Source organism: Zonotrichia leucophrys, chromosome 10 (genome assembly GCF_028769735.1).
Source record: "Zonotrichia leucophrys gambelii isolate GWCS_2022_RI chromosome 10, RI_Zleu_2.0, whole genome shotgun sequence".
Classification (NCBI taxonomy): domain Eukaryota; kingdom Metazoa; phylum Chordata; class Aves; order Passeriformes; family Passerellidae; genus Zonotrichia; species Zonotrichia leucophrys.
Window position 1 is genome coordinate 9,114,641 of NC_088180.1, and position 144,179 is coordinate 9,258,819.

At 39.3% G+C, this 144,179-nt stretch overlaps 1 long non-coding RNA gene across 1 annotated transcript; it reads left to right on the forward strand.

The window, feature by feature from the left end:
• Positions 1-3,485: 3,485 nt before the first annotated feature.
• LOC135452037 (uncharacterized) lies at positions 3,486-110,285 on the forward strand. The gene is made up of 6 exons (XR_010441526.1): positions 3,486-3,549; positions 63,398-63,454; positions 90,937-91,084; positions 91,217-91,374; positions 105,973-106,018; positions 109,053-110,285. It is a non-coding gene; the product is annotated as an uncharacterized LOC135452037 (long non-coding RNA).
• The last annotated feature ends 33,894 nt before the right edge of the window (positions 110,286-144,179 follow it).

The following is a 144,179-nucleotide window of genomic DNA, read 5'->3' on the forward strand; positions in this document are numbered from 1 at the left end:
GATTCCTTTCCTACAGATGTTATCTTTGTCCCTACTCACCCAAATCTGTGTCCCATATTTGAAAGGCCTTGGAGTTCTTCCTTTGAAAAAGGTTTCTTGGTAAGATACATGTTAAAGGGCTTGAAGTTTTTAATGTGGGAAATTAAGTGTGAGATTGGCAAATGTCAATTGAAAATTCAAACTTGCAGTAGAAATAGCATCAGCTGAATACAATGCATAAGAAGTAACAAAACATAATTCGACTTTTCTTTATAATAGTTTGAAACAAATTAAGATTTTGCTTAAAAGAGATTTTGTTTCAAATCTGGGTTTTAAAAGATAAAAATATATGAGAATAAAGAGTTAATTTCATACTTTTTTTACTTTATTGTGTGCACACACAAATTTAAAGTATTACATAACTTTTAATAATTATTTAGACTTGATTTTGAGCTTTTCAAACAGATTCTCTAAAAATAGTAGATCGCCCTTAGGTATTCCTGCCATTGATTAAGCTGGTATTAAAGGAATAAGGAGTACAAGTATTGCAACTAGATTTGTGCAAAGCAGTGATCAGAAGTGTGGCAGAATCCTTGACCATGGTGTTAAGTCAGAAGATTTTCTAAATACCAATATGTTACCAAACTGATAAATGTGAGCAGCAAATGATATGAAGGCAGTCTGACCTCTAATGAGTGTGTTTAATGGGGTAAATAAATAACTGCACAAGGTTTTGCTAGTCAGGCAGGGATGCTGGGACCTGTAGAGACTGCACACTTTCAAAGAAAGCTTTCATTTCTTCTGGGGGTCCACCAGTTGTTCACTCCAGTTGCTGTGTGTATTTTTTCTTTATTTGAAGCTGGCTCTTCCATTTATTTCTGCATTTGCTTTGCATCCTCCAGCTGTTACAATCCCTGCTTTAGTCCTCTTTAAGGAGCCTTAAGTTAGGCAGTGTCAGCTGCTCACTCCTCATTGGGGTTGTTTTGGGATCAGGGAGAGGCTCCTTATGCTGTCTGTAGAGCTCTGGCTTTCCTGGTAGACACTTTTGCCTCTGTCTTTCAGTCCCTTTGACCCTTATGGCTGTAATAGCTACGAGCAAAGGGAAAATTATTTCCAGAACCAAGCTGGGCTTTGTAGCAAGAAAGTGAGTGCCTGTGTGCCCAGACATGCCAGTACAAGATGGTTCTGACTTTGTGTCCAAAAATTTTGTTTGTTTGTGAGACTGAGCGTTAAAAGCAGTATTGGGCTATGTTGGCTTTATAATTTTAATAGCCAAGCAAAGCATATGGAGTATAAAACTCATAATCAAACTTCTGTTCTTGCCAACATAGTGTTTGTCTGAGTGCACAATAGTAGGAAGTAGTTATGGAATTCCTTTATTCATTAGCAGAAATAATTGGGGTCATCCTTGTATCAGCAGTATTCTTTAATCTAGTGAATGATGATGTACCAGTGAATTTGAAATGACCTAATTCTTTAATTCACACATAGATGGTTATGTGTGCTGGCTCTGGGACTCCGGTAGCTGCTGATGGGAACTGCAGCAATCTGCAGTAGAGATGGGCATTTGGGCTTGAAATGTTACCCAAAATTGAGGTGTGATCTGTGAGCAGTGGCTGAAAGCTGGAAGGGTGTCCCATGTGGGATTGTAGTTGACAAATTGTGATGGAACAGCTTTTGTCGCTACCCTTAATCTGCTCTTGTCCGTAACTGGAGGACCTTACTGCTGGGAGCTGTCAGTCCTGAACACTTATTTACAGATAAACATATTTTTTCTCCTAAAGAAAGAGGAGTAGTGAATGTAATGGAAATTTGGTCATTGTATAGCAAGTATTTAGAGTTTTAATTTCAACAATGCTGATTTAATGAAAATTGGCTCCTGCTGCTGGGAACTTGTTAAGAGGCCCTCCTTCTTGACTGCAGGTGGGTTTTAACTTGCTGGTTTCAAAGCAGGCACTAATACAGACTGTCAATTTCTACTTAAAAGAAGATTGTTATCAGTCCCCTTGATACTTTCTGCCTGACAGCTAAACTTCTTCCTCAAAGAGGTTAGATATACATAACTAAGCAGTAAATACCCCAATGACACATCACAGTGCTTTACAAAAAATGGCAAAGAAAGGAAAGGCTTAATCTACAATACACGGAAAATTATTTCCTTGAGCTGCATATTTTTGTTCCAGACAGAATGTCCAGGGAAGTGAACCAAGGAAATGACACATAAGTTGCAATCTGCAGAAGGCAATGCCTTGGTTTGACATAACTGAAAAAAATGCAGCTCTCAGCCTTGAAAATGTTGCTTTTGCCTGACTAACACATCAGTAAAGCTGAGAGATGGGCTCCTATTGTGATTTAACCTCAACTAAGCCTCATACTCCTTTCCTCTCTCCTGTGGGATGGGGTAGAGAATTGGAAGGGTAAGAATGAAAACCAGTTGAGCTAAAACCAGTTTTAATAGGTAAAGGAATAGCCACTCCCAGATGCAAAGGAAAACAAGAAATTTGCTCACCACTTCCCATGGGCAGTCAAGTGTGCAGCCATCCCCAGTAGAGCAGGGCCCCACACACCTAATGGTGACACAGAAAGACAAACAGCATCTCATCCACCCTTCCTCCTCTCCCCCCAGCTGTACACACCGAGCCTGGCACCACCTGGTCTGGGACATCCCCCGGGGCTTTTGGGATCAGCTGTCCTGCCTGGTCCCCTCTCAGCTTCTTGTGCACCCCCAGCCTCCTCAGGAGTGGGATGAGGAGCAGGAAAGGCCGTGGCTCTGTGCAAGCTCTGCTCAGCAGGAGCTAAAACATCCCTGTGTCCTCAGCTCTGTTACCAGCACAAATGCAAAGCACAGCCCTTTAGTGGCCGCTGGGGAGAAAAAACCACTGCCCCAGCCAAAAGCAGCCTCCATGAACAAAACTGTTTTCTTTATTCTTATTAAAAAATGTGAACACGTTTATGTGAAAATATGAGACTATTAAAAGATCAATTAAACAGGAAAAAAATAGATTCTTTTATTGAGAACTCCAGCTTTGAAAATGTAGGTAGATGACTTGAGGCAGTGTGCTAATCCAGTCAGTGCAGATGGCAGAGATATCCTGTGCTGCTTTAGACCTTGAAGTTATCTGATTCAGACTCTCTCTGTTGTCAGTGGAAAGACATAAACTTCTGACATAGTTCTCTTCTATTGGTGGGAATTTTTCACCCATTCTTTGCTAATGATAAACTTTATGTTAAATGTTGCTTCCTTACCCTATGGAACATCAATATTTGCTATTGTTTTTAGATGATACCATACTACCAGAAATGAAAATCGTCTTTGGCTGTAGGGAGATAGAATATAAGGAAATAAAGATAGTGTAGAAAGGAATCTCACCCCTAAGGAGTTACAGCTGGGCCAATTAGCAAAGATTGGGAGCAGGCCTGACTTTACCAGGCCACAGCTGTAACCAATGAGAAGAAGATGCTATAAAGAGTGGGGTGGCTGGGTGGGGAGGGAGCTGGAGTCAGTTGGCTGCTTTGGGAAGAAGAAAGAATCAATGCCCTGAGGAGCTGCCCATGAGAAACACCAAGAAGGTATGGAACTTTTGTGATAAGGAGACAGTAGCATGGAAGCCCTGCAGTAAGATGACAATATTTGCCTGGAAGAGTTTTTACAGTATTTTAATAGTTCTGTAGTGTCAGTGATGGCAGACAAGGGATGTCTCTCCAGGTTCACTTGTTAGCACATTTTCAGCTGGGGATGTTGGTCATGCCCGGTCTGTACTTACCTGTGCTGTACCTACCATGATCTGCAGAAGCACAGCAGGAACATGAGCTGGATACTAACAGGAGCTGAATCTTGCTGTTCACATGATAAGCCTTCTGCCCTCCTCCCCCTCAGCTTCAATTTATAGTAAATTCATGTAATGTAAGACCATATAGAGCCTTTGAAGAATGACTTTTAACCTGCCTATTAAGTTAGAATCTAATTTAGTCTAAAATGGCATTTCACAATCTCATAGTATTCCTGAGAGACTCACATCTCAATCTAATGTTTTACATTAATACTGATGTTTTTCATAATTGTAGAACACCATTCTGTGCACTTCTGGTGAAAGATCATAATTATATGGCCATCCTCAATGAACATATTTTTTTCAAAGCCATGTAAGCCATCCTCATTGTCATCTACATGGGGTGGTTCCCTATGAGGTGCACATGCCCTCCTCAGTTTTGAAACAATACAGCAAAGATTCATTTGTTGCTCACACACTGTCTAATCCTTTCCAAGCTGGCAAGAAAAAGAATGATTCTTTATTGCTTTTGAACCTTTTCTAATTCTGTAAGCTTCAACTTAATTTCAAAATGTGTAGATGGCTTTAAAATATTGCAAACTCATGTTCATCTAATCCCAGAACAAACAGTTTTTAAAAATTCATCTGCCTGCACTAATAGAATATAATCCCTACAATATAAGTGTTGCTCTGCTTAGAAAATAGACTGGGCATGTAACATCTCAAACTAAGTTAGCTATTGAGTAAAAAGCAACCTTTTCAGTCTTGTAAGCTGTATGAAAATGAGAAATGCTGAACCAAGAGGCAATCTATGTTCACGCATCATGTTGCTCTTAATCATATTTTTCTCAAATATGCATTGATGGCTTTTGTATTTAAAGCTGCTACTGTTGTTTATTTTTCAATTTCTTCATGAATGCCAGATTCATATGACATTAGGCAATAATTTGCTGAAGTACTGGCATATATTTTATTGTAAAATTGCAATCATGCTTGTCAATTATAAAACTGATTGCATTATATGTCCAAGTTACTTTTGCTTCATATAATTTGAAAGAAAAAGAGGGTCCCTAAATCTTCCTTTAGTAGAATAGCTGAAAAAATATTTCAATTATTCATTAGTCACACTAAGATTAATAGCACCCAGTCATTGACAAAACTCTGTCCTGTAACAACGTGCAATTGTTCATTACTGAAAAGGATGTAATTCTGAGAAGCCCAAAATTTGATTAATAAAGCCTTATTTGTGTGTCTTGAATCCAAGTTAGCAAGTTTCTGTTCCCTAAAGCCCTCACACTATAATAAAAATATTTTACTGTGTATGCTGGGAATGATGCAATCACTCCAAAGAGAGGATCAGTGTCCAGGTCATTCCAAATAACTAATGTATATGGTTGATCATTGTGAATTATGCAGTGTTAGATAGAAAATCCAATTTATTTATTTTATGATATTTTCAATTAATTTATTTGAGAAGATTTACCTGTTGTTTTATTCTTTCAGTCTTACTGTACAAGGCTCACAGCAGTGAACATTGAAACTTTGAGCTCTGGAATGTGAATTCTCCAGAGCAGTACGAAAATTCCCAGTAATAAAAAACTGTGAGTCTTTACTCTGTGAGACTGAATTCCCCAGAAGGCACTGTCAAGGTGCAAGCTACAAGGTTTCAGAGTGCTGGGCTCAGGTTTGATTGCTGTGTCAGGTCTCAGGCTATGGCTTTTTGGTAGCTGGTGAGTGGAATGAGGTAGATCCTGCTAATGGAGGCAGCAGATGGAAGGGGAGAAGAAAATGCTCCTGGGGGAAGCCAGCAGCAAAAATAGTCCCTATTGAAATTTGCTGTACTTATGCAGTGGATTAGTGGGCAAAGTTCAGGGTACAGCACAGACGAAAGGTTTGCAATGCAGAGCATCCAGGTAACATATGTCAGAAGTGTCCCTAAAGTTGTATGGATCTAGGATAGTCCTGTGAAAAAGTGAAGCTTCAATTACAAGGGAGACTGTTGTGAGAGGTCTTGTTCCATTCTGATATGTACCAGACCCAGAAAAGCAGCTGGAAGTGAATCAGGTATCACCTTCTTGGTGTCATCTATAGGTAACTTAGAACTTACAAACTGTATTTGAAATTGCAGTTCTGTCTCTCTGAGAAGAGGCAGAGAATAATGGGAAGGATAACTCAAACTTTCTTGAGGACTTACTGAGGAAAATATTTGAAGAGATGGACGTGCATGTGTTAAACCCAAAACCTGTGTCATTAATTCCTCTGTTCTGTTTAACATTACCCAACGTAGAAAGGGAAGACAAGCATTCTGGTAGGGATTTTGAACTGGAATTGGGATAGATCCTACTGGTTTGAGAAAGTATAATTGTTTATGGCTGTTCTTTCTGTATTGTAACTAAATGTTCCTACCCAGCTTCACCTGGGGTTTTTTAGAAATGATAGTTTTGTATTTACCAGTAGGAGAACACTTGAGATGGGCTTGTACTGAATGTGTTCCTTTTCTCAGGAGATCGATCCACAAGATAAAGAATAAAAAGGGAAACAAAAAACTTGCAGCTGTACATTTTTTGATGTGAAAGTTTTACAGAGAAACATGACAGGACTTTTGCTCTGAGTCTCAGGTCAGAGTATTTGGCTCTGTCTTCCTAAAGACTGAAAAAGGAAGAGACAGTTCTGAGTGAGTGGTTATTATACACATGTTTACATGAAGTGTGGAAATTATCCTTGCAGTCTCATCTTTGCTACTGCTAACTTGCTGTTGGCAAAGCAGATGTTTCTCACAGGGTTGTTTGCAAACAGCTTCTCCCAGAGACATTCCCAAGAGCATGAAGGTTGCTTGTACATCAGTGTGTTTCTCCAAAAGTCCTTGGCTCCTTTAGTGACCCCAGCTCTTGCAAAATCTATTGGAAAGTTTGATTTCTCCTGAGTGCCTGTCTGGTTTAATTATGGTAATTAGCTCTGCGACATGAGTTTCTCTATTTAAAACTATTTCTTGAGATATCTATAGCAGTAATGTCCAATAACTAGTAACGTGAGTTTTGCACTACAACATCAAGACAAAATATTCACTGTATATTAGAGGGAAGATACTTTTGTGAACCTAAAGTGATAGAAAACTGAGGGCATGTCATATCATTATACCAAGACAGTACTATTAAAAGAGGGAAGTTAAAATTTAAATACAATTTCATGAACTATATTAAAATTCTTAGACTTTGGGGAAGTAGAGTAGGACAGGATTTATCATTATTATCTAAATGAATAAAAAGTTGAAGTTTCTCTGTGTACTGGGAATTGAAGATTTTAGCTAGCCTTTTAACAGGAGATCTGGATTCTTTTCAAGTTTCATTACTTTTACAGCATCCTGTTTAATGTTCTGCTTTCCCTCTGTCCAAGATCAGGACAATATCTCACTGTCTTGCTGGCACAGTGAGACGTTTACTAGGATGGTGAGATATTTTACTAGAATAGTGAGCAATTACGTGTGACAAATTAAGCTCTGTGAGTACTTTGAACTTCTCATGTGAAAGCTCCTATTGAAATATAGACATTGTTTTTTTCTGAACAGGTGAGATAGAAGACTGCTTGAATTTTGAAGCTCTTTAGCAAGGAAAAGTAGTTCTTAACAGCACCTTTTCTATCAGCTACTTGTTAGAAAGCTTGGAACAATGGCCATATTATGGATTTTCTGTAGGACCCCTGATTTTAAGGGTGTATCATGCGATTTCAGCCTTCTGTTCTTGCTGTGTTCAGTCTCAGAAATAATGGCCTCTGTTCTGTTTCCCTAAAGTCTGTATTAGAACAAAGTGTAATAACATCAGTGCTCAATTCAGAAGGTGGTAAGGCATGAGTGCCTGCAGCATTATTCACAGTATGAGCACTATATCTGGTGCTGACTGGCTCCTACTACATCACAAAGTGACAGCAAACTTGCTCAACTGTGGTTGATCTAAAAAAGCTCTCTTGAGCAGAGTCCTACAGGAAAGCACAGAAAATTGTGGTTTGTGATTTATATTCACCCAGTTTTGCTTGATGATCTATGTAACTAAATACTCTATCAGTTACTTTTAGGAGATGAAATATTTGTTGTTAAAATTATCTCACCTATTTTGAAGAAGTATCAGGAGATGTGGTTACAGAATCTTTTCAAGACATCTTAGATCCCCAAATAGCTTATGGGGTAGGACTCCACTTACAAACTTCTCTTTTTGCATGTAAACTGGCAAAGGACAGACATGAAATCAAGGCTGCACTGAGATCCTTAGCCAGATACGAAGATGAGACCTTACTACAGTTGACATAAATACATATTATGACAAGCCCATTCTTGATCTTTCACAGTTTGTCCTTTTAAAGTATCACAAGGCTTCCCCAATTATCTCCTGTGAAATCAGTAGAGTCTGACATTGATTTTCACAGGATCAGAGCAGGCAACATTATAAAGGCTGTTTCATTCTGGTCCTGAAAGGAGTTGTTCTAAAGCAAAGAGTGCATTTGTCTTCCCCTGTGTGTATATCCCTGCAGTCCCAAAGCCTCTCCATTTTTTAGACTTGTGTGGAAGAGGAATTGGAGAGTGGGTTTAGCTGACCTCAGGAAAGTTGCTGGTGATTACTGTAAATTTCTGGCTTTTTTCAGGATGATACATTCTCTCTTTACTGTGAGAACTGTCTCTGTCCTTTAGAGCAATGCAGTCTGCTTAAAATTGTCTGGTTCCTTGACATTGTTCCAGCATCCATTAAAACTTCTTTTGATTCTACATATTTACATGGGGTTTGGCCCATGAACAAGTCTACTATTTTCTAAAACATATTAAGGGTTTATGTTCCAAGGTGGCAAGGAGATAAGCCCTGATTGCTGATCTAGCTCCTTAGCTGAATGGTGCCTTCAGCTAAACTGATGAACAACTATCAGGCCATGTAGAAACTTTTCTGCCTTGTTTGCTTGTTGGGACTGTGGTAGAATCAAATCTGAATGATCCAGGGCAAAACAATTCATGACTGAAGCCCATCAAAATTACGTGAAACCTTGGACCTGCAGTCCAAGGCCTGGGATGCAGTTTGGCACGGCTGAGGAATGAGAAAGAGAACTACAAGAAGCAGCTGGAGGAGCTATAGGAATGTTTTCCCTCTTACAGAAGTTAATTGAACAAGTTTATAGAAACCTTTTACTTCCGTAGGAAAAAAAAAACATCTCTCAAATACTCTAAAAAAATGACATTTCTAATTTTCTTCAGTAAGAAACAATTGCTTCTGTGTGTTCATGTCCCAATAGTCCCAAATTCTCTATAGACAGCCAGAAGATTTATATTTGAGTGAAAGCCAATGCATCACACACAGGAGCTTGCAAAAGTACAGTAAACATCCTTCAAACAAATTCTCATGTGCCCTGACTACAAAGTAAATGAAAAGCAATACACAGGGTTGGAAAGAAACCACATTTCTAGGTTGGTTTCAATAGACTCTTAGTTTTCCCAGTGTATTAGTACTCACTCCGAGTCTGCTGCATCCTGCTTTCTCCCCCACAACACAGCTGAGCTGCACTTTGTCTACCACTGTGACATTTTATGGAAAACCAGTATATCAAGGTTTATCTTTAAAACTTAAAAATAATGACTGTTGGTATGTGTGAGGTCTGGTTAATTTAATATCTTAAAATGTAGTCAATAGAGACATAAAAAGAACAGTTTTCTTGCCATGCTGGAGAAGCAGGAGAGAAAGTAGACTAAAGCAGAGTCCAGGGTGAGTTTAAATATGCTGAGCTATATCATGGCATTGATTTTTGAACAGAAATCCCATTGAGTTCAGTGGGAATTTCTGCTTAAAAATCAATGGTGCAAAACAACCCCCTCAGATTAAGAGAAAAAGATGGAGGATGATACTTAACTGGTGCCTCCTTGTTGGGATGGGTTTCCCCTATAGATGGAGTTGCTGCTCTTTGCATTAAACAATAGTAAAATCTGTGGGAAGTTCTGTGCAAGATGATTGTTATTCTACCCTTATTCTGCAAGTCTTTACATATATTAGGTTTAATTAAAACAAACACAGAGACATATTAAAGTTTTTTTTTGTTTGTTTGTTTTTTGTTTGTTTTTTTTTTAGATTTGAGGTGATGTCATGAATCTCTTTTGGGAACTAGTGTCCTACCTGGGCAGAGAGGAGCATAAGACCACAGCCCTTACACTCTAAACACCTGACAGACTGAGGGAAAAGCTCAGAATTTTTCTGTGGTGCTTTCTGCAATTAGAGTCACTTCATACCCTTTAGTGAATACATGTTGGGATCCGTAGGAAGGCAACACAGGTGGGGAAATAAAGCACAGCATCACTGGGTGACTTGTCTGTGTCCTTTCAGGAAAGGAATGGCAATGGCTGAAAACTCTGTCCCCTTCTCCTGAGACAAGGTCTGCTGCCTTCTCCTTGCAGGAAGGCAGGGCTGCTTCTTAAGAGGGCACATCTCGTGTAGAGAAGAAAGATGGCCACAGCATACATTTTAAGAAAGTTGATTGCAACTATTGCTGTTAAAAAGGGGATTAGATGATGAAAGGTCTTTCTAAAAAGTCTACAGTCACAGAGGGAAAAATAGGTCGTGTTAGAAGAAAAAAGTTCCTGTAAATGACTGACGAGAAATGAGATAAAAGCCAACAGTAGAGTTTCAGACAAAATTCTTATGACTTTTTGCCTATTCTTATCTGCTTGTGATTAAGGAAGCAATGGTGTTTTGAATTGAGATGTAATTCATCTTATTGGTCCGCCGGCCAAACAAAAAGTTTGGTGACTTATTGCCATTACAAGAAGCAGTTCTGGGCATTGCTCAGAAACAAATATATTGTGGTAATGTAAATAAAAGAGAACCTAGATTCTGAGAAAAAAATTGACTGGAGGCTGGTCCTGCTGAAAGAGATTGTGTAATCTAACGACTCTTGACTTCAAAAAAACCCAGCAAATTGCTCTTTTCCTGAAAAGAAATTATAACAAATTTGTAGGGAGTCATGCAGTTCTTATAATCCAAGATGGACACTTTAAGACAAATTCACTATTCTTGCATAGCCTAGTCAGATCTACTCAAGGTATATTTCCATAAGAAATGTCTTTTTTTTTTTTTTTCCTTACAAGAAAACATCTCACATAAAAAGGTGCCTTTCTTTCTCTGGTTTCTCTTACTTGAATGGAAAAACTTAAAATTTTTGTTTCCTGAAAAGACTAGGGGAAAGAAATCAGTGTTTATGTAAAACTTAAAAAGAAATAGGTATAGGTAAAAGTAAAGGATTTTTATTTTCATTTTCAATCTTACCCATATTCTCATGCTTGAAAGCTCCTGTAGGGTGCATATATTGTTTAATGCATTAATACCAAGTAATGCATATGTAAGATACTTTTTTGCTCTGAGGGCATCTTGTCTTTCCCATTAGCAGCTTTGCCTGAGGTGTAACTGTTCTACAGGGAGAAGTTATAGTCTTTGGCTCTGTGGTTTAGTTTACATTGTGTGCCATGTTTTGTATGATTTGTTTTTAACTGGTAATTGAAAAAAAACTCATTTGATGGAAAAAAAGGAGACTTCTTAACTGTGCTTTTGACATTGGCTCTGATGCCTCCCTGCTCAGCCTAAGTGAGGTGACTATTATTTGGCAGGTCTGCATATAGCTCAGCAGTGGCTGATGCAGCTGTGCCCATTTGGCACACAGGTTTTTAATTTTGTAATTGGTAGCTGGCCAATAACCACCCATTCTGTAGTTTTTTCTTGCAAATTGGTGGGGAAGGAGTGACCCACAGCTTCTGTGTGTGCAAAGAACATGCGAGGATACTGGGGCTGTGCTCATCCCACTGATGGCATTCAGGGCTGCAGTGGGGCAGCAGATGTGCAGTCAGGGAATAGGCAGGTGGAAGGGTTGGAATACTGGCCTGAGTTCTCTGTTTCCTCCTGTAAAGGATTGCAGTGTTTGGTTTCTGCAGCTGGCTGCAGTTTCTTCCAGTTCAAGAAACTGCGAGATATGTTAGCACATATGTGGGGTTTTAGGTTTTTTCAAGATCCTTTGACAAACCAGATATTTTCCAGACAGTTTCCTTATGAAATTGCACAAAATGTCAAGAACAGAGGATTTGTGTACTTTAGGAAGTAGTAGAAGAAAGTGGAGAGTGCCAAGGCTATATCATATCATCCAAACAATGTGTTCTAGATCAGGTGTTTAGGACTTTGTTAGTCAGTGCTGGAGGTTGATTCTGTCCTGACCTGGTCCCTAGAATGTGGTATAGACATTATTGAGTTTTTTGTGCGCTTTTGTAGACAAAAAAATTCTCACATCCTCATAGAGACATCTTTTTATCTTGCTGAATACCTCAGCAGGGAATCATTACTGACAGGAGCATGCACTGGACTATCAGGAGGCATTTTTTTCATGGAAAGGGCTGTTAAACATGGGAATGTGGTGGAGTCACAGGCTCTGCAGGTGCTCAGGAAGAGACTGGATGTGGCACTCAGTGCTGTGGTCCAGTTGACAAACTGGTGGCGATCAGTCAGAGGTTGGATTTGATGATCTCAGAGATCTTTTCCAACCTAAATGATTCTGTGAGTATGAAAAAGAGAAAAAGGTTACCCATGCAAGGCAGTTTGTTCCTCTCAGATGAGATGTGATGACTTGAAGTGTGTCTGAGACTGACTCACTCCAAAGTGAGGGTAGGCAGTCCCTGTGTGCCAGAAGAAGGGGTATGACTATGTTCTGGCATCAAATATTCATCAAAAGATTTGATGAATTGTCAGTAAGAGGCAAAGAGTCAAAATCTAGAAATCTGGATACCCCATCTGTCTGCTGCAGTTTGTGTGTTACAGAAAGATGTATATCCTTTATGTTTTTAAGGTTGAGCACTGATTATCTTGTGATTGTTATTTATTGCTATTGTCAGGTTGGATTAATGTCTGAGGGTGCAGCATGTTTTCTAAACCTTTGTTTTATTGGAAAAAAAAGTTCCTCTAGTGACTTTGCTCTGTTCATGTTCTTTTCTTAGATTGCTGGTGCTCATAAAAAGACCTGAAGCTGTGAAAATGCTCTTTTTAAAATTAATTCCATTCTGAGCCATCATGTCTTTTCAAGGCTCCTCAGCACTTAAGCCCCAGGTCACAGTGCAGTGATAAAAAATATGTATGTTCACAATTAGCTTATAAATAATGCAGTTTTCTCATTCAGACTTCATCCTTTCAACATGCCCATGGATTATTGTTCTCTCTGCAGTTTAAATGTCTGAACGCTCTGTGGCCTAATTTTTTTCTACCCTTTGGTGGGTTAATTCTCTGTTACAGCATGATCAAAGCCCAGAGCAGTGGTGGAGTCTGGGCAGGATCGTGTCTGGTCTTCATTTGTTTTTGTGTCAGGAATGTAACAGATAAATGATATGGTTCTTGTCTTCAGGTATGAGTTTGTGTAGCTGAAGTCTGAAGAGCTGATGCAGTTTGACTCGTGCTTCACGTCTCTAATCTCAAAGGTTTTATATTATAGATACAACTAGATTGATCGTGTTTGAGGCTGGGGTGCTTTAATAGGTAATTTAATAGTATAAAGAATAGAAAGGAGTCCAGCGTTCACATGAAATATCTGGACATAAAAATGAAAGCACCCTTTGGTTTCTTGGTAAAAAACCGCCAGTGCCTCTTAAAAAAGGTTAGCCCATTTGAGAGAAAAATAAAAAACCCAACCCAAACTTAACAACATATATTAAACAAGTACCTTTCCTTTGACAGAAGTTTGCTGGCCAGTTTTAACAAAGCAGAATTCTCAATGGCTGCTGGTAACTTGCACAGAAAAGAGAAAATACATGGCAAAATTCACCCTAATTTACACGCTGCATATATCCTTTGTTGAATGGGTGCTGTTGCTCACTGGACATGGACCATAGTGTCATTTTCAGTGGAGATTTCTGTGGCAAAAGGATGGAGGAACAGAAAAAACCTCCTTGATGAAATGCCTGCAGTTTTTTATTATGCATCCTTCCAAAGGCAAAGCAATCGGAGGGAGGCAGGAAAAAGGAAGAAATTGCTCTCAAAAGCATCAACTTGTAGTGTCTCTCTGCCACCACTCCTCAGTTCCTCCCACATAACTCTGCAGTGCCCTGTTCCCCCTGGAGCTCAGTATTATGGGGATAAACCATTCTATAAATACAGCAGCCCTCCTCGTGCTCTGGTGTGTTTACAGAACTGGTGAATATCATTGCTAGTTTTCAGTCTCCTTTCAACACTTAAATGCCTTTCTTTTCCTTTTGTGGAGCTAGAAAGTGTGAGATCTAGGCTTGAGCAGGAATGTTACTGCAGACTCAGGCCATTACTTGACTTTGAATGGTTACAGAGCATGGTTTTGGAACTAGTAGACTGGAAAAGATGAAATGTAAAACCTCTCATGAAAATAAAAGGGGCAGACAGGGAAAGGAGCCCATAAGCAATGTTCTATTCCTGTTAAAGAAGTATCTGAAGTAAAAAAAAATGTTGTAAGACTGTCTGGATAAGATAACCACACTGTAGTTGACAAAGAAAAGTTCGTGGTCAAAATTAAGAAGATATTGGTCAAAATCCCATCTCGTGCTGCCTTGATTTGGTTTCATGCAGTAAACATAGTGATGTAATGGAAGACCCAAGTGATGGAGCAAGGGTTAAAATTGAGATTTTCTGGAAAGAAACATCAGTGTGGGAGGAATAGGCAACAGCTTGCAGGACAAAATCAAAATTCAAAATTATCTCAGTTGAATAAAGACTGGTCTGAAAAGGTGGAATGAAATTTAACAGGAATAAATAGTGCTGTGTTATCTAATTTTTACAGAATTAATCAACACAAGTATAAGAGGAGAAGCTGCTGATTTGGGTGAATTTGTTGGTTGGAGTTGGGGTTTTATCGTTTCTTTTAGAAAAAAGCAATGTGATTATGGTGGCTTATAAATTTTCAAGAATCAGAGGTCTTGTACTTTTGCAAAAAGATAGGGCACAATTCTGGAATGAAAAGAACATTTCTAAACTGCACACTTCACAAGGCATGAAGAAGAGACTATAGCTATACTACGCACTATAAGCCCTCTGCTGCTGGGCAGTTTGGAGGCAAATTTTTTTTTTTTAAAGTTGAAAAATCATCTGAGGAAGACCTGAAAATACTTATGTACATAAGCATTAGTGTAAAAATGAAAAAATTATTTAGAATTTTGTGGTGACCATAATAAGGAATAGACTTAAATCAGAGCAAGATTCTTTAGGGAATGCTTCCTAAAGCAAAGATAATGCACTCTTTGGGGAGTTTTGAAGTTTCAGTTGTTGGAGTTCTCTAGGGAAAGGGATGGGAAAATGTTTTAGAAATTACAGAGGTGTAATGGATCCTGCCTTGGGCAGCACAGCGATCAGTGCAGTGACCTCTCCTCCCTGGAGCTCTCTGCTGTTATGGTTTTATGTGCAGGTGTGGTGAAAAGTGTTTTGGTCAGAGCAGCACATCCATTTCTCCAGGACAATCTGCATTGTTCAAAAAGCATCCAAATGTTCTTTATTCCAGGACTGGAATTACTACATTGCATTGTTCAGCATAATCATCACTGGTTTTGATAAAACATTTCATCTCAGAGCTCCTTTGAATTTATTATTATATGATGAAAGACCAGTTTGTGGCTTAATTCACAGATTAGACAGCACTCTGTAATGGAGTTCCTTCAATGTGTGAGTGACACTAATGTGTTTGCTGTGCTGGTGTAAATATTCATGGGGAGATTTTTTGCATTATCTAGTCTGTGCACAGAGTATATTGTGGTCTTGCAGAGATTTCAAAGGGATAAACAGAGACTGAATGCTCCAGCAGTAGAAAGTGATGATGAATAAGAAATTAAAGCATTCCACTTTCTTTGGTTTGATAAAAAATACTTTAAAAATTTTCTCCATTGTTTTGGATTATTTGAGAGTCTTTGTTAAATTTTATTTAATCTTCAATTAAGTGACCAACTGCAAACATAAGACAAAAGCTTTCCATTTTTTTTTACAAGGAGAATTCATTCCATTCATAAAATGGACAAAATGGATTAAAGTTAATGCAAACATTAAGTTATTGAATTGTACGGGGAGGCAGAGTGAAATGGAGCTCCTCAAGTATGGTCACTATATACTGTAAGAAATTGTTTCAGCTTGCAATGTGGACAGTTCAGACCTTTCAGTGATTTGCTGTTCCTGTGCAGGAGAAACACAGAATAACATTTGAATTGAGGTTAAGGATTTGTGTGCTCCCAGGAAGTCCTGATTTTGGTTAAATAAAATCTGAAGCAGTGAAAATCAAGATCTCTCATCTCTGTAATCTCTGATTTAAACCTTTCATGTTTAGATGCTTTCAGATGATCAGGGCATTTTGGGGGACATTGTACATTTAGCTTTTGGGGTTTTTTTGTTTTTCTTGCTGCTTATTTGGGAAAAAAACACTATTGTGCTCCTTATGTGCTCCATAGAACAACAAATGTCACACGCTGTAGTCCCCTGGCTGCAGGACTCCTTCCCCTGGCTGAGACTGACAGGTCATTTCACAGGATGCTTCCTTTGGGTAGAGCTAAGAACAGTGATAGCACGGGGGGAAAACCCAGTAACAAAGCCATGCTGGCTAGCCTTTGTGAGCAGCAAATGTGCAGTAATTCTGTCTACAAGATGATATCTTACTGTTGAGTTCTTTGATCTGACTTGGTTTTTTAATTGCAGTTTTTTATTTCTGAAGTGGCTTTCAGAGGCAGAAACCTCCATAGGAAGTTTATTTTTTTTTGGCCATCCTCAAAGCTTCTTTTGTCAATTTATTATCACAATAGCAAGATATGCACATGGAGTAAATCAATGTAGGTTAACTTTTTAATGGGAAAGGCATTCTACATTTTTTGGCATCAGTCTGTATCTTTTTTTCAATTATAAAGTCTCTCACTGGGCTAAGCATTTGTCTGGTAGGTGCGTGTATCAGTGACAACTTAATATTCAAAGGTCAGACTGCAAAGAGGTGGTCAGTGTGATGGCATCTTTGCTCTTTAATAATCAGATAGGATGTCTGTGATCTCTTGAAGTGCTTCTTCTAGGTGGCAGTGTACCACTGCAGCAGTTAATTGCCTGTTAGCTTCTTGGATCAATGTAAAAGAGAGAGATGTGAAGATTTTTCCAAAGTCTCTTTTCTTTTTTTTCCTCCCAACACAGCTCTATTTGAACACTTTCCTCTGATTTATCCAAGAATAACCTGACTATGTGAAAGGAAACTTCAATACTCAATTTAGACAGCTACCTAGGAGTTTTTTATCCTAGAGGCTGGTAAAGGAAAAGGGGAAATTCTGCCTGCTCTGCACTGGAGGTTGATGGTTATTCATTACATAGGGTCACTGAGAAGAGGTTTGGTTTCTCAGCTTCCCCCATGTGCCTTGGTGTTGTGCCTCCAGTGGGGTCAGTGATTCTACATAATTTTTAAGCTTTTTCCCATGGGGAGCTGAATTAACTACTAATGTATTCTGCAAGTATTTTTGAGTTAATTGAACCCTATAGGTGTGTTTCCCTGTCCATTCTTTACTGTTTTTTTCTTGATTCCTCCCTTTCCCCTCACACATGGAATGATTCCAGGTGCAGCTGCATTTGTTACCAGCTGAGATGAGCAAGATTATTTACTGGACTTCTAGAACAGGCTTTATTAAACCATCTTAATGGCTTTTTAGGAAGTTATGTTTTAATGCTTAGACTTACCCTGTCTGAGAAATAATTTGTATGGATGCAAATTTCTGCCACTGTGGGTACAGCATGAGCTGCCCACAATTTGTATCTGGGGCATTGCACCCATTTTAGAAATGGCAGAGGTGTAATGGATCCATTTTAGGTAGATATTGTAGAATCATAGAATAGCTTGGGTTGGAAGGGACCTTTCAACGTCAACTTGTTTAGTGCCTCTGCTAGATGCAGGGTTGTCTTCAACTGGACTAGGTTGCTCAGATCCCCATCCAACCTGACTTTGAATGTTTTCAGGGAAGGGGTCAAATCAAATCCACATCACACCCAGAGAGAAACCACCTCAATCTCCTCCCTTGTCCGCTGATGCAGCCACTCCATCACAGAAGACCACTGGGTTGGTCAGGCAGGACTTGCCCTTGGTGAAGTTGTGCTGGCAGTCACCAATCACCTCCTTGTCCTCCTTGTGCCTTAGCACAGCTCCAAGAGGATCTGTTCCATGATGTTCCTGGGCACAGAGGTCAGGCTGACAGGTCAGAGGTTTCTACCTTTTTTTAAAACAGGTGCAATGTTTTCCTTTTTCCAGTCATCAGGGACTTCACCTGGCAGCTGTGACTTTTCAGATACGGAGAGTGGCTTGGCAACTACCTGAGCAATTCCCTCAGAGCCCTGGGATGCATTTCAGCTCCCACAGATTTATGTATGTTCAGATTCCCCAGGTGTTAGAAATCTAGACTAGTGGATATAGCTTATCTAGCTGAGTTATAGCTCCCTGAAAAATCTAAAACTTGTGAGATCCCAACATTTCAGCAACTCTCATCTCTTTAAGTTCTTTCCTTGATATGAACTTGAATCCTAAAATAAAAAAAGAAATTTAAAAATTAATAAGAGCAGTAAAAATGTGTTCTGCCCTCCGCCTCTTTAAAGATTTTCTTCTGTCATTGTCACAATTCCCAGGAGGCAGAAAATGAAAATACTTCAGACATCAGCTTTTACACTCTTGGGTTTTTTGGCCACAATCAAGTCATAACATCCAGTGTAAATGTTGATGTTGGTCTGGGAGAGTCCCAGTCGCCCACAGCTGTTCTACCCCCTGCAGAAGGAGGAATTCTGAAATACAAGAAATGAAGCACTGCAATTTGCTAATTTGGAGATCTATTTTACCACTTCAACATTATAAGAAAAAAGTAATCTTGTGCTTGCAACTTTTCATTTTCCCCTCTTCACCAACTGCCATAAAGCTATGAGGCACATAATAGTGGTCAGTATTGTAACAGAAGTTTTACCAGGAGGCCTTTGAATTCTTTTCCATCCTGGGTGATCATATATTTCCAAATAAATATGACTCAGGGGAGAAGGAAGAATTTAAAATGAACCCACTGTATGTGTAAGGGTATGCTATGCTTATAAAAATAAAGTAACTTTTGGTTATCTTATCACTGTGAAGCTGATCAAGTACTTTCAGCAAAAGACTCCAGACACATCAATGTACCTATGTGAAAGCTTTTGAAAAATTAAGGCTGATGTGTTGACAGCTGTAATACCACTAGCTTTTAATCCTTGGTTTCTTTTTTCATTATTAGGGATTCCAGAACATGGGTAGGGGAAGATTAGGTTTATCCACTAACAATATAAAATCCTGTAATCCCTTGAAAGTTTAAAATCTTCCTTGGGCTGGAGAAGGAACACTTTATCAATATGTACAGCTATGGCCTCTTTAAAGGATAAAAACCACATCTCCTAGCTTAAGGAAGGAAGAATAATTTTGTATTGGCCTAAGGAATTTCAGTTTTGAACCTGTGCTTCAATTCATGAGAAAGGCTTGAGTGAAGCTGTTATTATTATAGTGTTATTTTGATCCAGGGAAATACCTGGGTTTTGACTCGTATATTGCTTCTCACCTGTTGCTTCCTAAGAGCTTTACAAGGATCAGTAAATACCATGGAGCCAGGTGTTGACTAGCTGTCCTGGGAACCTCTAGAGTCCTTACTAAATAACAGCCCACAAAGGCCCAAGCATCATCCAGAAACCTGGGAACATGAATTTAATTGTCTCAGTGTTGTTTAAGTGATTGTTTCTCCCTTGTAAGAGTTACTCCAATGGACTTAAGCAAAAGGAACTTCTTTTGGAGTGCTGGAGCCATGAGAACATGCCATGAAGGGTTGTCACGAGACCCCAACACCAATGCCCAGCACAGCACCTCAGCCCCTGTGCCCAAAGCTGGCTGAGCCCTCTTAGCTGCCCTCTGCCCTTGAACCAACCTTTATTCTTTATGGAAACCTGTTTGTCAGGTCAATGTTCTGAAAACACTCTGATAACCTAGTTTGTATATATTTTACTCTCGGTTATCGTTATTAAAGTTATCCCTCATGCTTTATAGAGCTGACCCTATTTATGCAATGTAGAAAGCTAACTGAAGACCAATGGGGAATCCATGTTTAAAGCAGTTTTCCAGTGAGGAAGAAAAGGTGAACAACAGCCTGATTAGCGAAGAAATAAACTTCACAATTATTTAAATGTGGTTTCATTATTAAAATGCAGCTTCATATACCAATTTCCAAAATGAGGTTTTATGTTTAAATGTTTAAGCCCAAAACATAGTTGTATGTTTTCTTAGTTTTGCCAATTTCTTATTAGGAAAACAGTCTTTGGGGCAGGAGAGCCAAGGACATGTAATTCCCTCCATGGAACAATTTCCCTCTTGATTACTTATGAAGTTTAAACTGAGATTTTTCAGGAAAGCAAGTCAGTCTTAATGCCTAGAATAGGCTTCTAGAACAGGGGGATTAAAGTATTTACCTCAAACCTAGACTCACTGCAGCAATAAATTTATGTGCACATCAAAACCTAATTCTCTTATTCTTGTGGATAAACATATGGTTATTTTGCTAAAACAATGCCATGCCATGAAATTGTTACTGCTTTGTATGAGCTTAAATGTTTTTTTCCCCTCTAACTTTCTGAGAAATTCAGGCTTCTACAATTCTTTATAACTGGGCTCCTACAAATAGAGGTGACATTTTTATACCTCTCTGCCTAAGGAGACTCTACAAGCCTCATAGAATTCCATTGTACTTTTTGTGTTTGCATTTATCATCAAAGGAGCAATAGCTACAGACTGAGATGTCAGAGAAAATATAATGTCAGCTTACAAAGAAGTGTTGGAATTTGTTTTGGAATCTGGACATTTTAATTTGTGTCAATATTCATTATATTCATAAACAAAACAATAGGGGGCTTTTCAAGTTAGAGAAAACAATTATTTTATGGATTATAATTTAAATAGAAAAGTTTTCTTGTGCCCAAACACAAGAAGTCAATGTCTTTAGAAGTCAATAATTTATTCTTATTTTCAAACCCATATCATTCTTGAGACACTTGGACATATGATCCCAATAAATATCTCTTGGACTCTGTGGGAGCATTTCCAATCACTGCAGTGGGCAGTGAAACAATTTCATTTTAATCTGTCTGCTTTTCAGCTCATTGTTTCTTTTTTCAATACAGTGAATGAACTGTTCTCAGTTTCTCAGTAATAATGAGCCAAGGCTGCAAATGTTTATTTGCAAATGCACCTTCAGCCATAGGAAGAGCTCTGCTGAGCTCTGCACTGACATCAGTGTCTGCACTGTCATTCCTGAGGGATTGGGACCATAAGTGTGTAAGTGCCTCAGGAGAAAGCTATTTAGCAATTGCATTACTTAGAGCTCTTCTCTGAAATGCAGTCCTAATAGCCAGGTCAGAAGAAAATTTCTGAGATAGTAACTAGAGAGAAAGGGAAATCACACTGCACAGCTAAATAAATTTGAGCAGTAGAACTGTTCCAAGAATCCTCTTAATGTGTTTGGATCAAACTTGAAGTTTCAGTATGAATGTCCTGAATTGTCTTCTCTGTAAGGCTCTGCCATTTACATTTTTAAAGCTTTGTAAGTTTTATCTTGTTCTACCCTGTTTGAAAAAAATGAACCATTTAGGTGCATTACAATTATTTCACAGTAGCACTTCTGTGAATTAAAAAAAATAGAAGGGTATCTATAGCTATTCCTTCAGCTTTTTAGAATCATCAGACATTAGGAGTCTGGGTGAGAATGCAACCTGTACTTTGTCTTTGCTTTCCTGGGTATGGATACAAGAAAAATTTTTCTTAGGTAGTGTCCTTCACAGAGAAAATCATCACCAGAAGAATGGCTTTAGGCTTAGCAGGACTGTGCTACTGCAGATATTTCTAAATTTATTGTCCTCTGAAAGTCAGTATTTTCTCCAGTTCTACCTTTCCCAGTCTGGAAATAATTGGGTTATACCACTGATTCTGGCTGTAGAATAAAAACCTGAATAAAAAAATATTGCAATTTCTATAGAATAATGATGTCTTTTTCTCTCTTTGTCGTTGTGATACTATAAACTATACTGCCAAAAATGCTAGGCCTTGTGTACTGTTTAAAGTTGTGGTAAACAGATATTTCCTTGTTTTCAGCTGCAGAGGAAACCCTCACTTATTTTCATTTCTTAATTTCTAGTTCTTCAGCTTGGCAGGCATGATATTATTTTGCTATAGATAGGATGTGATATATGTAGGTATGTATATAAATACACACATTCAGATGCATATGTGTGCATAAGCCTTCTATATCCAGTTTTCTCTGAAAGTATCACTCCTCCTTTTGGATTTCCTGTGGTTTAAAACTCAGTTTTCCTGTGGTACTTTTGTGCAGGGAAACACACCTGTTATTTCTTTGTATACACTGGTTTGCTGGGTGGGTATGGCCAACAATAGTCCCTTAGGGCTGAAACACACACACTCCTGTGCCAACTGCCAACCTCACCATGTTCAGAAACCATCCGTCAAGTCCCAGAAAAAAAAAATTAGAATGGTATAAATATTATTGCCCTTGAGAGAAATAATGCATTTGTGGATTTCTTGCATTGTCCTGTCTCTTGTTTTATTCAGTGCCATGTTTTTGTAGCTTCTTCGATAACCAAGAGGCTGAGTAGCACCCTTCTCTCTGTCCTTATCCGTGGTGGTTGTTCTGTGCTGCTGGTTCCCAGCAGTGGAGCTGGGATGCAGGCTCTGCCTGCCTTCCCCTCCTGTGCCCTGTCCTGAGACGTCCAGCTGTGCACACAAACTTGTGCTTCCTTTTTTTGTAACTCAATTTAAGTGTTCTCTCCTTCAAGCAGTTCCTGCTGCCCCTGAAAGCCTTGGTGGTATTTTGGTAGCATACACAGTTTGTGGGCATTTTCCAAATACAGGTGGAAATCCCTGGATGGCCTTCAAGCACTTAAGTCATAAGGCCAAGATTCACAGTTCTCATGTCAAGAAATATTCTTGTCTTAACTTGGGAAAAAGGCAGAGAGATATTTTTTAATTATCGTGCTTTTTTTGTAGTTTATCCTAAGCAAATGTGTGAGCATCTGAGATATTTCTAATTTTGGTGAGTAATAATGTCAGTCTTTTTTGCTTCATTTGTGTTTCATGTGAGATTCTTGCCAGGAATAAGTAAAATATTCAGGTTTCATTTACATTGGAAATTACTCTCTCATGGTTTAGGGGAAAAGATAGAGTTATTTTTTTTCTGACAGGTGTTCTTTTGTTGATGATGGAACATGCAGCCATAAAGTGGTGTTCTATGAGGCTTTAATGCTTGTCATAAGTGCACTGCTAGTCTTTAAAGACTGTAAATGTTAAAGACCTCTTCTCCAGAAGAGGAAAGAAATGAGTGTCTGTCTTTGGGGAGAAAATGACCTATGATAGCAGAGTGCTTTGATTGTGCAAGTTCAAATCCTTGACAGATTGAATCATATGAGAACTATAAGAAGCAGCTATAGGTGAATTTTGTAATCTTTTCAGGATCTAAAAGTTCAGATGATTATCTGCTACTTCTTGACCTATGAGTTTCATAAGAGAGAACTTCACTGGTATCACTTCAGGTAGTAATGCAAGAGAATTAGAGTTTCAAGAAGTTTTGAAGATTGACTGGCTAAAATAATTAAATGTTTTGTATTAGTATTTTACATTTCGAGCTGTTTCAGATCTTGATGATGTTTGGTTTGACTGGCTCGAACCAAATTTTGAGTTTGCCATGTTTATCTGTTCTTTCAGAATGACAGATATTTTTATAATTTTTTTTTAGTTTTAAAACACCCACCAGCCACAAAGAAGTTTTTTCCTTCAAAAAAATTTCCAAAAGTGAAAACTTTACAGAACAAACATAGGGAAATTTTCAATGATAGGAATGAATTCAAGTATCTTTTAGGTGATTTTCCAGACAATCATTACAGCATTTTTCACAGCTTCTGGGGTCCTCAAGTGTGTAGTTTTCTGGCTGTCAAATCTCTATACCAAGAACCAGCAAATGGGAGAACAGGAATGTAAAATAAGCTAAAGAAGAGTTTCAATGCAAACAGAGCTCTTCAGAAGTTCACAAGCTCTGGAGAACCTTGATAGGCATGTGGATTGATTTTATGGGTAGGAAAGGTTTGATACTGAGAAAATGCCAAGAAGATCTTTGACAAATGCAAATCCTTTGGGACTGGAACAGAGGAGAGGAGATAGATCATGAAGTACTATCTGTATTTGTACTTTAAAACTGTGAACTTTAGTCACTACCTATTGATTGCAGTGTTTTCAGCTCCCCTGTTGTGCTGCCATCAGCTGCTCACATCTTCCTGTATTATCCTGCTTGTCACATAAATTGTTTGATCTCTTCTTGTACTTTAGTCACAAGAGCTACTCTGAGCTGGACTGAACACGTGCAGTGATCTTGCCAAACTGTGTGTGTATGACAACGCTGATGAGTGACAAGCTCACTTGATTTGGTCCCTGTGCAACACTACACGAGTTGGTCTGGAGAAATTTATTGGATCTTAAAATGCTTGAACAGAGATGATAAACTGACAGTTGTATCTGAATCCATAAGCTATAAGCAAACAAGTTTTATTGGGTTCATAAAACTATTACTATTTTCTGTTCAAGAAGTGACGCTGGCTTGTGGGACTGAAATTAGGAATGGATAATGATGATGATGAAAAAATTACAGACCCACCCAAAGCCTGAAGCTTTGTTGTGATGTGAGCTGCTTTGTCCTTTCACATGAAGGAAAGTCTTACACCCCAAATTACAGCCTTTTTTATGACCTTGTACAAAACATATGATTTTTAAAAGAGAAATTGTGTTCAAATGGGTCTTATCAGCTACCACCAGGCTCTACTAATTTCCTTCATCTCTGTTCAAAAAACAAACCAGTAAAAGCTGAATTGACTTAGAAGCAAAACAGGCTTCTCACCTCTAAATCAGCCAAAGGGTGGGAGATGGGCACTTCCAGTGACTTTTAACACTACTCCTATTTCAGCTGTAAATGTCATGTCCTGCCAGTGTTTTGTGCTGTCAGTGCCCTTCAGTGCAGAGCAAAGGACTAATATGGGGTGTGAAATCAGGCTGCCCACACGTGCTGTGAACCACAGGATTTGTCTTACTTAACCAATACCTGTGGTTTGACTCAGGGTCTGTAATGCCTCAACTCACTGACTGGGTCTGTGGCTCTATTCCTGACAACATTTAAGGTCACTGCATGCTTGTATTCTCAGGTTTTCTCTGTGTATCCTTTGAAACATTTCCATGATCTGTTGCTACCTAGTGTATCTAGAAGTTATTCATGATCAGCTAGTTGTGGCAAACTGCAGGGTTTTATGCACTGTCTTCCACCTAATCAATGAATTTTATGATTGTGTGCTATGACATTCCCTCTCCAGCTCCTTCTCCTTGGGAGAGGGATGCACCCACTGCAAAAGGCTTCAGTAGCTACAGAATGGAGTGGCACCCATGATGCTCAGGCAGTTTTTCTAGACATGGGTGAAGGCACTTCACAGATAAAGGATCTTTAGATAAAATCCTAGAAGGAGCCCTGATAGCTAGCACAGGCAGTGCTCAGGCAATAAAAAAGGACCTGGGTGAATCTCACTGCTGGTTTCCAGTATTTTTGTAACCGATCACAAAACCAAAGTTGCCTGTGAGGGCATTTTACCCTTCCAGGTGTAAATGCCTTTTTCCACAATTTCTTTCCATTTTAGTGTCCTGTTTAGAAGGATAAAGTGGCATCTCTTAAGGATCTGATTTCAGGATGAACCTGGCTTTAACACTGATACTTCTGTGTCTTCCTGCATGTGCTTGACTGTTATTCTGAGACCTAACTGTTGGCCCTTGAGACACTGATATATTTAATTGGATTGTGAAACATGACAGAAGCTCATTTTTCAGACTTTAATCTTGGGAAGTTTCCAATATGTATGCAGAGTTGTAATTCTCAGTAGTTCCAGAGGCCTAACAGATTCTAAGACCATTAACATTATGTTCTTTATGGCAGAGGGTGTGACCATAAATTATGTTGGTATGAGCTTGAATAGAACTTTATGAGCTGAATTCTGCTGAGGCACTCAAACCTTGTGCTGTTGCAGTTGTAAGCAAGGGTACAGGAACTAATAGAAAGGAGAAATTTCAACACTGGTGCAATTTGTCAATAGGATCTGGTAGATCAGTGGAATTAAATCTCCCTCAAAATTACTTTCATTTTAATTTTGTTCAATGGCAGTTAAACCCTTTTTTTTTAAATGTTGTGGTTTTATTTATGCTAATTTTTGTTTTGCCTGTGAAATGTTTGTAAGTCACATGACTTTCTGGTGATATTATGGACAAGTAGAAATATTTGTGCTCTTAATTGCTCTTTGAAAAATAGATCTTTCCTTGCCATGTGTAGTATAAATATCATTTCCCTCTTCAGGTTAGAGTCTGATTTCAGATTGTGTTTTCATAGAGGATAAAGATTAGTGCTTTCTTATTGGTGTTGCTCATATCCTTGCTCTGTATTCTTATTATAACTGCTAGAAGATGCTTCTCAAAGCATGAGAGTTTTGTAAGTGTAAAATCAAGTTTACATAAGATGAGGAATCAAAATTCCACTTCTCCATGGAGGCTTAGGAGTTAGACTCTGTATTTGCATTTGCCTTGACCCAGACCACTCATTCTAATGCCTGGTTTACAAAATCAGTTTACAATCTTTTATTTATAGGCTTCATATCCTTCAATCTCTTTTTTTAAATGATTTTCACTGAATTGCCATGATGAGAGGAACTCTTGTGGAAGACATCTCTTTGTTAGCTGCCCTGCTGGATGTTCTTCCTTGCTGTGCTGTACCAGCACCAAGTGGGCTGCAGAAGCTCAGGTTTTGCCAGGTGCATTAGGCTGCTGTTGTCTGACAGCTCCTCAGATGCACTGAACTCACACCACTCTGCAGGGCCAAATTAGATTTGTGTGAAATGGTAGCTGAGCCAGCAGCTCTGTGCAGCTCCAAGTGACTGCGTTAATTAGGAACCAAACCATAAAGAGTAGCATCTCTGCTAGGAGAATGCTGGCATGCTAACTACATCTGTGGCAAATTGAATTAAAAGAAATCCCATTATCTTGCTTGGGATTCTGCTTTCTACTGACAACATGTGTCAGTGTTACTGCAGGTCAGTTACTGCAGAGATATTTCATTACTGTAAAAGGTTCTCTTAGAACAATGCACAGAGGCATAAAACTAAACACAACTGCTGTGAATGTTAGTAAGAATATTATTTGGAGTTGAACCAAAAAAGTGGTTTACCTCTTTTCCTCTCTGTATTGCTCAGAGGTGAGGTGACAGAATCATCAAAGCACATGGAATGTTCATAATTTTGATGCTGTATCTAAACACCTTTGCTGACGTGCTGTTGTCAAACTAATACCAGAGAGCTCTTTCAAAGACAAGTATTTGTCATAGTACTTATAACTTTGTCTTGCTCTGGGGCTTGTTTTTAGCACTTTGTAAAAATGTTCATAAGAACCAAGTATATTCAACCATATATGTATCTCTTCTTTTATAATCTTTCATGATTTTCTGCAAAATCATGATTTTCTGCAAAGAATACAGAAACCATTAAATTTTCAGTTCCATAAGTGAGCTAAAATATTGGGAGTTAAGGACAGGCACACAAATAGAAGCACATGTAAAATTTGCTTATATACAACAATCCTAGGGTTAGGGGTAAATAGAAGCAAACAGAAACATGGAGTTATCCCTTTGTACCTCTGCTGATTTGGAATAATTGTTTCAGTTTGGTGGCAAGATTGGACAATAGAGTTGCATATTTATCTAGGCTTTGGCACTGGAAAAACTATGGGGAATAAGAGATGATTAGATTTTAAGTATGTAGTGTTGTTTTGATAAAAAATAGCCCAGCAATGCACTTTTGTGTGCCAGCATGTGGAACCCACCCTTTGCAACAACAGGACGACAGGTTTTGGTTGTGGGCAGTAACTGCATGCTGCAGTGTCACTCTCTTAGTTGCTTTCTGGCTTTTAGATGAGTATCCTCTGATCCTGGAATCTTCTGGATTTAAGCTCCCAGAATTTAGGCTCTTTTTTTCCCATATGCATACGATATAAGATGTTTAATTTCTTGAATTAACTTCCTTTTACTGCTAATAATGCCCCTTATCCAGCTATTAAAATCTGTCAGCTTACTCTGGTAGTCCTTTTTACCAGCAGATAAAAATTTACTCTGAGACTCTAATACCATGTCTTTAAACAATGTTTATGCTGCTTGCAAGAATTTTGCTCTCAGCTATTCTCCTTAATAAGCCTTCTCTCCATTAAAAAACTTTTGAAGAGATGATTTTTCACTGACAAAGATGTTTTCTTCTTGCTTCTTTTGGCTTTTCCATCTGCAATGATGCTGAGTATGATGCCATTTAGATGTCATTATAGAGCTAATTTTGATATTTAGCTTGTGAGCCATGTTTTTTTCCCTGATTGGGACTCAACAAAAAATATTTCTTCAAGACCTTCCCCTAATGGATCAGATTCTTCCTGTCATCAGTATCCCAGGTCCTCTAGACAGATGATGGCTTCTCTGAACCTTGTTTGCTCTACACAGAATATTTGAAAGAAATAAAAACCTGTAAAATCCATCTCCTTTCAAATATTTGGATGGAATATTTCAAGAGAACATTCTCAGTCTGTTTGTACTGAAGATTGACTAAGATCTATCCTCATCTAAAAAGCCCTAAAAACATCTAAAAATACATCTAAGCACAACATTCTTGTATCAGTTGCCAGACTGTTATCAATGTCCCAAGAGATCTTGCACTAATCGAGATTCCAGCTCCATGGACACCTGGAGCAGTGGCTGGGCCTCAGTCACTCAGGGGCAGCAGGTTCCTGCACCCAGGGCTGGGGCTGGGAAGAGCAGCTCCAGCAGAGCCTGGGGAAGGCTCTCATGGGGGATAATCCTGTGTTTGCACACCCAGGGCTCTGCCTGCCCCACAGGCTCTTTGGTGCAGGAGTGTTCATGGACCACACAGACCCCTGGACTGAGCATCCTCCTCAAAGCACCAAGGGAAGAAGGAGAGGGGAGCCCCAAAAGGGAATGTATTTAAAACAGCTCTGTAATGCTTGCTAATGTTCAGTCTCATGAAGCACTGCTCTAAGTACTAGAAATTATATTGGACATGATGTATGTGTGTGTATATGCAGGTTCAGAATAATCACCCTGGTACCTACAGGAAACCCAATTTCCCAAGACCAGCCAGGAGTACTTTGTAAGTGGCAGGTGTCATAACCTTAGCACATCTGAACTATGTAAAGGTTAATTATATTCCACTCCACTGCAACTATGGTTACATCCATGGGACTTCATGCTTAATGCTGCTTTCTAAATGATGTGTTACTGCAGAGATGAATTATATGAATGCAGAGCTAAAATTATTCACATCAATTACAATAAGTTATTATACTTAAAAAGTAGAGATAGGAAACATATTTGTTATAAATTATTCTGAATAGAGTAATTTCTGGTTTGCAAATATTTCAACAAATGATCTTATTTCAACAAATGATCTTATTTTCTGATAGTGCATTTTTTATTTTTTAGTATTTCCTTCCTTGTCTCAACAGCTAATTTTTAGCGTATGGGTTGTTATCAGTAAACTTTGACTGTTTCTTACAGTCCAAACATGTCTCTGTCCTTCTTATGCTGGGACACCAGATCTGGATGCAGCATTGCAGGTAGGGTCAGAGCAGAGCAGAGGGACAGAATCCCCTCCCTCCCCTGCAGCTCACCGTGCTCTGAATGCAGCCCAGGACATGTTTGGCTCTCTGGGCTCCTGGTCATCTTGAGCTTCTGGTCAGCCAACACCCCCAAGTCCTTCTCCTCAGGGCTGCCCTTAATCCATTCTCTTCCCAGCATGTATTTGTGCTTTTTGTTTATGCTTTCTTTTATTGTAGCAACTGTCTCGAAAACCTCCCTGTTTGAACATGTATTTTAGTGTTACAGTATGGAAAATCATGAAGGCAAAAGAGCAGCTACCTGTGGAGATAATAACCATGATAAAAAGGAACTGTATTTAGAGCCAAGACAGGTGCTATTGTTAGGTGTACATGTGGCTCTGCCTTCCAGACTCTCTGTATGTGCTTCTCCCTAAGGAAAGGCTGTCTTTTGTCTTAGTCACTGCATTGATAATTACCAGTCATCCAGTTATGTGATGTGAATATCAGAGCTCACTCCTGAGATCATGCTGCTACTACACATTCACTTGGACAGTTAAATTACCACCGCCCGGGTCATGACTACTGTAAGTTTTTGTGTATTAGGGAGAATAAATACATGGACATGGAATGAGCAGAACTGGCTGGCAGCAAAGAGAGGCCTTGGAGCGTCTGTACAGGGAGCAGCTGTTTGTGGCTTTGTTCATTTACAGTTCTGCTACCAAAATTCCCCTCTCTCTTTCTGTTGCTGATTGGAAAGAGTTATTGTTGCTAAGGTCATTACAGAATCATTGTGAGTGAGAATGGGAGCCAGGTCCAAGCCATCTAATTGTGTGTTAGTGCTGAAGAGATGAGCCCTGAGGCCCTGCTGAATCTGTACTTAGTTACCAAACAGCTGCTGGTATTCCCACTAGCTCCATGTGAAACCCTGCACAAGCCGTGAGCTTAGAGGGGTGATAGCTCTCAGGATGGAGGGTGCACCCTGGTACTTCTGCTGCAGGATTTCTGTTACTGACACTGCAGGGGGACCTAAACTGAAACCTAAACTAAAACAGGAAATCAGACTTTTTTCCTATCAAAAAACAGACTTATTTCTTACCTGAGGGACCAGCTTAAGCTCAGAAATTTCCCTTATTCTGTGGTTGAATTTGTTACATTTCTTGAAGGATCATGGTGAATGATCCACTGCATGCCTTCAAACTTTATGGAGTTTGCCCCTCAGCTTAATTCATAGGTTTGTGTACTCCTCATGAACACAGAATTTGTTAGAAAGAGCAATGTTACCTTGTCAGAAAGCTACAGTGTCAACAAATATTAAATCCTTCAAGTGTTGCTTTTCAAAGACACACCAGAGAGAATGAGGAGTGTGTAACAAAACCAAACAAGTTGTCAAACTGATATGAATCTTGAGAATTAAAGTTACTGCATTGAAATGTGCATAGATTCTGCCAGGTGTTCTTTGCCCTGGTTTTGTTACCTCCTCAGTGTAATTATGGAGGAATCTGAACTCAGTGCTAACACGACAGCATGAGCCTCAGAGTCATCGCTCATCCTGGAACAGAGGGAACAACTTTGACGTCAGCTTGCTTAGTGCTACATCCCAGACTCAGGAATATGTTCTTGCAGGAGACCTTATGGCAGAAGAGCGTGGAGTTTGCCATTGTGCTGCAAACACACATTGCTCCTGATCTTCCAGAAGCACTATAAATTATGCAGTCACTATGCTGCAGTATCATCATCTGGCATGTCCTGTGTGGGGTGCAGCTTGGATGCAATGAAACATTGCAGGTTTGCAATGGAGTAAGCAAGAGTAGACTCATAATGTGTTTAATTAGGTCATCTAAATCCCCAGTTCTCCTAAGTTTAAGTTCTTATAAATGAATTCACATCCTTTCTTTCGTAGTTCCAAACTCATTCCCTTTGTTTTGATTACACCTCTCTTAGTCTAGGAGCAATGAAACAGATTTTTGCAGAGATGAGAAAAGGCTTGAATGCAATGAATTGCTTCTGATTTCAGGAAAATGTTACTGTCAGATCTTCAAAGAATGAAATTCTGACCTCAGCTGCTGTGGATTGTAACTCATGCAGCACCACTGGCTCCCCTGGATTTACTCCTGCCTTTCTCTGGTATGCATGAGAACAGCTAGAGCCTCTCTGTGTTCAGTGTGGCTCTGTTGGGGTGGTTTGTGCAGTTTAAAATGGCTGATGGCTGCTGGCTCACCATTCATTTTCTGTATCAGGCAATCCAGGATTCTGTGGCATTCTAGTCACGACATGTAACAGAACCCCAAAGACAGATTATGCAGTCACACCGATGAAAATTGATTACTAAGCACTCAATGAGTCATCTGCCTCAGGAAGTAACTACTTCAATCTATTATTGTCGATGTCCTGATGGGTCAACCAGGACGTGAAAAGGAATTTGCATTAAATTGATTTGAGTGTTTTTTCTAGAAATAACATCACTCAATCAAAGGAAACATTCAGACAGAGCTAGGGAGGACTGACTGAATTTGATTTGGGAAGGCAAAGCAGAAAGGGATGAGCAGGCTGATTCAGATAAAAATATAAATGGAGTTTAGAGCACCATAAATCTCACATTTCAGAATGAAGAGTTGGAACAATTCTTAAAATTTCTGCAATGCAGATTGTGATGCACATTTTGGAAATCCTTTATTTGCTTATTGATCTGTGTGTGTACATATCTATAGACACACATCACCCAGTTATGTGAACAGTGTGTTTATGCAAATAGTGTGCTTAAATATGCACTCACCATAACCAGTTGCCAGCAGGTAGCACAACAACATAGCCAGTTCCAATTCTCCCAGGTGACTTTGCTGTTCTGAGCTCATAAGAAAACTGGAGAGTGGAATGTTTCTCTTCAAATAATTTTTCCTTCTCAGAGCTGAAGACTTTCCGAGTGAGCAGCACACCACTCAATAGAATTCAATGAGGGATGAATCATACTGAAATGTCACTTCCTTCTCATCAGTCTTAGTCTTAAAGTGATTCATCCTCTCTCCCTCATGCCTGTAATATGGGGTGAATGTTCTGGCTCCTGAAATTGTAGTGAGCTTCTGCTATTATGTTATTCCCAATAGCTTTGTATCTTCTTCCAAGATTACTACTCATCATTTGAGGATCCAATTAAAACTTCATACTTTAAAGAACTTGCTCCTTACTGGATACATGATTTGTGAATTCTTCTCTTATTGATTTTTATACAGTCAGTCTTTATATCAATTCCAATAAGTTCTATCTGAATAATGATTTTGTGATTTTGCCTAAGAAATTACAGGAAGATCTTTTCAAAAAATTACTATTGACTTGATTTGTTTCAGCTTTTGGCTTTCCACTCTGAGGTATTTATAAGGTTGTGATAGCTGAGGACATATATAATTATTATTGCTTCAGAGAGCCGGGGCTCTTGAAAATGTCTCAGTCTGGAGCCCCCAAAACTGTGGAATTCACAACCACTGTCGTACTTGAAACTGCCTTTAATAAATGAGGCTTAACCCTGAAGCAAGGAGGAAAAGGACAGGGAAGGATGTTGGAATGGCATATGCTAATCCTCTATTGAAACTGCACAAGAACCAGCTCAGTGGGCTGGATACAGGATGAGCAAAATCTCTCAGAGAATAGAGGAAGGACCACAATCACACTTTCCTCTGAATAATCTAGAAATGTCATCTCCTTCTTTAGTGGATTTATGCTTATCCTTCCTCTGTCAGACAGGTCCAAAAATAGCAGAGGAACTGCCCCATAAGAGAGGGGATTAGAGAGCTGCCCACTATTTCAATTCACTATTATTTGCACAAAAGACCAAATTATATCGCATTTCTAATACAAACCTGAAGAGCTTTTGAAAAGGATTTTACCCTCTGTATATGTTACATAACTAAATAGCAAGGTATTCCTGTCTGAGTTATGATGTACATATATTGAATATATAGGAATATGCACTTTATTGAACAACACCCATATTACTTTAGCAGTCAGGAGCCTGGGAGGTAGCACAAAGTGATCGTGCTGTTGTCAGATAAACCCTCCAGCAGTAATATTCACATTTTTCTGACAAAACCAAAACATACCAATTGGAAAAATTGATGCCTTAACGGCATATACTGCTATTCAGTAAGGAAGGAAAAGAAGTGTAAATTTAAATGTGTTTCTTCTATTCTTACTTTATTTCACTCATCATTTGTTCTGGTAATAGAACAAATATTTTCTCCCTCTTTCTGACTGCAGGTGCTTATGTTTCTCCTTCAGGCAGTTAATTGGTTGATATTGATGAAGATGCAACAGTAATAGAATCTTTATATTTTCTTCTAAATTTACACATCTGTGAGATTAAGATTCAGTCCTGGGCATGTGCATGGGGAATTGGAGTTATGTGTTTTGACAACACTGTGAACATATCCAACAGTAATTAAGTATTTGGGGATAAATGGAAAGTCAGTGTCAAGCTGCTCAGAATGTGTGGTGGGCCACAGATTGCTGGGTAGCTCTGCAAAGTTTAACATTGCTGCTGTTAACTGCCATATCTGCATGGCTTTATTTCCCCTAAACTATGACATGTTACATGAGATGCAGTTCCTCTCTCTAATGGTATAGCCAAATAGCCAATTCTGCAGTGTCTATTAGTTATAAATAGCAGTCATTGAAGGAAGATCCTAGAGAAAGCCTTGTAATTCCATTTTGTGCTAAGTATTTTACCAATTTGTAACTGGAGACAGTGTCTCTCTGGCATTGCCTTATATATGTTAAAAACAGCCCGTGAGCCTTAGACCCCAATCACTGTGGAGTTAACAGGATAATAATCACTTCTGAAACCTTCACCTGCATGGAGTCCATTTCAGAAAACAGGAAAAGAAATAATAATGGTTCTTTCCTACACTGGGGAGCTCAAAAGTGCATCAGCATTAATGTTTCAGTTTGGCTCAGAGGAGGAATCTCCTGAGTGTCCCTGTTTATCGTTCTTAGGTTTGCCTTGGAGGATGGCCTTGGAGTGAACTCTGATTTCATTCCAATGAAACTGATCTGAAAAAGTGCAATGTACCTAGACATGAACTTTATTCACTCCAAATGCAGATGAGCATTCAATCCATGGGGCCAGCATAATTTATCCAAAATAAATCTCTGAAGCCTGTAGTGCAATGTTGAATCCTGGGAGCTGTTCCACTCCACAGGAGCACTTCTGCTGGCCTGCAGGACCTGCTCTCTGAGGGATCTCGTGGGCTTGCACAGACACTTGTGTCCCAGTGCAGCAAAAGAATTAAGTACATGTCTATTCTTAAGATTTTTTTGATGTATGGTTGTTGCTGGTTTAGGTTTCTGGCAAGAATTAGAACTTACAAGAGGCAAAATGAAAAATGCTTAAATTTTACCAGAGAATGATAAGGGATCAAGGCAGACAGTAATCTAAGACTGAGCACAAGCTCCAAGACTGAACATAGGCATTGATCTGTTCCTATAAATAACATGGATGAGAGGCCTGAAGTACCTTGAACATAACAATAAAACTTTTAAATTATATCCTTGATCTCAAAAAAGAAAAGAGAAAAAAAAAAAGACACCAAGAAAAAGGTCGATGAAGCTTCTTAATCCAAGAGGTAACATGATCAAAATGAATTTCAGGACAGCTAAGTCAGGCCAGAACATTACAAACAGCTTGAGTCTGACAGACTGAAATGCAAGTAGGTCAAGCAGGAGAACAGAGGCATAGGGAAGGAGAGTCCTCAGTGAGAGTTGAACTTGAATTTTAATTTTCCTGTATTTCCTGAGTTTAAAATCTGATAATCAAGATAAAGTTTGGTTTGTGGGAGAATTTACAGCTCGTCAAATACCTCTGTAAAAGCATAATCCTGCCACCTTTACACAGGAGTTCTGAGACACCACAGGATCCTGTAAGAACTGTGAGTAAGTGCACAGGGATGGGTGGGCAGCTCTCTGCCCTCCTCAGCCAGAGATGGAAAAGGAGATAACTTCCCAAAGTCAAGGAGGTTCACATCTGCCACTGCAGGCTGTGTGAGAAGCAAACTGCCTGAAGTGCACGTGCTTAAATCCAGCCACCATCTGAAAAGTCTGCTCTGTCCAGGGACAGCATGAAGGCAGCCAGAGCCTCTTTCTCTCCAAAACAGTATTTTTTAAAAAATCAGACTCTTTTACTCTGAAATTCCTCTAAGATTCTGTCCAGCTTGTGTTTGTGGGAGCATAACTTCAATCACAGCCCTCTGCCTGCACACTGTTATTGTGGCTGGCGCATCCCTTAATGCAATAGACTTCCTTAATGAAAAGGGCTGAAACTTGCACAATAACAAATCTATCATGCAAGAATTGATACTTCAGTATTATGCTTACTTGTATTTAAAAGAATAAAGTTGCCCATAGATAAGTGAAGATTGCTAGCTGGATACTGGCTGATAAATCACAAGAATTAATATTTTTATTATGTTTATTTTTAAAATAAGTAAGTGGTTGGGAAGTGTCTGGCTCCAAGAAGGAAATTCTTCATTAAAAAAATGGGCTACAAGGGATTTTGTGGCCTATTCTTGGTGGAAAATTTTATCCCATTTATCTAGGCTGAAACACAACTGAACCCAACCTGAATAACCTCATGCACCACCTCTGCAGATCCTGTCCCACTGAAGGGTTATAATTCTATTAGCAGATCTATTAGCTTCAGAATCAAAGAAATTGAAAAAAGAGAAATTTGGTCAGAATCTAAAATGTTAGGACTCAATGCAGTTAGTTTTGATATGAAGAGTTTGATAATGTTTGAACAGTAAATTACTCAAAAAAAAAAAAAAGGAATTTTTTGTTCCCTGATATAAGCAATGTAATTAGAAGAGCATAACCATGACTTTGTAATGGCTAGAGTATGAGCTGGGATAGGAATGCTGATGAATTTTAAATTATGTGATTTGAAGCCAGCAAGCAGGGGTATGACTTTACATGGTTCCTGAAATAAAATATTATTTAGATTGTGTCATTAGGTGTGCACAGGTTCTGTTCAGTCAAGTTAATAAAATCATCAGCTACCTGATGTCAGTAAGTGCATTGCATTTGTAAGCAGAAATAAAAGAAAGAGGACAGGAGATATAAAATAGGATGATACAAACTGTCCTAAATTTGCTTGTCCTTTGGCCTCTATGAAAGTATGGTCAAGCTTTATGTAGCCCCATATACAGTTACTGGACCCCCTGTGAAACTGCAAGCAGGGGAGCAGAGCAGAGCTGGCAGATCCTTCAGGAGATTGTCCAGAGTGCCAGAGCCCTCAGTGCACAGGGCAAGGAATTGGGCAAGGAAGGCAAGTGGCCAGCATGGCTGGGCTGAGACCTGCTGGGCAAAGGGAAAGAGGAGGAGCCCAGGCAGTGGGAGCAAGGACACAGACCCTGGGAGGAGCATGGGGTGGACATGAACTACCCAAGGGAAGTAAAGAGTGACAGGAAGGGCTTCTGCAGCTGTGTTGGACAGAAAGGGAATGTCAGGGAAAGCACATGGCCCAGCCCCTACTCCATGAGCAAAACTGCAAACAGCAAGGGAGGAAGGGAAGGCTGAGCTACTGAAATTCTGTGCCCTCACTGAGAGCTCCTCCCCGAGCTCCTTGGGTGGGCAGGAGGAGTCCCTCCCAGTGCCAGTGGGGGTCAGGTTCATGACCTCCTGAGGAACCTGAGCGTACAGAAATCTGTGGCACCTGGGGAGAAACACCTCAAAGTCTTGTGGGAATTGACTAATGGAGTTGCCAAGCCACTCTTCACAATATTTGAAAAGTCATGGGGGTCAGGTGAAGTCTCTGGTAGCTGGAAAAAAGGGAAACATTGCACCTTTTTGAAAGGGATAGAAAGAGCTACGGAGCTCTGTGCCTGGAAAAATCATGGAACAGATCTTTCCAGAAGCTATGCTAAGGCACAGATCCTTTTTCTTGGCAGGAAGATTTAGAAGCCTAAGAAATATTTCAAATTAAATACAAATAAAGCAAATACCTCAGACCAAATGCTCATTAATATTTATTTTTCATTATGACACTATCAGCTTAAAAACTAATGCAAATTATTATGAATTTGTTCACATATTAGCTCAGTTACAAATAGCTGAAGTTTTTCTTATCAATTTATATAATGCCTTTTCACAGATTAAAGTTTTCTGAGATTTTTTGCTATTATGGACCAAGTGGCTGCCATATTGTGCTTTTGGGTTTGTTTTTTTTCCCACCTCCACCTTAATGCTGAATTATCAGGTTCAATATTGTCTTATATGTTCAATTTTCTGTTTCCGTAGCTCACAATTTTATGTATTTTTTCAGTCCTCTTTCTCATGGAGGGGAAATTCTGAAGTTCTAGGCAAGCTGGTTTTGCAGTTTTGCTCCCTAAATTATGAGGCGTTTTATTCAATACCTCACTGTTATCTTACAGAATTATATTTTTTTTAATGACTGACCTGAGGTTGATAACAGGTAACAATTGCCAAGTTACATGAAAGAAGACAATTTAATCTATTGGTGAGACTATTCCCAAATTCAACAGGTCACATTAATTTACTGTTTGTTGTTTCACAGAAAAACTATGGAAAAATATCTTGCTGCTATAGAATAGGTCTTCAAGGTCACTTTGTACTTTAGCAAGGAGGATAAAAAAATTATAAACTATGGCTTATTAGAGGCAATACAGCAGTGCTTGGTTCTGTCTTCATTTTAGCAGATGTTTTTCCTATTAGAATCTAGAATATACGACTCCAGTAAACATATGGAAGTAGTTAATTTACTCTCTTCATACAGAAAGAAATCTGTGAATAAGTCTCTAATGCATTCACTGCATTGTTTTAGAGCAATCCCACAACTTTTTGGGAATACAGCTATTCTAGTAAATATTCTAGTAAGTAAACATTTACAGTTAATAAACATCTAATATATTCCAGTAAATAAACAACACAGGAATAATGGCCTTAATAGTGCCACAATAATAGAAGGAAAGGGAATATTCATTTAACCTTTCCTAAGATTTTTTTTAAATTGTATATAAAACTTTCTTACATTAAGTTTTCCCTAAAAATAGGTTTTTTGGTGTTTTTTTTTTTTTTTTGGTTTTTTTTTTTTTTTTGCATTAAGTGTCCTCTGAAATGGCTGATTTTTACAGGCCCCTTAAGCAATATTCTGTCTTGGCAATCATAGTTTGAAAATAATACTTTGCTAACAGAGTTACTGAGGCAAGGAGCAGAAAGTGACTGGAGGGCTTGACCATGCCAATCTGCCCAAATGGCAAATACATTCAGTCATTTTTAAATTAAATTATTAGAATCTTCCTTTGATTGTCTATAAAAAGAAAAAGTGGCACAAAGTTCCTTAGCTGAAATGTTTCTGTGGAATATTCATTCCACTGCAGTTATAAATAGATTGCCCTGTGGGTTTCTGAGGATACAGATGTCACTGTGTAGAAGAGAGCTGCAAGAGCTCTGAAACATAGGAAGAAATGAGATGTTTGTAACACTCCTGAGACTCATGGGTACAAAAAAAGAGACACATATAGGTTAAAAAAAGGAAGAGATGAAGCCAAACTTTTTTAGCAGTATAGGCATCTGCTTCAAATACTAAAGTTTCCTTAGTGTGAAATAATGGGCATTTCTCTGTGGTCTTATAATTTAAGGCTTTCTTATATAGTGGCTGTCTGCCTTGCAATATCTTCATGAGAAAAGCTCAAAGGAAGCAAGGAAAAACACAACATTGTCAAGGGAAGGGCAAACTGTAGGAGTGGTGGTGATACTGTCACAATCCCCAGAATACTGGGAGAGATGAAATCAGAGATGAGGTCCCTGTCCCATACTATTATCCTAACCATATCAGTAAAAATGGTTTACCTGCTATTTATGAGCTTGCAGGGCTGCTTCTTGCAATGATTAATGGTAAGCAGCTGATTCCCTTTCCCTTCCAACCACTCATTAAGCATCTGAGGCAGATGAGAGTAAGTTTCTGCAAAAACATGGCTGTTTATAACCTCACAACTTTTAGCCCTTCAGGCTTAGAAATATTGTCTACAATGTTACAAGGCAATCTTAAAATTTAAGTACGGGTATATGAGGTTTTGTTTTTATGAGGTCTCTGGCTGTACACCCAGCTTCCTTCCTCTGTGCAGGTTCAGAATTTTGTGGGGAGTTACTCATGTTTTGCTTTACCTGCAGCATTCTCTAGGTAGTTAATGAAAAGTCATTAATACATATGGATATCAAGAGTTCAAGAGCTTCTTGTCAACAGCTGTGTGGGGGTAACTGATACTGAGAATAAAACATGGATATTATTTTCTCCTGTGATGTTGCGCTTAAAGAAATTATTTTGCTGTTTACTGGACAGGTCTGAATTTGCCCAAATTTGGAAGGAATTGGTTTGTCTTGGCATAATATCAGCATGAAGTTAGTTTTGATGGATAAAATAAAATCCTTTGAAGGCTTTACTTCTGCTAAATGATCTTGTATTAATAAGGTGCTATGGCAGGCAATGCAACTTCATTAATTAAGCTGGGAAGCAAATTGTTCTTTCCTGACTGGTTTCTTAAATATGCTTTCATCTCCTTCATGCTTCAGGTCTGGTAGTTTATATCTATATAGAATTCAGAGGGATGCTTTCCATTCTGCTGAAAAAGGTGCTTTGTTGCAGTCAGAAGAGGCAGTGGGAAATGGAAATGTACCATTGTAGTTAATCTGTCTCAGCAGATTTGTTCAGGTAACATATGAGATTGTCAAATCCCCTGTCATCCTTTGGGCTAAAACACTTAATAGTTGAGTCTAGACCTATTAAGGTGATGGGGGAACTCTGGATTTCACAGTGTGGTGGTACAAATCCTGAGGGGAGGGAATATTTCCAGAGATGCCCAGAGGATATGTGGAACAAAGGAGATGAATAAAGATATCAATGTGTTGTTATTGAGCCAAAGCCCCTTAGCTTTTGTGTTCATTGAAACTTCACAGAAAAATCTCTTTTAGGGAAGCTCATGGTAATGTTGTGTCCCTTGATAGAGGCAGGACATCTCCATAACCTGCAGCCTGCTGAGGCTGTGAGAGAGAAGTGTGCAGCAATGCTTTGCTCCCCTCTTGGTGGCTGTGCAGGCAAAGGGTTTTTATCCAGCTTTGTGAGTCCATTGAGCACCTCTAGCTATGAGGCAATTTTGCTAAAACAAAATTCAGTTACTAACACTGCAAATCAGTTGATTTTACTGTTTGTGATGTGGCTTTGATGAAACAAGATGATTCACACTTCATCTGCACCCTTGCATTTTAAAACAGCATTTTATTGTAGATCTTACTGACTGGGTTTTCAGTAGCCAGTTGAAATGGAGAGAGAATATTTTCAACTTTAGTGTGAGTGAAGAGGAAGAAATAGATGAGGAAAAAAAACTTGAAAGTGGGTGAGTTATCACATGTTCCTGAGGTTTTCTCTTCTCTTTTTGCAGTAACAAATATTTTATCAGGAGATATAATACCTCTTTAGAAAGTCTTGTCAAAAACTTCTTAGTTTAATTTCTCTGTGGGATAAGACTAAAGATTATATGCAGTGGCAGTATTAATGCATATGCCACAGGTAAAAATAGACTCCAGGTTATGTTGGTGTATTTATGCATAGAGTGGACTGGGAAATTGTTAGTCTTCATTTATTTATTGAATATGTATTGTAAGCACAGAAAAGATATATACTTTGATTGAAAATCAGTTGCTAACTTGCTGAAGCTGAATATTCCTGGCAAACCTTTAGAAATCTATGGCCTCAAGGTTGTTATTGCATTACTTTAAAAATAAACCCTTTTTTTTAATAGAAGAGAGATTCTCTTGTTCAAGTTTTCTTGTCTAGAAGGTCTTTGAAACATATTGCAAAATAAACTAAGTACAGTGTGATTTAAGTCCTCTGCCGTGGTATTCCTTCTGCAACAAAATCTTGAACAAATGCAATGTTAGAAAAGCATTGCTGAAAAAAGAATGCTGGAATCTCTGTACTCTGGAATTCACAGAATGTGATATAGTTCTTCTGATTCTTTGGCAATCTCTGTGAAAGAGGATAGTGGCATCCTTCATAGCTCTGCATTTTTGTCTTTACTTTTAAATTACTTTTGTTCTTCCACAGCCTTTCAATATCCTTATTTTCTTGTGAGCTATGAGGTAACTGTGGACTAACCCTGGACTAGGGTGGGATTCATGTGGCCAAAAGTAGCTGTCCAGATTCCATTTATAGTCAGTAGGGTCATTAGGGGCAGGAGTTTGCCTCACTTGGGGGAGGACATGCAAAATATGTGAAATGAATTGATCTTTTAAAAAGTGCAGATAAGTCCACGTTGAGCTGCAAAGAGCTGAGCTGTCCCTGCCTGCCCAGGGCATGTCTCATGCCCAGGGAAACAAATCTTCCCCCTGCTCAAGTGATAGCTCTGTTATCTTACTCTGGCAAGCTCTCTGAAAATGAACTCCAGCCTAGTGTGGGTGGCCAGAAAAGGCTTGCTAGGGTGTATTGAAGGACAAGGATTTATTTCTGCCCTTTTCCTAGAATATGAATTTCCCTCCATCTTCTGGCTGGTGATTGCTACACGTGGAAAAGGTTAATCCATATAGTTTAAGATTATGTTGACTTTAAGAGTTTATTTTCAAACTTTGCAAAGAAATGAGAAATATGGTGCTGTATTCATTTAGCAATGCATTCTTGTTATCAAAGGATGAGGTACTCTTCTATTTTGTGTTCTGTCTTTCATAGATCCGCAATTCTAATTCTCTCCATGAAAAATCAGATCCCTTAGGAATAGTGATTATTTAATTTGTGCTTTTCCTTCATTGTGCTGCCATCCCCTTTAAAATGCTGGAGATTTTTAATGGCATAAATTACTTAACTGGTATTGTATAAGAAGAATAGGAAAAATATCAAATTGCTGTGGGATTTTGGAGTTTTTCAAGAACTGATTATCAATAATCCAAAAGTATGGTTGAACAGTCTTCATTAGAGTCTCTCAGCAATCTGAACCTAGGCAACAGACTGATTGTTAAATTGTTTTCATCAGTTTAGGACTGTTAGTTGTTTTTAGCTCTTTTCTTTTGGCATCCATCTGTCACTAACATTCTCCTTCTGGCTAGCCACAGCAAAGCACCATTATAATTTCATTATATGCTGGACAGGGGGAAAATAGAGTCTGTGGTATGTATTTTTAAGATATCTTTTAAATCCTTGGTGCTTCTGATAGCCCTTGTGTCATATGTCAAACATATTTGTGTCTTGGGTACTGTAATGCAAGGATTATGGAAGTGAAGGGAAGGAACTGAAGTTTTAACATATAATAATGACATAAAAAAACATTCACTGATTGTTCAGGAGGAAAGATGAAATTTTATCATATATATCAAAGAGGATATATTAGAAATGAGGTAAGGAAATGAAATATTGGGAGAAATGGAAATGCTGGTTGTTTATGGATATTTAGAACACCCTGGTCTGATGAGCAGAATGTAGCAAGAGATGGGTACAGACCCTTCCATTAGGTGTCTTAGTGTCTTACAGTTCTCATGATCAAAAGCAGAGTAGCCAAAGGTGCTGGCAATGCTGTTGTGCAGCCATGTGGCACATGAGCTCCCCACCTACCTGCTGGAAAGGAATGCAGATGGCCCAATATCTGCTTGAAACATTTTGCAGTCAGTTCTCAGAATTTCAGGAATAAAGAGTTAAAGGGAGGCTTATGCATTGCATTTTGCTGGTTAAAGATGAGCAGGTGAAATTGCAAAAGTAAAAGGCGGGGTTCATGAGAAAGTTTATGAAATATTGACATTTCTGATACAGTAAAGGTGGAGAGAGATATGAACAAATTTAAAATACTGGGCTTAATAAAGGGATACTTAATAGCATTGAGTTACTGATATGGATACTGTGTGAGAGGGAGAGAAAAGACTTTGAAGAACTGGCAGTTCCTGAGAGACTTTCCAGCAAGGCCACAGACACTGGCTGTCCTCAGGAGGAGCTCAGCTAAATCATGAACTCTTCAAGGATTTAAGCCACAAGCAGGAATTGCATAGAAAGTAGAAAGTAGGTCAAATGGCTAAGAATGACTGTCAAAGGGTACAAAAACTAAGGAAGGAAAATATGAGAAAAGTTAAAAAGGACCAATGACCCAGGAGCATAAAGCAGTAGAAGAAAACACTCTGCATGTCAATAGCAAGGAATCAGTTATTTTTCTCTTGGCAGGGAAGGTAGCAGGCACTGCCCAGAAAGTTGAAATCTACTTTTTGCCTTGGTTTCAGCAAAATGTGTTTTAAACATGTGATCAAAGCTAATATAAAACAATTCATGATCCTAACCTGATTTGCATGGCTTCTATCTAGTGGCTCTTTTAAAGATCCTTAAGCTGGCAGATATCTTCTCTAGGGAATTTAGAACACTGGTTAGAAAATCTTGGAGTCACTTGTAGTTGTGTGTGGAAACTTGGAGAGAGTGACTGAGATTCCTGCAGCTACATGTAAAGATCTGGAGCAGCTTTATGGAAAGCAGAGTGAAGGATCTTTTTCACATTATTGATGAGGATCTGCTTGGCTGCATATTTGGATGTTTATTCCACCTGCAGAAATTAGTGACTTTGTTCCCCTTCCCCCTGCTCCGTCTTTTCTGTGCTGGGCAGGATGATACAGAGCAATGATCTTTGGAGAAACTTCTTGTGATGTACCCTGTCTGAAAAGCTCAGGTAATTACAGATCACCACCAGCCACAATGGGGCACGTTCAGAGAGTGTTTGGTATTTCTGATGTTGGTATTCTACTGTCTCAAGTTTTTCTTCCTAACACCTCCTGTCACAGCCTTTTAAGCTGGTAACAAAAATAATTTCATTTTTAGATTCAATTGTGCTTTTAAGGAGAGAATGTGGAGGCAAGAAGAATAAACATGTAAGGGGAAATGACTAATTTTAACCTAATAATGAAAATAGAGAGAACTAGAGATTTTCAGAACTTTCAGCACCTTGGGACTCACCTATCTCTGCCTGCTTGTTGGATTTTTTGTAAGGAGGCTTTTAGCAGGTGAACGCTGCCAATTTACACCAGCAGGCAGGCCATCCTTTTGTTCATGTGAATGCAAAGGCTGTTGTATGGATATAGGTGTTGATGTGTGAAAGCTTCTATTCCTTTCAAAAACAAAACCCAGACTCATCCCTGAAACTGTCACATTTCATGTATGTTTGGTTCTTTAGAATATTTTCATTACAAAATTCCCCCAAAGTATTCTGTTATCAAAATTAAATTGCATTTGATTGTCATCAGGTTAAGTCCTGAGGGAGAAACACCAATTCAAAAGTACCCTGTTAAAGCACTGTAATGGGTCTCTAACGTACATCCTGCTGATTTTACCTACAATAACTCAAATTACTTCTTTTATTGTTCTATCTAGCAAATGTTTTATGTAAAAAATGTTGTCTTTATATTGCTTTTTTAATTTAATTTGTTTTTCTCTCTTAACCCTTAAGAGCTCCCGCCCCAGGAAGCATACCTTGCTTACAATCCCTTGATTGGCAGAATGATAAACACAAATGTTTTTCCATTGAAGCCAGACCAACTTATATTTGTATATATCTATTGTCCATCTTTTTTCAGTGGTGTAGCTGAAATACAAACAAATAGTGAATAAAACTTTTTTTTTTTCTGTAAGAATGTTAGTGAAGACTTCAGAATTAAAATAGCATTCTTGGCAACTGTCTTTTCCAGAGAACTATTTTGAGAATGAGTTACCGAGTGATAATTAGATATTGAAATGCGCCCAGTTTCACATTTCAGTGCTCCTTTCCAATTAGAATGGCATTAGAGTGAACGTGCAGCTATATAATTGTATGAAGAATAGATCCAATTTTCTCAATGTCACTGCAATATCACCTTTCAGTAGTAATGGTACTGAATGATTACACATATCATTTAGTAATAGTATTTTACTCATTTCACAGAGGGATCTCTTTTATTAATTTTTTTTTTAAGTGGACAGGCAATCAGATTGTAAATGAGCACATAGAGAGGAGGCCATGCTATGTACAAATGTGTCTGTGCAAATGGTGCTGCATTCTGAGCTGCTGGCAGTGGGATGACACTGTCAACTAACATGCAGCATCTGCAGGCAGAGTGCACCTTAACTGGCTTTTTAAATGGTCAGAAAAAGCAATTGCAAAAACGATCTTTGCAATGTCTTTTTGGTCTGCTGTTGTGTGTTACTACAAAATGAGTTCTGATACAGGTTTAGGAATAAATAGTGCCCTTAGCCTTGCTGGTTAGCAGGCATTTTGTATTCATCCTTCCCTCCTGGTCTCTATCGTTCCATCTTCCTGTGGAGCAAAGCAGGCTGCAAAATGGATAATCCCTGTGAGAAGGCAGTGCTACAGAACTCAAATCAATCATGCCAAATGCTACTAGAAATATTTCTTATAGGTCATGATTGGAAATTTATCCAGCAATTTCCATTTAAATGGCAGCTGCTAGAAGCAGACTGTATAGAAATATCATGTTTAGGCTTTAAGGCAAGTCCACTAGGACTCTGGGAAAACATGGGCTCTTCAGTTTAACTCCATAAATATTAGTCCAGCAGTGAATTACACAGTTGAAATACATTATCAGCTTAATCAGAGGCACCTGAGTGGTTAAATTTGATGCAATGTTTGTTTGGTGGTATTTCCAAGATCTGGACAGCCAGAGATCTTTTGCTTTAACAACTGCTGCAGAAGTATATTGAGATTTAGCTTTCTGCCTAAGCTTTTAGATAAGAGTTTTTCACATTTCTATGGTATATATTTCTCTCTGTGGTCTCATCTTCTTCTCATGCCTTCTATTTAAATTCACAGATTTGCTTGAAGCAGAAAGAATCTCTAATTACGTGTGCTCTTGTTTCTGGAACTGCCATGACCCTTCTGCATATGTTCTATCTCAGTGTTAAGTCTTATTCTTCTATTGGATCGCAAATGCTACTGAAATAAGCCAGGTGTGAAGGTTGCCCTGGCTATACCCCAAATTTCTAAAATAATCCTTTGGCTAGTCCTGCATATGCTTTATTCATTTCAAAGTTCCCTGAAGTCATAGCCTGTGTTATCAGTACAAAACAAATGGACCATTTCTGGTAGCATTTTGATAAATCAAATTTTAAATTTAAAAAAGGTCATGTTACAGTTTTAAGTGGGGACTTCAAAAAGTGGCTTTTGCCTGTGTCTGGTGGATTGTTTAAAGGCCTAAGCATGCCTAATGGATCTTCTGGTGGTTCAATTCTAAAGATATCTGTAAATGGTATGTCATTATTTCCTCTAATTATGAATGTAATAAACTAAGAGGATTCAGAAGGATGTTTTCAGAAAATAATGGTCCTTAGTTTTTGAGAAGCTGAAATAATTAAAAGGAGATAATTCTTAGCTCTAGGGTGTAATGAGACAACAAAATTAGGCAGAAAAAAAAAGGAATGCTAATTTTTTCTTAAAATTACATTTTAAAAATCCAAGATATTAAATTAAAATTAGCACTACATGCAGCTGCTGTTTATACTTTACGCAATAGCGGATTGAGAGCAAAATATGTATTGTCTAAATTGCATGGATTTCCTACCTTTTCTATTGTGACTAGTGACTTGCTTTATCTGTCTTTTTGGTTTGGGTTTTCTTTGTTTCAATTGTGATCATTACAAAGAAGAACATAATCTATCCAGCTGGAAATATCAGCAGGGTTCTGACATCATTAATGTTTTATTTGCTCATGATATTGAGAAACAAAACATTTTCAAAGAAGAGTGTATTCAAACTGTTGTAAATTAAAAAAGAAAATATTTTGAGCATGGAGGTCTTCCACCTTGGTGTCTAACTGAAACCTGGTGTATGACTGTGCCAAATTCATATTAAATACTGCAGATAAAAATATCAATTTTTGTTCTTCTAGTACTGAGAAATTCCAATGGAGACCTTCTAGAGATTCCTTTTATTTGTGGAAATAAATTTGCCATTTGTTTCACTCAGGGCAAACTTGGTACTTCTTTGCCTCTTTGGAAATGCTTTGTCAGAAGCAAGGGCCTCAAAGTGTGTCATTGTGCTGCTGCCAGAAGTAAATCTTGTACTTATCATTGTAGACATCCTTGAACTCAACAGCAAAAAGGACAGATGGCCAGTGAAGGGGACTGACAGACTTGAACAAACTGAAACCTCTCAAGACTCTGTGTTGATTTTTTTCTATTTTTATGGTCATATTTTCTGTCATTTGTGATGGAAATGAGGAATGCAAACGAGCCAGAATATAGTGATGTGTCATTGGCCACCGGAGTGATGGAGTGTACAGTACATAAATTGTCCTTGGTGTAACAAGGGATTTTCCCAGATAAAGAATAGGTGTGGGTGTGTTATCGGGCTCTGCACACTGCTTTTGTTGTTTGCCAGAGTTAATACAGCCTTGGAAATTCTATTCATCAGCATTTCCCCCCAGTGGAGCCTGTCCAATATGCTTTACCTTAATGTATTCCAAACATCTGCATTCAAATTATTTATTCATAGGCTGAAATCTCTAATCCCAGTCTGAGGTGCAGAAATGTTTACTTGGTCAGCCTCACTCCGTTAATCTGGGACGGTGACAGGCAGGTCACACGGCGCCGTCCTTTCGCGTGAACTTTGGGAACAATGGCTTGTTAGTCATTTTCTCCAAGAGCAGGTAGAGGCAGCAGTCTGTGTGGATGTATTGAGAATCAGCTAATGGACAGAAAGTACCTGCTCCGACACATTAATTCCCTTCCCTGTCAGGCTGCATCATTGTAGAGTGTGCATGATGGGAAGCAAGGTCCCATCGCACTATGGCACCTGCTGCTTTTCCATCTGCCGAGCGCAATAGCTCCTTTGATTGCCCATTTTTCAGCCTAATGACTTTATTCCTTTTCTTTTTGCTAAGTTTTTACATTTTTATTGTTATTTTGATAGGCATGGTTTGTAGGTTTTTTTTTAATTTCCTCTTCTCCAGTGGGCACTTGGAGCGTTGTTAAAAGAGTAACTAACAAAACAATATTCCAAACCTGTGCCCGCATTCTGCGTGCCCCAAGTGTTGTGTTTCATAATTTATTCTGATAAAGTTGTCATGGTGATAATGTCTCTTGAGAATGAAAGTGCCATGTGCCTGGCTGATTACAGGAAACAGCTCAGATGGTACATAAACTGGTAAATATTGAACCCATGGGCAATAACGTTAGCTGTATTTTGTCCATTTATTTATTTATTCAATGTAGCTCTGGTCAGCTTGATTATGGAAAGAGTGTGACAATTCATATTTTACTTTCTATACACTTAGATTTATGAGGATGTGAGACAGGCTTCTGCTGTGGATTTGGTTTTCTTTTTTTAAAATTTAGTGACATAAATGTTGGCTGAGGTCCCTGAAATAGCCTTTGAATTCCATGTAAAGCTGTTGATTTGGCTGGATTAGTCAAAGCACCAGGTCATTAATACATATCGAACATCTGTCAAAAATAGAACTTCCAATTAACAGATGTATCATCTTTAAATTGTGACTTCAGATTTTGTGTGAGAGAAGTGCCTTTAGGATTCATGATAAATGCTGGCTTTATTAATTTCAAATATGAAGATAAAAGACACACTTTTAGATATGATTCTCTTCCTTCAAGAAGAAAACAGAATAATGTGTTTTTCATTAAAAACATTGATTATAATAATATCAAAGCATATTAGAGTACTCCTTGGAGTTCTTCTAGGAAAAATCTTTCAGTGGTGAATTTTGAAATGATACACTCCAACAGGGAAAGTTTAGATTTTGATATGCTTTTTCTTTTTTTTGTGCTACTGTTGTGCAGTGTAGTCTTCAATCTGCATTTGAGAAATGCCAGCATGCAATCTTTACACAAATGTGAACTATAAATTACTGAAATATTGCAGTTCTTTGTGTGTTTTTCCATGATACTTCTGTTTGTTTCTGTTAAGTGATTTAGTAAGGCATCATTAAGTGCACATTTAAGTGTACAGACTTTGTGGGTGCGGGTCTGCTGCACCTGACTTCTGCTGAAGTTTTAAAACTATTTCTCACTTCTAATTGTAGAGAATTTTTGAAATAGTCCTAAAGCACTTAGTGACTGAGATTTACATAGTGCCCTTTAGACACCTTGGGAAGAACCTCTCCCTACAGACAGAAATTTAAGGCCTCACACATACATTTGAATGATGTATGTAAATGTTCTGGTGAGCAGTTTTAAATAAGGTCCATAATTTACCCACATCAAAATGGGATTATGCAGGGACATGGAACTGAGCATATGGGAAATGCTATTGGAGTAGTTTTAACCCATGCTGTGTGCAGGAGCCAAGAAGACATCTTCAGGCCAAATGCAGAGGAGCTGGTGGCCTTGGAGAGATCTTCAGGCCAAATGCAGAGGAGCTGGTGGCCTTGCAGGCAGAAGGGAGCAGCTCCTGGGCAGCCTGGTTGTTATGGTGCCCCTCAACATGGAGAGGATGTGCAGGGAACATGGATCATTAGGGATGTGGCTGTGTGGGACCAGGCCTAGGCCTACACTTGCTTTTTGTGAGTGTTCAACTAAACAGAGCAGGACAACAGGTTTGCCAGGTAATTCCTGTCTAGCAGGGCAGCACAGGGATGCCACAGATGTGGCACTGGAATCTCTCAAGGTCATGTCACTATGAGCACAAACAGCAGCATTGTTTGAAGCACGTCCCAGAGGCTACAACTCCGTTTTTAGTAGATCCTGAATTTCTAGGAAGGATCTAGATTGAGAACTTTCTGCAGCTTTCGTTGATAATGACCCCTCTCCTAGTAATCAATAACTTATTTGTTAATATAAGTTATTTGTACCCTGTCCCAGTCATGGCTGGAGCATGTATGTGTTTAGTGTGGCTTCTTGCCTGCAGGGCCTGCTGACATGAGAGGGGTCTGGAATGCACAAAGCCAGCTGACCACTGAGATCTGCATCTCTGTGCACAGTTTTAGGTAGACTGGATGTCCTGGGCTCTACCCACCTGCTTCTGTGTGGCTGAGATGTCACAGCAATCACAGAACTGAGGCTTTCAGGGTGCCTGCAGGATCACGGAACCGATGCGGAGCAGGAGGTGTCTGCCCTTGAGCAAAAACACCCCTACTGTGCTCAGGGCTTGGAGCAGCTCAGAGCTTGAGGAGACACATTTGCTGTGACACGACAGGTGCTGCCAGGCAGGCACATGCTCCTCATCCAGCACTGTATCCTTGAGTGCTCTCACTCAGTGCTTCACTATTCCTATAAATGCTGAGAGGAGCCAGCTCCCTACTACTGTTACCATCACTCTGAAACCCTGCTCTAGGGAGGGCTGTGCTACACAGCACAGATGTATCACACAACTAGCACAGAGTGCCTTATGTATGACTACACAGTTCAAATGCAAATTCTTTGGAACGCTGTGGCAGGATTATATTGCAGAATTATGTGTGAAGATAATGAAGAACAGAGGAGGAGCAAGGAGCTGAATTTAGTAAATAGTAGGCTTCTGTAGTAAATGTGAAATGTGTAACTTCATAATAGGAATGAGAGGCTTAACCTTAAAATCTCTTTCTGCTACCCTTATTTTCCTTTGTTTTGAACAGAGACCCCTCATATCCTCCAATGTTGTCTCTTTCCCACATCTCATTCCCTGCTGAGTCAGGGGGCTCATCTGACTGCATGTTTCAAATGCAAATTTCTAATCCTTAATCTAAAGGAAAGAAATCTTTGATTTGGTGCATCATCATGGGAGGACCTGGGTATCATGGTTGCAACCTCCATCTCTGCCATGGAATGCAGAACTTCCCACCTCTGCTGTGGGAGCCTGAAGGGCTGACAGACCCTTAGGCATCCTGTTATTTCCCAGACTTCCTACTATACAGCATGGAGCCTGGGAGGCTCAGTTTAACAATCCCTTAATTCTTCTTGCAAAAGAAGAATTCATTATTCATCATCATTATGCCAGGACTGAGGGTGAAAGGCAGATGTTCAGGATCCTGATTACAACTTTGTTTATGTTTTGTTTAAATTAGTAGATTTCCCCTTTTAAAACCAAAATATTGGCTTCTAAGGGAAAATTCACTTCTTGTTCTATGGCATAACAAATTTCTCACTAGAAATTTGGAATTTCTATTTTGAAGATACCCATTTTTCAACAGTCCTTTCCTATCATTGGTCAGGTCAATAAGCCTTTCATGAATGGCAAGGCTTTTCATACATTTGGAATTTAAACAAATCCTCTCATATTTTAATGTTCAAGGGAGTCACATCTTCTGCCCTCCCAAGATGTCAGCCACAAACTCCCAGTGCAGTAGCAGTATTCAGCAGGGATATTATTTCACCTATGTCTGTGCAAGGGCAAATTGATTCACAACCCTGAGCTACTTGTACAAGAGGGGAAAATTAACTGCTTCTGCAAGTCATGAAATTGTTATAAAAAGCCCCCAAAACCGGAAACTTATTTTAAGTCAGTGTGAAAAGATTCAGTCCCTGACATTTCTCTGTTTCTTGTGAGAACTTGCAGTATATTTAGCTCTTTGACAAGGTTATACATTACACCTAAAAAGAAAGGGGAAGGAAACACTCCACACTGCAGACAAAGCCTGGAATTATCTTTAATAGGTGAAAGATGGCTGTGACCCCAGCTCAGTGCTGTGATGGAGAGCTGCTGGTGTGACAGCTCCTTTCTGCACTCTCAGATACAATGAGACAGATGGAAGCAGAATGTCATTTTCCTACTTCCCATTCTGCAGGAATCAGAGACAGATTCAAACTTGGTAAAAGCAGAGTGAGATGCTTTCAACCTACTTTCAACTTGCAGCATTTGAAAGGCTCGAGTTTCTATGTTATCTGAACACCATTGACAGGAAAACGAGAAAAGGGGGAAAAACTGATACATTTCTTCCTACAAATGACTCAAAATGTTGGAGTTCACATATTTTTATTTTTTGTCCTCAGTTTGTGAAAGTTTGAGGGTAGCTCTGTACACAGTTTTTCCCGAGAGAAAAGGAGGAAGGGGAATAGTCACTGAAGATCCAGAAGTAGTATAAAGTAAAAAAATACCTAATCAATCATTCTCTTTTAGCCTTTTTTTTTAAGGAAGAGTCTGTCCTCCATTGCAATCCCTTCCGACCTCTCCCAGCTTTTAATTACATTCTGCTGGAAGTCCTAACCAAGAACTATGATAAATAGAACAGAAATGCAAACAGGCTGGTCAAGAAAACAGCCCAGCTGCCAAAACACACCATCTGGATTTTTAAAACCTGTGGCAATATTAACAACAGTTATAAGAGCTCTGGTAACACGCTTATTAAAAAGCCATTAAATCAGTTTGGAACCAGTTGTTATTAAAGGATCAGTAGGTGTTAAAATCAGTGAAAGTTTGATCCATTTGAAAGTAAAGTCAGACAGTTTTGAGGGCTTAAATTTATTTTTAAGCAGAAATGAAAGTAAATGGCCCTGTTACTGATGTGTATGTGACAACAGAATCAAAGAATCATGGACAGTGCTTAGTTACACACCAGGTATTCAGTTCAAGTGGCACCTCTCCCATGGGCTGGTTTATGAGCTGAGTTTTCAGCCCTCTGTAGTTTAAACCTTTTGGTCTTGAAGCTCTTACTTGGTGCTTGAATCAATTCAGTTGGTGTTGTAGACTTGCACAGTGTTCCCAGCAAGTTTCTAGGAGATTTTGAAACCCAGAGCAGATGTCCCCGTCCTCTAATAAGACATTTTGATTTTAAGTGGTCATAGCAACAAAATGCCCTCCTTGGCCTTTTAGAAGAATACCTCGATAGGAAAAGCATTTTAATTAAGAAAATATACTAATTAGCTACCACCTGAAGTGAAGATAGGAGTTTCACTTCATTAGCAAGGCTGGGTGTGTTGGAGAAACTCACCTGGCAACAAGGGGACTCATTTTTCAGGCTATTTTCAGTATTTCTCTTCCTGCAGAGAGAAGGCAATCTTAATTAAAACCTGTGAAAAACAGGGCATTTTTAGCTGTTAATTTACAGAAGTTTGAATAAGTCAAAAGAGGAAAAAGAACCTTTTGGCAAATAGTGCATATAGATGGCTGCCAGCAAGTCTGCACTTAGCAACAGGAGCTTTTTTATAAGCCTGAGAGAGGCTGTTGTACTGCTGGAACAGCAGGGTCCTCCTGAGCTGGAGCCTGGGGTCAGTGGTGTTCATGAGTGTGTGTCCCCTGACCCAGGCATGGCCTTTAAACCCTTCCATCCCATACAATTTACACTACAGACTGTTTGCATGCCTGTCAGAAAGAATCTGTGCAGCTAAACTCAGAATTTCATGGTCCCATGTGCAGTCTGTGCATACATCTCAGGGCTTTTCTGCCCAATTCCAACATCCTCCTGCCTTTGCCCCCAGCTTTTTTTTTGTTGTTGATTTCCAGATATGTTCAGATATTCATGAAAGATGGAAGAAGAAAAGAAGTTTGTTTTCAGTGTTGGAAGCTTGCTTTGTGGCCTTTGCTCTCTCAGTCTCTTGTGGTGACATGCACACCCAGCCTGGGGCACGGCTCAAGCACAGCTCAGCCACCGAGGAGATCCAGTGCACGGGGAGCTCATTCAGGGCCATTCTTTCAACTCAATAGCTCCATTTAGTGCCTGCTCCCACAGCAACTTGAAGTTTTTCACTTACGTGGGTTTCAATAATTCCTGTTTGTGGGATTTTTCTCCCTTCCCCTTTTTGTCAATTAGAAGTACTTGGTTGCCCTTGCCAGCCAAATGACCCCATTCTGTTCCAGGATGGAGGTTTTTCGGTCCAAAGTCACCATGTTTTGACAGCAGTTGCTGCTGGATTAGAAGGCCTGGCAGCATTTCAGCTTGTTAAGAAGCCTACTTTAAAATTTGCACTCTGTTAATGCTGAATTGAGAGATGGTCTTTAAACAAGGACTTCCTGTTGCAGGTTATAAGGGTTGTACAGACTGGAGCTTTCTGGATGAGCTCAGGAACAGCCTTCAGCTGGTGGCCTTGATTTGAGTCCATTAAAGCTTGGTCAACCTCAAGATCTGACTGTAGGAGAACCAGAATTCCCCTGTGTTCTACCCTACTTTAATTGCAAATCTTCCAAATTAATAATTTTCTAATAGGATATAGTGATGTTGTCGTTGATGTACATCTAAGACAATCCTTTCCTTTTCCTCTTTTCATCAGTATTACTTTCACAATTGGCAGCAATTTAGATGTCTGGAAAAAATATAAATAAGCACATCCTTATTATGTGGGTGACAACTGAGTCAGATGTTTTTGGCAATGCTATTTATAGTAAAGCTCTTAAAATTGTTCAATTAACGTAAATACTTCAAACTGGTCTGATATATTCTCTCTATTTAAAGAAGGAAAAATAGGATTTTTTTTGAAGCATCAGTCAAATGAAGCCAGATGCATAGGCACTACAGAAAAAACAGTGATGACATTTCTTTGTGCATTGTGGATTCTGTCTTCAACAAACATCTGCTAGAGCCAAGTAGTGTGGCACTTTGGCCCCTAGCCAGCCAACCCTCAGTAATTTCAAATCAAGTACAAAATAAACTTAGTAGTAGCATACAGTAACTTCTTAATGGTTTCTATTGAAGGTTTTTAAATTTTGTTTATTGTAAATGCCATATCCGACTAGGCTGTAGAGCTCTTTTTGCTTCCAGAGCTGTGTTGGTGCTTTAACTTCACCATTGTTCTGTATTTTAGGCTGATGTAAAAATATATTGCTGTACGTTCATCTCCATTTGTGGCACAGTCATTGTGAGGAATGCTCTGAGGGATCCCATGTTTAATATTGGTAACATCCAGGTTGTCCTTCTCTTTAAGGTACCTCAGAGTAGGTGGTGAGCAAGCAGGCTTTTCCCACTCTCCGCCATTCCTGAGAGGTGATCCCATACACACATTTTTGCTTGTTCAGAGGGACAGGACTGCCTGCTGCTGCCTGCTCCCTCTCAGCTGGGATCGGCCCTGCAGGGGAGGCGGGACCCTGAGGAGTTTGGCTGCTGGGATGTGCCCTGCCCAGGAGCACACACGTGTCCTGGTGTCTCAGCAGCCCCATCCTCAGATGCTCCATCAGCACAAGCACTTCAGATGTCCTGGCAAGATCAGGATAACCTTCCCTGGGATATCCTTGGAACCCCCAGAGCATTCACAGGAACACAAACACTTGGGAATGATACGTGTCGATGATTCTTGGGAGAGCAGAGTCTGTACAGCAAGGCAAGTGCTGTGCTGCTTTCCTCCTTCAGAGGAAGTTATGTACATCCACATTCACAGGAATAAATAACAATTTTGAATAATTACCCAAGTATTAGAGAAAGGGCTGGCTGGGTGATACACTGTGCCCTTAAATCAGCTGTTTTTACTTACCAGGCAACTGAAATCTTTTACAGTCATAAAATACAAAGCCTGTTTGAAATAAGCAAGTCACTGAATTTGCTTAGGCTCCACATGAGTAATTTTGTTTCACTGAAAATAATACAGCTTTGCTGGAAGCTCATGTTGGAATTTAGGAGAATATTAGAATAACTTGTGTGAAAAATATCCCTGCTCTTAACCTTATTTCTTCTTTCTGTTCTTGCCATTTCCATATCTTAGCATAAACACATGTGAGCACAATTATTCAGTATTTTGAGTGAAGCAAGGTTTATGAGGCAGGTTAATATCTTTTATTTGCCTAACTGATATAGTTAGGGAAGATCAGGTGGTCTTTTTGGCATATAATTCCTCAGATCATTGGGGATGGTCTTGAGCTTCAGAAATCTTGTTTGTTTTCTTCTAAATATGTCAGTCTAATAAAAAGATATTAAATATATCCTCATACTTTGTTTAGGTCCTTAGACTCTAACAACATTATCATTTTAATACATCATAATTGTATATGAATAATACATTCTAGACAAATTATCCTCAGTTTTCTTGTAGAACATATTGTCTGGAAGGCAGAGAAAGTGCAAAATAACCTAATTTATTCTCCCTTAGTGGAAAAGCAGTGCTATGTGCTAGGTAGATTTTTACCCAATTTTTTTCTATAGCTAATAACCAGCCTATTTTTCTTATCTGTGAGAGTCTTCATAACTTAAATAAAATTTTGGTATCCATTCTGAAATACCCTGTCTGGGGGTGCCTCATGATTCTTCAGATGGCCCCAACTTTTTATCTCATAAAGATTAGATTTTTTTCTCATAAAATGTCATCTTGTATTGTGTCACAAACCAAACCCCTGTCCACAATCAGCAAAGGAGGGTTAAAGCTCCTTTGATTGCGAACCACAGCCAAAGAGAGTGTGCAGCAAGGTTCCAACAGTGTCTAAGGCTTCTCAGCTAAAATGTGGCCAGAGGCAAAATCCACAGACACAGAGTTGTGGCTTAGGATCTGAGAACTAGGACTTGGGCTAAAGCAGAAGCTGCTGCATGTTTCCACTGCTGATAGCAAATTCCAAGACATGAATTAGTAAGTAGCGTTAATAGACTCAATACTGGACTGTCATTACAAAGTTATTATATATTAAAAAAAATAGGTGCATGTACATCTATGAAGTAAACTTTTCCTCTTGGTGCACATACATGCTGGAAGTGGAATTAATTTTATAGGAGCTGAGAACAGCTTCACCTGGGAGGGGGTAGCACCTCATTTACCACCTGAAACTGGTCACTGCTGGTGGCGTCTCTTTGAGGTGACACTGGTGAAGGTGTCTGTAGGGGAACAAGAGCGGAGGGGCCACTGCTGCTGGGTGGAAGAGCTCCAGATCCTGTCTCAGATCCAAACTGCCAGAGACAGGAGTGCCCATCCAGCTGGGTGCCCGGGTTATCGGCAGAGGTGGCTGAAGTCTCTCTGTCTTATCCCATTCCCTTCCCCTCCAGCAGTAGTGCTGTGGTGCTTCACCTGGGTCAGACAAGGGATATCATTTATTCATCAAGATTGCCTTGGCAGCTGCTCCCTTGTACTTTACATTGCCCTCCTTCCTACAGAATCCTAGCTTGGGAGCTCCTAATGGGAAAAAAAATGGAATGGAGTGTGACAGCACACTAGAAAACAGGAAATAAAGTAATTTTTGCCATAATACCTGCAGTTATTGGGAGATTAAATGAAAATCATCTTCTCTACTTTCAGGGAAACCCTACTTCCCTGGCTTCAGAGGATTTATCCTTATTTCCAATGGCTCTTCTGCCCCAGAAAGAAAAAAAAAGTAGTCAGAAAGGAGAATTCTTGTTCTGAACAGGAAAGTGAAAGAAAAACTGTGTAGGGCAAAAACTGGAATTTTGTATGGGGATCATTTGAAATGATACTTTCATTCAGACATAGCAAAAAGTCTAAACAGAATCAAACAATACTGTCTGATTCAACTTCTAAAACTGCATTCAGTTACAAGAAGTTGTAATCATAGCATTTCAGTCCTGTATTACTAATCATAAGCCACAAATATTTTAATTTTTTTAAATATCAGATGAGTGAACTTCTCTTAATGAAAAATTTCAGTCATTTGCCAATATGATTCATGACAAAACCTTCTACAATTCCAAAATTCTTTAATTTACTCTCTTGTGGAAGATCTTTTTAGAATTTTATGTATCTCTATTTTCAATTTGATGTACTTCTGGCTCCAAATATTTTTACAGTCAAGTGCTTTGAGAGCTATTTTGTTGGTGTTTTTTGTATCTCTGAGGTCTGGGTAGATCCAGTTTAAAGCCTGGATGATACTGAAAACTTGTGGGCTGATTTTTAAAGCATTTTGCATGCAGTGGATTATGTTGGTGAGATATTAGTTTGGTTTGGTTTTGATTCAGTCTGATTTTAGATTTGATCTGTATTTAAGATGCCCACTGCATGCTCAGTGGTTAGGACATGTGAGCATTTTAGGAATATCAAACCCTAATCCAGCAAGATGTGTAAGGATTTTTATAGGTTCTAAGAATATCAGGAATTCAGTTAAATTCTTAGTGTTGTTCCTGTGGTCCATGACATGGGGGCATTTCAAATCAAACCCAAGGCCTTCAAGGAACAGAGAAAATGCACTGATGATGTTGGACTTTGAAACAAAGCAGAGTATTTACCCAATTTTATCTATTTCATTCTGCCATCTTTCCTGTTTACAAGATGTTTGCTAAGATTTTTTTGAAGTATGTACCATAGGCTGTTAGTTTTATCATCACTGTTCATGTAAATGCAATGATTTCTATCCTGATGTCACCACACTGACCATTGCTCTGATCACAGAAATGCTCTAATCAGGAGGTTAAATGTGGTGTTAATGAAGAGACTTGGTAGGTTTTGTCTAACAATGCTGAGATTATTGGCTGTTGTAAAATAGAACCATTTGAAAAGACACTTCTCTTTTAGGGTGACTCCTAAATCAAAATTCTTACAGAGAGGTACATAAATACACTTTTCTGTATTTTTGTGATGGCAGAGGGAGCACCTGTCTCAGTGAGATGGATTTGGTGTGTGATGGGTGAGCCCAGTGTGCACTTTCCTCTCATTGCCTCAAATTTGCCATGATCATTTTGAGGCAGAAAACAGGCTTTTTGTTTTAAATTCAAAAAATTTAAAACTGATTGCTGTAAGTAGAGTGGTGTCATTGGGACAGTTTTAAATGGACACTGCCTCCTTAAATTCCACAGGAGAGTATTCACAGGTTTGTAAGATCTGATGATGCTGTAGAATCATTTTATTTGGTGACTGGCTGTATTAATTTGGGGACTCAGCTAGATGGTGATTCAGTTCAGGATCACTGTTAATCTAATGATTTTTATTGACTCCATTTCAATTTTAACCTTTACTTGTATCATCTAATTTAATTTTAGTAAAAGTTTACAGTAGAGACTCTAGCAAGGTATTAGATATTAAGTTCTCTCCTTTTTCAGCTTTTAAAAAACCTGTGAAAAACAGATAGAACCAGTTGTTCTTCCCACAGCAGCTTGAATGAAAACTTTGAGGATCTAAACAAATGAGGCAAGGAATCTGAGGGCCACTTGGATTATTGTCACAGGATATATGACTTGGTATACCTGGTTTATCAGATTAGAGACTTTCTGTCCAAATCCAGTGTGGTAGAAAATGCCTTCTGTGGCCACAGAGCTAAATCAGAACTGCTTGGGCTGTTGTGGCTTTATGGCAATTTTAGGGGGATGTAAATCAGGTTTACAAAACTTATTTCCACCTGTAATTACTTCATAAAACTGAGTGATACAGTACTGCACCTAGGCAACAATGCCAAACTAACAGGGCAGAATAAACTCACAAGAGAGAATGACACATAGGAGATAAGTAGGAATAATTTGTTTGCAGACTTTGTTTCATGATCCTGTACCATATTTATCGTGGAAAAAGCAGAGGGATTTCAAAGCAGCAATTCTGGGCACTCCTCCAGAATTAAGTGCAGCTGTTTATGCCTTAAAGTGAATTATTTTTCTTGTTTGTACTCTAATCATTCATTATTTGTAGATGCCACAAAACAATCTATGAAGCACTGACAGAACAAACATTATTCCCTGTAGAGTTTTTAGAAAATATTTATTGTATGTTTAAAGTTTGTATGAGGTAGTTCTATGAATTCAGCAGTACTGAAGGTGGAGAGGGCAGTAAAGTGCGAATTTAAAGCCTTTTAGCACTATTAAAAATCAAAGCCTTATTTATTATTAAAATCACTTGGTTAAGTTTTCCCTTTTCTTCTGGCACATGTTGCTGTTGGGATAAATCTATTAACTATGGACTGAGTCAGTGTGAATCTGTTGCATTGTGAGCCATGTCAAGTTAATATTTCAAAGAAAGATTTATTTCTGTCAGTATAATGGTACAAATACCTTCATCCATTTGATGCTCACTTGCCTGCCATTGGATCTTCACCTTGAGGATTTCAGGAGTGGGTTAATTATTAATCAAGGGCAGTTATGATCCTTGGCTACAATGAAAAAATACTCACAACAATCACTATGATTTTCAATATAGTATTGTGAGCTTTGAGTAGCTTGAGTAAAAGCCCAAGACATCCACATTTTCACAAGCATTAATCCAAGAAAGTTGTATTAGACTTCTTGGCTGAAATATATTAAAAAATGGCTCAGGTAGGTCCTTGTGGATCCACCCACTTCAACAGAATGTACCGAACAAAAAAATGGGTGCCACTTGGTGACCAGTCTGTGTTACATCAGCACCTCTGTATTTGGTAATTAGAGTAGGGTGTTTGTCCAATGATATAAAACTCTCCTTGTAGGATCTTGTGGGACTGGCTGGCTGAATGATGCAAAGGATGAAAGCCCTCTGTTTTGTTTCCTGCTACCTCTAGTTCTGTAAAAGAAAGGAGCAACAGAGGGAATAAACAGTCTGGTTATGTTGTGCCTGTTCAAATTTAGAGCTCTTTGTACTAGAAGAGAGAAGAAATTCTCAGGCAAAAGGGCCAGAGCCTCTAGTGAGACAGGAACAGTTTTGCATTGTCCAAGAAATAAAAAGAGGAGAGGATGGTACAAGAATAAAACAGAAGAAATGGGGAGTAGGAGGAAATATGTCCAGTAATAGAGAAATGTGTAAGAGAATAAGGGGGACAGCAGGAGAAGTCCTGCCTTCTATGACTGCCTGTGTTTTGGGTGCAGACTGCTTTCATGCAGTAAGTCCCTGGCATTTAAAATTAGAGTTCCATAGGACTTAAAGGCAGCTCATATTTGAAAAGCTTTATTATGAACCCATTCCTTCTTTCCTATTGCAGTTTTGATTATTCCAAAAGAGAGACTGATCTTGCTTTTCATTTGGGTATGAGACAAGCAGAATTTTTTCACTGGAGTAATCAGTTCATCAGTAGCACTGAAGGAACCTAATTCAGATTCTACTTTTCAATGTAAATCAGGGAAGATGCAGATGAATCAAAATGAGTGTGAGAGAGGAATAAGAGCCTGAACCCTCTGCCCTTGAAGAGGCAAAGAGTGAGAGTGGCCTTGCCCTCACCTCTCTGTCAGGGCCTAAACACAGGTGGCTTCCCTGTGAGGTGTAAGGGAATGACAGCCACTGGCCACATCTGGGATTTTGGTTTGGCTCTTCTTTTGGTATTTTAGTCTCCTGAATCTGTTTTTAAGGGAAGGCTGGTGTTTGCTTTTGAAAGGGGTAGCAAAACGCTTAATCCCTTGCAAAGAACAAGGTGTGTGCTGAGGCACAGCATGATGATCCGGGAGAGGTAGCTCTGCTCCCCAGTGCAAACTGTGCCACATGTTGGTCCTTTAGGCTCTGCTGTGCAGTGTGACATCCAGTGTCCAAGGTGCTTTAATTTGTACCTCTTACCCTTCAAGTAGATAATGGACCAAAAGGGAAACATACCAAAATGATAAAGGCAGACTGCATGTTTTCTGGAGAATTAACAAACAGCATATTCAGCTTTGAAAATGAGCTTTGCACAGGGATAGCTACTGCCCCTGGGAATTTTCTTGCAGTTGAAACCAGCTTACTTTAGTATTGATTAACATGTTGTTTAAGGCATTTTGGAAAGATGAGTATTCAGAGGACAGTTTAATAATTTAACCACTCAGCTTAGTCCTCTCTATCCCTCACAAATTCCAAAAAAGAAATACCCATAAAATACAAGTCTGAGAAATGTCATTACAGCATTGGCTTATATAAATTGCTTGATGCAGCAATGTCAGTCTAAGGATGAGTGATTGCTCTGTAGACAAGTGTTTTCATGACTGAAATAAAGAGATGCTGGGAGCTGAAGCACCTGCAAACTCATGGGTGGATTGAGGACTGAGATGCCAGCCTGAGTCTGGGACATGCCCAGGAATCATAAATGATGCTGCCATGTAAAGTGAAGGATTACAGTAGCACTCAACCTTTACAGATCATGGACAGAATACCATTTATTGTAATAATTCTCATTAAAAATGTGTTTCTACTTTTCACCCACTATGAACGTTCATGTGGGTGAAAAAAATACAGCAAATTAACACACAAAGAAATGTAATTCAGAGCAGAGTCTGTGGGAAGGGCAGTGCTGCTGCCTTCTCTCTACCCATAGCATAGAGCTCAATTTGAATCCTGTTTTGATCCCATAACTATGAACCTATCATCTTTTATAAATGCTAGTTTCATTTAGAGGTAACTGCTTTTGAGGAAAAAGAATGCCACTATCTTTTCATTCAACTGATCTCATCAAGCATAATACTGATTTTGTCTTGTGACAAGTTAAATGCACATAGACTGTGAATAATTCTGTTTATGCTTTAGTTTCAAATAAAGTACAATCCAAATAACCTCTATGAATCAAATTCTGACCTCAGTCCACTCAAACTGGAGATATTCAGCAATCTAAGGAGAGCAGTTACAGGCATATGCTAGTTGTGAGGGGAAATTTTGGCCCGGTACATCTGTAGAACTATTTACAAAAGTATCAAAGTGATTTAAATCATGTTCAGCATGCAATGCAGTGTTTAGGTAAGCTCATCCCATAGTTTCTCTGCCTACTCTTAAGGTTCCAAGCACAAAAGATAAAGCAGAGAATGCCAGTTTTACCTCTGAATTCTCTGATTTGGCTTCCAGGTGTCATAATGACCTGAACATCATTTAGGCTGAAAAGAGAGGAGTTTTGTGTATGTTAGTCTCTTGTGGCATTAGATCATGCTTTAGATACAACATTCTAGATGTGAAGCAATTTATCTATTTTTATAGAGGTGGTAACATTAATTTTAGTGTTAGCCTTTGGTATGACACAGACTTTGTCTTCATTATTCTGAAATATAGTTGGAACTCTCCCCCTCCCCCCCAAATCCATTTATGTTTTCAATTTGCTTTGAAATATTTTTCAACAACTCAGGTCAAGACCTAATTTCTGCAGCTATCTTCAATGTATTTTATTGTTCACCAGTGACTTGTATGTGATTAAGGAATCCATCAGGAAATTTCTCTTTTTATTCTTTCTGGAACATCTCTTTCCAATGTCTAACTTGCAGTATTTTTATTTTTATTTCTTTAGTTTTGGACCTGAAATAAAATTTGAGGATGAAAAATGGATGCTTTACTTCACAAATCGGTAAGATCATTTCAAACACCTCCTTGGTAATCTGGCATTTTGTTACACAACACTATATTTCAATCTTATGCATGTGCAAAAACTCATTCAAGTGTTTGCAATACAGTGTCTGCTGGAGTTCTAATAAGGCACTAGTGTTTGTTTTCAAGCCTAAGAATCCTGCAAAAACTATTCAAGCTGACAAACATCCAAGTGACCTGATTCACAAATTCATCTGTTCACAAATACACTTATTTAAAGAAATACTTTTATATATATACACATGTATTTATGTCAGCATATGCACGTGTGCATGTCTCAAACACAGAAGATAATCAGTTTATTGAGGCTTCAAATGGTATCCCATGGTATTTCCTTGTATCTCTGATACAAGGAATGGACTGGGTGCTAATTTCAACTCTCTTGACACCATTGTGCCCATTCAGTTCAGAGAAATCTCACTGCAAGGTAATTCCACAGGAATCAGCCTTTACAGACCAACTGCTGACTTGTTTGATGATGTGAGCAAGGAGGAGTCTTTAGGCTGATGCCCCAGTCAGGGTAATTATGATGGCAAAAGCTTTTTCAGGGGCTAAGACCCAGCACAAAGAGCTCAGGAGATTTATCTATGGGTTAGTTACTTTTGGTAGCAGCAGTGGCTCAGGAATTCAGGAATTGTAATTACCTGTTAAAGCAATTCAAATATCTTGGATTCCACTTAGGAGGAGGTTGTTGAACCCCTTGTGGATAAAGGCATGCCAGTGTGGGGGAAGGTGGTGGGCAAAGCAAGGAGGAAGCTGTGCCACACACAGCCAGGAACAAGGCCAGCATTGCCTTAGGCATGATAGCACTGGCTGAGACACCAGAGACATCCATCAGCACCCTCTCTTTTCCAGGCTTCAGGGATTTTATATGTTTATGACTTCATGGTGTCAGCATCAGTTTTAGCAGTCTTCTTCCTTTCCTTCTCATTTAGAGCTCTTGTTACCCAGGCACTCTCCAGCTGACTTCCAGCACTTGCATATCTCAGAGGGCCTGTGTTTCACTGCGTGCTCCCAGGCTGATTCCTTCTCAAAATTGCGTGTAATGCAGAGAGTTGGTACCAGCACAGCACTTATCAAGGTTAAGATGAAAAATCCCTTCTTGGGATTTCTCTGAGAATACACCAGGTGGTGCCACGGATGTTTGCTGAGACAGTGTGTAATTACTTTTCTTGTTCTGCCAGAAAAGCTTAAAAAGGCCACATGAGTTCTACTTTATCACTTGCCCCCCTCTTTTCACTCATGCTGCCTGTGACTCACTTGGATGCTGTTCTGGAAATGCCTCTGTGCGCAGTGGATGTGACCCCAATTACTCCTCCTTGTTTTTTCTCCTTTTCTTTCCCTCCCCAAATGCTACTGGATTGTCTTCTTTACATTTACATTATGACTAAGAGAAAAAACCCCTGCCCTCCCCAATAACTCAATCCGTGAATCTGCAATCTGCATCTGATATTGAACATTTTGAGCCAGATGGAACTGCTTTGTATCCTGTTGTCTGTTAATAGAACTGAGTGGACAAGATTAAAAATAGATCTGCCTTTGAAAGCAACAATAGTTTAATTTTAAATGAAAAAGTAGTTTCCATTGATTCTGCCCTTATCATGCTGGAGCCTCCTGGTTCTGTACATGTCTAAATTAATGCAAGCAAAAGGCTCTTGTGAATAGTAATGTGTTTTCCACAGCTGCTCCTTGTCTTGGGATCTTGTAGAGTCCCTGTCCAGCTTGCCATTGTCCCTCTCCTCTGCAGTGAAATGTGAAATTGCACTCTTCTGCGCCAGGGGTTTCAGTGGCTTGTGCTAAAGCAAGCACTGGAGTGTGTAATGGCAATGGCCATGGAAGGGGAGCCTCAGCAAACCTCCCCATGCAGGAGCCATGGGAGAAGGTCCTTGTAGGGCTGATGCTGGGAGTCAAGGTGCAATTTATGTCTAAGAAATATTTTGTCAGACTCAAGACTTCAGATGACAGTTGTTGCCTTTTCAAAGTTCTTCACCAGGTGGGGTGAAGGTCATGTTCCTAACACTGATCTGATTGATATATAAATATCAGTTATATATATTTCACAGTATACTTGCATGTATCTGGCCAAGAGCTGTGACTTCCTCTAATAAAATGTCATCCATAACAGACTTGCCATACGCAGAATTATTTTAGGCTAGAATTACGCCTAATTGTAAAGGTATTCAGTAAGCACTGGTTTGGGTTAGCTTACATAAATGGTGTTAAGCTTCCAGATTGTTTTTTTGGGAGAAAAGTATTTAAGTTTCAAGATAGTTAAAGCACTCTAATAGCAAGAAAGATCTGAAAAGACAATTGGGCAAAGGGCCATTCTCTCAGCACTTGGTCACAAATGTTTAAGGACATTCCTCTATTTCTGTCTCTTTCTAGAACTTTCTATCTTTTCAAAATGTTTCAGTTTGGAGAAAAGAAATTTTAAAACAACAACAAAAACAATAGTTCTCAGCAAGTTGAGCTCCCTGTAAAACTTTTCAGAAAGTCTTTTTGTGTGTTGTGTTTTTTCTTCACGTCTTTTCTCTCTAACTCAGCTTTAAAAGCTGTTTTCCTTGTGTTATTTACCCTTTCACTGATTCTTTTCCAGCATTCTCTTCCACGTGGAGCTCTAACCAAGGATATTTACTTAGAAATCAAACTTTCAAATTCACAGACTCACAGATGTTTTAGCTTTAATTTTAACAAGCTCACACATCTCTAACAAGAAATATTTTGTACTGTCTTGTAAGCCTCATGAACTATTCAGCCTGGTGATGAGGAATAAAATGAAGTTTTAGAGTTTCATAAAACCAGCCCTGTAACCAGGACAGGATTCAGCAACACTCAGTATAGGGAGTGGCTGGAGCCACTGTCTGCTGCAGTAAACAGTGTAAAAGAGAGGGTCTTAGCCTGTCAGTGAATCCATCCATAGTGGTAAAAATATAAGCACATTGGCAGAAGAGAAGGAAAGGAGGTATTTATGTGCTCAGAGTGATAGGTCTGTACTGTGTGAGGCACAGAGGAGGTGTCTGTGCTGCATTGGTGGCCCTGTATATTTTCCCAGGTATATCTGCTCCCTTGGCTGACAGCACAGAGTTAAATGCAAGAGTTGTGTTGGGAAAGGGGAGCTGACAACCCATGGACAATGAAAAAGACAGAACTCTGAGGGTGATACCAGCATCCCTGGAATAAACTGTCAGTGAGATGGTAGTGTTTACTTGTTGTGCTTGATGAAAAGAGATATGATATTCACTGCATTCTTCAATGTGAAATACAGAAGCTTGTTTAGAGAATAAGAACTGAATTTTTTGTCCCCTATGCTGCAAGTATCTTTCTCGGATCACACAACAAACTATTTCTTAAAGGAGCATTCCTTTATTGGCACAAGTCTTGGAGCTCACCTGTCTCCTGGCAGTCTGGGTCAGTTCACACCAAGAAATGGCAATCACTGATCCCTGGACAGACCTGTTCATGTGGAGCAGAAGAATTGAGTTCAAAAGAGAACCATGGCACGAAACTCCCTTGCCAGGGTGAGCTGTGCTGCTGCAGGTGATGCTGCATGGAGTGGGTGTGGCATTCCCTCCCCTGCCCCAGGGACACAGTGCAGTGTCAGCCAGGGCAGAGTGCCCAGCAGGGCTGGGGAGCTGAGGCAGCAGCTCCTGCACAGCGTGTGACAGAGCAGCTCTTTCCTCCATTGGGCAGAAATGGTCAGGGCCAGGCCACTCAGAGGGATGTGGCAAGTACTTGTTGCCAGATTCTGTGTTTATTTGCACAATGACGTGCCTGTTTTAAGAGTGTTTAGTTTTAAATTTCTGAATGAGTTTCTAGTCCCAGGCAGTCAACTTCCCTCTGTTAGCAGGGTATAACAAAGTGACGTACAACAGCTTCATGCAGAGAGAGATCAAATTAATGGGACATGGCACCTGGGATTGCATAAGGGAAAATGGGAAGCTAGTGAGGCTTTAACTACAGGAGGCTGCTTAAAAACCCAGACAGAGGCCTCTGTGTGAAAGAAGCACAACCTGAAGGATCTCAGGTGCAGCATCCTCTCAGTCCTGGCACACAGACATTGTGTGCACTCCCAGGAGCACAGACACGTTGACTGTACACAAGAAGGGATTCTGGAACTGGGACCTTTTATGGCTCATCACAGGAAATGTGACTCAGAGATACTGCTGCAGTATCAGACACACAGTTCCTTCTTTTGTGGGTTTTCTTATAAGCTGATATGATCTCATTTAGGTATTTTTAGTGGATTCTCTGTTCAAAGGGCCAAGGGAGGAAAGAAGAAAACCTTCCTGTTGCACATACATTGGCATATAGATAAAGCCCCACATTCTTCAATCAGATTTTTAAAATTGGAATTTAGCTGCTGCTGTAGTTTAGCCTCAGGCTGGTAATTTGGTGCTTGATTTCTGTCACTGGGGTTCCTAATTGGAAAACGTACAGACGAGAAAAGAGTCAGGAGGGAAGGGCTAGGGGTGGCAATGGATCACATTTATACCAAATAACCAAGTCCCCCAGCACAAAAATTCAACCAAACTTTAAATATCCATTTATTCCCCTGAAGAGTGTAGAAGAGAAACAAAGTTATGAGGCTCAGATGACAATGTCTCTAGAAAAGCATAAAATCTAATAACACTGCCTTTCCATCCAACCTCTCACACACATATCGGAGGAAAATGTCCCTTGCTAAATACAAAGGAAGTTAAGTTGGGCAGAGTTATTTATTTTCTTTTTAACACTGCCATTGCCACACATATGAGTATACTTGTTCCATCTATACACATATGTACGTAGATGATACATCACTGATATGATTCACATAATTCACAGAGGCTCGGTACAAAAACTAAAGAATTTTCTCAATTTTGGCCCAGTTCTCAAAACTGAAAATGAGCCACACCAGGTCTACCTATAAACTTTTTCTCTTGATGTGTGTGGATGTCAGTAGGCTCTAAACACCTTTGGATGTTTTTAGGAGGCTGAAAGGTTTCCTTTCAGTCTGTGAAAGTTCTTTTGTGGAATCACACGCCCTTAGGAGCCCAGCATTACTTGAACAGGATTTCTGGGATGCAAGGAGTGAGGCCAATCCTGCCTAAATGGTCTCTCACATTGTGCCCTTCAGGTGAGAAGCTTCTATGTGGGCTAGTTAACAGGCTGCAGCAGCTTCTCTGGAGACCTGCTTTGTTGTTTGGGTTATTCCAGCCCTGAATTCCTCATCTCTCCAATAGGATGAAGCTGTTGCTGTGGCACAGGAGCAGCATCTCTGTGGGTGCACATCTATGGATGATATTCTGCATCTGCTCTAGCAAGGGGGGAATTGGCCCCACAGTGTTCACTGGTATAGGTTTAATAGAATATGTTAGTATTCTATTAATAGTGTAGTAAATCAGATTTTCATAATACACTGCTATAAGCAGGTGTCTTTAAAATCCAAGTCTGTTGTGGTTTTTATTGTATGTGTAAGCTTACTTAAAAACTTGTATTCTTTGAAAGGAATGCTTTTACTTAACCAGGAGTTATTGACCACTTTGCAAAAATGTGTACTCTACAAAGCTTAAATTACATAATTGTTCAAGAAGGACTAGTACCTCCTGTGGCATCTTCAGTTAGAGCAAAGAGATTGTTGCATTAATCATGACTTCTGAGGATGCTGATAAAGATAATTCTTTTCTAATGTATTGATATAACTCTCAATTGTTTCATATTAAACTGAGAAAATGGGAAGAGTTAGAAGATGGTACATGTTTTAATAGAAGTAATAATTCTACTTGAAGGCTTTTCTGGATGCTGTGCTGGGGAAATGAAACCAATAGATCTCATTTTGCAGAATGTAGCTGTATAGGAAGAAAAGGTCATAATCCTGGGCCTAATACTGTTAGTGATTTAAAGCTGATGTTAGTATTTTTCAATTTATTTTATGAATTTAAAATGGGGTCAAACATATAAATGTAATAATTATGGCAAACTACAAGAGATTTGTTTATATCATAATCCATAAGCTTATTAGCCAGCGTGACTCAGCTGCCTTCTGCTGTCCTCTGGTCTCTCGGTTTGCACCAGGTGTAGGTCCCTCACAATATTTCTTCCTGCTGCTGATTATTTGCTGCTGATGGGCCTTTAGCTCTTATGGGTACTCAGCTGTCTAACACACACTGCATTCTGACCCAGGACCCTTGCTAAGTGAGAAGTGACAAGGTACTGCCTTGGAATGTTCATGAGCTGAACATTGTGGGTCAGCTTCTCCTTTAGAGCAAGGCACCTTTAGGTCTGTGGCAATGTAGAGCAGCCTTATTGTGGATATAAAACATCCTGAGCCTTTTGAGGAACAGAGCCACGTGATTTCTCACAGTGCTTCTATTTGTCATAAGCCCAGGCCCATTTTCCTTTATGCTGTGTCCTTTGGGGAGGTGTGAGTGGGGAAATCTCAGTGCAGGGCTGTGGCTGGAGCCTCTGAGGCTGGAACAGAGTGATCCCTGCCAAAGCTCATTAGCACTGCCTGTCAGGAGAACTGTGTCATCAGCCTGTCATTGCTGCTACAGGGTCTGCACCCCTTTGAGCACTGTGCCAGCCAGCCAGGGTGTTCAGTAAATAATACATTATTGGTTAAACTGCTGGTTGAGGAGATGCTTACAGCTTTTAATTAGCTTCTTCCATTACCCTTCTAATTAAAAAGGAGTCCAGAGATTGATTACCATTTATAGAATACAAGAACTAAAAATACTGTAAGCCCCTCAAATTATCATTATTTTCATGCAACTAAACTTCTGTTGAGTTTATAGAGTTTGAAGTCATATGTAATGTTTTTGAATGGCAATACCCTACACTCTGATTTTCAAATTTTTCTCTATTCTCATTGTTAGAGCAAGACACTGCAGAGAACAATCTGAAAGGTGTGTTTATATACCTGGTGTGGTCGATGTAATTCCTTAAAGTAATCCTCTCCACTCACTGTGGAGCAGTGCTGTTGCATACATTTCTCCAGTTATAAGGCCATGTTGTCTAATTGTTTTCCCTGAGAACAGAACTGAAGAACTCTCAACTTCAGATCCCTTGTCTATTCCTAACCAATTTTGTGTCCTGGGAGAAACTCTATCACTTCATCTTTACCTCAGAAAAATTAATAACTAATTAGCTCAATTCAAGAGGCTTTGCAAAAACTGCTGTGCTCTTTCAAAAAAAAAAAAAAAGCTTGAAAATAGAAGTACTAAATGTTCTATAGTAGTATCTGCAACAGTGCTATAAGCTTAGGTAGGAAAAAAAAGAATAACCAGACCTTGTGATTCCTAGTAGCTGAGAAAGTGATTTCTTTTTAATTTTTCTTTTATATTCCTACATTTTTTTGGACCACCTTCTCCCCCTGTGCCATTTATGCTCTACAGACATTTACATTATTTGATAAGTATACTATGTTCTTTCCCAAGGATTCTGTGAATTCTGTGATTCTAGGAACCTCTTGTTGAAAAACACATTGTGCTGCCACTACATTTTCTGTATCTCTTTCTGTGACTGAACAGAGGACTTAATTCTTCTGGAATATTAGTCTACTTCATTTCACAGGCATCAAAATGAAATGAATATTTGCAAAGGTCAAGTTACAGTATATGGCAGGAAAAACATGCCAAAAACAATTAAAATTGCTAGCGCTGCATAAGAAAGTCACACACAGCACATATTGCTCACAGGTGCTCCATGTGAAGCCCAATCCAATAAATGTCAGTCCACTCATTTACACTAGAAGAGTGCCAGTCATGTAAAAAGAAACAGAAGAACAGATGCTTTATGAGAAACAAACCCAATACAAATAAACTCAAAACTGATTATGAAAAACCCCCACACTAAACAAGTATTAAAATGCATGTGAACTATATTTGGGATTCTGTGAATGTTTTGTCTACAACTGGGATTCAGTGAATGGTTTGTAAAGCAAGAGGCAAATAACTCTTAGTGCTTTCTAAGTCTTTTGTATTCTCTCCTTTACAGTTCTGTTTATGCTTTTAATTTTATTTTAATTGCACTGGCTTTCTCTCCATGTTGTTTAAACTTTGATTTTCAAAAGGCCAAAACGTCCACAAAAGTGAGGTAAAGCTTAAGAATTTCATCTGGGGAGGAGGAGGTGTTTGTTTTTGCTGAAGTGCTGAGGAGTGAAGGTTTGACTTTATCACGTGTTCTGAAAAGCTTACACACCCACAACTTTTTGGGAACTAGGTCTGGCTTTAAAATCTTCTAAAAAAGCGATTTCTGTGGGCTTAGTGTAAACATTGTAGTGGTTAAAGCGATTGTGGCTGATGAGAGAGAGCCGGGTTCATCTGTGCTCCCTCTGCCCTGGGCAGGTGCTGCTGTGTGTGCTGCTGTCAGAGCTGGAGAACCCAGCACAGGATGAAAACTGCCTGAGTTACAGCATGCTCGAGTGCAGGAGTTGGTAACTGTTAGAGAAATGTTCATGGAGTCACTCCTTTTCCTTCCTTCCCTGCTTCCTTCCTTCCATCCATCCACCCACCCATCCATCCATCCATCTCAAAGAAGGCTATGGATTTTGCTCTGTTGTTTTTTTTTTTTCACTGATATTTTCAGTAGTGCAATTTAATGCAAGGCGCATGGATATAGGCACCTCTGAGTCCGGTCTGCAGTGCTGCTGCCACTTGTGGCCTGCTGAGATTTCTGAAAAACTACAATCAAATGCAGCTGAGCTGAACAAATTTTTAAAGGGAGGTCAAATGTAGATTCTATTTTTTTAAATCTATCCAAAATAAATGTAGGAGCTCTAAAGACTCTGAAATATGTAGACGTCAAGATTGAAATCTTATATTCATAAAGACTACTACAGAGCAAGCAGCAATAAGAACTCACCAGAAAAATTGTCTCAACTCTGACCAAAGAGACCACCCTTCTGGAGAAAAATCTAACTTGTGTTCCTAACTCTTTTAATCCCCTGCTTTTCTGCTGAAAGGGTCGACAAGGGACTCATTCTCACTAGCAACTGGGCTGAAGCCACACATTCATTTCATATATGCCATGAACAGGTCTGTGATACTAATGATTTTCAGACTCTATGAACTTGAGTTGGATCTGACCCTATGACTTGGAGGTTAAAGGCTCCAAATCCAATTACTGAACCCCAGAAATACCAAGTCACTTTTGCTTAACCATTACACCAGCACTGATGAAAGGTGTAGTGAGCTATTGTACTCAGCCAGGTAGCCCAGCACCATGAGGGCGAGTTGCTAGGATATGCCCCTTTCAGACAGCACATTTCATTTTTTCTCCTTTTCCAGACAGAGGATTCATCTTTCTTCAGAAAGGATGTATTGAGCACTTGAGAAGGTTACTGTGAACATAAAATCTACAATCCCATCCTTGGCACTTTGCTTATGTTAGGTATTTGAAAATACTGGGTGATTCCCAAGAGAGAGTGTGACGACTCCACATCGTTTATTCATGGCCTCTCTATGGCTGACATTTGAAATTCAGGATTCAGCCTTAGCAGCTGGCTCATGCCACCTCTTGCCAGTCATCTTTTTGCCAGTGCTGCTGTGCTGTCACCACTGAGAGTGACACACAGGCGAAGGTGGCTGACAAAATGTAAATGCACAGGGAAAGAACAGGAGCTGTTCTTCTTCTGACTCATCTCTGGTGCCCTTGGTCCTTGTTCATGTGGCTCTTTGATGGCAAAGCCCCACTTTATGGGCAAGGAAGACTTCGGTTGAAGGCAAGTTCTGTGACATTACTGGGCAAGTAGATGTCTTGCTGGAACTAAACTGTAACTCACAATTTGGGAAGAGCAGAGAGAGTTAAATTGGGAAAATTAAGAAAAACAAAGCAATTCAGGAAAAAGTAGAAACATAACAATAGCAGAACCAGTGAACTGAAATATCACTTTAATCTGTCTGAGGTGTTGAAAAATCTGTGGTTCAGTCCCTTTGTACTGAAGTTAGTTAGTGCTTTTCTTGAGCATCTCCTATAGACCTGCTGTGTTGCCGTACTGTTTGAGTGTTTTGGAGATAGGTTAAAGTCCCATCAAATTCACTAAGAATGTTTACTGTCATCACTGAGAGGCAATATTGTGCAAAATCAGGCTGCAGAGCCCAGTACTGGGTGCAGTCCTTCAAACAAGGCCTCACCAGCGCCAGGCAGAGAGAAAGGAACTCCTCCCTTGCCTTCCCTCTGTGTTTTTCCAAAGGCAGCCAGGATTTGTGGCAAGCTTGCTGAGGGTGTGCTCTGCAGGTCACTGCTGAAGTTGTTAGGCAATATTGATCTCTGGGAGTCTTTCTTCCAGCTGAATGTTCTTTAGCTGATCACAAGCATCCAGGCCTGGTCATTCAGCCAGTTTTCACTTGAACTCACAGCACACTGGAACGGGAGGGAGAGGAATTGGACAAGGGACTGTTGGCTCATGTGATCTCAGAGTGGAAGGTAATCAGAATGCAAAAGGTTTTTTTTCTTTATTTTAGGGAGGGTTTCTTAAAAAGATGACCTCCCCTGAAGACTATAAAAACAACAAATGCTGAATTTTTGAACTCTGAGAAATGTCTAAAAAATTACATTCTATGTTGTAGAGCACATTCTCTTTGCTGAGACATACAATGTAAATATAAGTAATTATATTGCTATAAATAGTACTGTATTCAGTTTTGTTTTAAAAAATAATTTTAGTCTCTCTGGACACAGGAAAATATTTGTGTGTTTGCAATCAAATATTTTACTGTGTTCAAGTTTTTGGAATTGATGCTGTCCCTTATAGGTATTAGTTCCCTTCATGTTCTCTGTGATTGCATAGACCAGGACATAGAATAACAGAATTGTTTAGGTTGGAAAATACCTTCAAAGTCATTAAGCCAGCACTGCCAAGTCCATCAGTAATTAATGTCCCTAGGTGCCACATCTACAGGTCTCTTAACTACCTCACGTTCCCAGGAGCTGAGCAAGGGTCTCATAGCAGCAAAATTGCAATAAATGTATGCAGCACTTGTCAGAACAGAGTGCTGTGTGAGAGGCAATGCTGGTGTGAGCCAATTAAAGTAAACATGTCTGAAATAATCTGCCACAACTGAGGAACTTCATTGTTGGCTGTTTGTTGTGAATATTACACATAGAATTGCTGATTCTTACTTGATTCCTTGTGTTTTACAAATAGCATGCTGCCTTTGGAAAGGCTCTTTGCTAAACAAACTAGAAAACAAAGCTTGATCTTCTACTAATTATTTCTAGCCAAAACTGGGACCAAATGCCCATTTGCAGAAGAGAAAGGGGTAAGTTTCATTGATTGTGTATGTGTATTTTACACTGGGATAGATTTCAAATGAAGAAATGAAAAAAAACCACCAAATATATTTGCTTTATAGAGCTACATGAGGGTGGAGTGTGGAACAGGAGGTGAACATATCTGGTTTTGGTTTCTTGTTTTGGGAGTTTAATGTTAGATACATCCTAGAGACTTCTGTGGATTAAAAAAAATTGAATTTTTGTGATGAAGGATTTTATGGTATTTCTGAATTATGAAATGTTCTCAGCCATTGCTGCAAGCTCAGGCAAGCTTAACATCACCTCAGCATGATTGGCTATTTCATTATGCAATAGAAAAGCAGTGGAATTTACTTAAGATTTAAAAAGAAAGCTTCATATGCAAGGGGCAATTTATGAGGATTTAAATGTCTCTAAAGGAAAGATTTGAACATGTATAGGAAAATATAGGCACATTTTCTCTTTTACTATTTGTAACTCTTCACATATACACCGTAAATCTCCAGAGGAATATGTGCAGAATTTCATTCCAGAGAGGTGTAAACTGTAAGTTAGCATTTTAGCTTTTACCCGTGAGAAAAAGTGGAAAGAAAACTATTGCCTTCAAAAGGAATTGTGCTGCATTAATGACTTTAGTGTTCCTTCAAATACTGGTGCAAACAGTGAAAAGAAAAATTATATTTATTTTTTTGGTATGTTCTCTCTGTACACTGTAATAGTGTAGACTATTCTCTCTGTTCTCTCTAGACTGTAATACTAAAAACAAATCTGTGGTACTGATGTTCAAATTTTCATCACCAGGTGCCAGGTCATGTGTCTGTCTCCATTGTAATTTGCATGTTGAGGGCAGTGTCAGTACCCAAGGCAGGTTTTAATGAGCAAACCATTCCTGGGATCCAGTGGATCTTCAGGGTTGCACTATGTCTGCCCAGGCCACATCCAATGCCCCCTGTTGGACTTAGCAGCACCAAACACAATGATAACGGGTAGAGAGGGCAGAGGGGTCTCAGTTGGTACCAGAGCAACAAGGTTTCTCTAATTTATACCAGATGGACAGGCAAGTACACAGCCTGTGTGGATAGGGAAGTACAGGGTTAGCCTGAGGTCGTCCTTGTGCTGTTTATCCTTTCTCTTGCTTCCATTTCTGTACTAGAAGATGCTCCACTCTGTTGTGAGCAACCTCTGTACTTTGCTTTTACAACATGGAGACAAATCCACATTTGAATACCAAATTTCATACAGTGGGACTGAAAATTCAAACCTTTCTCCTCTGGCATGTAGAGTGCAGACTGAAAAATGCAAATGCAACCCAGTCTTTCTCTCTTCTCCTCCCCCAGTGTTGGGACACTGAGAGTGTCTGAGCCCTGCTGGTGATAAGCTCTAAAATCCTGAGCTTGAGTCAGAGGGTCACTGCTATGCTTTGTGATAGAGTCACACTGATGAACAATTAACAAATTTTCTTTCATGCCCAGAAATTTAAACATAGGCTTACACATAACAAGATCACAGAAAAATCTCCACTCCCTTGGGTGTGAAATACCACCCCTGTGAAATCCTGAACACAGGCATTGGAGAGCCTAGACCAGGAGAGACTGTTGGGTTTGATTAGATGCACACAGAGAAAGGGATGACCGGAGCTGGAAACCAGGATGATTCCAATGTCTGCCAGCGTGGGATCCTTCTGCAGATCCTCAGTGATGCCAGAGCCCTGGGGAGGGCAGGTGGCTCCTGCAGGTGCAGCCTTTAGAATCTCTGTGAAAATACAAGTAGTGGAGTGCTGGAATTAAGATCTGGAACCAAGAGTGAGATTGACATTTTGTTAATATAAATTATTTTAGGGGAAAAAAAGAGGGTTTTTTAGTAGTAAATTGTACTGAATGGTGGAAATGGCTACATAATTAATATAGAATGCTCACAGAGAAATTAATCTGTACCTTTTTTTTTTCTCCTTCCTCTTCACTTTTGTACATCTAGCTGATGAAAAAGGCTCCTTTAACTCTGCATGAACTAGGGGGTTTAAGGTGGTTAATTAAAACCAGTGTTTTGATGCTGTTGCACAGGCTACTTAATCAATTAGCTGTGTTTGCAAAGCACTTTTAAGGACTAATTACGACCAAATAATAAGTGGATTTCATTTATTAATCTTCAGAAATGGAGGATGCCAAGAGGAGAGGAGCCTTGTGTCAGAGCTCAGCAGACGGTTTCTGATCCTCCCTGATCCACGAGCAGCCAGGGCAGAGCCCTGACACAGAGGCAGGTTAGTGCAGAGCAGGGCAGCTACTCACAGAGCAGCTGTCAGTCAGGCTTTGTGTTCGGGGGGTGTGCTTGGTCTCTTCTGAGGAGACTTGCTTTGGTGTGGGTGGGGTGGGACACCTGGCTCACGCTCCTGGGGCTGTACTGAGTGTGTGGGATGTGCTGGGCGATCCGCTCTGCCCTCGAGTGATGCTCACACATTGATACCATGGCCCCAGTGAGCAAACAGGAGTATCCTTGAGGGGCTCCGAGTACCATTCCCTGCTCCTTCCACTCAAAACTCCCGCTGCAGTGGTGACAGACCATGGCAAGCAGATCTGACAGGCTCCACTCTATTTTCCCCTTTGTGGGAAGAGACAATAAAATTTTGTGGTGCATTAAGTGCAGTGATGGACACTGGAGAAGATATTCTTCATTTAGGTGCTAGTATCGACACTGCAGGATGTCTCACACTGTGGAGAACATATACCAAAGGAGTTCTCTTCTTAAAAACGTCTCTGAATTAGGTATTGAATAATTAAATTAAGGCCTAAAGATCGAATCCTATCTCTGATGCAACAGCAGAAAGCTGAATGGTCCTTCTCGTCCCAAATACTTGTATTCTTTTCAGTGGGACTCCTTGGAAATTCAAGGACTCAGGTTTTTAACATTAATATGCAGGGTTTTTTGTTTTTGTGAAAATTAGTAGGAAGTTAAATATCTCTCATATGCATCTACTGTGGCTGTTTATTACCTCTTTTAAAGCATAGAGAAATAAATACATAAAATAATATGAAAAGGACAATATCCATTGTGGTGGAAATGAAGGTCTTGTGTTTCCATGTTGATACAATCAGGTTCCTGAAGAACTATTCTAGTTAATAGTGCAAAAGGTTCTGCAGACAGGTGGTGGATTGGTTGCTGTGATCTCTTACATCCCTTTGCACTATTCCAGCTGCACCAGAGGGAGTAACTTTAGAGAGACACCTGGGAAAATGATCTGAGGGCTTTGTTTTCTTATTCCCTAGACATTTAGAGTTTTCAGCACAGTAAATGTATAGTTATTCCCAGTATCTGAACAGCATGCTAGGGTTTTAATCAGCAGTAATTTTGAGCAACTGTGCCTCTTCTCTAGCATACCTCATGGTTTTATTACAGCAAGCCATATTCTGATATTGACAATTTACTTTTGAAACATTTTTATTTCAGTAATTCTACTATTTCATGGGTGGAAGTGCTACTTAGTCCAAGCCTAGAGGCCCCTGTTCTTCTGTTCATTAATAATGTGCCTGGGGCTATTGCCTTCCACATGAGTATGAACTCAGCTTCTATTAATGGATATTGCACATGCTAGACAGTAATCACTTAGCAAAAAAACATTAACTTGCAAAGCTGGTGTTTCTGTCTGGGTAAGCAGACACCCACTACTTGTTTCATCTAATTGTCCTCTTAAAGAACCACAGATTTCCATTCTTCTGAAACCCACACATGCCAGATTTCAGCCTGAAACACAGTTTTACACACAGGTTGCAAAGCCTTAGAGGAATATTCCCATTGAGTACAGCACTGTGAATTGTGCTTATCTTGGATTTAAGTGCTGCTATTTATAAAAGTCCTGGTGTTAGATGCTTTCTTCCATTAAGACAGATGTAAAGCAAAAGTAGATGAATGGCTCAGTCCCACAGGCTTTGAGAGGCAGGAAATGCACAAAAAGTCCTTGCATTGAAATTCAGCTGATTTGTTCCCATCTTATATATGAACTTTGAGAGTCCATAAAAGCACAGCTGATATTTGATCTCCTTATGGATCAGTTTGCTTTGTCATGGTCTCCTGCAATAACTTTGCTGAGGAGAATTTTAAAATCCTCATTCAGTATCTTGGATTGGACTTGTGCTAATCAAGATTTTATACTGCCCTTGGAAAATGAGTATTTAGAACTCCCTGTCTTTCTTTGGAGGGAAAATGTGATTTATACATTTTCAGGTGCTGGTGATCTTTCCCCTCTCTTTTAGTTTACTTTTGGTGAAAAAATGGTGACTTCCGACACATAAGTTCACAGTAGTTTTTCTTTTCCCTTTCTAAATAGAAAAATTAAGCTGTTGCCTTAGAGTAGAAAAGGGATCTTCCCCTGAATCCTCTTGTCTAGAGGTCAAACAACAAAAATGCTTTAAAGCCATGAACACTTTTAATGAACACAAACAAAAAAGGAAATGTTGACTTCATCATTGTGCTTGTTACAGACACTGTTGTGGAAGATGTTTCAACTGAGCATCATCCAATGGAAAAATATTTGTCAAATTTTGCAACTTTTTTATGCCTTTGACCCTCCTCAGAGGTGCTCTGCAATATCTAACATTTGAATTCTCTCCCATTTGTTTGAACAAGTGGCCCTCATTGGAATTCATTCAGTTAGCTTTTTAATGTGGCAATAGTGAAGAGAAAAAGCTTTTTAAAATGTCAGGGCATAATGTGAGAGGAGCAGTACCTGAAATTGCTCTTTAACATATTGATTTTAAAAGCCATGTCATCTTGGCTAACAATTAAATAAAGAGCAGATGAGGTAAATAAATCAAATACTTTGAATATTCACTATAGCTTCCTCTGCAGTCCATATGATCAGCATTCACCCTTCCCTCTCTGCAAAGGAATTTGTAGGGAAGCCCAATGGCACAAGAACCATCCTGAGATCAAATGAATAAAGAGGGAATAGTTGGTCACAGCTTGCTTATGTCTCATCATGAGGAAAGACTGGGGAAAAATCCAGACACAAACTGGCACAATCCAAGGATGCATGTTTCTGAAAGATACCAACCTTCATACTCCTCTTTCATAGTATAGCAGTCAAACTTTACTTGTGCTCAGGGATTGTCTCTCTCATCAACCATAGTGGCCAGTGCCTACCCTTAGCACAGAATAACCAGAGCTACCTCCTAATACAAAGGTCTTTAGGTAAACTCACTGTTCTTTGACAGGAAAAAAAAAATATTATAGTGCAGTACTTCTCAGGATAGTGCATTGTTGGTTTGCTTTGTCTCCAAACAGAAGGATACTTATTGGAATTGCAGTTCTCTACTTTTTGTCATTCACAAAGTAGCTTGGTAAGAAACATCAAACTTCTGATTTTCTCTTTGTAGAAAGCCAAAGACCTACCTTGGGAAGGAATTAATTAATTGTTTGCATCATTGACTCACTGCAAAAAGTATTGTTTCTGATAGGCTTTTCTTTAGCAAAAACAGATACTCAACTACTGTAGGTAGGACAACTGGCAGTGTCCTGCATTTAAGGACCAGATGATTTCACTTCTCCTAAGGTTTTATTAAAAACATAAAGTTGCAAACTGCTGTTATTTTTGTTCCAACCTAACTATCAGCATTAATAACAGAGCCTCATTTACATGATCACTTGGTTACTGGCAATCTGTGCCTTGGAAAACTTGGACTCTGAACAGCACTAATTAACAGCAAAATGGAGCTGGAAATTAATTGGCATCAAACTAGGTGGAGAATAGAACTGTCTTGCAGTCCAGTTCCTGACTCACAAATCTGTATGCACAGCAAGTATTTCTCTCTTACTTACCTAGGTTAGAATAAGATTTCCACCAGCAGTGTGGATTTTCCCTATTTTTAAATTCTTACGAACTTTTTACTAACATTTTGATATTTAGTAACCTTTAAGCATAGCCAATAGTCTTTTCTATATTTGATTTTAAAGTATATTACAGTAATAAGGAGAAAAATGGCTGGGATCTATTTGTTCTTTTTAATTTCTCAAAACTTCTGTTTGGTGTTTATTTCTTTCCTGAATGTATGTTAGCATTAGGTTCAAGGCAAGGAAAGAGGCTGGAAATGCTGTGGTACAATGCTTAGAGTGGAAGTCATATCTTTGAGATTAAATTCAACCCAAAAAACTGTGATTATAACTGTTGATTATTTAGCTAAAGGCAGTAAGGACTGATCTTTATTGTTTACTGAGGCCAAAGATTTATCACAGAATTAATTGGCTCAAATTACTTTCTTGGGACACTTGGGAACTTATTCTCTAACCAACACTTCAGAGTGCTAGAAATGTGTGGCTTGGCATCTATGTGAAGTATGATTTCCATAGGGTTGGTTTGTATCATTTGGAATGGGATGTGGTCTGACATCTGCACTGAGGGACTGCTGGTGGTAGAAAGATCAGGGCACTGAATTTAGGTGTTGCTTCCAGCCAGTGATGATCAGATCTAAATGGTTTTGGCTTTGCTTGTTTGGGCATTTTTCAGACTTGTCTGGACCCTGCTATTTTGGTTGCTTCCTGTCACATCTGTTGAAGCCCCTTAACCCTGTTCTCTCCACTGCAAAAATGTATAGCTGGGAGACTGCCATCATTTCATGTAAAAGCAGTTTTAATAAAATTCCTAAAGTACAGCATTACTTTTCTGCTTCTTATAAAACCCCAGTACTTCTGAGTTTCTTCATGTAAGCACAATTTGAAAATTAGTAGGAAAAGAAATTATTGGGAAATTAGTTATAAATCTGGCAGCCTAATACAATCTTGTTTTAAAATTTATGGTATTTCCAGTGATCAAAAAGACTTTTGGCATTGCCTGGAGTGCTTAATTCATGGGGAGTGATTGAGGAAGTAATTACAGGGAGCTCCCTCTGACACAGTCTGAAAAGACTAGATTAAAATTAAATTTACAGACCAGAAATTGTTATCATTTTAGAAGAAAAACAAAAGCTAGAGATTATGGGGAGACAATACTAAAAGTCAATCCACATGTTAAGTACAACTTTGTGCTGTTTTGGGGTTTTTTTGTACAGCCATTTATAAATAAAAGTTATAAGAAATAGCAATATGTTTTCTCAATATATCAGTATCTCAATATTATTCAACAGAAATATTAGCTGCAGCACAATCCTGCCTGTTGTAAGGAAGGAGCTGCCAGTCTGAAGATTATTTAAAAACTTTTCTTGGGGTTTTTGATCCATGCCTTCTCTATTAGAAAGCAGCCATATCTTGAGGAGTGTGCTTTTGGGCAGCAGAAGGGAGAATCAAAATCAAGGTTATTGGAAACTAAAACAATGCACAAAAATTCTGTAACTTTATCCTGCTCAGCTCCCTGAGCACTGTGAGATATTCGCTTTTCTCTCTTATCAGAGGCAGAGCTGGTACTGATGCCAGTAAGACTCAGCAGTAATCACCATTTATTTGAAAATAGGGATTATTCAGGACCTGAGAGCAGAGGGGCTTAGCAGGGAAATCAGTATTTCTGTGCCCGGTTGGTTTGGTGCAGACACACATTAGCTGAAGAAACAGATATTATTTTATCCATTTAAACATAAAGCAAGCAGTTTTGAATGTCAGTCTTACTTTTACATCAGAAATATCCAATCTTATCTGTATGTGGGTAAAATGGATATTTAAAAGAAAGAAAAGACCTTCTGGGATGTTGAGTCATCCGGATTTGCTGGGACTGATGAAATCACTCCTTTCCTGAGTACAAGAACTCTTTACTGCATCAATGTTGGATGCAGCCAGGCACCTTAATGCAGCAATGGGCTGTTAAAAAAGATACTTCTAGATTGGTAATTTTTTTCCAAAACACTGTGTGGGAAAGTTAGTTTTAATAAATACAGTGGCCATACATTGTTTTTATAACCCCTTGTCTTCAATCCAGAATAAATTAGTCAGCATCAGAACAGGCTGGGATATTGAGATTTATGGTCTGACTTTATCCCTGGTGCTCAGCCTCACACCAGGAGTGACTCAGATCAAAGTGTCCATCCTCTGAGTTAGGGAAGGTGGGGAGCCCCTTCTCCCTTTCCATTATTAATCCCACCGTGTTGCCTCTACCTGGAGAAAATCAGTCTTTTTACTGTGGTTGCTCTTACTCTTTCAGCATTCTTTCCACTGTGCTTCTGAACTTTTCCACTGTGCCGTGTCATTTTGTCTTTAAGGTGAAGGCCCTGTGATAAAAAATTGATACCCCTCAGCTTTCTCTACAAAGTAGCTCAGTAGTAGAAGTTTGAGGAGCACTGCTGGACTATGCATAGTTGAATTCTTCCTACCTGTCAGCTGAAAGAATGTCAGTAGACCCAGTCTTCAGTGCTTGTTTGACAGAAATCTTTGTCCCCTTTTGTTGTATCCAACAAGTTTTTCACTGATCTTCAGTGAAAAGAAGAGCTGAAGACAGCAGAAAAATGACCTCCTAACCTGCCTGAAAGCAGATTGTTTTGGAGCAGCCAGCATTGCTGGTGTTTCATTCTCTGTGTTGAACCCTTTCTGTGACTCAGCACCTGGCAGAAATCTGAACCTACACACAGGCTCAGGTGAGTAGTGAGTGGTTCAGACAGTGGCATGCAAGATTCAACCCTTTTTTAAACTCAAATTTATCACCCTTGTAGAATCTGCTGTCTTGTTATTGAGGAAGAGGACTTGTTTTATATTTCTGCTAATTCCTTTTAAGTGCATCTGGTTAGGAAGGAGTATTTCCTATGGACATTTTCAAGGACTCTCTTACTCTCTTTTTCTCTCTCTCTCTCTGTCTCCCCCTTCCCTCTTTCCTTCTCTTAAACCAAGTTTTAGGGTTTGTTTTTGCTTTTAAATTGCAAAATTCCTTATAAAAGAGAGTTCTTATGAAGGTTTCCTTGTCCACAAATAGGTTTGAAGAGAAACATTCTGTTACCTCTGCATCAGAAGTATCTGCTTTAATCTGAGTTAGTAGAGCTCTGAAGGCTAAATTGCATTTGTGTTATTGTTATCAATTATATAATGCTAGGTGTCAGTTCTGAACAATGTAAAGGAAATTATGGCAGTCTAACAGCCCTAAAAAAGAGAAATTTGATATTTAAGAATCCTGGATGAAACTCTGCTCTATAACAATATCATACCCAATTTAGAGTGATTACAGTGAACTGCAGAAAACTGTTCCTTTTTAAATTTTCTAATCCAGGCATTATAGTAAATGTGGTTATAACAGAGCCATCTTAAATTCTTATTTTCTGCTAATATTTAGGTTTTTGTAATAAATCTGTCTTCTTGGCAAAGAATCAATAGTGCTAAACATACTTTTAATAATTAATGCATGCTTGCACCAAAGCAAAAATATATAGATTTATAGGGCTCTCTAATGTGGTGGAAATGCTGAGGTAATTTATTTATTCCTTCCTTTGAAAACCTGTGCAGTAGTAGGAGGAGTATTTTGGTTTCATAATCTGTTTAGCTCAGCCTACTCTACATGGCCAAATCAACTCTAGGTGTGCTCTTGTTTAACATTTTCATTCCTTTCATAATTTTTTTGAGGACCTTTGCAACCATATTGATTAATACATCAAGTATTGTGAGTGAATCTTTTGCTTGCTACCTGGAGTATGAGACATACTGGCACAAAATGAGCTGTAGATTCAGATGGTTCATGGGTGCTTTTATTTTAGTTTAGTTTAGTTTGGTTTGGTTTTTTTGTTGTATTTTATTTTATTTTTTGCAGTGAAAGTGAAGTAGCAAGATGAGTTGATGACAAAGAGACTCATTTGATGAAATTATCTTTCAACCAATGCTGGGCAAGAAGCTGACCCACAGATGAGAGACACTGCTAATGTGAATGTTAAGCCTATCACTATAAGTCACACAGAAGAAAATCCAATGGGAAATAGACCTTAACGTACCGGACTGGAGTTAAGGTCTTTTAATTAAATTTAAAGATTTTCATCCTCATGGGAAAGGATATAATTAGCTAATTTCTGACAACTATTTGACCTGCAGATGCTCAGATCAGCAGTCAGAGGAGTGCACTGAGAAGTACCACTGGATTATAATTATGAGATTTTTGGGAGCTATTAATTATTCATGTGGCATCTTGTTTACTAACTGCTGGGATAATAAGTTAGTAAACAAGCATCAGCATCTTGTGTTATAATAAATATATGTTTTAAATTGATGCTCAGACTCCTGGGCTGGCTTGAACTGAGTGGCTGCCAAGTGTTGGCATCACTGTTACTGTCCTTGTAACTGGTACCAAGTGAACTAAAATAACAAAGCAGATAAAATTAGTATGATGAAGTAATGCAGTGAAGAAATGTCTGCATTGCCCTTAAGGAGACCCTAAATATAAGAATGTGGCCAATACATCACTGGTTTTGCTTCTAACTTGAATGAAGTTAAATCAGAAGTGATTTTGGTCCCTGAGCTTTGTGCACCTGAGTCACATTCTAATTCAGTCTAGTTTAGAAAAAAGCCTTGTATTTAATTTCAAATTGTGTTCAGTGCATTCCATGATAATGTCTCCGTCCTTTCATGCTGTAGCCATCACAGCTATGATGTAGGCAGGTGCCAAGAGCTACATCCCCAATTGCTGAACAGTTCTGAGAGACAGGATGTTGATAAATAGGTAGAGAAACCAGACACATGTCCCTCAGCACAGCAGGACAGGGTGTTCTCCTGTTTATAGATTGGAGATTTGCTATCAAACTCATTAATTTGTACATACCTTTATCATGGCTTTGTATGTGTCAGCTGCCGTTTGGTCGTCAGCATAACTACAGGGCTGAAAAATTCATCCAGTGAGAAGGGGAAAGACCCCAAAGCCATTCTGAATTATTCTTGCAGGAAGTGCTCTGTGGGAGTGGGAATCATTATAAAGGTTGTGCTTTATAGAAATTAAAACTGTGCTTCTCCATCTCTGCACTACCCACTTGAGAGACACAGAAAAGCACAGTGCACTCTGAGAATGCCAAAGGAAGTGCAGATCTTCCAAGAAATCAAATGATTAATGTACTTGCTGTTGCTCCTGACTCCTTTGTGTGTTAGAAATGAGCTACATTTAAGCAAGTATACTGAGGATTTTATTCTAACTGCTCAAAAAAAAAAGAAAGAAAAGAAAAGGAGGTAGTTTGTTTATTGAATAAATTTGCAGCAACTGTCATTTTAATCCTGAAAAATTGGTTTGGAAAAAGCACCTGGTGCTTCCAATGTGCAGATATAAAATATGAAGAAGCAATTACAGACACCTTCTTTCAGCAGGGATAATCTAAAAGTGAAGCCTCCTTTTGGAAGGCTTCTGAAGACAGAAACTTTACAAGACAAATTTGTTATCCTGTTTTGTTCTAAAATGCCTCGGTAAGGGTATTAGAAGTCACCTCATCTGGGTACCTAATCTGGTGAGAGTTTGCAAGCTTTCATAATTAAAGTTTCTTTCTATCAAAAAATAATTTATCTTTTTTTTGTTTGTTCTTTTTTTTTTCAAAAGTAGCTACCTTTCAACCTCAAGTAGAAAACTGCAGCAGAGCTGCAGCTCTCAAGTGGCCCAGGCAGGCAGTGGCTGAGCTGTCAGACTCTGCTCCCTGACCAAGCACCAAGGGGTCTGTGCCCCCTTTGCTCCATGCCCTGGTGGGGTTGGTGGGATCAGCCCCCAGCTGTGCTTTTATAGCCCCTCTCCCTTGCCTTTCTGTAACTTTGGATGCTGAAGAGAATCCATCCTGTGGCTGTGCTTGTCCCTACTAGTGAGGATGCTACAGGCACCCAAAATAGGAGCATTCAAATCAGCCAGCATGAACAAATCTATGTTTTTTCTGAGCAAACAAATCACTCAAGTTACGCTTTTTTGCCCAAAGTAAGGGATTAGTGTAAAACACATATACACATGTACATGTATGCAGTTAAAGGATTGTTTTCAGTCTCTGCCTCAGGGCCCAGATCAGCACATATTATCTGTGCATGAACATAATTTCCATTTAATTCGAGCAAGAACTGTGAAACAGATAACTTTTTGGTTAGTTGGCTTCGTTTTCATGCATTTGTACTACAGGAATTTCAGAGTCTGTAAACTTAGGGTAAAGCAATAGGAGGACTGGTGGGAGCAATTAGCTCAGTACTATTGGCTTTTCTATGGCTAGACAGAGAACAAATCCAAACATTCATGTCTTTTCTGGGGGTTGAGAATAATGTATGTTGCTGGCCAAAGTGCTAAAGGTTGTAATAGAAACAAGACCCCAGTCTAGGGTCTGCACTAGAATTTTAAAACGTTAAAGATGGTACCTGTACATAATGTTCAAATGGTTTATGACACTTCCAAGTCAGCTGGTGATGTTCAAATGTGTAGTTTTCTCTTGCACAAATGCAAGCACTAGCAAATTCTGAACTTTAGGTCCTGAATAGTTTGCAAAAATGCATTTTAAATGAAGATTATATCTTTTCAAATACTCAAAGCATGCATTTTTTCTGGTTTTGTGACTACTTCACTCTTCCTGATACAGCATCCACCCACAGTGCTTTTCTTCTGAAGGGAACAAACAGCTGGAAAACTGGTTAAATTTAACCAGTTGCCTGTGCTCTCAGACAACTTCAGATGGAGAAATATAATGCTACCATACAGAACTGATGCTGATTTTGAGGAGAAATTTCAAAAAGAAGAGGTGATTATTTTTTAAATGTTTGTAGTAGCTTTCTAATTTTCCCACTAAAATAATGCCTCAAAGCTGCTGGCACTGTGCTAATAAACATACACATCAGTCATTTGAAATGCTTTCCAAACAGTAAGGCACTGCCATGCAGAAAACAGAGCCACAAAACAGCTTAGTGATTTATCACAGAATCCTGGAATGGTTTGTGTTGGAAGGGACCTTAAAAATCATCTAGTTCCAGCCTCTCTGCCATGGGCAGGGACACCTTCCATTAGACCAGGTGAAACTTGATCTAAAGTCTCATTTCATATCTTAAATATCACTGAGCTCTTCACTGCTCTGCCCTCACTGGCCATGATGACTTTTGGTCAAACAGTACAATTTTGGTTTAAGCAAAATTCTGTGATATGTGGCGTGGGCCAGCACATCCACACTCTGGTGTCTGGGGTCAAGGAAGGCTCTCTGTCCCATGGAACTCCACCAGGACAGCAAGACCATGGGGGATGCAAGAAAGGCCAAGTGCAGGCATATCTTGCCCCTGATGCTCACTGAAGGAGGTGTTCATGTGGCAGTGTGGTTTTAGGGCAATGTCTCCTCTTTATTCCCAAAGCTAGGCTGCAATGCATGTACTAAACACTGGGCAGTTTCTGGGTAGGTGATTTTCTCCAACACACACTCCTCCTATCAATCAGGACATTTGCTAGAGGATTCACTTTGATTTACAGAAAATTGAATAAATCTGAGCAATTCTTCAGTTGCTCTGAAGAGGAAGCTGCTCCTGGTCTTTCTTAGAAGCCCTGTGAGTTAGCATCTGTATGTGTTATATCTTCTCAGGCCAGAAAACTCTCAAATAGGCAATGTAGTTACTCATAGTACTACAGAATCAGAATGAAGAGAGAGAGACCTACCTTCATTAATTCAGGGAAAAAAAAAAAAGAAGAAACAAATTGATGCAGTATTTAAACCAGAAAATTGCTATAATGACAAATGACAACCCTGTAGCCTTCAAAATCTGCTAATAAAGTGTCTGCTGTGGCTGTTATTAAAACTAAACTTATGATCCATGATTATCTAACCATTAAACAGAAGTGGGGGCTGGATATAAAATGGATATCTGTGTCAGATGATATTTCAGTGCTGTGTGGACTGAGAAAATTATTCATCAAATTTGATTTCTGATGCCTCCCTTCTCTGAAGATTAGCCCCCTAAGGAGTTTACAGGCATTTAGAAAGATTCCTTCCTCCCTCCCTTTATGTCCTTGTTCTCTTCAGTAATTACACTGTAAGCTTTCTTCAAGTTTAATTTGTAGACTTTTAAAAATGGCTTCTGTAGAACAGCTGTGCCATGATGAGGTGTCTGACTGCAGAGCAGCTCTGCATGGCCAGGTGAGCATCCCTCCTATTTTGTGGAATTATTCTTGCCCAGGTGAAATTTGCTGGACCTGTAACAGCAGTAGCATAGGTGTCTCCATCAGTTAGGTTGTGTGGATATTTACATAATTTTGCCAGAGTTAGACCAGCTGAAATAAAGTTAAGCAAAAGGCACATTCAACTGAGGTAGTAGTTGGCACATTAGACTTTCTTTTTGATTGATGTGTGATACATTTTTTGTTGTCAAGGAAATTGTTTACACCGTTTGACTAATGGGATGGCTGGTCTGTTTGGGAGGGAAAATAGACACATATGGCAATGGAAAAAGCTCTTGTTTTGCTGGATTACTGCCCACATGCCAACAAAATGCTGCTTCAGTTCCAACCTCCACTGGCTCCACTGTAGCCAACAAGAATTGAAAATGGTGAAAGTGTTTATGGCAAGAGGGCAGCCTTAGACCAGCAAGCCACATGACTGCTGTGCATTCTGCTTTTAGTCCTGCTCCTGGAATGGGATGCAAATCAATATATGTTCTGTTAATTCATGCATGGCTCCTCACCAGCTGATTTCTTTTTAGAGGTTGATGCTTTTCCCTCTGTTAGTAAATATCCCACTAGCAAAGTAGTCCAGCACTGACCCTCAGATGATGAGGTTACTAACGTGCAATCAAATCCCTCTTCCACCAATGTCTGAAAAAATTGAGTACTAATTGCACACTATGAAAGTACTTGCAAGTGACAGGATGGGTAGATTTTCTGCATAGCTCCAGAGTTTGCTGGAATGCTTAATATTAAAAAAAAATAAAAATTGGAGAATGATTTTTTTTTCCACTCCCTGAATCAGGAAAAAACTTCTGTTGCCTGTCTCAGTGGCAGTGCCAGCTATTTGCTGCTCTCAGCTTTCTTTTAGTAGGGCAAATAGGAGGCTGAAGAGGGTTCTCACCAAACCCTGTTTGTTTTGTTCTGCTGCAGACTTTTATCTGCTGAGACCTGAGGTGGGTTGACAGTGGATTGACAGCTAACCTGAGTAGTTTTGAGCATGTAACTTGGAGGAGAAGGTATCTGCATGTATTATACACCCTTAAACCATTTAGATTTATTCTCCAATTTCTGTATAGCAGTCATCCAAATTACAGAGCAAAAGGTTTTGTGAATGATGTGCAAAGTACAACGAGGATTCTTTTAAAAATCTAGCAGTCAATAAAGTATTCATGCTTTCTGGAATGAAGCTAGGCCTTTATATATCATTGATCCTTTATTAATTTCATTTTAAATGCCACTATCCTGATTCACTATGGAAGCATTTTCCATTTTCCATTGCTCTTCCGTTAAATATCCAAAGGGAGAATTTTCTGCTTACAGAAAAAGTAATTTCACAGATGACCACAATTGCTGAGGGCCAGATTCAAAAACTTATCATCTTCTCTTCCCTTTTTCCAAAATTTCCTGTCTTTTTTCATTAGCCATACACAGCAAGAGATGAAGCAAGCTGTATGAAACTTTGTAATTGGGTATCTCCCACTGAGGCCACATTAGTATGTCATTAGACTAATATCTTTTACTGACACGCTGATAACAGTTTTCAGAACAGATCTGGAAACTTGACAATCTGGATATTGTATTTTAAAAGAATAAAATTGCTTATAAATGTTTTATTTAAAAATTTCCTGATTTGCAGGGTGCCTTAAAATCTGGCTGAGAGCCTCCCATGTTATCACATCACTAGAGAGAGCAGGTTGCCAAAACTACATGTGGAGCTGTGGGGCTCTCAGAAGCCCAAGCAAAAACAGTGCAAAGGTCTCACACTGCAAGCCCCAGAAGGGAGTGCCCTGCATTGCCTGCAGGTGGGGTGTCTGCAGCACACACTGCATGGGGCAGACCCTGCTTTCCTTGCATGGGGGCTTGCAGCCAGAAATATTTCACCTTCTGCTTCAAGTCGTCAGGCAGCACACACTCCTGTATGAGGACGTAACCCAAACTTCAGTTACCTTGTGTTAGTCCATTTGTAGCCCTTCTACCAGAAAGTGGACCAGAGCTGTAGGGTGGGAGCTGTGACTGTGTTGGATTTCTTTCTAGCAGAGGAATACTTGCTTTAAGTCCTATTATTAGTCAGAACGAGTATCAGAGCAGGAACTTCAAAGTATATGTGTGGTGCTCATTTTTCACCCACGAATCTGAATGGGAAAACTGGGGTAGATTTCTGTCTTTTGTTTTTGGGTTTTATTTTATTTTATTTTTTTTTCTTTTAGATGAAGGGCAGATGAAGAGCCTCTGTTGCAGTGAACTCAGAGCAGGGACATTGTCTTGAGAAAAGAAAAAACAGAGCAGTACAAAGAGAGTTTGAAGAGCCCTGTGGTCCCAAAGGGCTGCCTGCCCCTTCTTTTAGCAGCTTTCAAGGTGAGTCCTGTTTGATTTATTTTGGCATATCTTTATGCTGAAGAGCTGTGTCGCTGAGCTGCATTTAGCAGAGTGTGAGCACATGGAAGTTGCCTTTGGTACTTTACATATCTGTGTCTCCTTTCATCCCAGGTTCTGTTAGTAAGATAAAAGGTCCTTGTAGGAGTTGATGCAGGATTAGGGCGTACAGTGGGAATGGCACAGAGATCAGAAGCAGAGCTCTTTCAAAGCCAAATGGGCCCCAGCAAAGAGTACAAGCTAAACAAAACACAGGACTCAATCGAAAACAGGTTCGTGTTCTCTCTCCTTTAAACCATGTTGATCTTCCCTGCTGCAACTGTGGCACTGTTTTGTTTTTTCCAGTGAGAATCAGAATAACTAAATCTGTTTAAAGTATTTAAGGAAGTGAATCTTACACCTGAAAAAAATATGTTTTCATGAAGATTAACATAGGTTTGTTTTGAGAAGTGAATTGGGTGAACAGAAAACAGATTGAGAATGCAGATAACACTCTATGCCACTCATGGAGTTTTATCCAGAGAGCTGCAGCCTGGAAATATTCACATAACTTTAAATTTCTGTTTCAGATTGTCATGAAGTATAAAGAGACTATTAGGGGAATGTTAAAACATTTAATTCTGGAAGGAAAATTGGGCCTTTCAGAGATTAAAATTTACTGTGTGTAATATCTTTCAGATAATTATCAAATCATTAATTACAAAGTTCTTTGACCTGAATTTAGTTCTACAGCATGCATTAGGATTCATACATCATAAACTAATTGAGGAACAATTAGTTAGTATTTGAAGGTATTAAATTTTTTTGCTGTTGTTTAAATTCAGCTTTTTTTGTCCTATAACAAAATACATAAGAGGCAAAGATTATTGCTTTTTAATGTTTTCCATAAATAAATTACAAAATTAATTGCTGGCTGCACTGTAAATAAGAAGATGTCAATTACAAACCTTTATTTTTGGAGGGTTATAAATCAGTTATACAAGTTCTCCCCAAACACAATAAATAAATTAATTAGCAGACATTGTCTTAGCAGACAAGCATGTTTATTTGCATCTTTAATGATCTCAGGAGTCTTAATCATTTAGCATTTTCTATGTGCCTTGAGATTCTTGAAGGATGGACTTGGAAAAGTGCAAAGTTTTATTAATATTATCTTTCATTCATTCATTTTAACTGTAAATGCCACAAGGCTATTTCAGCCAGCTGTGTGTGCTAGATCCCACAGTGTATCTATTAACAAATGTCTCATGGAAATTATTAAAGAATCATTTGAGAGCAGGTGATCAATTAATTTGAGCGGCAGAAAAGGTGAAAGCATCCCTTTAAGGTGAAAGATGAGCCACTGGTTCTTGGAGGACATAAAAACTGAAAGAAAGGGTTTCTGTTATACAGACCATAAACTTGAAAAGCCTGGTTAAAAACATATTCACATAAAGATAAGTATCTGTCTTTATAGATACCAAAGAGATAGACATAAACACACCCAGATGGAAACAACACACACTATAAATAGGGTCTATCATTTAGTGGTCATTTCGAGTCACTGGATTAAACCCCTTAAGGATATGCCAGTTCATATCATAGCTGAGCTGCTAAATGGGGCTGTGAGTCCCTTCTTCCTCTCCTCTGCCTCCATCTGTGCTCCTGGGCTTACTGTTAGCTTTGGGCTGAGCTTGTCACGCTCATTCCTGAGGTGCTGAGGGCTGGTTCAGGGAGCTAAAGGCAGGAAGCAGTTTGTTTTTGGAGGGGAAGATAAATTTTCTACAGGTTTAGATACCTGAACTATCCCACAATGGATTCAGGCAAGTACTGGAGCAGTCAGATGAACAGGAGAGGTGTGAAAGGACATCAGTTTAGTACTAAAATCAGATTTAACTGTGGATTGGGACTTGTTCCTGTGCATTTCATGGTGGGAACCAGACCTTTCCAAAAAGTAGGGTGGTCTCAGGCTGTGTGTAAGTCCCCTTGTTCACTGACTACAGAGGAAGAATAAGGTGAAAGCACTTATTTAAAACTTAATGCCTAAAGTTAGATCATTCTAATTTAGAATAAACAAAATCTTGACTAAATGAAGAATATGTATTTTCATAGGGTTTTAGGATTCAAGTTAGAGAGGAATATGGCCATTTCTCTTGGGCTTTAAAGCAAAAAAAAATTAAAATGTTCATCAAGTTTTCTTTGAAAGCTATTTAAACATGTGAATAAAAGGAAGATGTATTGTTATTTAGAGCTCCTTGGAAAATCTCCAAGCTTTAATTGCACTTCACTTTCATTTCAGCAAGAATGAATCTGAATGAAAGTGTCTCTGTCCTGTGGTGCTCTTTCATTCCCCATCTTAGTTCCTGCAAAAATAATGCTCTGCTGAAGCCAAGCTCAGCCAGGGCTGTAGATTTAGACATCTCTTTTGGCTCCTGGCTGGTTTTCTCTTGTTTTGAGACTAAATTAAAAGCACATTGGAAAGTAGCAATGTCAATTTTCCTAATTATCTGAAATGTGGTGACTATAAATACTACATTACCTATTAAACTAATACATTCAAGAACGTTCAGTAGATGATATGCAGCCAAATTGACTTTTTACAGTGAATCCACTGGTTTTCTCTAAAATTTTCAGGCCATATGATGTGTGCACACTGGGTGCAACATAAGGTTTCTGGGTATGTTGGACTTATGATTGTGAACATTCACAGCAAACTGACTTTGTTTCCTGAGAACTTGCTGAACATGTTCTCTGGAGTGTCTGTGCAAATGCCACAAGAGTCAAAGAAAAAAATGAGCTGAAAGATGAGACAGCTCTGGAGAAGCCCAGGTCTGGTTATCTTTTATGAAGGTAATGAGAGGAGAACTATTCCTCTGCCCTGCGTCTAATGCCACTTGCTGAGATCTGTGGCAGTGCCCTTTAAACTCAGCCATCAGCTTTCCCATGGACACTTCTTAGTTAAATACACCTCTGTGCTGAGCTGTGTTTTCCTGCACTATCAGGAATTCCTCATCAGCTGTGTGAGGATATTATGAGCCAGGTTGTTTAGTACCTGTAGGCCACTCAAACTTTGGATTACATTTAAACAGACATTAGGAACTGTGGGAGCAGAGTCAGAGTCCATGTGCTTTGTTATACTGGATCCTAAATGGAGGTTGAAATTGCAAAGCAGGAGAAATTTGGGCGTATCTATGACTGTCATTTTAACTCATATAAAGAAACAAAGAGGGATTTATAAAGAATGAGATTCTATATTCTGAATTTAGTTTCTAATCCTAGTTATGCTGCATTAAATACTTAAAGCATTTAAAAAGTTTTAAAATCAAATAAAGAAACTTATAAAAATCCATAATGGAAACTTTGGGATTTTTCAAAAGCATAATCTTTACTGTATCAGTGATAAAATCATGATGCATTCTATATGCCTGCTTTTAAAAGGGAACAGTGTAATAAGTTATTCTTTAAGTTATAGGTAGTACACATTTGTACTGACAGTAGCCAGTCAACCAAATAGAAATGGGTCAATTCTTGTACTTATTTTCTTCTGTTCTGTCAATGTCCAGTGACAAATCTTGCATATTTTTGCATGTTGATATGAGATTGTACAGGTACATATTTCATATGTGTGGAAAAGGAATCTAGGGAATATTTCCCATTCCTTTTCAGGGGATGTTAATGCATGGGGAGTTAGCAAGAAAAGTGGGCATTTCCTTAGGACTTACCTTCAGAGAGGAAGGAGCAATCTCTGCTCACTGACCTCTAATGATCTGATTTTGTCCAGTGCTGGCTGGCTCAGCTGTTGGTGGTTATGTTTTTGAACATCTGGACTTAATCTGCTCAGAGAAGTTTTTTGTGTGTTTTCATTGTGAGGAGGATGGAGTCTGCACCATTGACAAGCTGTGGGACTTGGAATTATCATTTTGGCAATTTTTAGCTTTTATTTTTAGTAGTATTGTTCAAAGTATTTTCACTTCCTCATGCATGTGAGGAAGTGTTGATGCTATTGGACCTTAAATACTGTGTACAGTTCTCTGCTAACATTCTCAGGAAAATGATATCTGGAATAAAGAATGGCTGCAGGGATTTGGAAGCATGACGTATGAAAAAAAGCTGAAAGCTTCTTTGCATTGGCAAAACAAAAGCTGAAGGGGCTTAGACTGTTCTGTCTGACAGCCATGAGGGTTGAACCTGAGGCTTCTCACGAAATTCAATAAACACATCCTTGCACTGAGATCCTGTGAGCCTACAGACCAGATTTGTTCTATGAAACCTAATTTTGCCATTTGCTCATTACAGATTGAAAAAAAAAGTCTTTAAGATGCATTTATACTGCTAGATATTTCACAGAGATATTAGTGTACTCTTGAATTAAGAAATGTCTTCCATATGCCTCACAAAGTTTAAATCTAAATACATAAACTGTCAATGTATATAGATTAAACAGATATATTTTGATTTTCATTATGCAGTTTTTTTTCTAGGATTTATTTTCTAATTCTGCTTGCTTCAAAACTAGTACTCTCATTCTTGATTTAGCATTCCTAAACTTGATCAATGTTAAAACATACTTGTATATGAGAAGGATTTGCTGAAGTTTTACATAAAAGATACTTTTTTAACCCATGTAATACCTAATGTTTTCATCATCTGTAAATGAAGTAAATTCATCTTTTTGCAAAATATAAATGCAAGGCTGTATATAACAGTTCTTTCATAAGCCATGAATGCATTGTTCAGTTCATCTACATGCAGAACTGGTAGTGGTAGTGGTATTCAAGAAGCATATGCGTGGGCTAATTGGATTTTCCATTTTACATTACTTCTTTGTTGAATATGTGCAGGCTTAAAAGATTCAGGGTAATAAAACCAGCATAATGCTACATGTATATGATTACCTCTGTCTTGTCAATGACTTAATCTCAGAGTTAATGTCATTTATTTTTCAGATGTGAGAATGAGTCATCATCTATCAAAATATTAAACTGATTCTCACGCTACAATATTGATTGGCAGAACTGAAAGTGTCCTTAAAGTTGTTTTTTTGAGTTTAAAAATTAATGCAACAAGAACTAGTTGTGGGTAGTTTATGGCTTTTTCTCCTGTGACATATTGTTGGAACAACAGGATGGGTGATGATAGCTAGGGAGTGCTTTTAAAAGTTGAGGGTTTTTTGCTAAAACCCTTAGTAGGGGAACATTAACAGTAGTTTGATTTTGGGATTCTCTTGTGAGACCACTGATTTGCCTTATTTCTCTCTCTTAATGATGACACATTGCTAAGATGCACAACATATGGAGAAAAAACCCACTAAATATCAAAAGAAAAACTGAAAATGAGGATTAAGGTAGACTGGGACATTTAGGCACTTATTTTTACTGAAATTCAGTAAGCAGGGTTTGGACATCAGAATTTAGTGGAAACCTTTGCAACTGTGTCCCTCCTTTTCATGACTCCCCATTTTGAAGGTAGTGGAAGGATAAGAACTAGATACCAGCATAAGAAAGAATCTTATCTAGAAGGGAAAAAAATGGATGAAAAACTGTTGTATGGGAGTAGAGGCATTTACTCTGGGTAGAAACAACAATAGGGCAAAGAAGCTGGATCTGCCCCTGACATCCTCTGGAGGCTGGGAACAGGCTTGCAAGATGTTCTGCATTTCTTCTGTACCTTGTCTCCCTATTTTCTTTTCATTTTTGAAGGAGAGTTGTTTACTTGTGGTATAATCATAGCTGTGTTTTATTGTAGTAAGGCTGTCAAGTAACACACCAGCAAAAGTCCAGAAAAATCCCCAAATGCCACCCCGAGCATTCGTGCAAGTAATCAGCAGTGATAAATTTAGCATGGAACATTTGGTGGTGTAAACTGCAGATTGAGAACAATGGATTTCTCCAGCTCTGATAGTAGGGACTAGCTGCCCCCATCCACTAATTATCTATGGAAATGAGGGTTGGGACTTGCTAGCAGGATTAATTTCTTGGCAACTGCTGAAAATTATAGTGATTTTGAGAAAGTAGCAATCAAAGAAGATGTCTGTACATGTTTGTTTGCCAAAAATAGCACAGCTAATACTTGGCTGTGTTTTGAAGTCTTGAGCAAAATGTGTCCTCCCATTTCAGTACTGCCTGAATGCTGAACAAGCAACGTGAACACTGTGGCATCCTGAGGTAGTAAAAGCATTCAGGAGACATTTGAAGATGTTAAAGCATCTGTTTTCCCCACTAATTTTGTGCACTTGTGTTAGACAGAGGCCATGACATGGAGGTGGGCTTCTGTCTCTGCAGCTGTGATAGCCTTCCACTGTTCCCTGGAGATGGTCTGGAAAGGGGAACAGAGCCATGGGGAGCTGAACAGTAGAAATATTGCAGAGATTTGCTTTCCAGGACAGGTTTTCTATGACAGATGATAAAGCGGGCCCATATTCTGTTCTTACATGTGATAGAATTTTGTTAAGATTATGGAAAGGTTGGTGATGGTATTAATGGTCTCATTGGTTCTATATTTCACTATGTCAGTTTAAGCAAAGGCTTAGTCATCCCACTTACTGTCTAGAACATGCAATTTCTCCAAAGGATATCCATCTTTACTAATTCAGGAAAAAGGAAATATTGGAAACAGAGTGAGAGTTGTTCAGGTCTTTATGAGCCTGCTCCTCTGTGGAGGCTGCGGACTACAGGTCACTCCTCTGAGCTGGCAATTCCCAGGTTTTTTCTCCTGCTGGTTTATCATTGCACAATTAGTCTAACTGCTTTTAGGGAAGATGTGTGCAAAGCACACTCAGTCCTTTGTTTTACAGATAGTTGTTATTACAAACTGCCCCAGATTCTTAGTAAAAGTATATTTTAAAAAACAATGAAACTTGAAAAGACACAACTACAAATATTCATAGCTCCCTTAGCGATGGTCTTGAAAAAATTTAAACAATATATCTTTATATTACACTGTACATCCTTTGAGTGAGACATCTCATCATCCCATCACATGCAGACCACAGTGTATTAGACAGCACACTGAATTCTGCATTAATGACTTTAAAATAGTCCTCACAACTCATGATATTGCTTGAGCTGTGGGAACAGTTTTCTGTGAGGCTTACTGCCAAATCTTTCACTTTTGTTATTCTGGTATGAAACTGTGGCAATTTAGTACAAGCCTGTACTAAAAGCTCACATTTTATATACTCACAAAGTGCAAAAATCAATGCATGAGCAGGCAGAGAAATACTGAAATGCCTGTAATCTGAAAGCAGGGCTACCTGCAATCCTGTTTCATCAGTCTGCCTAAGTACCCAAAGTCAAGAAGCTTATCTGATCCATCCAGACTTCTTGATGATGAAAATCTCACAAAAACAAAGGATTTCTGAGACTTTGTCATTTCAGTCATTCAGAAAATATGAGACACACTTGTGCGTCTTTCATATTTCATCTTTTGCTGTCTGCAGACAAATCAGAAAATGAGAACACTGAGCAACTCCTAAAAAAAAAGTAACCTTTTAAAAAATCCTTAACATTTTCGCTCATGTCTAATGACAAAAATGAGGTAATTCTGTTCTTGTTCTTGCTTTTGACACAGCTGATTGATCCCTGCTGGGAGTGCATGTTCACACTTGCTTGATTTAGTAAGACATGAAAAGGATTCAGAGACCAAATTCCAGACAGGTATAATTCTACTCAGATTGAGAGAATTTTTTACCCCAGAGATTTTTAGAGCTTTTCACAGTTCAAAATTAAGTGACCTTTCTGATTCCACTTTACAAATGTTTTGTAATGAAAACAGAATTGGTATGAAATTTCATTATTATAGCAAAGCATTTCATACTGTGACAACTCAGCTTCTTCAGTTTAAATGCAAAGCATTGTCCAAATTGAATGCCAAAAATGCCTATTCCTGAAGGGGCTTCAGCACTGAAATTCTCAGCTGTAGGGTGTTTCCTGATCTGCCTACCTCCCAACAGGTCCTTTGCTGGTCAATACAAGTGTTTTGTCAACCTGTCATTTTACCAAGAGATATTCAGTCTTTCACATTCCAACATATACATACTGCAGTGTTTAAAGAAATATTTTTCAAAATATGTGCACCACTGAATCAACAAATATAACAATGATCACACTCAAAATGTACTGCACTTGCAGGGGAATTACTGGTTCTGACTGCTGATCCATGGAGTAGGGATCTTTGAAATGTTTGCTCTCTCACAAAACGTCCTGGACTGCAGCAGCAGAGAGAAGCATGAGCACATGCTATGCTCCTCAGCTCTCCTCCTATCTCCCATCATGAGAACAAGCCCTTCTAACTTCTTGCTCCTTTTCATGAGCATCTCAGACTATGAAAGATTGCTGAAAGTGATCCACGACTCAGTTAACAGATTGTTAGCTAGAACAGTCTCCTCAATCTGAAACTCAGCTTCAAACAGAGGAAAAAGGTTCTCAGATTTAATTTGCTCTTATATTGACATTTGTGTGTCCCTGCATGGTTTTAATGGTAAAAACTTAAAAATATTAACAGCTTAATTATAGTAAAATGTAAGAATAGCTTCTTAAAAAAGCACTAAGCCTTAATCATGTTAAAATGAAAGAATAGCTTGTAAAAAATAAGCTAAAACAGTAAGTCTTGTTACTATTTTTACTTTCCAGAGAATGGTTCAAGCCAGATCGCAAAGATAAAGTGCCAGAACACTTACAAAAAATGACTCATCCCATTGTGTCCTAAAATAAAGCAGCATGCACTTCATGCCTCCTGACAGAAGTGTGTCCTGCAAATTTCCCAGGCTGGATTTATGGGCGTACCTTTAAGCCAGAGAGGCACTTGAGCTTCTATTTGCTGATCAAAACCAGGACAGAGCTCTGTTTTCAGTTCAGCCACCTCTAATCAGTGAAAGTTTATAGGGCTTTTGAAAGACTGAACAAAGCACATTTGGCTAAGACAAAGCACTTGTCAGGCCCAGGGAGTCACCCAGCGTTGCCAGCCTGAGTCAGTCTGTTCCTTGCACGATGGCACAGCCGCCAGCAAGGGCTGCTCAATTCACTGAGGAGCCTGGAGTCAGCTGTGGCCAGAGACAGGGAAACCTCATCCTTCTGTCTGTGGTACCTGCTGGGAAGGACCTGTGCCATGGCCATGTGCTCCAGATGGCAGAGTTTCCCATGGCATGGTGAGCTGCAAGCCCTTCACATTCATCCTGTCCCCTGTTGCTGGGCTGTACATCTCCTGCAGGAAGGTTTGCTTCAGCCAGGAAAAGGGACTTTCTAAATTATGCTGCAACTATTAACAAAGAAAGCATGGATTATTATTTCCTATGCTTAATTACATTCAAATATACTGTTACCAAGAACAGATTGCAGACACAGAAACTCCAGTGGTCAGACTTTCCAGAGCCTGTGTTGCTGTCCAGTTTAAAGCTGTATCCTTCCTGCTTAGGCATCTGCATTTTTATTTACTGCTATACTTTTACCACTGGACCCCAGCCACTGTCAGTGCAGTGATTGTGATTAGATGTTCAGGGGTTTCTTCTGTCCTTGTGGCTGACTATGTCTCAGACTCTGCTCTGGAGATAAAAGTAAGAATTCTTCTATGGGCTTTTCTATGATGCAGATCAACTGCCAAATAAAATTTCAGATTAAATTATTAAAGTTTGGCAGAGTAAAATGGTATTTGAAAATGTGGTGTTAAAATGTGAAACACCAGCACATAATAATAGAAGGCATTCCTACCATTCCTACCTGTGCTAAAATTCTGACTTTGAAATCTATTTAAAGTGAGCTCAGCTGTAGCCCAATCCAGTTTTGCCTGTTCCAGGATAGGTCAACAGGGGTAACAGAACAGCAGCAGTGTTGAGAATTGCTGGATTGTTAAAGTCTGAAAACTCACATACACATGAAGACATCTACCAACTAATTCCTAGAGCACCTGATGAGATAGAAATGCATGTTTTCAAATTAGTTCTGACTGGGATAGTGGATGTAGAACAGAAACAGTTGTTACACTTTTAAGAAGAGTTAGGCAGATGTGTCCTTTGCTGTGAATGCTTGTGCAGTGCCATCAAAATGCAGAACTGTCTGCTGTGACTGTGGTGTGATGGAAGATGTTCTAAACATTGTCAGTAGTATGTAGAGATGTGTAAAATTCCAGCATGAAGGAAAAATGCATGTTTCATGCAACAGTACATAAATGAGTGGGGAGCTTTAGTGCCTGTCTGTGCCTATACAGATGAGGAAGTTAATCCCTCCAGTGCAGGGAGGCTGCAGTTTAAAAGGGAGCCTTCCACAGTCTTGCTGTTAATAGTGCAGCTTAGACACAGCACTTTGTTCTCCTGCCTTTTTGTCTGTGGTAATTCACCTCCAAAACAATATTATAGATCAGTCACTCTGAATCAATAATATTTGCATGTATTTATGTGTACTTCATTCTAAGGAGAGTAACCCAGAGCTAATTAAGCTAAAGCATCATTTGTACATTTGGCAGCTTTGTTAACTTTGAACAGTCCAGTACATAAAAGCACAAGGATCAAAAGATCTAGAACTAAAATAGTGAGGACCGCTGATTTTTAAATGGAAAGACTGTAAAAGTCAAGTACTTCATGAAAGCATCTGGGCTTCTACAAAGCTAAATGACAGGTCTTGCTAATACCCAAAGGCAGGCAATAAATTACCCACAATCAGATGATAGTTCTCAGATTTCTTTAACAATATCTGAACACCTCCCATGTATTTAAAAATCAAAATGATTCTTTTTCAGAACTGTAGGAAGAACAGCTTGATGGATATTTATTATTTATTTGATCACAAGTGAGATCAAAGATCAGCCTCTATGCTAATCAGGATTTCCTAGTCTGGAACAAGATAATTTTTCAGATCAGCTTGATTTATTTTTTTTAAGATACTCACACCAGGATACCAGCTACCCACACCAAGCTGCAGCTTTGTTTTGTTTCCCTGCATAAAAATTGGCAGAATCAACAGGGCTTTGAACAAGGGCATCTCATTAATTAAGTGAAATGCATATAAAATAATATAGGTTCTAGATTTGGGGGAAGGGGATGTACATTATGCCTGCATTTATACATGGTACATTCCTGTAAAGAGCCTCTCCTTATCCCTTGCAGATATTTAGAACCCATTTGTATGTGAACTATTTAACCCTTCTGAACCTCATTTAAATTTGCTGTCACTCTGTAGAGGACTCACAGCTTTATCTCTGTATTTCACACCTGTCTCGTGTTTCTCAAAGTTGTTCTGCCTTCCAAGCCTTACTGCTGTCTGACTACCAGCTTGAACTGAGCAGGGCTAAAACAGAGCTTTTAATCTCTCTCTGAGGTACCTCCCTGACATGTCCTTCAACTCTGCAATCCTGATGGCTACTTAGGCCAGTGGCTGGACCATCATACTTGGCCTGTACTGTTTTCTGGTCCTCACAGTCCCATTATACCTGAATCCTGCAAGGTTGGTTTGGATCTTTTAAAAAAATCTTGTATTCTGCCCACAAAGCTGAAATGCTCATCCAGAAACTGTTCATCTCCCATCTTGATTACTGCAACATCCATTTCACTGGCATTGCAAATGCATTTTGCTCTGTCCACATTCATCTAGAACATTGGTGTCAAGATTATTTTACTAGCTTCTTGTTTGAACCATATCCTTTCAGGACAAATGCAGTGAGTGGAGTTTAATTTGGGCATCACAGAATTCCTTTATATCTCATTTACACCAAATAAATGAAGGTACCTATTTTATTTGGCTCTACTTGACTTGCTTCCTTCTCCTAAAACACCCAGGACCGTCTGGATTATCTTCTTTCTGCTTTCTAGAGGCTTCCTTTGTGGTGGTTGAGCCCTTGTACCCCTTAAAGGAGAAACCAGTGTGCTTTTCTGTGTTCTACTTATACATGAGCAGCACTGTCAGAGGGATTTCACAGAGCTGCTTCCTCGTTCTGCTTGGATACCTAAATCACCATCATCTGAACAAAAATAGATGTTGTTCATGTATGGTGCTGCCACTGATCAAACTGACAAATGTTACTTCCTGAGCTTCCCTGCTCTGCCTGAGAGCATCTTGGCTGTTCCCTTAAACACAGATTGTGTGCTCCCTGGGGCAAGGGCTGTGTCTGAGACATGATTAATGGCACAGAGCACCCACTGGTGTCTACTGACTGTAGCCAAAAAAAATTCATTGTGCTTGTATATTTGTTCCTATTTGGTGTCCTGTGACCTTCACTAGTGTTTTTAGAATAACACTTCAGCAGTTACACACAGGAAAAATTGATCCTTTTCAACATATGTGCTTAGAGGAATGTGCTTACGATTCATGGACACAGTAGCCATCAATAATAAGGTGCGTGTATGGACAGGTGGAGACAATATTTGGAAAGAGACGGAAACATATTTCTCTTAGTATGTATAAGAGTTCTCTAAATACCTTTATGATTTTCAGTATCAAATACAGTGACAGCAATTATTATGAATCTCAAGAAAACATTTTTTCATTATGAAGAAGAGAGAAGAGAGACAGAAAACTTAGATCTCTTGCCAGCATTCACTACAATCTTCAACTAATCGGATCTGGGGAAAAATCCAAAATTAATACTGTCAAACTGAGCAACAGATGTTGAAAGAGAATCAGGCACTGCAAGAAAATTGATGTGCCAATGAAAATTAGACAGACAGGAAATTCTCACTAAATAAAACCCAGCAGGTTACAGGGACTCAAAAAGAAAAGTAATTTTAGATCATCTAGCCAGTTCATCTTTGTGTAACCATATTATTAGTGTTTTTCTTTTTTTTCCCCCACTTGTTATACACATATTTGTGTAGTAAAAATAAATGTGTATGCTGTTTTACATTTCTGCAAAACACCTTTTCTCTGTTCACTCAAGACAGATTGGCTCCATCTTACTTGCAAGACTTTCTAGGTTGTGTTCCAGCTTGTCAGCTCTCACTTCTCTTCAGCAGCCATTGTTTGCCTTTGTATCTGGGCTCAGACAAAGAGGCTTCAGTTGATTGTTTGCAAGAATATGAAATAAATTTACATTCATCAGAGTAATGGGTTTCCATTTCCAGAGGCTAAGCCAAGGAACAGCTGAATTTAGAAGCAGACTTGTTTGCAGGGTGGCTACAGCAGCATCTGTCTGTAAGTGGTTTTGCACAGCATAGGCACTTTTAGGGTATAGACTTTGTTATCCCTACATTTCTCAGACAAGAGCCCAAATATTGGAAGGTTGTCTGCAGATTTGGAGATTCTTTTGCCAGCTACAGCTGCCAGGCCTCTCATTTAAGTCAGTAAAACAGATGTGATTAGGTCAAATATTTTTGAGCCAAAAGCTCGACAAACATAATCATTTGAAAAGCAAAAAAAAAGACTAATCTTCTGTGTCTTCTAACTCATCTCATGTTTTCTCTCAGATAGCAGCTGCTGCTTTAAGTTGCACACAGCATTATTATTTTTGTTTCCCTGGTTTGACTCATTTCTTTTGGAAAGAGATCTCTTAGCTTTTTTTTTTTGGCAAGCAGAATTCTGGCCTGACTGTGGATTTTTCTCCCACTCTCACTCACACATGCTTTTCTTCCTTTGCTGCTTTTCCAGCTCTTTAGCTGTTCCTCCCTCTGTACTTGCAACAAGTACATGCATTAGCATTAGGGGGTACCTACAGATTGACTGGTACCTATGTGCTCCCTCTGTTAACACTTCAACAAATAAGAGAGATTATTAAGAGATTATTTTGTTTTCAGAGATGTGAAAACTAACTAAAAAACAATAAAATTGACTGTTTTGGTGTGTGTGTGCGTGCATGTGTGTTAGAACTGGAAAACTGGAGCTGTGATGAACTGGAACTGTTACTGGCTTTGGACTGGAGAAATTCTTTAGCTGTGTGTAAGCCAAGCCCCTCACCAGATGGCAACACTTCAGCTGGCATGGGTTAGGATAGGTAAGCAACATTGTGCAGACTATTGAGTATCTGAGCTTTCCAGTCCCTGTTTAACTGATCCCTTGTTTTCTTGAGACCTCTATGAGTGTCTGTTGTGGTGGTGCAGACTGTGGCATGTCTTGCCAGAGATGGAGACAGGAATCCACACAGAACTGGGTGCAGTTTTCCCTTGGAGGCAGAACAATGGAAGATCTCCATTGGTGAGACATGAGTAGGGACTGTGCTTCTGCACCAATAATTGCTTATCAGGGTGCTTTTCCTGTCTTAAATCTTTTACACAGGTATTGTGCCAATAGCATCCTGCTGTCTCCATTATCTGATCGTTATCTGCAAGTTTCCCTTCAATGCCAATCAATCCCCTGGAGATTCAGCTACATGCTTTTCTCTTCTTCCTAGGTCCATCACTTCATTCCATGGCATTCAAAACACTTAGGGCAAGCTTAACGTGAAAAGAAAGTAAAAATCACTGAAGAGAAATTAAACTCTGGGTTTGGAGTAAAGGACACATGGGAGTAAGGAACAAGAGCCAAGTGCACTGGGATTCCAGGAAATGTTCACCAGAGATTTTCTCACTTCTTGTCCATCCCTCTCACTCTGGGTTGCAGCAAAAGCAAACATAGCAGGTTTTATTAAAAAGGTGATATAACTCAATGGGTCTCATAAAAATAAGGCAAACAAAAATACCCTAGGAATTGTAATTTGGTTTTCATAAAGTGTAGTCCCTTTAAGTTCTACTTATGCCTAAGTGTTGTGAAATTTTAGATCTGAGTTTTCCGTTTTGATGAGCCTGGAACAGTAAGGGTAAGACATGGGTGTAAAATGAAGAATCCCAGAGCAGCTGTAGGTACCCAAAAAGTAATGCAGACCAAAGTGGCTCATCCTGAAGACCTTTGTTAGAAAATTGGACTCTGAAGTTGCTGTAAGGCTTGGAGAGTGGCAGGATGAGTGGGTGGTATTAATAGTTTTTCTCTTCATTACAGGGTGTTTTCTTGAATTGATTATAACCTGATGGAGCTGCTGGGTAAGGTAATGAATTTAGTGGGGTAGGGGGAGGCACAATTTTTATGTATCCAACTTCAGATATGAAAACAGATTTGATTTTCCCAGTCTGAGATTCAGGCCACTGAATGCAGAACAGAGCTGACTGGAAAAGCATATATTATGCTTCAAGTGTTGCTTTGTGTTAAGGATGTACTTAACTCTCTTCCCAAACTGGTACTTCTCAGGTTTTATTAGCACTCTTAGCACCCTAAATAAGATTGGAGTAAAGAAAGGAAGGAAAATTTCTTTGATGAATATGTCAGCTAAATGCCTTTTTTTTTCCCCTGAAGAAGGTTGTAATGTGGATTTTTATCTGATCTGCAGAGGAACTGAAGTGATACATGAGCACTTAGCAATAAACATTTTTAATGGAGACCCCTATCCCCAGCTTAATTTCTGCCCTCAGTCATATTCCATTTATCAATAGTAGTGATGTTTCTAGTGGTTCCACTGCACCCTGTGAACAATTTTGCTGCTTGGAATTAAAGAAATGTGCCTTGGGTGCATTTTGATACTCAGATTTCATAACAGGGGATCCAATATTGATTTTAATGGGAAATGGTTTGTATATGAGTGTGCACATCTATGTTTTTCTGTGCACCAGTTTCCCATGCACACAACAGTCCTGCTCCAGTCCAGCACTTCTGGCTGTTATAGTACTGAAAGATCATTAGAAATGGTACAACCATGGTAATAGTGATTAGAGGAAAGTGATTAACTGCCTAATATGATCTTGCTTCCCAGCAAAAGATGTACAAGTTCCCCATATGTCACATTCAGAGTTACTCACACACAAGCAGTTTCTACCAAGCATTCTTGGCAGCGTGAATATTCACAAAATTTAGTCTGCAACACTATCTGTCAAATGATAGTGCTACTTTTTGTTTGGTTGAGTTCAGGTCTTAAATCTGGGCTTCTGAGGCTGATTTTTGTAAGGTACTTGCAATTCCTTTTTTGAGTCAAATGCACCCATGAGCAAATGGGGAAGAGGACCTTTAAACGTGCAAATAAATCTGTGGGCTTAGAATGGGCTTTCTGCTAGTAATATTTACAATTATTCAGAATTGTATAGTTAAATTTGATTTCCAGTGAATCCTGCTGTTTCACCAGCAGCCAGAAAGAGACATTTCAAGCCATTTTTAGTGGGTCTACATAAACCATTAGGACTGCAGGGCTGTTCAGTCCTGGAAAACACCTTTTACATGGTGTCTTGCTTTCACCCAAACAGAACAAAGGGCTGTACATGGGTCCTAAGTTTTAACTGAGCTTCATCAAAACACAAGGGAAAAGTAATTTCAAAAAATTTCTTGAAGCTGTTTCAGCAGTGTGCTTAAGCATGTATTTTAAGAGTTTTTCTCAGACCATGCTAAATATGACCGCAAACCAGACAGCCACAGAAATATTTACGAGTATGTGTACTTAGTCGCTACTGTGGTTCATGTGAGAATATGCATTTGACATACACAGATAATTCAGCCTGGATAGTTCACAGGCTGATGAGTAGCAGTATTTAAGGAAACATTAGGGGTTCTTGGGTTTAGAGGAAACCAAATTCAGGAGGATAATTAAAATGGTTGGTCAACTTTAATTTTTTTGTTTGTAGGTTTCCATATAATAAACACACTTTTTTTTTTTTTTTTAATTCCTTGGTATGTGAGACCTAAAGGTTTCCACATGTTCCTAAGGTAACTTTCCATTGAACAATATAGTTTTTATTGGGACACTTTCACACAGTCCTCCAAAGCCCCGTTCACAAAAACATACCAGGGCAACACACCTTTTGAGTGGGTCAGGAAAATACCACTGCCTTTCTCTTCCCACATGCTGGCATGAAAGCAGTCAAGGACCACTGTACTGAAGCTGGTGATCTTTCACAGGAATTTGGCCTTAGACCCTCTGCTTTCTGTGTAGGTTAATAGCAACCTCTTCCTGCAGGTAACAGCCTTTTTATGCAAGGGCATTTTTTGTTATTCGTAACAAAACCAGACATTCAACAGCTATATCTGTATGAATTACTTCATACTGCTCCTATAAAAAGTACTTAAATTAATATATAGCATGAATAACTGTTTGCTTTAGTACCAATACTTTATATTTATTAAACATGTCTCCAGTTACCAAACTTCCCTGTGACTTTTCTCAGCCATAAGCTTTCAGCAAAAAGAACTATAGTCATAATTTAAGTAACCACATCATACAGATAAATTGTTTTTGTTCAATTTAAAAACTATTTAAAAAACGATTGCACAATGAGGGTGCATAAATTGTTGGAATTTACAGTATCACAGTACACATAAGATTTGTAAGGGGGCTATACTCAATATTAATAAAATTAAAGAAAGTCTTATTAAATCACAGAATCTCTAATACTATGGATATAGAGTACTGTCTTAAGCAGTATTTACAGATTTTACAGATGCACTTTTGTATATAGACTGAGAGAATGAAATTAATCTGCTGCACTGGACACTGTTCTGAGGAGGGGAGGTGCCATACATCACAGCAAACCAGAAAAGCTGCAGGGCTTGTCCTTGCTGTTTGCCAGGGGGTGTGGCTGGGCAGAAACTCCCCCTCACCCCCTCTCCAGTGTCTCATAGATTGTGTAAGTCTGTTAATGCTGTGCTGCAAAGGATACCCTACTCCTTGTCAGTGGTTTTGAATGTTTGAAGGCATTTACACAGGGACAAAATCAGGATAAAATGAAACTCAGTCTGTTAAAATTGGTTGGTGTTTTAGTCTTTTTCTCCAGGTAAAGATCTTTAGTGGTGTAATGTGGCTGCAACTCATTAGAGCCCAGCTACCCAACTATTATGTTAAAGTATATTGAAGTCAGTGGAGTGATGCAGCTATGCTCTGGCAGAGGATCTGCTCTGCTTTTTGCCATCATTTGCTCTGCTGAACTGAGTAAATATGGCAATTTCTTGGAGTGTCAGTGAGAAGGTCACTTTTACTCCTCAGTTCCTCTTCATCCACTCTACTTCAATCATTCAGTTCCAACTTTCAAACTTTTTCTCTTTAGATTTGACTCTATGGCCATTGAAGGGGAAAAGAAGGTCACCAGTACATGTAAGCCATACATACGCCCATGGCAAACAAAGAAGCTTCTGGTTTTCGTGCAAATAGCAAATAAGGCATGCTGCTGCCTTTGACTTCCTAGTTCAGACACCTGTGGTCCACATGCAGTCCAATAAAGAGCTTTCTTCAGATCAAGGCACAGCTAACCAGAATGACCAAACCTCATTCTCTGCATGGAGAGCCACACTGTCTCTCCAAGGCAGCTTGTATGAGATTCAGTTGCCTAAATATGCGATTGCAGTGGTGTTTTCTGAGCCTAGGTGGAGGTGTTGGGCCTCCAGGTTCATCCCAGGATGTGTGAATTTCCCCCAGGTCCTGTGCCATATCTGCTAGCTGCATCCAGATGGTTTGGATACTCTAGGACATTTAAATAACACTGTTGGTTTGAGGGTCCTTTTGTGCTTCAATATTAAGTCTTATGGTTCTGCAGGTTTTGGTGCAATATCCCCTCAGCTGTCTGTAATAGTCCTGTGATTTTTCACAAGTGTTTGCAATCATGTGTGCCCCTGTCTTCAAAGCCCATGTGCTCTGCAGCCATCCCACTGCCTTTCACTCACTTCCTTTGCATTCTGTATGGGGTAGAGGCTGCACACAGCTGCAGGATGCTTGGCAATCTCCATCTGCCCAGCACAGAGGAGGAGCAGGCTGGTTAATCCCTTTCCTCCACTCCTTATTGAGCAATTAGGCCACTAAATAAGATCTTGTTTACTGATACCCAAAGAGGCTGTGATTTACTGGGTCTTGTAATAAATTTACATTCATAAGGAGATAGCCAGAGGCAAGTCTGGAGTTTTAGCAGTGGCTAATTTGTAGCTTCACTCTTGGGATGGGAACAGAATTTTAAAAGTTCCCGATAATAAAGCAATGTGTTTAAAATCCCTAGTCCAAAATAAAATATGAATGTTTGCTTCAAAAAACTGTACCCCAAAAAAAAAATCCTCACTATAGGGCCTATCACTGATGTAATTGGAATCATTACCAGCATGGCTACAGCTTACCCAGGGTGCCTCTGTGTGGGCTGTGCCTTTTGATGGGGTAGAGGCAAGGCCGGTGCAGTGGTCCAAGGGCTGGAACAATGCTGGTTTCTGCACTGCTGCTCCTTTTTGGTAAGAATTTTGTTTTTTGCTGTGAAATGTTCTATGTTCAGGGCCAGACTGATTCCTTTTCATGTGGTATCCATAAAGACCAGCTATACCAGGTAGAAACTAATGAATGAGTTGTAGCTATCTTTGTACTTTTTACAGGTCATAAATAGCAATATTTTGTCATTCTGTTTTTATTTCATCTTGTCAAGCAGTATTCTCTAGAATTATCTTGCATGTTTTCTAATAAATGCTGAGTATGTCTGCCGTGTTTTAATCCTGTGCACTTTCAGTACAGAACCTCAAATTGATCTGTTGACTAGAAAGTGGATTTAGTGTCCGATTTGAAGCAGCTGCTTATTCAACTCTGGGACAAGAACAGTAATGACTGAAGGTTGTTATCGGTTGATTGTGGCTGAGTGGTTTAAGTGAAATGAGGTTTTGGAGGATCAGTCAATTTTCCTGTGCACTGCTGTCCATGTAGCACTTGGCACCTTTGCTGGCCCCTGCTAGAGCAGTGTTCAATGTACCATGGAAAATCACCCTCCTGGGTCAGGTGTGAGGAATATTGGCAAGATGGGGGTGGAGAGGGGAACTGCATTGTTGTTGTTTGTGTTGCATCTGTTGTTTCTATGCCTGAAGTCCTTTAGCAAAAACCTAAAAGCATCACTCAGAAAGACTACATTAACATAAGGTATTTACAAACCGAAGGAACTCTCCTTCCAGGGTTGTTTTAGAAGTGTTATCAATGGTGATATGTAAATAAGGAAGCAACCAGAAGAACAAGTAGCCCAGCTGACTCAGTTTAATTGGAAATATTACAAAATGGGGATGGAGCATAGTTATTGAAAGCAAAAGGACAAAATAGGTAAAGAAATAATGGTAGTTGTAAGCAGCTGCCACAATATAGGCTAAAGAAAATTGCTTTTATTTTTTCTTTTTTGTTTGTCTAGTTTATTGGTTTTATAATTAATTAGACAGAGATACAAGAGAAAAAACAACAGCAAAGGCCTGCAGTGAAATACTGTGGATATTTATAAAGCTGTGGAAATGCACAAATGCTCAAATACATTGTCCCATTCTGACTGGAGGTTCATGGCTATAACCTGGCTTATCTCTTCACATCTCACACCAATGAATTTAAGTCTGCAGAGGATAAAAATGACTGTGCATTTTGCTCGAGCACATTTGCAATCCATCTTGTAACATAAGAAAAAACCCCTCTCAGCTATGGGAATACTCAACAGTCTCGTTAATTTTCGGAAGTCTCCAGTGGGACATCATTTTCTTTTATCTTCTCACAAATGGCCTATAGAATCATATGCATCTTGTGCTGGTTTGGTATTGAGTGTGCTATAGTTATATATTATTTAACATTTTGGCCAAGTTTTGGTTTCATGAACAATTTATCTTCTACTGTGCATTTCTGCCCTTATGATTAATGAAGGTTACCAGCCTGTGATTGCAAAGTGCCCTAGGTTCTCTCTCCTACCTAATCCTCTTTAAGTGGATTTTGGTCTAATTTTTTCTGTTCCTTCCTTTGAGCTAATAATTCTCCTCACAGGTGCTGAATAATGTCTTCATGCTGCATATTGCTCTGCTGGTGTCCATAGGGAAGCAGCAAAGCTCATGATGCTGTCATGCCCTCTATTTATTGTCAGGAATTCTGGTAATGCAAAGTGCCTGGGGTCAAAGGGGCTGCGGCTCTTAGTTTATATTTACAGAGATTCTACAGCTTTTCTGATTTATTGACTTCTGTGATCAGCTTGACAAATGAAGATGTACTGAATCCATACAAGAAATAATAATTTTTTCAGTCTCACAGTGAACCTTTGCTAGTGTAGGGTGTTGTATAATAGCCTGTTATTCAGCTATTCCCCAGTTTCCACAGGAAAAAATAATTAGTGTTTTAAGACTAACCTCCTTAGGCTCTTTTTTAATGGACTATGAAAAGTATATTTGCCTTACTTTCACAGTTCAGATATTTCAAAGGATTAGTCAGAACAAAATAGCATCTACAGTAAGTATTTTATAACCTGTGAAGAATGATCCTGATGTGAGGCTCTTTGTTTTTCCAAGTGCAGATGTGGTTTTTAGCACTTTCTGGGTTGTGGTGTAGGTGGGTTTTTCTCTGCCTTTGGTAGAGTTCCCCTGTTACCTCTGTCCCAGTATGTTTGCAGCTGCGTAGGGGATTTCCATGAGACTCTTGGGTAAGTTTATCCCAGAATGAAATAGCAAGCTGAGGCTAAACTGTAAAATTACTGTGTAAGCCAATTCAGCTGGGGCTTTTTGGTTAAATGGTCAGAGAGAAAAGTCCAGGTTGTATTTCTCTGGAGTGAGCTTCTGCATCTCACTTAAAATGAATGAAACCACTCTGATCTGTGCAGACTGAGAACTGGGCCTGTGCTTTACCTTGGGAGCTTCCCAGGCCCTGGTGAGTGGAGCTGCCTTCTCTGTACCAGTCAGCTGCAGGGATTCATCCCAGTACCGTGAGTCCTCATTGAAATCCTGGGGGGATGGGGGTCCTTGGGTCAGCAGCCATTGCCTACAGCACCCACCATGGGCAGTGCAGCATTTGCATCTACGTGGTTTTGCTTTGCACTCCTTGTTTTTCTGTCAGCACACGCACGTGACACACCCCCACGCACTCGAGTGCACGTGCAGTGTGTGCCTGTTCCGTGAGGCTGTAGGAAAATGACTCAGTTGTGGTGTAAAAGTAGGTGGAAATCCATGCATCCACACAAACATCTGTCAGGCAGGTGTGGGAGTTGCAGCCTTTTCGTAAGTAAGTTATTACTATCTCACTTTTTTGAACAGCTTAATAAAAAAAATTCCCATTCCACCGTGTGAGATGATGTTCAGAGCAGCACTGAGTTCTAATGGCTGATTTCAATAATAAAGACAACAGGGGACTAAAAGGTGCAGTGCAGGAGGCTGGGAAACACATTCCTTTCCCCAGAGGGTGTACTTAGCTCTGTGCCTTTGATCACTTGAGAAGTATCATTAGAGCACAAAATGGCAGGCACTAGGGAACATTATGGCAATTATAATGTGAGAGTTTAAAAAAAAAATCAAAAGAAGTTTGAACTTATTTTGGAGTTTACTCCCATGAAGCTCTGATCACAGCTGCAGGGTAAAATGCTCTAATAGATAAAATATAGAAGCTCCAGTGGGACTATTCTTTGGATATTGACTCCCAACTTAGCTCTGGTACAGAACAGGTTATATTTACAGGTTCAAGAAATCTAATCTGTGTACACACTTCACCATTACTTACTATTTGTACTGCAGTAGCACCTGCAAGCCCTTGCTACTCAACGAGATCCCATTGTGCTAAGAACTGTAGAAATATGGAAGAAAAAAATCCACTGGCCATGGGACAAAAAAGGCTTAGAAAGCCTTTAGACCATGAGGCTCCAACTTAGTAGTTTGCGCTTGGAAAATCAAAGTATTTGTCTTAATACCTTGCAAATCACTGTACAAATATTGCTATATCTTATTATCACATACTGTTATGGAGTGGGTTTGTGTTCTGATTTCTTAGTTCTAGAAAACAGAGGAATTCAAACAACACTGCTTGTTCTGAGGGGTTTTTAGTAGTGCCTTGGCAACACAAAACCAGATTTTGCTCCACTGTGACCCTGAAAAAACCATATTTTCAGACAGAGGAGCTGCTCAGGAGCTGCTCTAGGTTGGGGCAGCAGGCCACAGGAGGTAATATTTGTACACATTCCTGCAGTGTCCCAGGACTTAAGCTGACAGAAAAGGCCATACCCACTTTCTCCTTCCTGTGGTGCAACATGCCTGTTCTAGCAGTCAGGGTCAGTGTGTTTGTAGGTGTGAATAGGAACAGGAGCTAGGGATTTTCACACAGTTTCAAGCTTTCCCTTCAGTGTTCTGAAAACATGCTCTATGGTGTTAAGTAAAAAGTCTAGGTCACTAATAGAGCAAAATGCAAGACTAATACAAAATAAGACAACTGCAGACTCACAGACGCCTTGTGTTTAAGATGTCCAGAGAAACCTGGCACAAGCACCAAACTAAAGCAGCACTCTTGTGTCACCTGCATTCTCCTTGTCTGTACTGCACAAAATTAAGTAATAAGCACAGCTTTTAAATATGCCTTTTACTGTCTCGGCACAAGCTGCATTGATTGTGCTCACATGCAACATCCTTAACATAAAATACAGCAGAGATAAAATGAGAGAAATAACCCAATTTGCTTCTGCAGACGGTGAGTGGGGGGTGTTAAAGTTCCAATTGGGCACATATGGAACAAATCTTGTTGTAACATAGCAAAAGAAAGCATTTCAAAGAAACCATCTTATCCTCATCATCAACCAAAACAGGCAGCCCACACAGCTTTGGCATCTCAATTTTCTGCTAATTTTCTTTTGTCTGTATCAGATGTGTTGCCTATTTTCAGTAGTTCATAGATGTCTCACTGTGATAGGAGCTTGGAGAGCAGCAAGCACAGCCCATTTTCAGAGTTAGAATTGTTTCTGCTTTTACTGGTCCCACTGCCCTTTCTTTCTGCAGCACTTGAACACTGTGGAGCTGGTGGCATATAAAGCCACATAATGCTTATCTTCTGGCTTACTCACTTGACTGAGAATCCTTCCTGCTGGAAAAGCTGTTAGCATTTCATCGGGAATGGCTGGAATGTGTTTCAATACTGGTACTCCAGTTTCAGAACTGGTTCCATTCAGAACTGGTTTCATCTCTTTTTCTTGCCGCTTCTAAGTGGCAGATATATGCAGTTGGTTGGTACATAAGAAATGTTATAGAAGAGGTCATTAGTTATGGAGGTATCACACACATCAGCACCTGATAAAGCAGGAGACTACTGTGTTTTTCCAAAACAAGTCTCTCTAAACCTTTACTGTAATGACAATCACTTGATTCTATTTGCATTACTTCTGCCTTTTATGAATGGGATACTATTTCTTTCTTTGCTTTTGTGCCCTAGTGCCCTTACTTATTAATGTATCTGTTCCCATTACCCACAGCTTTTGGATTTTTGCCTTTTATGCATGAGTGGTCTGAGATCTGCAGCCTCACTTCACACTGAGCTCCTGTTTTGGTGTCTAACTTACCATATGTTCCAGTGGGGAATTAATTGCTTCTGTATCTTTTTGGGCCTGCTACTGAATGATTTGCCAAAGAGAAAGTACAGCGAGCTATTTCTCCAAGCTCTTATCTCCTAACTGAAGGACTGGATCACACTTCACCACTCACAGTATTATAATAAGTTGTAATTCATTAATGTTTTTGAAAGATCCTGTAAACCTCTTAGGAGCAGAGCTTTGAGAGTACAAAATGCTATTTTATTCATGAACTTCTAAAACCTTTCGTACTTCGAATTAATTTCAAAAAACACAAGTGAGACAGAGAATGTAATAGAAGACAAAGTTGGACATTTGCAATCTCAGTATTTCAACATAATTAGGGAAAAAAAGAGAGATACTGGGAACACAGAGTCATTCATGTGACAGCGTAAGAGTGAAAACAGACTAAACAAAAACGGTGAGGATACCACAGTGCTGCCCTTACTCAAATCTAGGTTGTTTCCATCTGAAGTATTTTCATGTTAATTCTTTTCCCTCGCCAGATTTTAGGGCTTTGAGAGCAAAGGCCAAAGCAGTCAGGTACCTTCCTTCAATCCAGAAAACATAACCTTTGCCATTAGCACCTTCTGCATTGGAATAATTGAAAGGAAATTGTATTGGAGCTCAGGACTGCTTGTTTTAAAGGACCAGAAGAGGGCAAATAAAGATCATGCAAAACCAGAGGCTTTAGGAAAACAAGAGCCAAGAGTAAATACGTCCAACATCTTTGGAAGCTGGAGAGGGCATAATCTGAAGTCTTGGGAAATGTTCTTCATCAGCATTTCCTACTTGAATATAGATCACTATAACCTGCACTTTGAAAAGAGTTTCTGTCTCTCAAAAAATCCCAAACTTCAGGATGCTTTCTGTAACACAAAAGGTAACCACAACAGGCCAGGATGTAGTGAGCTGATGCCCTTCCTGAACCATGGCAGGCTACAAGTTTAAGAATACTCTTCAGTGTATGGAGCCATGTGAAGCAGGCTGCTGCAGATTCTCATTTGAAGTACATCAGCCTGATTTCATGCTGGAATGCTCATTTGCAATAGTTTCAGATAGGGACTTCACTGTGCTGAAATAAAACTATGGGGTTAAACTCAACTCTGGAGTAATATTTTCCTATATTTTACATTTTGGGAGCCATCAAAAAAGAGTGAACAATAGTGAAGTTAAACACCAATTCAAAAAGCATTTTTCAGGTATGGACATCCCCACCTCACTTCCTGGCACTGGCTCACTCCTAGCTAAGGAAAATACTGACTTCAAGGTCATACAGCACATACAGACTCCATAAAATAATGCTGGATTACAGGTTCAGGCAGATTGGTACATTCCCCAATCTGCCAATTGTGCCTTGTCCTTTTCCAAGGTTGGTATCATTGAGAAGTGTTTAGTTTCATTTATTAAAGGCTTTGCAGTAGATCACTTTGCATTTCACTTTTAAAGTACTAGCACCTGCCTGGAGTGATCTTCATGTCCATACTTGCCTCTTGGCTTCATTTTTGTCAGCAGAGTTGAACCTAATGTTGTCAGCATCATCAGAAAATGAGAAGTAATGACAACACTCCTTTGTTATACTTTGTTATTTTAACTTTGATGTCTAGAACTTCCTGCATCACTCGTCATAGAACAAAAGTATGCTCCTGGTATCACATTGAGCAATGGCTTCTTTGACTAATAGCTATAATGGCAGAATGAATTTTCAGTGTGAAATGAGATGCCTGTGGTGGGAGCTCTGCCAGCACACCAAATCGAGCGGGAGGGCTGAGTGCAGTGTAAACGGGTGTTCCATATGCTCGAGAGACTTTTGGAATCAGCCCAGCCTACATATGCTTCTGTTGGCAAGCTCTTGAATAGAAAGGAAGATATTGTCCTCACCCTACCTAACATACCTCCCACTCATTTGAAATGCTCATTTGCAAATGGAGAGCATGCAAATCTGGGAATGATAATGGCACAATCCAGTCTTGCTACAGCTGGATAGAAGGAAAATAATGTAAAAATCATTGAGTAGATTTTTAAGCAGAAACTGTATTGATGTAAAAAATGGTTAAAAAGCATCTGAGATGTTCTCCTATCCATGATCTGTGGAGTAGAAGAATAAATTTTAGCATTGCATTAAGGTTCACTAGCCAGTCCAGGCAGCTGCAGTTGGCTGGAAGATGATTTGATGAACAAAACACTTGAAACAATAACATCTTCCCCTGCTTTTCTGTGATTGCAGATTGCAGCTATATTTCTACTATAGCTTTTTAGCTGTAGTAGAAAATGGTCCACGTTAAGGTGAGGAAGAGGATAAAAAATACAGAGAGGGGATTTTAAGCATGTTGCAGAGAGGAAATGGAAGAGGCAGAATCCCTGGATAGAGGGATTTGCAGAGATTAAGAAGCAGAGTGCTGGGTAGAGGAAGAGGTAATGGAGCAAACTAATTGAGTAAGCAGGTTTTCCACCAGGATGCCATAAGTGTCATGAACCAGGTGTAACTGTTCTGTCTTCCTCCCTTTGGAAGTTGTCTCATAGCTCCCAACATCATTTTTCTTTCTTCCCTTTTTTTCTTCAATATACCTGCCCTTATCTTTTTGAGTTCTGTGCATGCCAGGCATGCATAGATGTGTGCTCTGACCTTGCTCTGAAAGTCCCCACTTTCCCCTTCACATGGAAAAAGTGATTTTGTGAAGGAGCTGTGGGGACGATGGTGGGTAGAGCGCCAGTGAACAAAGCTATCTTGACCAAGACCTTGATCATTTCTCCTCCTCCTCTGCTGCCCTGCTGCCTTGCCCATCGTGTGCAGTGGATGGCAGGAAGCTTTTCCAGTACCTGATTTGCAGCACAAGCCTTTCTGCTCTTACAGGTGTGTTCTCTGAAGCTTTTCAATGCTGACCTAAAGACAGAATACAGTTGTTTTTCCCAGCTTCAGCAGTGCTGTTCCCTGCCACTGAAAACCTCCATTATGTGTTCTTGCTCCTTGCTTTATTCTTGTGCCTTGTACCCATGACAAAGCCCCTTTCCCCTGCCTTCCTTACAGGAGTGTAATTGCCATTTACCAGGAGTTTGACAGAGTCCTGGGTTCTCTCTGGTTATCCTTCTCAAACCTGTTATTTATCCACCTCTTCTTTCCTACATGTCTTTGTATCTGCTTGGTAGTTAAATAGCAGGAGTGGGAAGAATATTACCACAAAGCCTATGCTGCAATTTCACATCCTTCAGTCTTTTGATGGTAATTCTGGGTAAATTTAAAAGAACCCCTCCATTTCTGTGAAAAGAACATCAAAATATGTAATTTACTAAAAATATAATAATCTGGTGTCTTAATGGATATTTTGAGAAAATCTTTTAGTACAAAATTTGATTAACATATGAGGAGAGATCCTGGAGGGCAATTCCAATTATGAAAAGGCTTCAAAAATTGTTGTTATTGAAGGTTTGGGGAAACTTGAATCTTTGATATATCTTCAAAACTGTGTAATATTTATAGCATAAGTGACAAAGTAAGGCACAAAAAGATCAAGGGAGAGGTCTGTAAATCAAATGAGTTTGCTTTAGATTTTCTTGGTGTGGGGAACAAAGTGATCTTCCAGTCACCCTGTGAACCCTTGCAGATATAAATAGTTGTGCTGGAAGAGTGATTTAGGGTAATACCATTAAATGTGTATGTATGTGTTTATGCCACTGGGCCTTGTGCCAGAAGTGCTCTGGGAGAGTTGTGCATTGTGTAAACCACCTTCAGTAACACTTACATTTTCCTTTAACAACTGTAATGAAAGAACCAAAGGTGCATTTATTTGAAACAACTCAAAAATAGTTGTTTCACTGTTTTCATGGAAAAAAATTGCTGTTGATTTTTCTATGAGACTTTTTTCCCCCCTTATAATCCATTGGATTGTAGTAGAATAAATAAAATTTGGTGCAACTAAAACAGCTCTGAGAAAGCAAAGAGCTACTTCTGTGAGTTTATTGCCATCAGCAGTGATTCTGGCTTTGAACTATTTCTAGTCCAATTGCTTTTGCTTTGTTTGGGTTTTTTATTTTTCTTTTATTCATACCTCTGTAACATTTAGGAGGTGGGGGAATCTTGTGTTCCTGAGACTGGCCTCCTGTTTATGGCTGGGAGTGTGTGATATATATATATATATATATATATATATATATATATATATGCATGCATATGTATGCCCTCATTCAGGCACATACACGTAAAGCCCTCCTACACACCACTCCCTCTTCCCTCTATTCTTTGCCCTTGTTTATCCTTTTCTTCAGAAACACAAAAATGAAAGCATTTGGAGCTTTGTAACTCTTCCACTCAGAAGCAGAAGGCTCTGGCCTGCTGTTCTCCTCCTCCCCACTGCCTGAGACTCCCCATCCCGGAGTGAGACGTCCAAGCATATGCCACAAACACTGTGCACAAACAGATTCTGCTGTGTGGGTGGCAAGCACAAAACCCAGCTCTGGCAGCAAACCCCACTGCCTTAACCCTCTGGAAAATGCTAAGGAAGAAAAACTGCACCAGGTGAAGGTAGCACCCAATAAAATGCAGCTCTGTCAGTTTTGCCTCCAGAGCAGGACTGAGGGATTCTTGTTGACTTTGGGTCTTTTCAAACCTCCTGAACCATTAGCAAATCTCACAAAACCAGTTCCAATCCATGCAGTATTTTTCTTCTTCTTTCCCTGAACTTATAAACTCTTGTGGTTTCCAAGGACAATTCAATATAAAGGGAAAAGAAAACTAGCAAATGGAGGAGTTTGTTGAATTGGGATGGAAGGCAAAACCAAAAAAAAAAAAAAAAAGACTGGCACAAGTTTATGGCCTATGTATACATGGGATTTATACTGGCAAGCAGACTTATCCCTGCTGGCATGAGTCCCAGAAACTACAGTGGCTGGCAGGTCTGCCCAGAAATGGATTGCACCAACAGTGTGAAATGCCTGTTCCCCCTTCTCCTGGGGAGAGCTCCAAACATGATAACTGCAGAGTAATGGGATTTGATGGAAGAAATTAAAAATTACGCCCCCTCAAGGGAGAGGATGGGAGATATTTGCAGGAGAAGATTCAAGCTGTCAAATCTTTTTCTTAATTTTAAAGTTTTCTTCACTCTTCCTTACAGCCTTTCTATGCTCTCTATCAGCAATTTGTATCCTATATTCTCATTGCTAATCTGTTTTCACACTTTACATCTGGTTTTTTTCCCAGGTCCCTTCCAGGCACTCAAAGTCTCCTAACCCCAACACAAGCCCTGCTAGGAATTAGCTTTGTAGGCTATTACATCAGCAGGTTTAAAGTGGATTAATGTTGTTAGGAATGGAAGACTTTTATCATAAGAAATTTCAGAGGGGTTTTTTTTTGTTTTTTCCTGCATGTCCAAAAGTATCATCTGGGTTTATAGCTTCAAATTGCATGTGGATTTCTCAGATGTCATGTTAAAAACCCAAGAAAATCTCACTACTGTACTAAGCACTGTACAGGCTGCTAACTATTTCTTTTTAATCTTCCTTTCAGTTAAATTACGGGAAAATTCTCTTTAGAGGAAAAAATCTGAAAAATATTAATTTTAATAATAAAATTAAAGTTAGAATAGAGTTGTGCCTTCAATACATATAGTGTCAGTGCTCAGACAAAGAGGCAGCATCAGGCAGCCCCCTGCGGTTCCCCAGTGCCAGGTTTGCTCAGGAGAAATGCAGGGACCTTGTGCTGCTGCTCTGTGACTCTGGAATCACCGCCTGCAGAATCACCACCAGCAATCAGTGCCGCCACCCTGCCCCGGGGCTCGGCTCTCCCTTCCAGCGCTCCTGAAACGCAGCAGCACCTGCGGAAAGCTCTGCTGGGCTGGCAAGGAGGCAGCACTGGCTCCTTCCCCTGAGCACCCGGGCAGGAGTTTGCTCAGGCTCTCCTTTTGTCACCATCCTTCTGTAAAAGTGAGATCAGATCATTTCTGCTCCTCCTCTGCTGCCCTGCTGCCTTGCCCATCGCGTGCTCTGGCCGGCAGGGAGCTTTTCCAGTACCTGATCAGAGGGGAATTCTGCAGCTGGTCCTCATCTGCATGAAGTGAGGCTCAAGCTGCTCAGGTGTGTGACCGTGGGCTTTGAGGATTCCAGCAAAGGAAAAGAATGTTCAATTGTAAGCTCTAACATTTTTCTTTCTGTTTCCCACACACTCTTCCCACCACCACAGGTGTAACATTTCAAGTAATTTTTCAATAAATGACATGTTGTTCTTTCTTCTGTTTAGACTGAAGAAAAATAGTGTGGTTTTGATAGATTTTCAGTACTCAGTGATATTTCCAAAGTTCAGCAGATAACAAGAAGGTAGAATTATTTCTTCCAGGACTTGGACAACTTGGAAATCTTTTTCTGCCCTCTGTCAAGTTTAGCATTGTGTGTTCTGTCTTTCCTGCTGCCTTCTGTTTGAGACCTACCACAGCTGCTTTTGCAACCATGTGGAGCAGCTAAGAGTTGAAATTTGAACAGGTGACAGTCATCCTTATTTACAGGTTTCAAATCAGAGCACAGATGATGTTTCTTTGTAGGATGTTAAAAAAAGATCTCAGAATTGGAGTAGGACATGAAGAGTAAGTCAGTCTCATTTCAAAGTCATAAAGGCTCCTTGCTAATCAAGAGGTGGTCCATGGACTGAAATGTGTTATACAAGAAAAAAAACCAACCCAACCTGTTAACACTATCCAAGCTGAGCTCCAGGTTCTATTCTTTCACAAGGTTGATACTCACAGGTGTTTATATCTTAAATATGTGGTCTAGTCCTGTGTACTTGGAAAATTCCAGAGTTTTGTTTTTTATCACCTGTCTGCTCTCTTGGTACTTATTGAACTCGCCTGTTGCTACAAGAAAATAAATTATTTATTTGTGAGCTTTGTATATGCTGCAGTGAAAGGAATCTACATGCAGAAACTGTCTGAGAACAAATATTTTGTGAAGAGGTAAAGCATTTGTATCTGTCAGTTGAGGCCATTCTTGATCTCATTTTAGGTGACAAAGGAGCCCTTTAGCCATGGTGAGAAATGCCTGCTTCCTACAAGTATTCATTTTACTCACAGGCTTTTGCAGTGAGGAGTGAGTAAAAGGAATTGGAGAGCTCTGTCATTCCTCTGTTATTTCTATCCTATTTATTTAATCTATATATCATTGTAAGCTTTAATTTTGATTTCCAAACTGATCTGCATTTTATGTTTATTTTCACCTTGTTATTTATTTTCTTAAATGATGTTTATTTGATAACCACCTTAGTCATTTGTCGGTTCTTTTGCCTGAATTGAATGACTTTGGCTCTTCAAATTTCTATCATGATTGAAAATTCAATTTGATTCCAAGGACCTCTATTCCTAAAGTGCTTGTTATGGTGAATTTTTAAGCAAGCAAAGTTGCTCAACTCAAGTAAAGAAAAGAACAATCAGTCAATTTATCTGTTTAATAATTTCTCATATGAGAGATTATTCCTGGCTGTATGAAAATAAATTACAAGACCCATGAAACTACATTCCTCTGAAATTAGGGTAACTTCTCCAAAAGCAATGATTAGATGATCATTTTCTTGGAATTAACTCTTTCTTCTTTAGTAATACTGTCAGGATATATCTGGAAGAATTTGGTGTGCTAGCTGGATGTTGCAAAGCTGCCATTTCACTTAGAGCTGTGAAAATACTGGAGGGAAGAGCTTTCTTCTTCTATTAGATTTTCATCAAGCTTTCAGATGCTCTTATGCCCTTTTTGCTTATGTCTTATAAAAAAATCATATTTTTCTAGATTTTCATCTCCCTAGTTCCAAAGTTGTTCCATCACAGACCATGATGGAATGAGGTCCAAGTCATGTTTGCTGATTGTCAGGAATGAGTGATTTAGGTCACTCAATCACTGTCAAAGGTATTAGCAAAAGTGGTTTTAATGGGAATTTGTAGAAGTGTGACTAAGTTGCATGACAAGGTTCACTCTGTTCTTTGCTTCTCTATTGCTTCAAAGGATTCCAGATCTAAACTCAGGGCGATCTGTGGTCAGATTTCTACACAGTACCTTTTGTGATGAGTCAGACACACTTTTCCAACAGATTTTACCTATTTTCAGCTGTGTTTGCTTTTCAATGATGTTTTCTTCTTTCTTTCCTTCCCTCTTGTTCTTCTATACTTTTCTCTACATCCATGTTGTTTCAACTGCTGGGTTTTTTGTTTTCAAAAAAGTTTTGTTGGATTTTTTCCCCCTGGAATTATTATTTAGCCCTTTGTGTACCTGAAAGAAAGCAAATTGTGAATCTATTCTTACTCACATCCAAAAGCAATTTATGTGAATACATACAATGTTTGAAAACTTCTGAAATTTAGAAACCAATAATTGTGGTTTGAATACACTATACACATTTGAGAAAAGGCAGATTTGGTGCCTTCTCTTGCTTTCTTGAATTCATTGGTAGATTTACAATTGATCTAGAGGAGCATGAGCAAGAATTTTAATGCAATAAGATGGAATATAAAACAGAGAACAGGACTGACATGCATTCATTGCTCAGCCTAATTTTCCAATGGGGAAATATCTCAGACAAGCTTTCATAATTCTGAAATAATTATGGTTTTTCTTATTGTTTGGAAAAATTTTATGGTTTTGTTTTTTGTTGTTGTTTTGGGTTTTGTGAAGTTTAATTTTGGGGGGTTTTTTGCCCTTTTTTTTTTTTTAATAGAGATCCTTGTGATTAAACCTGGTCTATCAGCTCATTATTGCACCTCCTGGCACCACTGAGCAAATAGGCTGACACAGCACAGCTCCCTGCTGACCTCCCAGCAACGGCTGATTGACTTTGCAAGGATTTTTCATTTCAGAAACATTTGCAATTTCCTGAAATGACTCCAAAGAATCACATCATTTTATTTCATTCGTGTTTGCTTGCATCAGTTATTTTGGGGGTAGGAGAGGAGGGGATGAAATTGTTTTATATAAATAAGCTGGATGTATTTCATAGCAAGCAATATTCTGACCCTGGCACTGTTGCTTTTCTACCCTTCTATATTGAAATAGGATTTCATTGTGCTTGGATAGCTCAGGCTTCCCAGAATCCCACCTGTTCCATTTGTTTTGCTATGAAAAAGTATCATTATAGCTCACTTTATGCCTTTTGTTAAGAATTAGCACTCCTGAGAATCAAAAATGAAGATGTGATTGTTCACACAATTAAATAATTGCAGGTATTAACAATGAGTTGTCCACCCACAGGCTCAGCAGGTGCTGGAGCAATTGGCTGGAAAATGGAGTATTTCTGGTACACAACCTGCAGATACTTTGGCTGCTGATTTTCTTTAGAATCTTGTTCACAAAAGAAATATAGTAAAAGGACTTTGAGCCCAGCTGGTTGAAATGTGTGAAAGACCTTAGAATTTCCCAAATCATGACTAATTTGATGTACATTCTTCCTCTTTTTCAGGGAAAAATATTGTACAGAATCATGAAAAACATGTTATAATCTGCAGTGGACTTGGGCACAGGAGTGTCCAGTTCATGTCACAGCTGTTTTTTCCTAAGTGAAAGCTTTCAGAGGGAGATCTGAAGTACATGTAAATGCATTTGGGATTTTTTTTTTCCTTCCCAGGGCAAGCTCTGCTCTGTTCAACTTCTCCTCTCTCTATTGATTCCAATTATTTTCCAATTTGTGGTTCTGTCCCATAATATGGCAATAATCTCAAAAATTGGTCAACTGGATTAAGGTACACTGAAAAAAAACCCAACATCAGTGGTTTAGGGGGTAAGAGACTGAAATAGAAGTTGGTTGCTCCTTATGCCTCAGAGATCTCTGTTCTCCCTTTCCTCAGTAGTGCCACAAACACAATCCTGGGAATATGTAATGAGTTTGCATACATCAGATGAAAAACAACATCAGAAAACATGATTAGAAAAGCAATTTTTCTCTTCTCCCTTGTGGCTAAAAATTGAGATATCCTTGGGCATGTTCTTTCTAGTTCATCACTACAGGCAGTGAATCTTTTTTTTTCTGATCTGATTATCCTTCTTTGGGTGACAAGTGACCTGTCAATTTGAAGGTGCATTTTCTAGCTAGATGGACCTGTCATCAGACTAGAATTTCTTGTGTTGGATACAGCCTTTCAACCTGAATTTCTGAGCTGAAATAATAGATAAGTTGTAGTAATAAAATATGGTTGGAACTGCTTGGTTTCTGTAGATGTAAGTGCTGCTGATAGCTAGGATTTAAGTGTTTCTTGTTGCAGAATTCTGGAGAGATAAAAAGAAGTGTTCACTCCTTCATTTGTGGATCTTTAAATTCCTTGATGTCATATTCCATAAAATTGCATGTAAAGCACTTGCCCTTTGCAAACCTGACAGAAAGCTGGGCCCTGGCAGTAAGGGCGTCAGGATGTCCATGTTGATGGGCTTGGCCAAGAGTGATAAAGGTCACACAGCAGATCAGAAGCAGAAAAGAGAATCCAGTGTCAATCCGAGGCTGGGATGAGAATACTGCTTAGAGAGAAAATTAATGTGGACTTCAGTTGAACTGAGTTCAGGTAAAGAAATGTGACTGTTTATTAGTGCAGACCCCAGCACAACAGAGTCTGGCTGTGTACCCTCCTTGCACCTGGACTATGACACATTTTAATCCAGGCATTATGAAAACCCAGCTGACAGTAGAACTTTGTCTTGCAGTATTCAAACCAAGGAAGTTATGGCCATTTTATCTGTACTCTATATTATACATATTGCCAGAAGTTACAGAAGGTATTTTAATATTCTGGAGTCAGCAAGAGCATGAGAAAAAGAGGCATTTTCATTTGTGATATTAAATCTGAGTATTCAGAGTCTATTAAATTGCATGGAACAAGTGAAGAGGAATCCTGCTGCTCTTTATGACAAAGATCAGATCATTTGGTAGCACCAGGATTTCAGAAAACATCTTCCATGTATTCCACTGGTTGCTAGCAGTAGGGTTGAAGTAACTTGATCCAGGTTGGTTTGATGTTGTTTTGTTTTTAACTCATAACCTTTTTTAAAAGATACTGATATTATCCTTCTTGGGACAAATGCAAGCAAAAAACTTACACTGACAAGAGAATGCTTATGCCTTCAATCTGAACAGACATTCAGAAGAGCTTTCCTGGGTAACCTTACTAGAAAGCCAATATGTTCACATTACAGCACACTAATCAGTGCAGCATGTTTTAAGATATTTTTTTAAATAATATTTTGTTCAAAATCAATGTTTCGTAGTGCAAATGTGTTGGTTTTGTTTGGTATATTTTGTGGGTTTTTTTAATGTGCTATGTTGAGGGTTTCGAAAACAACAGAATGATCTAAACCAGGAGTTGACTCCATTTTACTGAAATGCAAGAACTGGATAAAATATTGAAAACTTAATGGTAATGGCAAAAGTACTGAATTAACAGCTAGAACATGAGAGCTGCCTGCCAGAATACATTAGAAATTTGGGGTCAGAGGATGAGTAAGAAGAGAGTGAGGGAGAAAAACACTGAAATGTTAGCAATAAAACAGCTTTTATGGGCAGAAGTAGAAATGCAGAGTATGTTGGAAGCAGCTCAATCCTGTGTGTTCCAACTGCTCAAGTTCCAAATGTGTAATAATTTCTGTGACTAATTCTAAATACTTTATCAAGCTTGCACACATATTCACAGAGAAGATCCAAGCAAGCAGAAGCACCATATCCTCTGAGCAACAGGCCAGATGAGCTTGGCCTCTTTTAGTGCTTCAGGAAGGGGTTTTGGGATTTTAAATGACTGGCAAAAGGACTGGTGTATACAGGAAGGAGTTTTACACACTGTGAAGTAGAATACACTCCATTGATTATTCAAATTTTATGACATTTGTCCAGGATGGAGTGTGAAGAACTGAGGACGGTCTCTGAGACTACTGAGAAGCAAAAGCTAAAGTGTGTCCTATCCACTTTGATAGACATGGTCTGGAGTTGAAATCAGGTCCTGGCAAGGGCTCTAACCAGAATGCCACTGAATGGAGAAGGAAATCCTTCCCTGACTCCTTCTCAGTCTTCTTCCAGGCTGGTTTATGTGCTGGTGTGGCAAGAGGATTCAGGGCTTAGAATGCCAGTTTGACACCAGTACCTCTCCAAGGCCTGCCTCTCTTTGTGCAGACTGGGAAGGATTAGAGAAACTCCTCCCCTCAAAGCTCATTTTCTGCCCTGTAGCTCTGCTCAGCACGAGTTGTCCATCAGGAATTCTGGTCTGGATTCACTGCACAGAGGGGCTGCACTCCTCACTGGCTCAGACCTCGGTGTCACACCAGGGTGTGGGCCCATAAAGCTCTGAGGTGTTGCCTTGGCTGGAGTCTAACCCAGCTTTGGGATGCTGGTGCTCCTGTGCTTAAAAAGCTCTATCTCAGAACCACATATAATGGTCACAGCAAGGAGGGCTGACCTGAAAGAAATAAATTGGCCAGCAATTATTTATAGAGAAAGGCCAGCTGAATATTAATTGGAATCAATGGCAATTACTGTGCTAGGAAGAAACAACTTAAGATTAAATCAATTAAAGGTAGTGCCTTGAAGGAAAGACAGTGATATTTAATTTAAATTGTTTTAAAGGGTATTTCACACTCCTAAGTCGTTACTTCCATTAGGTTGTTTTAAACATTTTACATTGAAAAGTGAATTGAATTTTCTCTTCAAAGGCAGAGCGTAAAAGGCATTTTGGTTGCTTGTTATTCCACCATATAGAAATTACAGAACCCACACTTTATTTTACAGTTCTTTGCAAATTAAAAAAAAATATTTGTGGGGATGTCTAAATGTTGAAAAACCATCAAAGACTTGTTTGTTTTTGGTGGTGGGGTGATGTTGGTTTTTTTTCCGCTCATGAATGACCTCTTTAGATCCAGTTTCTACCAAAGTCTATATGGTCCTTTTATTAGTAATTTTTTTATATTTAGAGCCAGAGTTTCTAAAGTTACATATTTTTGTTGTTTAGCGTGTTTAAACATGGAAACCTGGAATACTTGCATACAAAAATAGTTCTTTGCTTCTGTTGTTTTGTTGTTTTTTTTTTTTTAATGAGGGAAGTGGTGGATGAAGCAATGTCCTGAAAGAGAACCATGTTCTATAATTGGTCTTGGTTCTGAGTAGCTCCAGACTGGTTTTCAGCATGTGAAAAAAAAGGAGGGGATATTTTCAAAATGTGTTAACTACTGCCATCCCATGGTCCCTTTGCAGAGATTTTAACAGTACTTGCGTAAGCAATATAGCATAATATAATCTTCGTTGAGCTTCCTATTTGTACTAATGGGAGGGAATGACTTTGAAGTAGTAATCTCAATAGAAATGTTTCCTGAATGGTGTGGTGTGCTTGTTGCTTAATATGGTGTGTTCCTTCTCTTTTAGAAGCCTCTGCTCTCATGCTCTCCTGGATGGTTTAAAACATCTTGGCCCACATGTGCACACAGCAGTACTTCCTCCAGCCCTGTGCTGAGACTGAATTGTTTGGAACAATCTAATAATGGCTGCCTTAGCAGAAACTGTACTGGAGTGGTTTGACATTGCCTGAAATTCTGATGGGGGAGGAGGGGAAGGAAGCTCCACACAGACCTTGGTTCAGGATTTGCAGCAGCTCAGCCTCCTCTGTGGGTTAATGTGCATGCAGCTGGTTGGAAGCCATCACATGCTATCCAGGGATTTGTCAGGTACAGCATCATGTACTGAAGAAGTTTGGAAAACATCATCCCAAGGCATACCAAGTGCATCTTTTTCAGACTTGTTCTGCACAACACATCAATCTTCAGTAAAGTAGTCACAGCAATCATTACACAGCAAAAATATAATTTCAGGTTCTCTTTTTCTGAAGCTTTGCCCTGTCCCTGGATGATGCTCATTTTGAACATGTCAGCCCACCTGCCTGGGGGATCCCAGCAGCTCAAGCTGCTTGATGGCTTGAATTAATTGTAGTTATTATTTTGACTTTTGGTACTGTCTTGGTGTCAGTGCCGCGCTCCAGAGGTTTAAAATTTGTTTTGGAGCAGGTGCTGTGTTTCTGTCATTTCCTGCCTTTGCTAGCAAGGTGAGGGAGGGAGGTAAGGAACCTCTCCTCAAACCCAGAGAGCCTTCAGCCAAGTATCACTGCAGGGCCACAGGAGCTCTGTGCACCATTAACCAGCAGCTGCTTTGCCTAATGCAAACAAACTGGTGTTTGGGCTCTGATCATCTGCAGGACATGGACTGTGCAGACCAGTGCTCTGTAATTAGTTATTTATAGCAGTGCAGCAACACTGTATTGGTTTTGGCTGAATGCAGGGAAACAGTTTTCTTTTTTATTTGAGAAGGGAGGAAAAAAAGGCTTTTCAGCTGTTTTTTACCTTCCTCCTTTTAGATAAGCTTCAAAAAGATACTACTTTTGATTTACTCTCTGAACAAAGTTTCTGTTATGTTTGTTAATATGAGGGAATAGAATGTAAGATAGTGCAGAAGGCAATCTCACCCCTGAGGAGTTGCAGCTGTACTAATCACCAGAGATTGGGAACAGGCCTGCCCTTAACAGCCCACAGCTGTGTCCAATGAGGATGAGTGCCGTAAAAGAGTGGGTGAGGAGAGAGCTGGAGTTTGTTGGCTGTGCTCTGAGGAAGGAGTCAGTGCTGCAAGGAGTTGTCCATGAGAAATCACTGAGAAGGTATGGGAGCTTTGGAATGAGGCAACAGCATGTTAACATGTGAAGAAATTAGTTTAAGCAGTTTAAAGGCTTCTTAATTTATTAAATAGAAATGTCATTGATACATTTGGGAAAGTGCCTCTTTAGTTGTGCTTTGAGGTAAAATCTGTATAGTACCTAAGTAAGCAATTTAGGCTTCAAGAAAGATTGAAGGCTACTTCTGGAGTACAGAGCAGATTTTGCACTGGTGCAACCTCTAAGAAATGAGCTCTTCTGTGGTAGTTAAAGATCTGGTCTTTTTGTAACATCGCGTACTTGAAAATGTTCTGTTTCACTTAAAATCGTTTTTCAGAGATGGTGGGTGCCTTAATTTCATTGTTATTGCTGATTTAAACATTTCTTAAATCCAAGCATAGTTTGGTATAGAGTGTATTTGTAAATTGCTATGACCTTTCTTTTAATAGGTTCAGCAAGGTGTTTATCAAACTTTCTCAGTAAACAGCAATTAGGAAACAAGCCATTTCACAGAATAATATGTCATAAAACTCTTATTGCTATAAGTTTGGAAGATTTCCCCACACATTTGGTGCAACGCTTGTAATAGGTCTGCATAGGTTTTGCATTTACTGTGTGTAAGAAAAGTGATGTTTACTGCCTACAAAAGCCTCCAGAGAAACATTCCCTGTAGCTCTAATTCAAACTAGACCAGCTGGGCAGATAAATCATGATGTAAAAATACATCATTTCTATTAGAAGATTTTTGAAGAAATGAACAAAAGTAGGTATGCTTCCCATCATGAATTTCTCCTAAAAATGCTGAATTTACAATAATTAGTTTTGTTCTCTACAGAAACCATCATCAAACCATTACTAGTAGTAACACTATTAAACAAGTGAAACACAAATTGCAAGTGACATTTATATGATCATAATCCCTCCTTTCTGGCTGTCAGGAATATTTTTTTTCAGATAGGAACCTGCATTTTTGCAGATGGCATGAAAAAAAAAAATGAAGCTTGCAGAACACACCATTATTCCTGCGAGGCCGTCAGTTTGTTAGTTGAAGCAGCCAAGACTTGACGAGCTGCAACAGATCAGCAAATGGGAAATGAGCAGGAGTATAAATTCCCAGCAAACTGAATCATTAACATTTGCTGCCTGCATCCTGGAAACACAGTAAATCAAAAGTGTCATGATATATCAAGACAAAATATCATTACTAATTGGGATTAATTTCCTGCTCTGGGATTGCTGACCTTTACTGAAAGAAAAAAACACCTGCTCGTTAACTCCTGTTACTTAATTTCTTTTTTCTTTTTCTTTGAGGATGTAGTACGAATTTAGGATACAGGGTCTTCTAAAAAGTACCCTTCTTGTTGCATTTTTCCTTTTTGATGGACAAATATGTTTTCATTTAATAAATAACCTTTTTATGGATGTGAGGGTGCAGTGGAAGTATTAGATAACAAAGATGAGATTCTGTATCACCTTAAGCAATGTTAGATGGACTTTATTTATTTCACTCGTGAAATGGAGGAAGATCCACTGTAAGCTTCATTGGGCAATTGCTACTGTTTCCCAAAATGCTCATTGATATTTCCAAAAGTTTCTGAAGTGCTCTCATCTGAAAGTGTGCTGCAGCTGCAAGCCAGCTCCTGTCTCTCCCCTGACTGGAGCAGGAGTGCCACGGAGGCGCTGGAAGGGCAGCTGGAGCCCACTGTGTCCTCACCTGGCTGTCACAGTGTCCTGGGGACACAGCCCGCAGCCTGTGCCTGCCTGAGGGAAGCATGAGTGTAGAACAGGCTCCCAAAAATGTCAGTCCTCTATCCCCCTCTACCCCTACTGATGCACTGGTGTGAGGTATCATGATTTGGGGTTGGTTTTAACTCCTTTGTGCTTAAACAAGACAGAGGACAAAAGAGAGAAGCTGGACCTTGAAGGGGAAAGATGAGACTAGGCCAGGCTGATTGAGCACATTGCTGTTCTGAAAAGATGGACCATGTGGCTGAGGAGGGGAAATGTGGTAAATGTGTGTGGACAAGGGGTTAGGCTGCCCAGCATGTCCCAGTTGCATAGGAATATAGTTTGGGTCAAAAATTGGCCCAACCCAATTGACCTGTTTTTTTTTGTGTACTCCATCCCTACTTATGATGAGACACCAGGGGTAGGGGAGGGAGGAAAACGTGGTGAGAAACAGAACAGTTTACCTGAGAATGGAGATTTTCTACCCCACCTCCTACCTCCCTGCACTCCAGATCCCATTTCCTCTGTCTGCCCACCTGCAGAAGATAATTATGGCTTGACTATTGAGCTTTCCCACATCCCATTTCCCATCTCTGTGCTCATCTGTACTGCTCTGGTGTTGTCCCTAAAGCTGTTCTTGTGCTGGTTCTTTCTGAACAGATTGTTTTGTCAGTTTAACTGACTATGCACTATCCTCTTGCTCTTGCCACCATTAGGTATTTTGGTGCTTATTTCAGTGCAAAGTCACCATATGCTTGAACACTCTCCTGCTGATGAGTTGCTCCCAAGTCTCCCTTAATATGTCCCCAAGCTCTCACCAAATTGTAGTTAAGCATCTATTTATTCTGTCAGGGTTATGCATGTTCTTCATTAATTTCTGATGCTTGCTCCTTTGTAGTGATTTCTTGACTCTCCAACACAGACTAAATCATGATGTCTCTGTAAATACAGGACAATATGAAGTTATTATAGAGCTCCACGACTGTAATGGAAGTAGAGAGCTGTAATGTATTTCTCATGTGATTTAGGTTTCTAATGTTGTAATCCCCTTCTTTGACTGTCTCCTAAACAATAGTAACACAAAAGGCTTTTGCCACTTTGTTCCATTTATTTTGTTCTGGGGTGATAACTCTGTGTTTATCTCCAAAAAAGAGGCCTTGTTTTCCTGGTATAAGTGAACCTCCTCCCCTTCCCCCCAGCCCCTTTTTATTTTTCTGTATAATGGTGGGAGAAGCTGCACTGTATGCAGAGATCAAACTAGCACACAATAAACTGATATCCCCAGGTTCTTGCGTTGCTCTGAGACAACGTTACTAGAACTGTTATATCGACTACAATAATCCAAACATCCCCACTGACACTAGAAAGGGAGAAAGGACAATGATCTATAAATAATTAAGAGAAAAAAAATCATTTGTTCTCTGTTAAATGCCCAGAGATAAGCTCCTATTTCAGCTGTTACATGTTACTGCCAAAATTGATAGGCCAAGGTTAGTGGTAGTTTTGCACAGAGGTCTCCTTGAAATAATAATCTCCTGGTCAGAGAAAGGGACTAATACCAGCTTTAGGATGAAGGTAAGGCCTTGTTTTAGCTGATGCCTCTGTGAGCTCTGATGTGGATTTCTGTGGGTCTGTCTCATGATCTCATTTAGATGAGTCCGCAGTGGTGAATGCAGGAAATAGGAGTTCTTCTGTGGCAGAAGTCAGATTGGGCCACTGCACATGCAGTTTTCCCACAGCTTCTTGGAAGCCCTGTGGAACGGGGGATGTTGGCTAAAAATGGAAAGCCATATCAGAAATATGAGAGGGCACGATGATAATTTGAGGTCGCTTACACAATTGGCCTGTTTGGCTTTGCCTTCAAAAGATGCAAAAGAGTTTGATATGGAGTCTTTTTCAAGACTTCTCAAGTTGAGGAAGGCTGTACATATGCAAGTGGTACATTTAAATGGAGGAAATAAGTTTATGAGGAAAATAGAAGTCCTCAAACTAAGTAGCATGCCAGGAAAACAACAGCCTTTACTAACATTCACTGTGTATTCAACTGTGGTGTGAAAGATGTGCTGTGTGACTGGATGACATTGCTGTTCACAGAGATTAGTGAGCTTACCAAAATAGAAGACAAATATTAAGAAATCCTGTGCTTCTATCAATGACTAAATGAAGAAAAAAACAAAACAAAAAAAATCCTCTCATTATGAAGTGCTGCATTATACTTATGTGACTCATTTGTTTGATGTGCATATAGGATGGCTTCACATGCATGATAAATGACTAGTTTGCTTCTTGAGCTCAAGCTGACTTCATTAACATCACCAGTACAAGTACATTAGCAGTACTACATGAATTGAAAATAACAAAGCTGCTTTAGTTTCTGTATCTCAGACAAAGTCCCCACTGCTTAGCTCCAGGTTCAGGCACCTGCAGTGCTACCATGTATTGAGAACTGCACTGCTCCAGACACACAGGCAAACCCCCAGTGAGCTCTGCTTTGCTCTTGGGCTCACATATGTGTAAATAGTTTTTCAATTGATATTGTCTTTCTCAAGTCCCCTCAATAACACTCTAACTGAGCTGGTAGTACTCCATTGTATGTAACACTGATTGCTGCAGTAGGTGGCTTACGACTTCTGGTTCTTCCAGTGGATCGCTTCAAATCTATGTTCATACATGCATATGAATACATTCACATTATTACAATGCAGCAGTCTATTTAAAGTCCTTGTCTGTTATGGACTTTTTCCTTTCACTCAAGCATAACTGTTGACACAAATAATTGCTTTTTCAACTGATTTCTTCTGTATCAAACAATGACAGATAACAGCAGGTGAACACTCCTCTTGGCTGGGGAGGGTTCTGGTTTAGCAGAGCCTTATCTGTCTGCTCTCATTTTGTCATATTTCAACTTTAAAAAGCTCCTGCTGTAAAATAAATCTGTCCATTTTGAATGGAGTCACCTGTCTGCTTGTCCTGTTGCACCTTGTCCATACTTTTACCTGAGGGTGGTGAGGCCCTGGCACAGGTTGCTCAGAAAAGCTGTAGCTGCCCCTGGATCCCAGGAAGTGTTCAAAGCTTGGTTGGATGGGGCTTGGAGCAGCCTGGTCTGATGGAAGGTGTCCCTGCCCACAGCAAGGGTTTGGGATTGGATGGTCTTTAAGGCTCGTTCCAACCCAAACAATTCCATGATTCTATAAGAAGCCTTGATAAACAGTTTTACCAACAAAATATAAAGATTCTTTAGTCATCGCTCTTTTAACAAAATGGCCAATCTAAGAAAGTACAAATGCATTTTTTTCCTGGGATGACTGAGTGTGTGCTGCAGTGTGCAGGCAGCAGTCTCCTACAAATGGAATGAATTCACATTTAGGACTAAAGATATAACTATGAATGGTTATGTGGTTCTCTGTGGTAAAAATTAGCTGGTGCCATGTGCAGCATGAATCTTGTCTCCTTGCAGAAAGGGAAAACTTTTTTTTCCCAGAGACGTGCTGCAGAAAAAAAACATGTAAAATTTCAAGAGTTTTCATGAGCACTGAGTTCTCCAGCTTGCTTAAAAGGTGATGAAATAATTAGCTAAATACAGAGAAAGACTTCACCAATAATTACATTCACTGAACAGTCAGCATAAATTAATCCTGATTTTCCTGGAATGTTTTCTAAAAAATCTCTTAAAAAAAAATCCTGTGCCTAAGATTATTTCAATTTTTGGATATTTTTCTGTGTTTGTTTTTTGCTGTAGGTTTTCTGTTTGGTTTTGGGGTTTATTTTTGTGCAGATGAAGAAATGTCTGCTTTCTTTAGAAGACTGGGGTTTGCCTTGCCCTCTCTTACAGGGTTGCATATGGCTCCCTTTGTAAATTGTATTCAAAGGAAGAATTCTCCTGGCAAGCATTTTGCACCTCCAGCTGTCACCACAAATACTGTGGAGTCATTCATAAAACAGTTCATGAATGAATATAGGGGAATATCTTCTATCCTCACATTCACAGCAGATGAGCACCAGGAAATGGAAACAGGTTCATCTACTGAAACTTCCCAAAGGTTCCCCATGGTGGCACATTCTCTCTATTAAAAAATAAGCTTTTTTTTTCCTTCATTCTCTTTATGTATATAAAATTAAGTCAATCTGTAGAGAATATGAATTCGGGGCAAAATATGTGTCTAAGTCTCAGAGTTGAAAATGTCTGTAAATAAATAATTTTTAATATGTTCCAATAACTTTTAAGACTATTTCTGGACACAAGATTGTACAGATATGTATTTATCCACAGCATCTGTCAGTATCCAGGCCAGTTGTTACATTATTTTATTTGCTGTGTATCCTCACAATCTTAAGAGATGCCCTATTGAACTCACTGAAACTCACAGCAAATCTTGATTTCTTTCTTTGAAAATGCAAAGTCGTCATTCATTTTTCAATTGCTTTAAGTCGAAGCTATACAAAGGGAAAGGGCAGGTGTTAACAAGAGGGAATGCGCTACAGAACAAGTTTTTCTTTTTGCAGTATCTTGCAACAATGGCTTTGACAGTGCTTTTGTTTCAAGCACAAAGCTTTGCCGGGAAGATGCAAGAGATCTGATGATATGTTTGTGGTAGACCTTTTGTTTCTGCAGCTGGATCCCAGTTAGAGCATCTAATCATTATGACCTGAAGTAAAAATATTCATTTTATCACAAGTAATAAGAAGTAATTTTTATATCACTATCTACTTCAGGAGTGAGCTGATTTGAAATGTGTTAGTAATCCCTGGCCTTTAAAGGAAACTGCTAAATTTTTGTCTATAGGTTGATATTGCAAAGATTTTCACAAGTAGCCAATCAATTTCATCACAGCAGTTTATGTACATGCAGACAATGGTTTCTGTTCAGTGAAATTAAATACATGCTGAAGTGGCCAGAAATGTATTCTTTTTCATTGGTTATAGGAAAACCTGGTAGGGAAAAATGATGAGGAGGTAGGATGAAGAGAATTTGAGTTGATGTTTTGTTTTGGAGATTTCTTGGGGTTTTTTTGGGGGAGTGTGTGTTTATTTAGAATAACCAAATCTTGGAAAAAATGAAATTGTGATTCAGCCTAAATATCAAAAGCATTTCAGGTGCACGTCTTCCTGATTTTGAGTAGCAGTTGGTAGAGGGACTGAATTACTCTGCTGATGTTTTGTCTATAACATAATAGATTTTTCTGCAATTTGAAAGCTTTGCCTGGAAGTTTTAGGTAAGGCAACAATAGCAAGAGTGGAACAAATATGCCTGGACCCACCACTGGCTTCTCTCTGTGTAGAATGTGGCTCCCATGGTGAATGCAAGGTGCCCAGGAAAAGGGAAGGACATGCAGGAGGGGCGAACCAAGGAATTATCACGGATTGCTGCAGAAACAAGACATAAAAGGAAAAAGCAAAGTTATTTTACATTTCCTAGAGTGCTGTTAATGCAGAAGAGGTCTGTTCTTCAGGCTCTGGAGCAGATAAATGGTATATTATTGATAAAAGGAATGTATTTTTAATTTGTTGGAAGAGGTTTTTGTGCCCTGGTGTGCTTTTCGTTGAGTGTGTTAATTTTTCATTATCACTGTATGTGTAGCTCTTGTGGTACCAAGGGGGAGTATTTTCTACTTTGATTTCTGAGCAAATGAGAATGGAGAATGATGCTGCAAATAGTCAATGAGATGTGAAGGATCTGGGTTCCCCAAAGGCAACCTCATTAATAGTGAATCCAAAATGGAGAGAGAAGTGACTTGAAAACCCCCCCTCAAGAGGTGACCACTTGTGGTCAATGCTGCTGCTGCCCTGGTTGTGCCATCGTTCCAGACACTCCTGTCTGATGTGAATAAATCTCCCTCTACTCCCACAGCCCCAGCAGTGGAGGCTGTTAGATATTTATAGGTGTTTTACATTTTCCTAGTTAAATACTCATAATCCAGTATCTTAAATTAGTGTTCCTTTCTAAAATCCTAAACCAGTTTCATTTTAATATCTGCCTCCTCACAGGGAAGCCAGTATCCTGTTGTGCTCAATTTATCATATTTGTAAGGTGGTTCCTTTTATCTCCCCTGTTCTCTGAGATAAGAGAAGGTCAACATTTTAAAATACTTACCATTCTGGTCATTGGCTTGACTCAAGGCATGAAAAATTTCTGATTTCCTGAGAGATTAAAATCTTAGAACTTTATACAAACTCACAGATGAACTTAAACATTTGAGTACATTTTTAAGTTTTTTTGGGAAATATATTTGGAAGAGTACCATTTCCTGAAGCCTACCAAGAAATGCAGCTGATGCTAAGCCACCTGTCTGTGTTATGACCAACTCTTTAGGAACATTTTTCACCAAATCCTTAGCTGTCTTTTGTGTGTGTGTGTGAAAAATGTGCCAGGGATCCAAATGGAACCCACACTGCGCAGTTATAATCAGTGGCCTTGCAGTTAAACTGATAATTGCTGTGGAGAACTCTAAATGTTTTTAATGGAACTATCTTGCTATGAATTTAAAATTTGTATCTAGCTCCTGTAATTCCCTGAACTCAGATTCTCTAATGAACTAACACTTAATGTAAAGATAAATTCTCATCACAAAACACAGCTCATAACTGTTTAAGTTCAGTTTATGGTGTGTTGATTGGCTAAAGCCAAGTTAATTGAAAGTAATTATAAATAGACGATTTGCAAACTGCAAAAAAGAAAATCACAGTGAAAAATTAAGTCTCTATGGTACAATTCAGTGAGTCTTATGGTTGGAAAAAAGAAACTGTAATGCAAACATAAATCCTCAACTGCGGTGTTTTTCCCACTGTTATTATTTGAAAAATAGATGTAAACAGATACAATACTTTCTACTGAACAGCTGGTCCTATTGCCACTAAATCTCTCTTTCTTCCTTTCTAAACTTGTCCTAAATGCGATTCCACATTCTGCACCCAAAACTCATGCTAGAAAACCACAAATCTCTTTTAAAAGTGTCTTTCTATGTGATTGCATTAATATCACCTTGGGCTCATGGCTTTGTTTATCTAAGGAAGATTTTTGGTACTGCTGATTCAGAGAGTGTTTGGATTAGGAAAGGTGATGAGCATTTATCTCACAGTGCAAACAGGCTCAGGGCTGTTTATCCGTTATAGGATTGGGCTGTTCAGAGGGCACCAAGCAGGATGAGAAATGTGTCTTGGGATTGTTTGTGCGCACAGCCTGGAACACAGCAGGGACTGGTGGTTATGGAGGGACACTGGAAATCAGGGAATGTGTGGTCTGACATGAACCCAGGATGAGAACTTTGGCATATTGCATTCATTTCCCACCTTATCTTAAACTCAGAGCTTTAAATTTTAGGTTCTTCATTAATGAGATTGCCTCTGTCTGTTGCTATGCTGGTCAGACACCCATGACTTGGATTAGGCTGCAGTCTCTGGGAATTTTGTGAAGTAAATAATGCTACTGAAGCAGTATAAAAGAAGACTCTTGTCATCTTCTAGAAGTTCATAAAATTCCAGACATAGCCTCATGTGATAACAAAAATATGGTGTGGGGCAAGTAATCCAATGGCATAAGGGCCTCTGTAGACTCCAGTAGTTTCATTCTGTCTATACTTACTCTACAAACTGGGTTCAAATGAGCTTTCCACCCACTCACCTTTTATGCTGACTATCAAAACATTAATGTGAACTCTGTGTAAGACTTACATGAAATCTTATGAGCACTTGCCTTATCTTATTCCTTTCACCAAAAGTCATCATAACTAAAGTGAAACTTCATTAACAGGGACCAACTACTTGTATGTCTACAGCACTGCACAGTGTCATCCTTTTCCTATGAGAAGGGCACCTTCCAATTTCATGTCTTGGCTTTGCTATCACACAGGTCCTGAAGCATTGGCTTCCTTCCATGCTGTTCCCAGGAACATTCCTCCTTCTAAAAGAGGAAATATTATTCTACAAGAATAATACAGAAATCTAGGAGCAGCTCTTTAACTGCTAACCTATCATTCTGACATTAAAGAAAACAACTTTTCATTTGGAAGAGCTCCCTCAGTGGGCTCTGCATGTCTGAAATTGATAGAGAGAGAAAGAAAACTGATGGATTTTGCAGGCTATAAAATAGTGTTTTTTACAGATGCATTTGGCTTATATCAGCAGTGAGCCCAGAGCCTCAGATATTCTGTAGGTGAGATCAGACCTCTAATTGCAACTAATGGAGAGCTTTGGGAAGATTTGCAACCCATCCTGAGTTCATCTGAAAGTCTTATTTATAGATTTCCACAACTGAGGCTCTGCATCACCCTGCCCTTTGCCAGCTGTATCGCTCTGTTGCTGCCATACTACCTTCCCCTGCTGTCCTCATATGCAAACAAAATTGAACTCCCAAGAAAAAGAATTTTGGACTTCATAGACTCTAATTCAAACCACACTGTATGAATCAGTAAGTTGTATGTATAGCTTTAGAATATAATTTCTTTTCATTTTTCTTCCTTCTTGCAGCCACTGGAGGGTTTGTATAGCCCCTCTGTCAACCAGTCATTTCAAGGCAGAAATCCAAATACTGCACTTCTGAATATTTCAAAAGCTTTGTATTGCAGACTTTCTAAAAAATGAGTCTTACAGGAAAATTGCACAGTATGAGGAAATAATGTAATTTCTGGAGTGTACAAAAACTGATTTTCAAAAATGCAGATAAAATAGAGAACAGGATGCGCCTAGCTGTGCTTGACCCCATTAACCTGGGAGCTACTGCTGGCAAACCAAGTGTGTCCAAGAACACACAGCCTATTCCTAATTTAAAATCAGATGCTCACCAAACTCGGTGAGCATACTTGTATAAGTAAAAAGACCTGAAGGAATCTCTCATAGGTGATCATTTCTTCAATATATTTACCATCTTTTTCTCTTTATGTGATAACTGTTGTATGTTGTTTCAATCATGCTGGTAGAACTTTGTCTTGTGTTTCATCAAATCTGGGCTGGTTTTAGTTTGCTGGGAAATATTGCAGCAATTTTCTCTTTAACACCCTTCCCTTGAGCAGCTGAAGTCCGTGATAAATGGAGGGCTTTAAACTACTGATGTTTGTTGATGCATAGCATAGACAATCATTAGATGTAGAGCTGGTCAAGTTTACTTTTAGACTGAAGATAAATTTCCTGCAAAATGTACAATTTGCAGATGGGGGCTTTTTGGGTAGGGTGGGGAATACTATTAGTAATAGTTTTTCCTCAAAATGATATTTCACTAAGAGCACATTCCTGTTTCCTGTCTTACTTTAAGACACATTGGCAGTGAAATCTGTGTGCAGGTGACGCCTGAAGGCAGGTGTGGTTTGTGTAGCTCATTCTGGGTTCCTTGCTAGTTTAGTTCTTGCAGCCCATCCCAGGTGACCATGCAGCCAGGTCAGGTGCCACTGAGCTCTTGTTTGAGATTTGCTGTGCTGGACTTTCACAGAACAAACACTCTGGAGCTCAAATGATCCAGGAGCCAAGCATGGAAGAAATGAAATTAAAAAAAAATCTGAAGCTGGCTCAGCTCTTCAGTATATTGGGGCTAAGTATTACGTGAACCATAGTCATTATTGCAGCATGCTAGAAAATGCAATTTAACTGTAGTCTAATTTGAAGGGAAATACCATACAGTTCTAGCCTAAACAAGAGCAATCAGTATCTTGGCATAGTTTTTCATTTTTCTACTTGCTACTCAGAACCTTCTACTTTTCCCCCAGCCCTTCCCCTGCAAAAAGAGTAGATAACATGAGCATTCTACCCTTTTCAAAAGAAAAAGCAGTACTAGAATATTGAAATATACCATAATGCAAAATTTTATAGTTTCATCAAGCTCTGTGACAAGCATGTAGAAAATAAATATTGTTGGGCAAGATATCTGGCTACCTTTGGTATTAGTTTGCATCACCAAAACACACATTTCCAAAAAGAGCCATTGTTATTGTGAGAACTTTGACAATGGCTCACTTTCAGGAAAGTTGAGTGATGTACATTAAAGGATGGTAAGAGGCATTTTACACCATCTAGAGATTAAAAGTGTGAGTTTAAAGCATCAATCTGCAAATAAAGCCATCTAATAGCGAGTAAAATGAGAGAGGTGATAAGAGTGTCATGATTCATGGCATGAGCCAACTGCATTATGAATGATCAATGAACATTATCATCAGAACAATGTCATAGTCTTACAATTATGGTGCATCGTAAATGCAAATATAATTGCTTTGTATGTAATGAAATACAAAAGCCACATTTAAATAATAATGTTAAGGTTGTGATCCAAACTGGCAAAACCTTGAATAGTCAGCTAAGCTGACATGATCTCATCTTAACCTTTTCACTGCTGTCAGAGCAGAAATGGGGTTAGAGAAGGCGTGTTTATGAAACACCAGAATTTGCTGATGATATTGGAAGAGCCTGTTTTTTCTTAGTAGATGGGAGGCTAAAGCAAATAGATATAATTTCTTCTCCTCTATTTTGAGGTCATCTTATTGATTTTGCAGTTGCTTCTGTGTGACTGAGAGGTGAGCCAAGTTATAGTACAGTTGATTATGGTGGTGGTGGGGAAGAGGCTGCAAGAATTACAGCAACAGAACCAACAGTAAAAGAAATGGTAGCAGATGCCAAGAATCACTGTGTACATCCACTGAGTTTTTGTTGAATTCATCATTCCAGTGCAGATGTCATACTGCTAGAAACTGATAAAGTGATGTTTTAATCTGTCTCCCATTTACTCCAAGGGTGCCCTCCTGTAGAGGAGTATGCACACTCTGCAATCCAGGTGCTCTGCCATGGTACTTCAGTGGGGAAGGACGAGGGCTGCACTTACATACCACTGCTTTAAAAAGCCATTTACATGTTTCTAATATCAGCTTGTGTAAATACCCCCAGCTTGGAGAGGGGCACACAGTCAACTGAGCAGTCCAGGCATATTCCATTCTTTTTGTTTAAGGAGCAGAAAGGAGTAAGGAGCACAGCACAGATGAAATCTTGGCATCAGCCAAGCTGATTTCAGAGGGTCAGGAATTCACATTGAGAATCCTTCCTGAATGGTTGCCTCTAGTGCTGGTGTCACAGTGTGGCTTTGCAAATCTTCACAGTGTGATTTTCAGCATTCCTCATGTTACTGTACCTTCCCTTTTTCTTGTTTACCCTGGTATTTTGATATAGGCATAAAGCAATATTCCATTTTAAGGTAGAAGTACATATATTTAGGAGCTGTGGATGTTATCATAGCTTACAGTGGCCTGATTCTTGATGCAGCATGTTATTAAAAAAGGTCAGAATGTCTCATCTCGTTGGGAGACTGGCAACTGCTACATCCATACCATTCAGCTGGAGAATAGTGGTGTCATACTCCAGAACGTGTACTTTGACAGATTTTCCAGAACTGTGGCATTATGAAGTTTTCATCTCCCATAAATGGCTCCAAATACGTAAATATCACAGTTAGTGTCTCCCCATTGCTATGGGTTTTAATAGGAATGTTTTATCAATTTACAGGTAAATATTTACAAACCTAGTGAAGGGTCAAAACACTAAATTTAGCAGGAATTCTCATTAATCTTCTGCACACAGGAATCTTTCAAAATGTACAAGATCTATGATCACCTGATGCCACACAAGGACACATCAGTGTAATTTTCCTGTGCAGCCAGAAGAATGCTGCCTGTTAGAAATATGGTGAATAAAAGAAAGCAGAGCTGTGAGGGCTGGACGGCTTTTCATGGCAGTATGTTAAATTGTCTAAAAGTCTCCATTAAACTTTGCATGAAAACTCTTGACCCTTTATTATTATTAAAACTTACTGGATTTTCAGCATGTCAGTGGCCAAGCTGGAGAGAACAGTTAAGTTAGAATAAGGCCTGCATGAAGGTAATACCTCTGTCTATAAAGTACAAGGAAATTAGGACTGCATATGGTAAAGAAGTGCTTGACCCTTCTAGTCCTACAGTTTCCCTAAGTTTATAATGCTGACATTAATAAGAGCATTGTCATTACCAAGAATATTTTATTTCTAGGCAGCTTCAGCTTGGTTTAGAATGTATTCATAAAATATTAGAAAGTTTTCATTGCTGTAAATGTGCTCTAATCATGTAATTTACACATATTCTAATACGCAATTCCTGTTAACACTTCCTTAAATTGGTAAGGTGTGATACAAAGTTAGTTGTCTGTGTCAGGGATCTGGTAACAAATAGAGATGAAAATTGCATAAATGTCTTTGCTGTATATCCTAAAAAGATTGTGGGCTGAAATTGGTAGGTATTTATAAACCAGAGATGAGTTGGGATTGTTTTATGGGACAAATGGCTCCAGTTTCTACATCAGAGCATTTTAGGACGATCAGATTCTTCTCGGGTGAAACTTCTGAGAGACACAGGCATGAGTGTCAGGGCTGGAGTTACACTTAAAGACTTCATAACCTACAGATGACACAGTCATGGTGTCCTTAAGAAACAATTACTGCAGATCAATGAAAAATAAGAAGTCTTAGCATATTGAGTCATCAGATCTGCAAGATACAAAGCATGGGACTAGAAAGATCTCCTGCATTTTCAGGTTC